The sequence below is a fragment of the Strongylocentrotus purpuratus genome, unplaced genomic scaffold (genome assembly GCF_000002235.5).
Source record: "Strongylocentrotus purpuratus isolate Spur 01 unplaced genomic scaffold, Spur_5.0 spur5_scaffold_11, whole genome shotgun sequence".
NCBI lineage: Eukaryota > Metazoa > Echinodermata > Echinoidea > Camarodonta > Strongylocentrotidae > Strongylocentrotus > Strongylocentrotus purpuratus.
Window position 1 is genome coordinate 4,051,445 of NW_022145596.1, and position 144,179 is coordinate 4,195,623.

Consider the following 144,179-nt stretch of genomic DNA (forward strand, 5'->3'; position numbering starts at 1 on the left):
GCATCATGGCTATATATTTTAATGCAGGCGCGTAGCTAGGATCTTATTTCAGGGATGGGCGGTATTGAGCAAGCGAATCACTTAAAGAGTGCGCAAAGCGCTCCCTAGGTGGGGGAGGGGATGGGTGAAAGGCATCCCGCGCGAAGCGCAGTAGCTTAGACGTTCCATTAAATTATTATGAAAAGAAGACGATTTGTTGTACCGTTCTCGACTCTTAATCCTTGTCTGAATTCAGTTTCCCCATCCCACACGAAGCGCGGAGGCTTAGACGTTTCATTAAATTATTATAGAAAGAAAACAATTTGTTGTATACCGTTCTCTACTCTTAAGCCTAATTGTCTGAATTCAGTTTCTCCCCCTCTCGTGCGAAGCCCGGGAGCTTCGACGTTTCATTAAATTATTAGAAAAAGAAGACGATTCATTGAACCGACTCTAAATCATTGTCTGAAGTTTCAAAAATGTTTCTTTGTCCGATAAAAAGTCACAGCTTTAAGGGGAACAAATTGCTGGCCGACCGACATAAAAAATACCACCGACTTCAACCCCACACCCCCCCCCCCTTTAGCGACGCCCCTGAATGTAGAGTGGCCTGAGCGGGTAGGCACAGGGCGTGGTTCTAAACTTACAGAGACACTTCGATGAAGACACCTTTATTTCATGATTGCGTGTGTTGAACTGCCATGGGCTTTACAACTTTAAACCTCCATGGTTTATTTTGCATATATAGGGATTTACATGATCATTTATATAATAAAAGGAATAATGAATATTCAAATATCATAGGTAGCAAATAAAGGATGACTAACAGAGGAATGAAAACAAACAGATAGGAGAGGATGATCAAGCATAATGATGTGCACCAATCTATACATGTGAATTACTAAGTAGCCTGTTCACACTACAGCTCTACAATAACAAAGCATTTGTAGCCTTACTTTTAAGCAGTTGAAGAAATTAATAAAAGTAGGCCTACTTGAAGAAATCGTTGAATTATAAGATATTCAGTTTATTTTATTAAGTATGACAAAACACACATTTAACACCTTTGGAAAAAATAATACCCCAGGAACGTGAAAAACAAAACTTTTATTGTCACACATGCCTATAATCGGACATATTTAAAAACGGAAATGTGGCACTTTGTCTTTGTCTTTAATTTGCACCTGAAAATAAATTCTTTGTTCCTCGTCTATGTCATCGCGGCGAAAAATTTCAGACTTTTCTTCTTTTCATGCAGCCTCAGACAAATGTGCCAAAGAAGTTCTGTCTTCTTGTATTCCTGAAAACAAAGTTTGGGCAATAGTTTTCAAGTTCAGTTTATCTTTACGAGATTTCGTGTAATATTAAGCTTTGGTTGAGATTTCTTTGGGTCATTGTACTTATCGGAGAAGTTTTGATCCGTTTCAAGACAGAGAATGTTCTCTCGCAAGTTGCCGTTGTAACCGGGATTGTAAGGTAAATGAGAAGAAGGATGTGCACCTCTGAGAATGATCTCTGATAGATTGGACTGTTGTTGAAAATCTCACAGATTGTTTTAATGTATATTTGATAGGTTTACTCTCATCGTCGCACACGTCTTGGAGGCTTGTTAGCTGCCGAGTTAATGCTACAAAGTCAATATCTCCGGCATACACTTCCCTCAACTCATCAGCACGAACAAAATATTGGGGAGGGGGCCCGGCTGAAATATATATATATATATATATATATATATATTTTTTTTTTTTTTTTGGGGGGGGTGGTTCAATGATATCCGGGCCCCTCAAAAATATTGGGGGGCTCCGTGATGTTATCCGAGCCCCCCACAAATATCGGGGGCTCCGTGATTTTATCCGAGCCCCACCAAAAATACTTGAGGGGGGGGGGCTTATGATATCTGAGCCCCACCAACATATGGGGGGGGGGGGGCTCAATGATATCAGAGTCCCTCCAAAATATTTGGGGGTTTAAATGATATCCGAGATCTACCAAATATATTTTTGGGGTCAATGATGCGCGAGATCCGATGTCTGAGCCCCCCTCTCTCCTCCCTAAATAAATATTTATAAAATGTTTATATTTGAATGGTACGTCTGTAGATTATAGGTATACATGAGTTTCATGCCTAGAATATAATCATTGGGGAGGAGGGGGTTCATGATATCCGAGCCCCGCAATAAGTCTCGGGGGCGGCTCAATGATATCTGAGCCCCACTTAAAATATTGGGGGCTCAATGGTATCTTAGCCCCTAAGGACTCAATGATATCTAAGCCCCACCAAAAGATTGGGGGCTCAATTAATGATATCTATATGCCCCGCCAAAAATATTGGGGGGGCTCAATGATCTCTGAGCCCCCCCCCCCCCCAATATTTTTTTTCTGCGCCCCCCAATCCCCCTCCCCCCGATTCCTAAGCCTAATTACAGTTCAATGAAGTCTATTTTTTAAACTTAAAGGGATTGGGTAACTTTGTTTTAGGTTCTGAATCAAAAAATCCTGGAATGATAGTTAGGGCTAGTTCTGATCGGAAAACGACCCAAATATCGGAGTATGGCAAGCTGCCCCAGGGCCTTTTCCTATATACGGATCAGAGAAAAAATACTTTAAACATTTCGGGGGTTACTTTTTTGACTTTTGGGGGCTCTTTTTGGCATTTCGGGGGCGCCCCCCAATCCCCCTCCCCCCGATTCCTAAGCCTAATTACAGTTCAATGAAGTCTATTTTTTAAACTTAAAGGGATTGGGTAACTTTGTTTTAGGTTCTGAATCAAAAAATCCTGGAATGATAGTTAGGGCTAGTTCTGATCGGAAAACGACCCAAATATCGGAGTATGGCAAGCTGCCCCAGGGCCTTTTCCTATATACGGATCAGAGAAAAAATACTTTAAACATTTCGGGGGTTACTTTTTTGACTTTCGGGGGCTCTTTTTGGCATTTCGGGGGCTAATTCACCCCGAGCCCCCGTGTATTTTTCCTCCTGATACGGATAAGTGAGTGCCCTGATGGGTCTACTTCTAACTCGTGTTTTTAGCCCTTCTTTCTTCACTTTTTCCTTTCCTTTCTCTTTTCTTTCCTTTCATTTCTTATTTTTTCAAAGAGGGGGGGGGGCGGGTCCATCGCCCCCCGTATATCCGCGCCTGAGTGACACCCACACAACTAACCTTATTTATTACCGAATAAAAAAATGAAGAAAGAGCCCCTCGACACCATAGGTGTAAGTATTCAGCCAGTTCCTACCCCCCCCCCCCACCAATATAAACTTTAAAAGTGATTATTTTTTTCTAATTTGATACCAGTGATATACAGATGTTGCTGAATACTTTTTATGCGTTTGTTGGAGAATGACATATATCACAATTTACAGTCAGGCAAAAAATGTGCTTATTTACTATTTAGAGGCCGACATGTCAGGTCCCGCGGAACGGCGGGCTTGGGGGGTTCAAGCCCCCCCCCTCCCACCCCCACACTTTTGAAAAAGTATATTAAAGAGAATTAAATAGAAAGAAATAGAAAAGAAAGTATGCTCATGTAACCGTAATTAAATGCCCATACCCCTGAGCTAATTCCGGAGGCTCTGCCCCCTGGACCCCATCTTGGGCCCTAAGGCTGGCCCCTGGATGCTAATCTGACCTTAATTGTAATGTCTAAAACCCCTGCGCTTCAGGGGGCTCCGCCCCTTGGACCATCCGCCAATTAGTGACCTGCCAGTGTCATGAATATGGTATTAAAATATGCTCATCTGACCGTAAGTACGAAGCCACGTACAATCGATTACAACAGTAATTGTGGGGCCAATATCACGAGTATGCCTTCATAGAATAAATGTTTTAAAGAAAATATTCACTTCTACTTTCAAAAGGACTGGCCCATTTGCTTTAAAAAATTGTAAAGAGTTATTATTATGTAATTTCTAGAAAAAATGCCAACCACATGATTTACAATGAGTCTAAATACATTGATTTGCCAAATTTCTTCCTTTTTATCAAATATACACGTAAAGCAATGGGGGGGACAGACTGCGCGGATAGCAATCCGCACGGATCGTCCCTCGGACGATCCGTGCGAGCAGAAAACCCGCATATTATGTCCGACGGACAAACGAAACTGGTAGGACAAACGGCGCGGTCACACCGGCCGGCGTATTTTTTATTTACACGCTAGCGAGGGGAATTTCTCGATTAATTCCAATGAAACCGCTTAAAATTCCAATTTACATCCAGGAGAAAGTTTGCTTAACTTTTTCTTGAAACACTTGAACGGTTATGGAAACTGTTTGTGTTTCTAATCTTCAAATATTAATATTATTCTGCATCAAATATAAAACATTGATTTCTACTGTGATATGTAAAGGCACGAACTTACGTTAATACATACACATATTTTTTTTGTAACCAAGAAGGTGCACCATGGTAATACATTTAACAAACACATCAACATGTTACCTAGACAACTCATCACCATAGCCATTGTAAAACCATATATTAATGATACATGTAAAATATAGATTGAAGCAATTCTCGTCGATTGGCTGTATCCTGAGTGTGATTTATATAATGGATTTTGAGTAACATTTGCATCTACCTGTAGTTGAAGAAAAGATACAGTGTATAACATCAATTAAGTTGGAGTTCAATTAGAAGGAAGTAACGAGGAATATTGAAGCAAGGGAGACTGGGAGATGAGGAAAGCAGGAAGTTAGAAATTGAGAGATTACTCGCGTGATAGCCTTGCATTAATGAATCCTTTATATAATGTTGTCTTGAGAGAAAGTAGACGATTTTTTTTTTAAATTGGAGATTAGTGCAAGTATTAGATATATTGGAAATAGAATTAATGAGAAAGTTATTTTTTATCGAGATCAATACATGGGGGGGGGGGCACCATCAAAATAGGGCACTTTCTGGAATATAAGGTGCACCTACAAAGGGAAACATCAAAATGTAAATCTACCATATTAAGACATTGATAGACGTACGCGTAACGCATGTCACACACAGAAAAATGAGAAGAAAAGAAAGAATAATTTTTTTAAAAAGAAGATAGAGGAAAAGGAGAGAGACAGAGAGAAGGAGAGAAAGAAAGAAAGAAAGAAAAAAGGAAGAACATGAAACTTAACTTTACACTTAGGCCTACATATTATTACATTTCCGACTGAGTTGGCTCGACATGTGCTTAAGTAGTCTGCGGACGAAAGTACAACAATACGAAAACAGAAGTTATATGAAATTGTCTTTAAGAGAGAAAGAGAGGTTAAATTCTAAAATGAAATGAAAGGGGTATGTGACTTTCAAGGAGGAAATTACAATTTCTATCGCTCATGACGACTATTTGGAATTTCCTAATTTTTTTTAAAGTTCAAGAACTTCCTGGGGCTCCGCCCCATGCAAGACTCTCGGCAACAGCAAATTATTTACACAATTTCTTGCTGTCTGCTGCCTCGAGATCACTAGAGCGAAGAAAGGTAACATATAGCAAGAATCCCTATTCAGTGAAGGATTTATCCCTTTTATTATTAAAGACTCCCGACAAAGGCTCTCCCCCTGCAAAATTGGAGAGAGTTTTATGTAGTTTAAGCTTCTAACAACCACGCCCGTGGACCTTTTATTAGTTACACAAAGGTAAAAGTGTATAGCAAGAATCCCTATTTAGTGAAGGATTCATCCTTTTTATGCAGATGCTTCTTTTACCATTCTTGACCAGAAGTGCGTTTCAAACTCAATGATATGGGCATCATCCCATTGAATGTTGTGTCCAGTGTTACGGGTTTGTTTTGCTACTTGCTGCCTAATCTGAGGGCTCTGTTGTGCTCTTTAAAAAGATGACACAATAGGGGCGGCGCAATTTAAATATCAAGGAATGTATTAGAGTTTATTTCTAAAATGAAATGAAAGGGCTATTTGACTCTCAATAAAAACTCTAATCCATCCCTTGAAATTTAAATTGCACTGCCCCCATTCAGTGTGCCATTTTCAAAGAGCACAAAAAGGCTTCAGATTGAAGATTCCATCTCCTAAAATCGTCTATAAGAGAGAAAGAGAGTTTATTTCGAGAGAAAAAATGAAATGAAAGGGCTATTTGACAAGAGCCCTTTCATTTCATTTTAGAAATAACCTCTCTTCCTCTCTTATTTTCTCTCTTGAAAGTCAATAACCCTTTCATTTCATTTTAGAAATAACCTCTTTTTTCTCCTAAAGACAATTTCTCTCTTGAAAAGGCTCTGCCAGACCCCTCAAGCTCTGCCATGTTGTATGGATCCATTAGAAAGCAAAATAAGCCCACTCAATAATTGATATAAATTATATTAAAACGTCATAGCCAGGGCTCAAATTAATTTTTTGTCCACGGGGGCTCTTCCCCCCCCCCCAAAAAAAAAGAGCCCCCGTGAGCCTTCTCACGGGGGCTCTTTTAGTACTGACGGGGGCTCTTTTTACACAAATATCCATTGAATTGGTACCTATGATACTCCTCAATTATTTGCTATTTCATCATTATCATTCCAATCAGCATTTTCCCTCTTACAAATTTACAAGCTACATAGCTGTTACTGGCCTGTGTATATAATATATACGCATACAACACTGATCTTTATGATGTCTTTAACGTGACATATCTTCTTCTCCCCTTGCAAACGAGAAAGAAAACAAGGTCATTAAAAGGGATTAAGCGACAAATAATGATTGTGATTCAAATTGATGCGAATATTTGTTTGAATAAGCACTGCTATTCACCCGAATCTTCTTTGTAAAAACAACTTTTACAAATCTCAGTCATGCTTACTGAGTTGAGACGTTCCATTCAATGTAAAATACTCATTAAAGAATACACTTCTCCTAATCTGAAAGTGATCTTACAACACAGTGGCAGATTTGCATGGCTGAGATTTGTAAAAGTCGTTTTTACAAAGAAGATTCTGGTGAAAAGCATTGCTTATTCAAAAAAAATCCTTGCATCAATTTGAATCACAATGATTATTTGTCGCATGATCCTTTTATTAAATAACCTTGTTTTCTTTTTTGTTTGCAGGGGGAAAAGAAGCTATGTCACGTTAAGAAATCATAAAGATCAGTTGTATTATGCGTATATACATTATGATACCAGAACAAATGTTGATTATCAGAATGTCATTTTGGAATACCTCTAAACAAATACCACATTGTCTTTAGCCCGTATCAGTATTAGTATCATGCAATATAAAGCTATTATTCTTTATTTAATTCAGTATAATGCTTTTCCTCAAAAATAGTTTTGCCATTTTGTTAGGGTTGAGACGCTAAGAAATGGTTTCAAATGTACATTACACGAACCCTGAACCATTGCAAAATGATGGTGGTTCTCTCTCTCTCTCTTTACTTTAATCATGCATTATCAACTACATATAAAGCAGCAACCAAAAACTTAGGGTTATCTGAGATAGGTGAAAGTAAGAGTTAAAAAGAAAGTCATGCTAAAACGGCGCTTCACTCCCCCCCCCCCCCATGAAAAAAATAAAATAGATTAGTAGTCCTCCTCTCCAGCACCCCCCCCCCCCCGCTTTAATATCACATTTTCACTTGGCAGCCCAAGGGGGCCGGGGGTGGGAGGAGGGGGTTAAACCCCTAACCCCCCCCCCCCCCGTAGATCTGCCCATGTTACCATATCATTCCACGACATCTTGGTCTTCCTCTTCTTCTCAATAGGGACTTTTAGATTTGCGTGGACGTGGACGTGTTACGTCCTTTTAAGGCACTGGCAGTCACATGTCACGTCCTTTTAAGCACTGGCACTGCCTTAAAAGGAGGTCACACGTTTCAGTCCACGTTCCCATCGTGCAAATCTAAAGGTCCCTAATATTGATTTACTGGTCGAGGTTCATTATTTGCTAGTCATTTGAAATCACCAGATTTCAGCGGGTTAACGCTTTCACAACGAAAAACTTCTCCATGACCATGTTTCTGCCCTTGCGCGATCGCCTCCAGCTCCAGCAGACATAGCGCGGCAGCGTGCACACGTACCGCTACTAAGGGCGCAGTAGGCCTATAACCACTGCTGACGGCGGCACTGCACTGTGAGCTGAATCGGTAATAATAGGCCTACTCATAAAACAAGAAATCTTGCACGCTAATCTAAGTTCCATTTCATTTGAAAATTGAAACTCAATATCGTGTTAAAGTTATACCAGAAAAGAAAATCTTTATATTATAATTCCACGGGGGCGATTTTTAATTTTGCAATCGCCCCCTTGAGCAACCTGACGGGGGCGATTATGTAGCTCACGGGGGCGAATCGCCCACCGCCCCCGTGTATTTTGAGCGCTGGTTACTCATAGCGATTCATCCAAATAAGAAATCCAAGTAAGAGGCATTTTTAAAGTTTTAAGAAAATTCTTTCAAATTCCAGGATATTGGGTGTTCTTTTTCAGGAAACTCTATTTAAACGAGTGGAAGCACTGGCGGTTCTGTTTTTTTAAACTGTAACAATTCTCCTTGGATCAGATATAGACCAAAAACAAGCCTCATTATCTTCAGTATACAAGTGTCATTTCGGACCTTACAGCTTTCATAGAAATCGCTTCTGGACCGTCAAAGAAAAAGTTTGAGAACCCCTAGTCTACGCATTATACACATCAGGACCAACTTGACAAAAATTTGAGGGGGGTTCGACCCCCCTCCCCCCTCCCCCCTCCCCCTCCCCCCTCCACCCCTGCGTATACGCGCCTGCATGTGCATCCCTTCCTCCTTATTCCCTTATCCATCGTTACAGTCACTACCATTTGAGTAGGGCCGGCCCCCTCCTTAATAACGACTCCAAAGCCATCAAGAATGGCCCCATAATTTATAGATTACCATTCTGCCGTTCTTTGGAGGGGCCGGGCGCGGCCTTTTCAGAAGTGTTTCTACACTAACCTTTTCATGCACTCCGGCTTAACATAAACAAGCATGCTAAGATTGTTTTGAAAAGAAGCATAATTTCGACTCAGTTTCGCATAACCTAAAAATAAGAATACGGCCAGTCACCCCTCCCCCCCCCCCTCTCCTCAATGCATCCGCCTTCACGCACCCCCCTTCCCTTTGTCTTTCCCTTATTCGTCGTTACTGCCATTGTCACTAATTTTTAGTGCCATTTCGTTGTCTTTCTTTCTCCCCGGCTCCTCTCTTCTTTTTCTTTCCTCTTTTTTGAACTCTCTCTTTCTTTTCTTTACTTTTTTGTTCTCTTTTCTTTTATCTTCTCCTTTTTCCCCCTTTTTTTCCTTCTTTTTTTCTTTCTCTTTTTTCCTTCTCAATTTTTTTTGCTTCGCCAATAGGGGGGGCCGCGGCCGTTTCGGCCCACCCCTGGATCCGCCACTGAAAGTGGCAGGCATTTTATCGATTTAGGTGTTGAAGTAAATGAAATTGAAAAGATCAAGCACTTTTATGCCTGTTTACCAGTTTGTTGGAAAAATAATAGTACATACATACTACTATCGATACAACGAATCGTCTTCTTTCTCTGATAATTTATCGAAACCGAAATCAGACAAGGATTAAGAGTAGAGAACGGTACAGCGAATCGTCCTGTTTCTCATATAATTTAATGAAAATGTCAAAGCTTCCGCGCGAAGCGCAGGAGGGGGAAACTGAATTCAGACAAGGCTTTAGAGTAGAGAACGGTACAACGAATTGTCTTCTTTCTCTGATAATTTAATGAAACTGAAATCAGACAAGGATTAAGAGTAGAGAACGGTACAGCGAATCGTCCTGTTTCTCATATAATTTAATGAAAATGTCAAAGCTTCCGCGCGAAGCGCAGGAGGGGGAAACTGAATTCAGACAAGGCTTTAGAGTAGAGAACGGTACAACGAATTGTCTTCTTTCTCTGATAATTTAATGAAACTGAAATCAGACAAGGATTAAGAGTAGAGAACGATATAGCGAATCGTCCTGTTTCTCTTATAATTTAATGAAAGTGTCAAAGCTTCCGCGCGAAGCGCAGGAGGGGGAAACTGAATTCAGACAAGGCTTTAGAGTAGAGAACGGTACAACGAATTGTCTTCTTTCTCAGATGATTTAATGAAACCGAAATCAGACAAGGATTAAGAGTTCGAAAACAGTACAATTAGTCTTCTTTCTCTAATAATTTAATGAAAGGTCAAAGCTACCGCGCTTTGCACGGGAGGGGGGAATCTGAATTCAGACAAGGACACGCGGTACAACAAATCGTCTTCTTTCTCTAATAATTTAACGAAACGTCAAAGCTTCCGCGCTTCGCGCAGAGGGGGAAAACTGAATTCAGACAAGTATTAAGAGTAATAATTTAATGAAACGTCAAAGCTTCCGCGCTTTGCGCGGGAGGAGGGATCTGAATTCAGACAAGGACACGGTACAACGAATCGTCTTCTTTCTCCAATAATTCAATGAAACGTAGAAGCTTCCGCGCTTCGCGTGGGATAGGTGGAAACGAAACCAGACAAGGATTAAGAGTCGAAAACAGTACAACGAATCGTCATCTTTCTCTAATGATGTAATGAAAGTACGTCAAAACTTAGGGGCGAAACATGAACTAAGAGTCTGAACGGTACAATGAATCGCGTCTTCTTTCTCTAATAATTTAATGAAATGTCAAAGCTTCCGCGCTTCGCGCGGTAGGGGAAAACAGGCATTAATTTAAAAAAAAGGCGGATGTTGATATCGGACAACATATATGACGCGAGCCTGCACCCTCTCCAAAATTGTGCCCGCTTGTAGGTAACGGTATTACGGTAAGGTGCTATGACAGTCAGTACTATGTTAAGTTGAAGTATTGGTCTATGCGATTTAAAAAAATTCGGCCCCCCCCCCCCCTATTGGAAAATCCTGGATCCGCGCCTGTGGACTTCGACGTATGCTGTCATTTTTAAGCAGGTTGATTGACGAGGCACGCTGACTGCTGTTCGTTACCTTTTCGATTTTACACAACTACGACGCTCGCTCAGTGAGCGCGAAATTCGATCAAGTAGCTAAAGATTCAACACCAGATTCGGTGCATGGGACTGTTCTCGAAAATTATGCTGCAACAAATTGGCGATGCATAAATAAAATGTGTTCATTTAATGAATTTATCTGCAACAATTTTGATTTAAGGGAAATTACAGATACGAAAATGTGTTAATTTAAGAGAATTCACGCTTCCACCACTCTCGGGTTCTAGAATTAGGCCAAATAAAAAAAAAAAAATGTTTAGCGTCCTGTTTTTTTTTTGAAAAATAGGAAGGAGGAGGCCCTTTTATTTTTTTTATTTTTTCAAAATGGCCGCTCAAAATGGCCGCTCGGTACATTTTTCCCTCACAGTCGGGCTATTTTTCAAAATGGCCGCCGACATTTTTTTTTTTTTTAAATCAGATATAGATCCATTTAGCAGGGTTTTTCATGTTTTTTTCTTTAAAAAAAAAAAAAATCAAAAAAATCAAAAAAATTTCAAAAAAATTTTAAAAAAAAAAAATAGGAGGCGGCCCCCCAAAAGAAATCGAAATCAGAAATAGATCCATTTAGCAGGGATTCTCATGTTTTTTTCCTTTAAAAAAAAAATCCAAAAGAAATCCCCCAAAAAAAAATTTCAACAAAAAAATCAAAAAAATAGGAGGCGGCCCCCAAAAAGGAAGCGGGCTGGGACGGACGCTAAACATGTATATTTTTTTACATGGCCTTAAGTCAATTGGGTCCATTTTGTGACTTCAATGTGATGTTTCGTGCCGGGTTTCGTGCCTACAGAAGATTGCTTACGAACATACTGTACCTTCACAGTTTGCGAACGACGGCAAAACAAAGGGCGAACGCGTTCAAGAATTCTGCTACGAACTTAAAGACCTTGACCGGAGCAGAGCATTATATAGACAAATTATATACCTACGGACTCGTGAATATTTACTGAATATGAAAATGCAAACTTCTCGAGATTCCACGGCCTCTGAAAGAAGTATTTAGCATCCGAACCCCAGGATTCACGGATTTGAGAGGGGCACCCCGGAGATTTAGTTTCGGCTGCGCTAGCCGGTGGCCGTTTCTACCCGTTTCTGATGACGTCATAACGTGTAGGTTATTTGGCCACTCGGTATTGCAGCTGGTTCTTCTCCTGTACCGCTTTGTGGAAAGAAAGGGATACCGATGAACTCGAAACTCAGGAGTACACAACACCAATGTCGGCGATACCACCACATGAAAATTTGAAAATCACAAACAAAAGACACAAAGCAAACTCAGAGAAGGACAACATCTTGTCTTGCAGACAAGTACAACTGAAAGAAACAGCTACAATACCAACTGTATCCCAGACTGGCAGAACTATATCAGATGCACAAACACAGACAGAGCAAGAACGCATGGAATGTAATTCCTGCAAAAAGAAATCCTCGGAAACAAAGAAGTTCAGAGCTGATCTCAAGGCACAGTCAACCAGCAATGACCTGCTGATCACAGAGAATGAAAGGCTGGGACAGGAACTCAAACAAGCACAAATGGAAAACAAGATGATTCAGGAAAAGATAAAAATCTTGGAAAATAAAGAACTGGAACTAATACATGCCAAAACAAAAACTCTGAAGCATGAATCTGAAATAAGAAACCTAATACTAGACAAAGACTACCTGTATGCACTATGCTTGAGAAATGGATTAGAGGTGTGCAAACCAACAGCTCAACTACCAATGTCAAGAAATGATGGGAGAACAAAAGAACAGCCCCAGGAGACCAAAACGAATTCCCGGAGCAATATTCAAAGCACTTCTATGTACAATGTGCCAACACACAATAGCTTTGAAATCCTTGATGGTGACTGTGAGCAGGAAAATGGAAACAAAGAACGTGTAACACAACACATTCCAGGAAACAACACCAATAGAAGCAACGAACCGACGATAGCAAAGAGACTACCACCCAGCAATCATCAGAAGAGATCAGCAGGACCATCTCTATTTCAACGAAGTCCTCACAGACTAAATGAAGAACGAAGAAAAGGATCACCAACAAAAAACAAGAGTCACCAAGGAAATCAAGAGTACATGTATGCAAACACTAGAGGAGATTTTCCATCACACTTGCAGACTAGACGTCATAGTGACATAAACATTCCCATAGTCATACCCAGCCAGACCTTCTTTGGTAAGAGGGGTCCTCAAGGCCAAAATGCATACAACAATGCTCAGCACAGACCCACGGAGGATCAACGCTTGCCACAAACAGACTATCATTCACTCAGGGATCAGAATACCCAGAGTTTAATAAATATACAGTCTACGACTCAGTTCCCGACTCTAGGAATGCATACCATGAGTGACCCCTGCCTGACGAAAACTGATCATCACTACAAACCCTCAGAAATAAAGCCTACCCAAATACATTCGAATGACAGAAAGAATGAACCACGAGCAAGGTCACACACTGTTGCCGCACCTGGTAACTCATCTAAAGCCCAGAACAACCAGTATCCTCGTGGACAACCCCAGAGATCTGCAAGAAACTATCTCCCTAGTAGTGAACATGGGATACAACAAACTCCCATCAGCATAAACACTGGAGGACCAACATGGCCTGATCAACCAACTCTGAGAAATACAAGCAGAACAGAGAGACAATTACCAACCATGCCACCAAAGCATGCTGAACAGGTCAATCCCTCCTGCCATCCTTCTACGAATATCACCCCGAATGCACAATCTGCTTCAAGGCAGGTTTTTCGTCCAGGTCGTGCCTCGACATCAACACACATAGCGATGCTGGAAGCAGCCTACCACTTCCTCATGAGTTCATTTCAATTACTGGCAACACCAAACACACTGAACCAGATGCCAGTGACCCAAATGCTAGCCAGCTACCATCATCAAATTATAAACCTAACGCAAACGAGCCTACAACTCCTTCTCTCACAGTAGTTAACCAAGCGATCCTTGTTGGGACCTTCAATGTCCGTGGATTTAAAAGTATTAAATCATTGCTAGAAAGAGAACTAAACAATATTGATATTTTGTGCATTCAGGAGCACTGGCTCCATGAGCACAACCTACACATCCTACAAGATGCAAGCCCAAATCACCATGTTATAAGCAAATCCTCAGAAAATCTCACAAATCTAAACATCATTCATGGAGGAAGAGGAAAAGGAGGTGTTGCCATATACCTTCGAAAGAGCATCATATCGGACTTCAAGAGGATAACATGCCAATCTTCCAGAATACTGGCAGTAGAAATCACATTCTTGCAAACGCTGAAAAGGATGCTACTGATTAACTGTTATCTTCCCAGTGGCACTAACTCATCTGATCTGGCAGAATATCAAATCTGCCTAGGCATCATAGGCCACCTTCTAGACACTCACCTACCTCCTGGGGAACAGTCTACAGGTGTAATTGCTGGTGACCTGAATGTTGATACTGTAAATCAGAACACAAAAAAATCCCTAGAATATCTTAGACAGCTTATGATCTCCTGGAGTCTACTTAGTGTCACAGAAGCCGTCTGCAGTAGAGAACAATACACATTCAGTTCAGACGATCGGAAGAAGAAATCTAATATAGATGGATTTCTGGTCCCTGCTGCAGGAATATCCCAGTTTGAGAATTTGACAATAAGTGAAGAAGAGCCACTGAATACATCAGACCATTATCTTGTCACAACTGAATACAGATTGCCACAATCCTATCCATTGCCAAAAAACTCAGAAATGGCAAATCACAGAGCTAAGAAATCCTCACGCATCAAAATCAAATGGGAGCAGGTAAACAATAAAGAAGTGAGAGAGCTCTACACTTGTCCTCTAGAACTCAAAGCTTTCGAGCTCTTCAAACAAACCCTGGACTGTGAGCTCAATGAAAGTGAGGCAGAGCTACTCCTGCAAGACTTTAGTCTATCAATGCTTACACAGTCAAAAGAACTTCCCAACAGCATCCCATCAAGAAAGAAAAGAGGAAAACCTGAATGGACGAAGCAGGTTGCAGAAGCATATCAGAATGCACTCCAGGGATGGAAACGCTGGAAAAGGGCAGGAAAGCCAAAGAACAACTCAACACATGCAGATTACTACAAACACAAGAAGGAATTCAGAAGGAAACTTCGCCAATCCAGAGCTCAAGAACACAGGAACCTCCTCTCCTGCATTGAATCTGCATCTTCAGCAAACACCAAACTGTTCCATCACCTGATTAAGAAGCAACGACCTGAGAGAAGCAAGAAACTACAAACAGATATGATACATTACAAAGGACAGACTTTTCAAGGGAATGCGATGTCAGAAGGATGGAAACACTACTTTGAAGATCTTGCCCTAACATCACAAGAACCCAAGTTAGACCAACCTAGTGCCCAGATGTCACAACAATATCACACACTCCTAATGTCCTCAGCTCCCACAATGCTTATTACATCCCAGGAAATGGATGAAGCAATTAGAGGCCTTAAGAAAGGTAAAGCAAGTGGGCCAGATGACATCACAACAGAACATATTCAAAACCTTGGTGAAATGGCAAAGAGGCTTATTCTTCTTATCTTCAACGTTCTCCTGACCAAAGCACACACTCCGTTGAGCCTGCAGAAGGGACTTGTAATACCAATTCACAAGGGTAAAGGCAAGAGCACTCAGGAACCAAAGAACTACAGAGGAATAACTCTAACTTCAACCCTTTGCAAGCTAATGGAAATGGTCCTTAAACCTCACCTTGAGAGATCGCTGCTGCAAAACAACATCCCGGATGAACTTCAGTTTGGCTTCAGGAAGCACCATTCGTGTCTTCTCACATCCAGCTGCGTAGAACAAATCATAGAGATCAACTGTGCCAACAAACAACCCACCTTTGTAGCCCTACTGGATGCAGAGAAAGCTTTTGATAAGGTTTGGCACGCTGGTCTGTTCCAGAAGCTAACATCGACAAGTATTCATCCTCAACACCTCAACATGGTCAGATCCCTCTACAACAGCATGCAAAGCCAAGTTCTTTGGGATGGAACTGTAAGTGACCCCTTCCCAATTCTACAGGGAGTAAGACAAGGTGGTGTACTGTCACCCCTTCTCTATATTACCTTCATTGACGAACTGATGAAAATCCTCCGCAACAAGGATCTTGGATGCAAGTTGCTAGGCAGATACTCTGGCCTTGTGGTACTAGCTGATGACGTAGCCCTGCTGAGCTCGTCACCTTCTGAACTACAGGCAATGCTTGACGTCGTCGATAGCTATACGAAACGATGGAGATACAAGATCAACCCAAGCAAAAGCTGTGTAATTACCTTCAACAACAAAGGGAAAAATATGTCTCAACCTCCGTTGTGGAAGCTTGGACATGACACAGTGCCATCTGTGCTGCAACATCCGCACCTCGGCATCATAAAATCAAGCATAAAGAGGAATTCAGCAGAAGATATAATCTCCAAAGGAGTGCGGACCTTCTATGCACTCACTGGATCAGGAGCATACACAGGAGGACTCCTTCCCCAGCATAGTGTATCCCTTTGGAAAGTATACTGTATCCCGCGAATGCTATATGGATCAGCAGTGGAAAAGATCACCAAAGGGATGTCAGCTAGACTTGACCAGGCCCAACACCAACTGTTCAAGAAAATCCTTGGTCTCCCAAGAACAGCAGCTGATGATGCTATATATCTCCTCTTAGGACTTATGCCGTTAAGCAACCAAGTCGATATTGAGAAGCTTCAGATGATTGGGCAAACATTAGACCTGCCTCATGAAAGATTTGAGTATCGGACATTTCTACATGCCTTGACCAAATCTACCCTCTCCATCAACTCCTGGCAAGCCATCCTAATGAAGTACAGACTCCCAGATCTCCATACCCTCATACAACACCCAATTCCGTACACATTGTGGAAGAAGAAATCCAAGAGGGCAGTGATGGACGTAGTGAATGACAACATCCTACAAGCAATAGAAAAGAAGTCGTCCCTGTCACTATGGAGGAACATGCCCATACCAGACCCAATGCTCCTGTATCCACAGACCAGCAGCTCACAGTTTCTGAGGCAAGCGATCATAATAAGATCACAGTTGGCATGCAACACATACCTAACCCAAACTAGGCTTGTCACCATTAAGAAAGCAACCTCAACCACTTGCCGTCTTTGCCACCAGGAAGATGAGGATAATATCCACTTTGTGGCCTCCTGTAGTATCCTAGCGTCACACCGAAGTGACTTCATCAGAGAAATGCAGAGCAGACACTTTTCTGAAACCACCCTCTCATACTTCAACTTCAATGATGGCTTTGCATTCACAAAAGCTATACTTCTTCCCAACCACCTCATGCTCCCATCAAATCTATATGATAGACTGAACACTCTAATTCTACTTTTCCTCCATAAAATTCACATTGCCCGTACCTCTATCCTTTCCTCTCCCACTTGAATGTTTGTAACTACAATGTCAACAGCTGGAGACGAAAGACACCAACACTGACGCTTGCAGAATACAACTGCAGATCTCCGAGAACAACGGAGGAAGAAGAAGAAGAAGGTGGTCGGTATGTGAAGTTTTCTTCTCTCTTTTTTTGTTGTTGTAAATATCAATGTCGAAGCTGTATTTGGACATTTTACGTTTAGAATGTTGACATTTTATATCTGTATTAATTTCACGCTACGTAATATGGAATATCAACCCCAAATTTCCACTAAATTAGATTGAAACGAATCATTTGCCCGCGCTGCTGGCTGCCTGCCTCGGTCTGCGATTGCACAACTTTCAGCAATCTATCGCTGAGCCTCGCGAGAGCACTCGGGCCGCGGCCGGCCCGGCCTGACTTGCCGCGCCGTGTCATGCTGGTGGTCGTGGAATATTTCTCGAACAAAACTAAGTTTCGCTCGCTTTTATCGCACAGATAGCCTTTCCTTTTGCATGGTTTACCAGCATTAAATCAAAGAATTATTTAGATCTACATTATTTTATTGTCTAGAATATAGTCTGTAAACAATGAAAAATAAGAAGAAGATGAAATGGAGATTTTGAAGAAGAATTGGGCCTAAAAAAGAAGAAAAAGAAAACTAGGTAGTTGGTAGAATCTAGGCCTTGGACTCGTGCCGCCCAGTGGCAGTGCACTGCAGTACAGTGAAGCCAGGAACTAAATTATTTTGAATTGATGTCAGAAATCACATGGGTGCCTCTTCTTGATACTTTCTCGTGATGAAAACACTGTTTTTATTCAAATCAAAATGGTCTAGAGTCTAGATCTAGTGTTGTTGCCAGGGATGATTATTAAAACAAAATCATCGGTCATTTGTTGTTGACTTTGCTTCTTTTTTTTTTATCCGACTACAGATTAACTTTGCTTTTTTTTTTTCTATGAAACTAGCCTCAAGTTGTTCTTTTTGTTTGGATGTGGGTAAAATCCTTATTTATATGCATACGGTGTAATAATACTTTGAAGATGTTTGTCAAAATGCGAGCAAAATATTTACATTTATTTTAATAATGTACATTCAAGTTTAATTTAGTTCAATTTTGATCATGACATTCAATTTTTTTGCAATTTTCTAAATGATTAATATTCATTGTGGAATGAAAAAATAGTTTTGGCGAAGGGATGAGATGCTTGGAAATGCCAAGATCATGATTGCTAACTATTTAAATGAACTCTCCTTCACCTTTACCGCATATATTATATTCCCAATCTTATTACAGGTACAAAGGTGTACGACAAGCTTCGAGAGGAATGGCTGAGGACCAGACTGATGAACGACATTGGGATGATGTCCCCACATGCCCAAACCAGCAAGGTTGAATCATTCCACAACATCCTCCTTCACTTTTGCCCCAAGTTGCTTGTATACTCATATCAAGGGATGAAGTGCAGGTAAATTAGGCAATTAATTCATCAACATTATGCTCCCCTAATATAAATTTAACAAGAACGTCACAGAGGGCAGTGTTGTTTCTTCTTCTTTTGAATTTGATTTTATTGGTTTTATGTTTTAAAGTTATTATTTTCTTTTTGTTATAGCCAGGTTCTTTCTATTTCATATTTTGTTGGTTTTTTTTAAATTTTTTTTATTTATTATTTGTAACACATGCTTTTTACACTAACTCTTGCCTTCACTTATTGGAGAGTAGGTAACGAGTTTATGATGATAGACATTACATTACCAAAAAGATAAAATCAACTGTCACAAGTATGTTATTCATGTGACCTTTATTTTTAACTTCACTCTTTTCAGATTATATTTGGCTGTCCTACATTGGAACGAAAATTGTGATAGAGCCCAGGCTGTTGATGCCGAAGGGAACCCAGTGTACAGGTTGAAGTATCCACGCTCGAAGGAAGGAGGCCACACAGTGGAGAGAGTGCTGACAGCTGGCACATGTGGTAAGTAGCCACATGTCTAGTGAATGATATCAATATTCAACAAAAGAGCTCAATTATATATAGAAATCTTTTATTACTTCATGATCAATAGAATTCAAATTAGTAGATTCTTGTGGCCTATATGCCCTTAATTTAATCTGTTGATTAAATTGATAATTATAAACATGTATTGGGTTACTTTCTGCAAATGTGTAATATTGAATAGCAAGCAGAAACAGGCATATATGTCGGTCCCCAAGTCAGTGAACTACCTATTCAGCAAAGAACATGTGCATGCCATTGGTATTTGATTGGTCATCCACCTACAAATAGTGTGTAAAATTAGGTAATTCAATATTTGTGAGAAAAAGAGTTTTCTCTTCTTATGTTCTTATTTTTCTCTTTTCCTTTTTTCCTCTTATCAAAATGTATTTTTTTAACACCGTATAGATGAATTTTCAAGGTATAGTTTTGGATTTTATCTTGTAGGTTATGTGAAAGCCCTGATGAGAGTTGTCGTAGAACTGGTGGAAAACAGGGAGCAGCTCAGAGACAACATGGAGGAGCTACAGCCTCAACCAGCACGGAGTGCCTCTCATCATCACCCCGACAATGGAGAAGCCGTGCAAGCTTTTGAACAACATCATCGCTTTGGCGATAGAAACTAGTTCTTTTGGTGATAGAAACTATGATGAATGTGTCAGCTACCTGAACATTAACCACTGATTGTTTTATTTCAGTACAAGACATGTTTTTCATAGACCCTAAATTATGTTTATGCCAGTATAATTATGGAGAGTAACATGGAAGTACTCTATGCAAGTGAGTAGTGGATTCCGATTCTATGTGAGTGTAAAGCACTAGAAACTTGTCTGTAAGCTTGTACATACTTACACAAGCCAAAGTCCATGGTACACATCAATAGTCATTGGTTTTAATAGGTAAAATACTTATTAAATTTGTAAAACTTACATTTTTAGTTCAATTAAAAACAATTTCTGAAGCATATGCACTAGATTTTCATAAACACTAAGTAAATCACTGTTGATCATGAATTTGGCACCAAATATAATCTGATTTTTCTCACAGTCCTTCATCTTGGCCAATGCTTTTTGCTTCTTATTTGCAAAAAATAAAAAATTAAAAAATGCATTTTTTTTCTTCATCTAAACTGTTCTTATTCAAGAACCATTTGATGTATTGCACCAGATATGACCTTATTTTTTGTTTTTGATTTTTTCCCTTTTCTGCCGAGGTGAATTGTGTTATTCATTTTCAAAGTTAGTAGTTTTAAAGATCATGCCATATTATCACAGAAGAGGAAACATTGTGATGATACTTCATCGCATCCATACTTTTTTTCCTAACAGCGGTTTCCTGTTTGTCCTAAAACCTGGTTATAAAAGATTGAAAAATAATCATCCTTGCAGATATAATAAAAATAGTCATCTATCCTGTAAACTTTACATAAAATAAGGATGAATGTAATGTACATGTTGCATCAAAGTTTTTGTTCCAATGGTGCATCATTTTGAAATATATTGCACAAACAGAGAAGAAAATGATTGGAGGGAAAAACCGTCAATGGGATGTTCTGAGAATATTTTGAGCAAAGGTAAACAAAAATTCATCTAAAGGAACACAAATCTTGTTTGTTTATTTCTATTATAGGTGTCTTGTAGGAAGCTTCATAATTTAAAGATGGAAATTGCTGTGAAAATGAGAGTGAGATAGAGAATGTGAAGGAAGAAGAGGGATAAAGATAGATACCAATAGGGATAGAGTGAGAGATGTGAATGTGATGGATGGAAGAGGAGAAAGAGAGATTGTGAAAGAGTGAGAGATGGGAATGTGATGGATGGAAGAGGAGAAAGAGAGATTGTGAAAGAGTGAGAGATGGGAATGTGGAGGGTGGAGGAGGAAAAGAGAGGCAGAGGGAGAGAGTGAGAGATGGGAATGTGGAGGAAGAGGAGAAGGAGGGACAGAGTGAGAGATGGGAATGTGGAGGGTGGAAGAGGAGGAGGGACAGAGTGAGAGATAGGAATGTGGAGGGTGGAAGAGGAGAAGGAGGGACAGAGTGAGAGATGGGAATGTGGAGGAGGAGAAAGAGAGGAGGGACAGAGTGAGAGATGGAAATATGGAAGAGGAAACAGAGAGGAAGTGGGATAGAGAGATGGGAATGTGGAGGGTGGAAGAGGAGAAAGAGAGAGGAAGAGGGACAGAGTGGGAGATAGGGTTAAGGTTTATCCTTTTTGGGAGGATAGATTTGATGCAAAATAAAGGATTTCCTGGATTTATTACGATGCTTACCATTTATCACACATTTGAAATTTCGTCAACCGCAATTCCCTTCTCTTACTCTCATTATTCCTCTGTCTATCTTTGTTGTGTCCATGCTGTTATTTCTCTTTCTCTCAATTTCGTTTTTTCTTTCAATTTCATTTTCTCTTTCTCTCCCCTTTTCTGACTCGGCAGGTTGACTGTATATGAAATGCTCAAATTATTAAAACAAATTACATTTCAGGGTGTATAACAAAAGAGAAGGAACAAGGCATGTTGTGTTTTTTTTTTTTTTTTTTGTTGTTGCTTGTTTATATAGATTTCAACATTCTTCCTCATAAGAAATCGTTGCTTGATCACAGTTTTGCAAAAGTTCGAATATCAGCTCTTGGAAATTAGAATCAAATGTCGAGATCAAAGTTCATAGCAACCACACCATCATGAGAAGTTCAAACAATAGTATTTGTGATGAATATGAAGATGAAAGCCGATGATCACAAATAACGTACAGAAGATGGCTGACAATCACATAGAAGATGACAGTCATTCAAAGTTCGCAAGACAATAGTTGATGTTACATCCTCATCTCAACCGACGCAGGATGGTCCCTTTGTACTGACCACGTCCATCAGGATACGCTTCCATTATTGAGGCATGGACACATGCTGGCAGTTGCACCCTGATGTCCTTCCCGAGCCAGCCCCAACACCATCTCACGACTTTCCTGTAGGCCACATACCTGTATTTTCTGTAAAATAAAAAGCAATAAAAAAAATTCATTATTTTTCTTAGGATAGATGATTTGATGTCAAAATATTAATTCTTTATTAATTAATTCAGGAAAATAAAAATGATTAAAAAAAACTAAAATGACCAAGGGTTAGTCATTGTTTGTCAGGCGGTGGGGGGCAACATTCAAAATCGCATATAAAGTTTGTGTTTCATAACTACAGATTATTGGGGGGGGGGGGGGGTAACATGCTAAAACTCACAAATCGGTGGTCATTCTTGCCTATTTGTATACATTTCCTGAAAAAGTGCCCCGAAGCACCTGCAGATAAGGCAGCTAGTACACCAGTGGTCACCAGGCAAGAATTTTGGTCAAAACTAGTAATTCATCTTGCGGTGACTCAATTCGTTTTGAAAAGTTTCACCCAATAAACTTTCAAAATCAATCCATTTATTTGTTTGCCCTTGCCAAAATGATGAAAAGGAGAAACATAACTTACTCATTGTTCCTGTCCCCAAATGCTTTGGCTGCTCGGCGCCACCTATCTGTGTACTCCATCCATCCGATGTACAATGTTGTCGCATTTAGGATGGCCGGCTCAAACTCCTCAGAATCCACCAGACAACTTGAACCCTGTCGATCAGCCTCTGCCTTGACCTCTGCAATTTCCTGACAACAGACACAATCACCTTCATTGAAAGATGGAGGCACACGACATCTTCCACATGTACACCTTGAAATACAGAAAGATTCAAACAAAAATCAATACACCTACTATAATTTTATAAATATTTTATTACAGCTTCCTGATAAATATAAAAATGACATCGTTCTCGTAGTCGTAGTATGGTAAGAGTGCCCAAGGCAGTGCCTATGTCTGCGCACCCACGTAAATGCGCGATATTTATAGAACAAAACATCAAACTGACACCAATTTTCAATCTTAACCTCAACAATTCATTTAGATACCAAAATTTGTGAAAATAATTGGGAAGATTAAAAATGAGTTTTAGCAAGTTTCATTTGCCACCCTGAAAATTTCAATCATTGTCAAAAAAGAAAAGTCTGAACAGGGGGTTGTCCCTGGTATGAAACTTCACTGTGCTTGATTGAATTGCGTGCAAAATAGTGAGTGCGCAGACATGGGCACTTTTCAGTTTTGCTACACAAAATGACGAGCCCGTCTGAAATTCGTTAAAAAAAATTGTTCTTGTGAATAATTTGTCGAGTTTTTTTGTTTCAGTAATCATTAGAATATGAAGAACGGAATAACAATGATGATTCTAAAAATAATATCTTACTGTGTAATGAAATCGAGGTCGAATTTTAGGTGCGCAGACATAGATCTAGAGAATCATTTTAACAAGTTAACTTTAGAATTAGACATGCCATTTATGACCGAGTCTAGAGATCTACGGTATTTGATTTCAATTTTTTGGGGGAATAAATATTTAGAATGCACAACAAATTCAATAAGCTTATAAGTCTTAATTACCAATCCTCGACATTTTCATGAAGCCGATTTGCGTTGTTGGCCCTTCCAGCATCGCCAACATTTTGCCCAGGTTCACCACGAGGTAAAGGCTCATACTCCCACTCGACGATACGCCCGTGTTCTCCGGCGTCTGCATCACTTGCATCGCTGTCGGTATCACTGCTGCTGCCAGTACTGTCCGGACTGTCACTACTACCACTGACACTGTCATTTTCACCGCTTTCCCCGCAACTGCCATCCTCCTCACACTCAAATTCCATAACTAAATCATCTTGTGCATCTGCCCTGACGACTGGGGTAGCCATTCTCTTTAGAAAGACTTCTCAAAACTTCTCAAACTTCAATCGATAAAAAGCAGAAAGGATTCACGGTACGCAAAATCAATGTAGATCTCGAACATCGCGCGGCGAAGAATTATAGCAAACAATTCGAGTCTACACGAAATGACGTCACCCAAGTCCGTGCGGCGCGGGGGCTCTTGACCGAGGCGAATTTGGGAGGGGGCGGCAGTTGTACTGTAATTTTCATTTTTCTCAGTAATGAAAGGGTATTTAATTTTTTCTTTCTTGTATTTGTATTTTGTGTTTCATTAGCCGTCTGTGGATGTATGGTTGTTTACGCTCCGGTCAAGGTCTTTAACTATGAGCTCGTCGATGCGCATGCGCACTGCTTCAAAAGTGACCGCATACATGCAGTCCACTGCACTAATGATGTGAACGTGCGCGTGCAAATTGAAAATTCCCTCTCGCAGTTTTTTTAAGGACACGATAGCTAGCAGGGAATTGCTTGTGACTCGGTCATATTCATTCTCTTCAAGTTGCTGTTTGTTCAGGGGCAACCATCTGATACATCTCTGGGATTCTATGGTCTTTGCCTTTATAATTGTTTGTATAGTCTAGGGTCTACTCTAGATACATTGATCAGTTGATGTAGTCTAGGTAGAGAATTTCATCTCGTGCGCGTGGTGCGGTCCGGTCCGAATCTCCGTAGACTCTAGATCAATTGTCGTGCAGCTGCAGTGGAATTGTGAGTGGAGAACATCTTCTGAATTGAAGTACCATCTGCAGATTAATTGCTGTCTGCACTTACTTGGCATTTGACGGGACCGGCTATCAGAAATTAGAATAAGCAACAACTTAGTTTCGGTGAGTGGAGTAGACTCTAGTCTAGACTCTCTTTCATCTTCTATTTTTACGATGCAATCTGCCTCCTTCACATTTTCAGATCTTGTTGAAGATTCTTGCAAGAACTGTATGCTGGTAGTGGTACCGTACCCTGCCCGGTTTCCGCCCGATAGGCAGTTTTTCTCAGATAACTTCTCTGAAAATGAATTATACAGGCGCTATATTTGAAGCCGAAATTCTACCAAATCCAACTAGATCTATGCCAATCTTATGCCTGAAATCGTTAGCGATTGTACGTAGTGCGCCGTCTGCGTGAGGCATTTTCCTTGCCTATTTCCGCCTAGTCGACCCGCCTTAATTCCGCCCGATGGTGGGCGCGCATCAAAAATATAGAAAAAGGAAACATCTCGGCTACACGTTAGGTCAAATAAAATTGCTTCCCTGTAGAATTCGATCTACATGTTATTTTGATAATTGATATTTCTTTCTTCATTTCTTCTTTTGCCACTGTAGGCCTACTAACAATGCCAGTTCACTGTTATTCACCTGCCTGATCTGGGAAAACAATTTTGTTACTGCCTTTGGAAAACCCTGTGACTTGTCTTTTAATGTTTTAATAATATGGTAATCAATAAAATCTGAGTGTAGGCTAATTGGCCTTGGGAGAGGGAAAAAAATCACAATAACAACATTTGTAAATTAACCACTATTAATGGGTGAAAGAATTATTTTAAAAAAACTATAGCCACTATTAAAGTGAACACTTTGGAAAAGAAAGTAGGCCTAATGGCACTTCGTTTTTTATTTTTTGTTAAACTCTGGACATCACTCAAATCTTGATTACAAAATAAATTAGTGTATATTTTTAGGCACTGCATGATATTGGTTGGAAAAGCATCTAGCATTATCGTCATTAGAATTATCATCATCGCCGACATCGTCTTAATCATCATCATTACAATTTTAGGGTAGATCTAGGCCTATATGTGACGCAAATGTGGTTTCCACTTTGATTATTTATTCAAGACTTCAAGATGTGTTTTTTGTTTTCTAGTTGTTCTAAATTATGCAGTATTTGAGCATTCAATAATATAGTCCAACTTGAAAGACAAAATTTACCGAAATGATCTTGAAAACGTCAATTCACTTCCATGGCAAGTCAGTTTTTGCAAAAGAATGTAGTAATAATGCAAAAGGGGTGGTGGGGCGTCACTTTCACGTTTTTGCCGCTTCAAAAACCAAAGAGGGTTTAAAGCTAGTCTCTAAGTATTTTGTTGACATTACCGAGAACAGCTAAATTTCTGCAATTTCTGCATTTCAGTGGCATGTACGTAAAGGAGACCTTAAAAAAAAGTTTTCTGGTTGTGGATTGAAAGCAAAAGTAACCTCCAAAAATTGTCCTTCTCTAAATTTGGCACTTTAGTTTCTACCCCTATATTTATTTTATTCACATTCAACCGAGGGAAATTTATGGCAGCGAAAATGTCATGGTCCATGTTGGTCATGTTGGTAAAAATAGATAACACACAAACATTTGAAAAAAGATAGAAAACTAGTCATTGCCTACAGTATCGAAGCATTAAGAAAGAAGGATTTAAAAAGTGAGGAGGGAGACTAAAAGAAAAATGGGGGAAAGGAGGGGTGTAATTGAAGAAAATTGAGGGAATAAATTAAAAAGACTATAATAAACTCGGTGTATAATATAAAACAAAACTAATACATCAATCCTCTGCATGCATCCTGTATCGAAACTAGCACTTTTTTCGCTACAAAGCCAAGACGCTGGATTAAAAGGCGACACAAGCTTCAGCGACATAGAACATAAATACAAACTTTTTGCAAATCTACCAACCCTGGCAACTTTTTTAAAAGCCAGCCTAATTATTGTCATCGGGATCACTGTCGGAGAATCAAACTTTAAGCATTTTTTGCAACATTATTTTGTCACGAAATTTAACTGCATGATTAGAACATTAAATTACAAATTACCACATCGTTACCTGCAATTGTCGGTTGCTCGAACGAACGGCCAAACATCATTGCAATGTTCTTCGGGGGGGGGGGGGGGGGGCTTCAATCCTGACCTCCCACCATATTCGCCTATCATAATACCAATTACCCCCCCCCCCCCCCCCCCCGAAAAATTACCCCCGAAGACAATAATACCCCCTACCCCTGAAACTTAACCCCTATAAAGGACAATGACCCCCCTCCAGGACAACCAAGCACAACCGCCCCGAGGACGATACCCCCTGTTCATTAGAGGTGAAGTCAACACCGATAATAAGTTGGGTAATTTTTAGGAGAGACGGAATAATTTTCTTCAAATTTTTTGATTAGCAATTTCAGGCGATGGATAAATATTTCAAATGAAATTCTGTACATTTCTATGGAAGAAAACTGCTACATAAAAGATATTTTGTATAGCAGTCATGCAAAAATGCATAGCAAATTGCGATGCGATACCAGGAAAATTATTCCCTGAGAGATCATTTTCAGGTGGGGGGGGGGGGGGGGTAATTGTCCTCTGGGGGTTATTGTTCAGGAGGGGGGGGGGGGAATAATTGTCCTATACTGAGAAGATTTTTTTTCGGGGGGTAACTTCCTCGGGGGTGGTTGTCCTCGGGGGGGGGGGGGGTAATAATCGTCCTTGGGGGTAATTATTGTACCGCTGGTATAATTGGCCGGGGGTGATTGCCCAAGGGGTGATAATTGACCTAGAACCTTCGCATATATAATATTCACAGGGCAATAAATAAACAGCTACTCAATTTAAACTGAATGTTATTTTCTGGTTGTAAACTCAACTAAAAAAATTATTATTATTTTGTAGACCATGCAAGTGGGCCTGCAAAATTTCAAGTCTATCAACATGACATTGATACATGTATTTTGTTCATATTGCTCATCAAAAAGTGAAATGTGAGATAATGTGACCATTAGATTTGAATTTAATCCGTCCGGCAGATTTTGACACCTGCATGGACCATGATATCTCATTTATGATCTTCATTTTATCTGCAACATGTTGTAGGCCAACATATTATACAGGGGTGGTCGAATTCCCAATTTACAAACTGTTAATAACTTTTATAACATTCCAGGCCGTACGTACGTAGTTTCATAGTATTTGTGTATCCTAATTCATACTCCCGAGTTGCGATTTGATGTAGTAAACCGAGTGTTTGAACATGGAATAAAGACAATGAAGTGTGCACTTTCGAAAAACCAACCGCAGACCTATAAATAAATTAAAACAAACACACAAATAGACTAAAAAAACCACGGGCTGATAACCTTTTCTCTGTTAGAGCATGAACGACGCACGGTACATATTTTTACACTGAACTAGCGCGTGTGTTTGAGTGGGCGGAAATAGGGCAGGGGCATCATAGCCGACATGGCCGAGTTCAAGCCTCGATAACTATTTTATAAATAATCTTTTCCGCAAGAAATTTGCTCAGGTAAAACATCAGGAATTTTTGCTCCCATATCTCCATAAACAAAAATTGTGCACCACATTTTTTTCCTGATCGTTCTGAATAGGAACTTGATGTTTTTTTAAAAGGTTGAATCACACCTAAATAAGCGCATTGCTGACTACTGTACAGTGACGTCATTCGCGTATCTCCGTTAAATGCGCGATCGACAGTGTACCATATTTCGGGAACACGTTCTTTACAACGTGTATGCTGCCAAAGGCAAGTTAGTTGCATGCCTTCATTGCGCACCGCAGAAACTCGGGCTATGGAAGACGGCCGTTGTGTCTAATAAGCCGCTGGTAACAGGGGGGCGGTAACTGGGCAGGGTACGGTAGTAGGCCTACTACTATAGCGCAGTGCAGTATAGAATGTGTGTCACGTTGGCATAGCTGTACAGTGCATAGACCAAAAGCTTCAGTCTCTGATATCGACGGTGGTTCCGCTGAGATTGCATCTGGCTCCACTGACCGCCTCTTTACATAGACTTGAAGTACGGCCTATGCCGTACTAGTGGATCAAATGGTTTGGTTCGGCAGGACCGCGATGAATGAGATATGCAACGAGATTTTCACTCTTTACATCCTCATAAATGCACTTTTGCTGCAATATTACATTAGGCTAATAAAAATATAAAAAATAACAAACAAATATGGCTTTGACTTACGATAGATTGCTCATTTACAGTGTATATCCTAAATTAATGATTAGGCCTAATCCGAGAAAGTCTCGTAGTCGACATGATTCGTTGTCATCCATCTTGGTTTTAATTAATGAATATTCATTTTTTCTTTTCGAACGTCCAATAGCTACGTACGAGTCAACCCAGTGATATATGAATATTCATAAACCCAATACGAAACGAGTGCTCTGATAGTCTGATTGGCCATTTGCTATGTTTTGGTAGGTTGACCCGGAAATATATTGGCCAGGTGAAGTAATAGATTACTAATTTGAATGGATGAACGGTATATGGATAAACCATATACATGTAAGTAAGTCCAAAAATTTCGCATTTGTATGATAGGTCAATTATTATTATTTAGTGTAAATAGGAGTACATACTTAATTTATATCTGATTTATAAATCAGAAAATTAGATCTAAATAGTGAAAATCGGGGAAGAAAGCTCTATCACCATAAGTGGCAGCTGGATTGGCCAGATTACCCCCACGGTACGAGATCTCTGGGTTATCGTCTGTATATGGGAAATGTCAACAAATGTCAGTTTAAGAAATGACCCATATTAGACGGTTATTTCTGTCTATACAGTGCAGTGCGAGTCAAAAAAAGTTTACACCTAGAAAATTGCTAATTATTTTATAAGTCCTCTATGAACAGTAAATTATTAAACATCTTATGAAAGAATATTTTATCCCGAATCATTAGAAATCTTTTTTGTGTGGTATGTGTTCACGCTTGGATGAACAGGAGGCATCGTTTGCGAGAGTGCAAAAATAGACTTGCACCAAAGTTGCTTAATTATGACTTGATGTTTGAATAAAACAATTGAGATTTGGGAATGAATGAATTTGGTCATTGCAGATCCAAATAACATCCCTATCAAAATTAATCATGTAATGCCACACATATGACAAATATCGATTATCAACAAACATGTGTGTGCATGTGTGTGTATGTGTGTGTGCATGTGTGACTTTGCTTCTGCAAAAAGCATAGCAATGCATCTCATTTGATACATTCAAGTTATTCTTTCACTTTAATCCCAACATATCACATAGTGTAGGCAGTGACTCTGAAAGACGTGACTCATTTTCGAACCTGCGTCCTTGGCTGAATCAGTTTGTAACTTGTCTCTAGTGTCTAGTCTAGTTTTCAGGGTATTTTTTAGTCATGATGATCATTACTATAACCAATTATACTACCCCCACCTTGTGTGTCCACACATAGGAGCATCACTATCCTGGCTGTGAAGTAAAAGCTGTGCTTTTGATTCTCAACATTTCAAACACCACTGTACAAAACTCAACTGATTTCACTCAAAATCGGTACTTTAGTGACAATTGATGACACCTAAATAGCAGTAAAATACATTTTTTTAAACTTACTGATGCTAAAAAGAATAATTTAAAAATTCAAAAGTAAGTCTAGTGTCAAACTTTGCTTACAGCTGCATCAACATGATTGTGTACAGTCTATGCAATATTGTGTGGTGTGTGTATTTGTGTATGGGTCTAAAAATACCCGCCTCACAGTAAGCATGCAGTGCTAGAGGTCATTCAATACGCATTGGCATTGACTCTCTATGCTTTGCTGGAGTGTGTGTGTCGGCCGTCGGGACATTTTGGGTATCCAGATTTTTGGTTATCCCGATAAATAGGAAAGGATTTCAAACATTCATGGTGGTTAGTCTGCTTGATGGTTATAATATATTTCATGTAACTGCAAATCTATTGACAGCTTTATTTTCAAGTGTCAGACCCTCTCGAAGAGAAGAGGGCAGATGTTTTATTGTTGATTGTATTTTTGGCATTCAGTCATATTTGACTTATGATTTATGCCAAGTGAAGTAGAGGGAGCAGTTGGTGTACTAGTACTAGGAATGGAAGATACAATTACAACTCTGGGTGGCAAAACATCAGATTTTAAGCTCTGTTTAAACTTAAGGATAAATACAAAGGATGGCTAACTCACTTGTCTTTGCCGTTTCTGCTGATTCTCTGCCATAAATTATTCTAAAACAAAAATACAAATACATACCGGTAAATTTCAACCCCCCCCCCCCCCCCCCAAAAAAAAAAAAAAAAAAATCAGTTTGAAAAATGTTTGTCCTTTTGTAAACATTTTTCGCCTAAACACTGTCATCAATCGAAAATGGTTGGTATTCTGTTAAATGAAAATTGTTGTTGTTGATGAGATGTACAGCTTAAGTTTATATTTATATTTATATTAATTCATGTGCATTGCTGGCTGCCTACAAAAGTCAGAGAGATATCTGTGGCAATTGAGCCGCTGTGCAGAGAGGTGGAGAAAACAAACCTTAGTGTTAACTTTGTATGTGCCAGAGATAGCATATACATAAACATGTGCGCATCTTAGCTGTGCATTTTCACGTTTTGATAGGAAGTATTTTGCATATTAGGAGTGGTAGGAAAGAATGATGCACTTTCACCTACCTGTACATTCTAGAACTTGGCTTTAGAACAAGATAATTTTTATAATTCCATACAACAGAGCTTCTTTCTGTTTCTCATGTCATTCTAAATTTCTACAGTGAAACCAGTATAAAGATAAAGGCCACTCAAGGGTCAAGGGAGACCAGAAATGAGGCCAGGGGGGTGTTTCATGAAGAGTTCGTAAAGTTACGCATGAATTTATGAACAACTTGTACATGAAGTGCCAGATAGGATGCCCAAAGTTTTTTCTGATATTTCCAATAACCTCAATTAAATTATGGCAAAAAATATAATTTGCATTAAAAATGGTTGTTATAATAAGAATGTTAATCTACATCTGCACAGTTCAACTTAATAAATAATGATTAAGCATCCCATTTGGCTTTTCATATAAAAGTCGTTCGTAAAGTCATGCGTAACTTTACGAACAGTTTTATGAAACACCCCCCAGATTACAATGTATGAAGGTGGTCTCCATATTAGGAAACTTCCTAGTGCAGAGGTCAGACATGTTGGACTTCTTCAATGTTAAGATTATCATTATGCAGATCTTTTCTTTGTTGTTTTCTGTTTTGTTCAGATTTGATCATATCCACCTTACCATTAAGCTTCCCTGCTGGTCTTAATTGTTTTAAAAAAAAATTAAAATTGTCAAGCATACCTAACTCATCCGTGGGCAAAAATCAAATACAGAAATGAGCAAGTGTGTCACACACAGTGACCCTTTTATCATAATTATGCCCTTTTAGTTTTATCTTTTATCTTATGACTGAGGACGCTGGTCACCCACCCATACTGCTATTGATCACAACTCAATTGTTTCTCTCTCTCTCTCTCTCTCGCTCTCTTTCTTTATCTGAAATCTGAAATACTTGTCTACAGTGTATGCAATTTCGTATGATTTCATATTCATATTTTGTAATTTGTACATGTATGATGACTGGTAAATATTTTTGTAATGACCATAATCATAAAGTATAAAGTATTACCAGACTGTTTGAATATGAACAACACATCTTGTTTAGATTAGGAGTTATGGGTTATTGAATATTAATTGTCAAGAAATTCATGGTGCAGATGTAGAAAAACATCAGAATTTGTGTGACTTCGAGTATGATAAATCACTGTACAAAACCAGGCATCTCTCTGCAACCAAGTGGCTAATTTTGTAATTCTTACTATTCATACCTAGAACAACCACTTCGTAATTTCCTTTAGTGTATTTTCCATTTTAATGGTTTATCTATGTTTGCAAGAAACTATTGTATTCTTTGCCTTTGTATGTTTTTATGACAATGGTGAATAAATTCAATTCAATTCAATTCAAACTTAATCCAGTGATGCATCTTGCACGAAGTACCTGCTCATTGAATTTGGCACTGTATTCACTGGTTGACTAAACTTTCAGTTTCAGGAGACAAATCAACGAACTCTAAGCAAATTGGCTCAGATTTGGTTATTGTACAGGTTTCCACACAACTCCCTGCATGACCTATTTTCTTAGATTAAAGGTAATACAAAGTTTTGGGAATATTTCATATTTCATGATTGCTGAACCTATTACGGATGGACAATCGATGTGATTCTTTCTTTGATCCAACAAGATCCGCCGCATTCTGATTATGTAAATCTAAATGAGAACATTCAGCTGTTTTTAATTTTTTTTTTTTAATTAAAAAAATTGCCACCACCATACTACAGTTGAAGTATCCCAGGTCCGTCTCCAATAACTCACAAGATTTTACCGGGAGTTGCAGTTGAAGGTGCCAGTTTAATAATAATAATAATAGTAAACAATGCTGTTTTTAAAACCAAAGATGACAGACTACTTTTCCTCCCAGTCCAAACAGAAATTCTGACATTTGGTGCAAAATGTGCGTAAGACTTGAGGGAAAAAAGTAATGAAACGACAATTCAAAATTCCAAGCGGTTGCGATGCAATCGCCGGAAATGTAGAGGAAAGGGGGCCTCCCAGGCCCTTCCCCCTCCCCCCCCCCCCCAGTACAATAAGGGTTAATACTGGTGTTATATGAGTTCATGCCCTTTTGGCTTTATGAGAATTCCACAGCCCAAAATTAGTGTTTAGAAATGAACACACTTCAAAAGCCAACACTTTTCTACTATTTTATAAATTTAATGATATGACGAGCACTTCTTTTATAACTTTTAAGGACAATCATACATTTTACTAGATATTACTCTTTAACAAGTTTCATACTGAATCTGGCCCTGGCCTGGTGGGGAAAAAATACTGCCGGAGCGGTAAGCGATTTAGTTCTGGGAAGCTCCAAAAGAGGTCTGGTATTGGTTTAAAAAATTTTAAAATAAAAAAAATTATATATCACTCAGGAAATCACACTTACAATTAAAAAACGTAAAATGGCTCCCTCAAACAAATCAGTATTAAAAAAACAAAACAACCTGGTCTGGCTTGCTTGAGGCTGTAAGGTCAGTGCAAACTCAGTCTGAACCTTGTTTTTTACACAGAAAATACACAAAAGGCTAAGGTAATAATATTATTGAAATTGCCTTTGGGGAGAACAGTATTGATGCTGATGAGGCTACACTGGGTAAACAAGACATATTAGTATCATCATAACAGATCACATGCATTTGAAAATCTGTTTCGCTTTCGCTTTCCTGTCATAGAATTGCTGACATGGTGCATTTATGTACATGTATTTGTTTTAACTGCTAATATAGACCAGTTCTGGTTAGTTCTGGTTATGCGATTGCATGGAGATGTATATGGGACTATGCGATATCTGTCCAGTCCGGATAGATATGATAATTTACAATTAGTAGGTGGTATCCTGGCAAAATATGTAGCATCCCCTCTTTCTTTTTTCTTCTTTTTTCTGTCTTTTCCCCCTTTACCAATATTTTGTTCCACCATATTTTTATCATTATGTATCCTTTGAGGGTAGTCATACTATCAAGCTTTCCTTACTTTGTCAACCCTCCTGTTTGATGTTTTCAATTAGTTACAGCCAGCCTTACTTTATTCTACATATATTCTTTTGTCATGTTTAAATTTGCAATATTTTTTGGTTATATATTTGTAAAAATGCAAAAGAAAAAGAAAATCAAACAGAAATAAATAAATCAAATCAAATCAAATCAAATCAAATTAGTCAAAACATATTCTTTCACATGATTGGTAATACATGTAAGAGCTTCCATTTCATTTTTTGAGAGGGGGCGTTTCATAAAACTGATCTACAGTATACCTACATGTAAAGGTATAGACCAGTTTGGAAACGCCCCCCTCTCAAAAAATGAAATGGAACCTCTTATTACCAATCGTCTGAAAGTATATGTTTTGACAAGTACGTGATGATACAAATTTTGCCGGGAAACTGCCTTCTTATTGATATATTTGGTAAATTATTATATCTATCCGGACTGGATAGATATCGCACACATGTCGCGTAGTCCCATATACATCTTTCTTTGTACAGTGCTTGTAACTTTACCAAGACTGGGCCCAATTTCTTATCATTTTGATGATTCCAGAACCTTGCAATACACACCAATACTTATATGCTAGATGTTTAACCTTTTCTGATCGATTCCACAACATTTCTTTCACAATGCCAATCGCATGACCAGAACTGGTCTTTACCTATAAAGATAAAGTTGAGTTCTGGACATGCGATTGCATTGTGAAAGAAATGTTGTGGAATCGATCAGATTAGGTTGATCATCTAGCAAATAAGTATTGGTGTGTACTGCAAGGTTCTGGAATCATCCAAATGAAAAGAAATTTGGCCCAGTCTTGGTAAAGTTACAAGCAATGTATACAGGTACACAAAGACTTATATGGGACTACACAAACATGTGGCATAAAAATCTGTCTCAATTTTTTAAAGTTTATATGCCATATTTAGAATATTGAGGCATTTGAAGAGCCATGCTTTTCAAGGAATTTTTTTCCTCTTCACAGAACTCAACCTCCTCTTTAAGTCTACACATGTAATTAGTGGCCCAGCTATCATTAAGTCAATTTGAGAACAATGATAGCCTGAAGTACTGTACGGTACTGTCAACATTAGCTTGAAAGGATTCTTTCTATGTGATGTAACATGCTCAAGAGCAAGCTGCTGCAGAGGTCAGCAAACATTTGATAGGCAGCAATTAACCAGGCTTTATTATGTCATGGTTATAGTTATGCTACGGTCACAAAAGTTTGTACGAACGATAATTTCGTATGAATCTCCGTTTTTCCATTGTCTTCCCGAATTTCCATTGTCTGAAAGATTTAAAAAAACTAACTCTATCTTCATTATTGCAAACATGAAAGTTTGATTGGACAATTTTATCAAAATTGAATGCTCGGAAACATTCAAAGTAATGATTATATTATCAATTACAAAACGCTTAAATACAGCCCTGGCATACACCTGAAGAGCTCTCTGAACGCTGCCAAGATGTGTGACATCACAGGTTAAGCATGATTTGCACAAGTAGACAATGTCCCATGACATCTTACACATTTTCAGTGCCGGTTTTGTCATCTTCTCCTCAGTCAATTCTCTTTCTCTTACATGTAGGGTTCATGATGAAGTTCTTTGAGATTTTATTATACTACATACATGTATGCCTTAGATATATACACACAGAAAAAAAAGGGATTACAAACTTACAAAGTAGGATAATAGGATTACATTGTGCATATTGACTCTGATACTAACTGACAAGTACAATTAGCAGTGGCTGATCAATATCAAGAATATTATGTACCTGAGAGCAATTCATTCAAAGTTATGTACATGTAAGTTGTGAAATTATTGTGGAAATATACAGTACTACATGTACCGGTACATCTTTTTTCTTTCATATGGCATGCACACTGTCAAAAGCTTTAATTCTTTCCTGCACCTCTTTGATATTTCACTATTTGTTAGGAATTACAAAACAGAAATCCATGCAAATTGAAAATCTTTCAATAAATTGTTATTATTGTGTTTCCCCCTTTCATTTTTGTCTGGTATTACAGTACTTCATGCTATCATTCTTTTCAAATTGACTTCATGTAAAGGAAAACTGACCCGAGAAATATCTGTAGCTATTCTGAGAGATTTATTATATTCTTGCCCATTATGTGAAGTCGTTTATGAAGTAAATGTATTCAAATTTAGGGATGCTTCCTTCCTTCCCAGGTGTTTGTGGTGTTGAAGCATTTCATTCACCTGTTATCATCCTTTGTACTGCAATCGCCAGAATGCAAATTGCATATTGCATAAATAAGTTGGTGCTCTTTTGGGGTGAAGGTTTTTTGCAGAAATGCAATATATTTGCCAACTGCTATGTTATAGAATTTAGATAAATGAGATATATGTTCCCTTCTTATATATATATATATATATATATATATATATATATCTTTCACCAACTATAATGAACCAATCTCAGCTATGATTTTCTCTCGTTGAAAAGTAAAGGTTTTGATATTGAGTTAAGAAGTACTTCAAATAAAGCTTGGTGCATGATACATGTACAACACCGCCTGGTACCAGTACCAGTTGCATACTATTGTTCAGGGGGGAGGGGGATCTATTCTTTCATCCCTCCTGAACAGGGCTCAAATTAATTTTTCGTCCATGGGGGCTCTTCCCCCCAAAAAAGAGCCCCCGTGAGCCTTCTCACGGGGGCTCTTTTAGTACTGACGGGGGCTCTTTTTTACACAAATTTTCATTGAATTGGTACCTATGATACTCCTCAATTATTTGCTATTTCCTAATTATCATTTTAATCAGCATTTTCCCTCTTACAAATTTACAAGCTACATATCTGTTACTGACTTTCATCCCGTGATCCTCGATTTCTTCCCGTTGTGCACATTATTTCCTCCTCATTATTCGTAGCGGTGAGGCGATTCTGTTTTTGGTGCTTTTTTGTACAGGCGCGGAGCCATGGGCCGATTCTAACGGCCTGCCCCCTTAGCCTCCCAAACCGGTAAAAAATAGGATACTACGTTAATTTAACCTTAAATCCCCTGACCTGCCAGTGACATAAATGCGGCATCAAAATGTTGGTGCTTCTCTGACCGTAATTAAATGCCTAAAACCCCTGAGCTTCTGGGGGCTCCACCCCCTGAACCCCCCACACCAATTTATGCTGGCTACCCTCTACCTGATCGTAAATACTTTAGCCCCCCACTTTGATAAACGTTCCGCGGGGCCTGTGTATATAATATATACGCATACAACACTGATCTTTATGATGTAGTACATATAAATATGGTTTAGTCGGTGGCCAGATGTCATGCAATATTGATTATTAATTATCAATTGATTGCTGGTCGCTACTGAATAATAAACTGGTTTTCAACTGGTAAAAAATGGTCTATAGAATTTAGTTACAAAAAAACTTCTATAGAAGTATGGTATGTAATCCCGTATGATTTTTTTTGCCAAAGTTTTTTTTTGTTTGTTGCTGTTTTGGCTTCAAAAAGGTCCCAATTGGCCAAAAATGATGGGGTTCAAATTTTCAGACCCCTCCTTCATTTCCTGGGGGTCCATATTGGGCGCCAAAATAGCTTATATAGAGCACAATAGAGATATTTGGTGTATTCGGGAAAATTTGAACCTCATCGCCCATCGCCCCCGTGTATTTTGAGCGCTGCTCCTGAACAATACATGTACAGTACAGTGTAGGTATTTAGTAAGAATCTACACCACTGTCTGGTACATGTATGTCACATTTACAAGAAAATGGCTGCACCCATGTCATGCTATTTAAAAAGGCAAGAATATTTTCATTTATGTCTCTTATACACTTTCGTAAAAAATATTGTACATCAAAGGGCAGAAATACATCTCCATGTTTCAGAATACCTACACGTATTCTTTGGGATGAGGTTTCCTTTAATAATAACTGGGCCAGTAAGGATATGTGTAGACTTAAAACAAACAAATAAATGTTGTATCATGTTCGTAATTTTATTACAGGAAAGCAAAACTGATTTTATCATCAAATGCATACATCTTTCATAACAATAATAAAATAATAACGATAAATATAATGTCTTGTTTACCCAGGGTAGCCTCGTCAGTATCAATACTGTTCTCCCAGAGGGCAATTGCAATCATATTATTACCCAAGCCTTTTGTGTATTTAATGTGTGAATGAGTTTCAGACCTAGTTGGCATTGACCTCACAGCCTCAAGTAGGCCAGACAAGAGTTTAAAAATACTGATCTGCTTTAGAATTTGGTGTTGACTGTGATAGTTAAGTATTTAATTCTTTTTTTACCAGATCCCCTGTATTTTTTGTGTTATTAAGTTTGGCTGCACAGGGCCTCTGCAGGAACTCCAGCCATTGTGCATGGTGAATACATAACCAACTTGCCCTGCACAACTTGGGTGCACATGAACATTACTCCGGAACATCCTTAAATATACAGACTTTCTTGTGACCCTAACTTTTGAGTGAGTTTTGACCATTAACTGATAGAGTTCCGTTTGTCGTTTTCCTACAGCTAACCAACGAGGAATCATGAGTAACGGCAAAGAAATGGAGGAGGTCAAATATGATCTCTCAAAAAGCGCGGAGAAGACCGTGGATGGGAGTTGTCCTGAGAAAGAGGTGAAGGCGACGGTGAAAAGGGAGCACTGGAGCAATAAGATGGACTTCATTTTGTCGTGCCTGGGCTGGGCCGTAGGGCTCGGCAACGTGTGGAGATTTCCATATCTTTGCTACAGGAACGGAGGAGGTAAGAAAAGGCATCACATCGGAGGAGTGATAAATTATGTCTAAATGTTTTCAATTTTTTAATGTAAAAAGAAACGACAAGGAATCCTAAATGAACTAGTTGTCTGGCTTTCATTGAAGTGAACATTACTACAGGTGTAAATTTTACCCAAGATAAAGTCGATTTGCAATGGAATTTTAAAATGCTATAAAATGGCTGTTTGAATCCTAACTCAGATGATTGAATAAGACACAGTCGAGCCATATTAATTATCAAATCTGTAGTACATGTACATGCATGCATTTGTCTCCCAAGTGTGTATTGGCAAATTTTAAAGTAAAAGCAACATTTTTGCTTTTTCCTATGTTAAAGCCACACTGTACTACTTGTAGCTACTTGCTCCCTCTATACAGAAAACAATGCCTAATCGATGACCATTGGTCCCAATGATCCTCTTTTTCTTATGTCAATTGAGAGCTGAGTTGATGAGATAACCACCTGTCCAGTGACCTTGCAAGGTGGTCTAATCCCTCCTATAAACTAGTTCAGATGGTCTTTAAATGATCAAAATAAAGCAATGCATGTATTTGTAATCTTTTTGTTTGATTTGTTTTCTTCCCATGCCATACAGGTGCTTTTCTTGTGCCTTATTTCCTGATGTTGGCTCTGAGTGGACTCCCTTTGTTCTTGATGGAACTTGGTCTTGGTCAGTTTGCGAGTCGGGGTGTCATCCAGATATGGTGTATGGCACCAGCTTTTAAAGGTACGTGTAAGCTCGTACATTATCATTCCCTTACAGAATCATGAATAAGATGATATCAGACAAGCTTTGTTGCCTAAAAAATGAAAGAAGACCAACAAAAAAAAGGAACAGCAACAACAATAAAAATTTGTGTTACTTTAATTACAAGCTATAAGCCTAAGAAAAATTATTGGGTTGAAAGATTTCAGTATTATAAGTTTGATTTATGCTTTTGAACCAGAAAACTGTACATCCTTCATGGTGTTTTATGGAATTTACTAGCGATGTGTACCAGTAGTAAATATTAAGTTACCCCCATGTTGGTTTTGGTATTGAAACATTATAAATAATTGACAGATTACAAGTTTGCTCACAAGGTTTGCTCACTTTAAAGGTTGATTTATTATGTGTATAGATCTTTTGTCAATATTTTGATTTGATTTGATAAGCTGTGACCTTTTCTGTAGTTTCATAGTTATACTTGGGCCCTATCTATCACATGTACGACAGTATTTAGTTGGCCTGGAATTGGTATTTGTAATATTATGGAATATAAATTTTGTATGCATCAGATTTTGAAGAATATGGTAGCAATATTCTGATGACATGTTTGTAAAGAAATCTCAGCTATGATTCTTTCTTCCGTCTAAGGCTGGAACTGGAAAGGGAGTTTAATCTCAAACTTTGGTTTGAACTTTCATGAAGCGTACATGCAGAGCTACCAAGTATCACGCATTAGACGTGACATCACGCATTTCGAGGGGCTGAAAATGCTCTTACGCACGACGCGTGCGCTCGATTTTGAAAAAACGCTATACCTTATACTGTATGTGTGTTATACCCTCGCACGCCCGCTCTCGCGCCGAATCATGAAAATGTCACGCATTGCCGATCTGTGAACTTGGCGTCTCTGTACATGTAGCTCACATATGCATGTCCTTGCGTCCAATTAAGAGGCAGTAAATGCTATAAATTCATACTCTTAGTCAGAGGTGGAGGTCTAGACCATGATACAACACGATTTAAGTTTAAACCTCATTCATGTCGGCCTATGTTACTTGGAAGGGTAATTTGTGTGGAGGTTATTCTACCCATTTTAGTTTTCAGTGCTTTGTTGTAGAGTGCACCAATTTATTCAATGAATCAGCTGTTTTACATTTTAATTTTATGTCTGACAAAAAAGGGCAACCTCAAGATTTCACTTGATAACAAAAAGGATAGAATTGATGCAAAGAGCATTAGCAAGAACTGGGCTCAAAATAAAACTGTTGAGCAAAAATTATAATTCTAATGTATTGATTTCTACATGTTTGCAGAAATTATACATTTTCTTTCCTAAGAAATGATGGGATGGTGCAAACTTGTTTAAATACTTTAACAAGTGAATATGAGCTGGAAAATATGTGCAGTAATGTTCAATTTTTGCATAATATATTATAAAGATTTGTATGTTTTAACATTTGATGACTGTATGAACTTCTGTAGTAGTAGATTAATCTTTTCAATCCCAAACAGTTGTATTCTAGTGGTCATATTACGCCCACTGACTCAAGCAAAGCTGTGAGTAATGCACATACTTGCCATCATGTTTTCTCTCGCGCGTGCCTGTTCTTTAAAGCATAAGAAACAACGAATTGGGCACCTTCCTTCAAGATTTTTTTTTTAAGAGATTTTTTTCTTTAATCTGAATTGATAGTATTTCAACCATAGTTGACAAGGTGATGGTTCATATGCTATTTTCTTCCTGCTGCAGGTTTCTTATCGATTAGGGAATATTTTCCAACTCCAGATAATTTTTCTTTGATTTGTCAGTTCCATAACTGTTCATCCTTTTACTGCCGATAAGGGAGGGGGGGAGAGGGAAGGAGGGGAAGTAATCATTTTTTTGTTGCTACATTTGTTATTAATGGGATGCTTTCGATTGAAATAAAGAACAAAAACTCAAAGAAAAAGATGAAGCAAAAAACAAATTATGCAAGAGATGGGATGTCACAATTATAGTAACATTTTGCAGTTCAAATAGATTAACCTATAACCATTAAACAACTTTTGATGATCTCAAAATTGTAACTATCAAAATTCTCTTCTGCCTTGAAATAATGTTTGTATCAAAAAGAGAGATGGAAGGTGGGGTGGGAGAGAGAGAGAGGGAGAGTGAGGGAGGGGATAAGAGAAATAAATAACTCCTTTTACCCTGGCCTGCTAAGTTTTAGCTATTAAGTAGCCCAAAGCACCTATGTCTTTCCATATTTTCTTTATGCACATTCTTTATTAATCCTAACCTCTCGCCTTTGCTCTGATTTATCATTGAAACTGTACCCTGTATTTTTTGTTCAGGTATTGGATTAACCATGTGCATGATTAACAGTTTAGTAAATATCTACTATCCTGTCATCATTGCCTACATCTTCTACTACTTCTTCGTCTCGTTTGCGAGAGAGCTACCGTGGAAGTATTGCAATCCTCTCTGGGCATCGGAAAACTGCACTGACCCAGACTCTCGGTCCAACAGCAACGGAACGTTCAACGGAACCTTCAATGGAACTGGCGAGTACGATGTAAGCACCTGGTCAATGACCACGATGCTTCCAAATTCCACCAACGCAACCAACGCCATCGAGTACGCCAAAAGGCCAGCTCAGGAATTCTGGGAGTATGTTGTTATCCTTTCTCTTTTATATTTATCAAATCGAGCTTAGTGTTTGCGAGAGGGATGGCCGTGCTATGAAGCCTCCTTTGTCCTTCATTGGGCACTAGAGGACGCACCCTACCCTCTCGCAAACACGTCGCTCAGCTGCAGAAGGAAAGGCATTCAAAGAGTTTGAACAATGCTGAGCTACTTTTGGTATCTAGATAGATAAGTTTATTTCTAAGATTATATTTAGAGGAGCAGATTCTCCTAATAGGAGTGACCAAACAGCATTGTAATGGCACTTTTTCACTAACCGATAATTATTTGTTTGGTAGAGATGAAAGATTATTGAATTGGCATATACATGGTCAGTTACATACGTCACTACTTACATTAAATATTGTGAAACTTTAAAAGGGGTTACATTTTTTGGTGTCTGAATTGGACTTGCTACAATCTTACTTTCCTTTATCTGGTCCAAAGTCATGTTCAATACTTTCGTATTTGTAGTGTAGAAGGGAAGGCAGTGAATACCTTGAATGGGTGTCACATTGCATGGTTTTATCGTCATTCATTTGCATATATTTTGTTAATATGAGTTCTCAAGTGTGACTAGTTTGATGTGGGGGAATGTATTATTCATTGTATGGTCCTACATTGTATTAAAACCTCATGTTTGGATGAATATTTGAAGGACAAAAATTATGTTATATTTAGATTTCACAGTTGGTAACACAATTACAAAGTGTTGTGTCCCACCCAAGCCTTTTAAAAGAATGTATCAAAATGTGCAATTGTTGCAATGGGAAAAATGCAAAAAGCACTTGTTTTTCTGGGGGACCATACATTTGAGTTGAATGCATGAAAAACATCTGACGAGTTTCCCAGAAATTCATCAGTTGTTCTTTGCTCTGAGGTGTTTCTGTGTATTGTGATCAATGGTGAAGGTGCTGTTCGATATTTTTAGGCTAAGATGCGAACAATTTGTTTTATACCAATTTGGAAATGATCATTACAAACTAACTGAGTTTATTATTCCACGAAAAATCTAGCTAAACATGTTTAGAATAATGTTTTAGCATATTTTTTTCATTTGTATGTGTACAATACAAACATGGAAAAATGAAAGAAGAAAATAAGTGGCAAGTTTATCCAGCAACACCCTGAAATATGACGAGTTTGTTTGAAATCTAGTTTGATTTTTTTTAATTTTTTTTTTACTATTAATATATTTTCTTGAAAGTGTTGAACAGTACCTGTGTGTGAATGATTTTGTGCAACTATCATCACTAGAGCTACTTCATATTACATATGCAGATGATGCAACGATGAAAACCTTGCAGAAATCAGAATTTTGAACAAATCAGCAAAAATATGTTCTTCCTAAATTTTCCTTGTTATTCTTTCATCATTTTACAAATTTACAAAAAGACAAGGGTAACAGTTGCAAACATTTTCAAACAGTCACATATTGGACAATGCCAGTGTTTAATGTTTTGCCTGTATACAATGTTTGGATTATGTAATCGCCTCTTAGAATACTCTTGTATTCTGATTGGCGATGCAATTTATACTTAATTCACATTATGATTCTTTGGAAATGTTTGCAAACGTGAAATATGTCTTTTATTTCTCCCCCCAAAATGTTGCCGATAGTCTATAGTGTGTTTCTCATCTGATTACTTTATACCTGCGATAAAAATCGATCACAGGGTGAACTTGCTTTGATCAACCATTATGATATCAAAGAGTGGCAAATAGAGGATTTTTAGGAAGAACAGGATCCTAATAAGTAACTAGATTGTTCGCATTGAAAGTGATGTATGTAATATCTGATCAATGTACGCTTAGTTTTAACAAAAAATGGGGAGTATCGACTCACTTTTGTTTGAACTGCTCAGGATATCCTTTCCTTCTCAGTGTTTGTTCGAAATCAAATTGTGATTCATTCTCATATTGTCTGATGAGAACCAGAGGGAGAAGTAACTCATGTTTGGTGTTGTGGAGATAAAACTTTGATATAAATCTTACTCCTTTTCAGTTTAGGGGTAAGTTTATTCAAGTTGACCCCTACAACTTACATGTAGATCCTGAAGAGGAGGCAAACTTTCCACTCTTTGTTGTTCGGCTTATCTTGTTGTGTTTATAAACAAAAATCAAAAGAAAACATGACACGATTAGAAGAATGACATCATCACTGATGCATTGTGGGAGCAAAGCTCTGGACCAGGATGCAAGAGGCAGAAGGCTTTGTACTTTAGGTTTTTATCCTAATCGGAAAGATATTCAGACTTGAAATCTAATCTAATACCTACTTTCTGGTCCTCCCTCTACGTACAAATCGGCATGAGTTGACTGATACCTGTATGGCTCTCAGCAGACATTACTGATCATTGATTCTATCACTCATTATTTTCAATGTATGTATATATCGAAAACTGGGTAAAATTTGGGTAATAAAATACACAATCTAATCTGGGATAAAGTACTATTTTGACTCACACTATATATTTATATATGTATGCCTGAGACATTTAATTTTCATAGAGAAGGTGGAGTTCTCAGGCAAGAGACAGAAAAGTAAGATAATGAATATATGGCTCACAATTTTGCTATAATATGCAGATAATCAACTAGAACATGCTTGAAGGAATAAAGAAACAATGTTGGAGGTTAATTACAGATCACTGTGCAATTGAAAAATCAAGAAAGGATGATTTTCAGGACAGAATGTACAGTTGCAAGGTTTTGTTTCAATTTCATTTTACAATTGATTTGAAATGAAAACCACATACAGCATTGATAATTTGAATGTAACATTTTCTCATGAAAAATTACATGTCATGTAGCTATATGTAGATATTTGGAATATCAATTATTATCCTGAGAACTCTTCCTTGTTTTACATGTATGGCTTAAACATCAACATGCTTTGGTTCTTAATACATACATATACATGCCATCCATAGCCACATATGTTACAAGCACATTAAGACATCAATCATGCGCAATCAATCTCTCTCGCATTGAAGCATGCATGTGGAGTACACTCTAAATCGGAAAGTATCCTGTGGTGGGCGCCAGGAGGGCATAACTCCTGTACTTTTACACAGAGCTAATGCCTTTCTGGCACCCAGAAAAGGGTACAACCACTTGGAATAGAAAGAGGGATGGTAGAAAATCCAAGTTGTGTCATCACAGAGGTTTTGAATTCGGATCAATTTTATCTGTTGAATCTTACTTCGAAAAGGCTATTTAGGTATTTGGAATTTATTGTCTAAAGATCTGACAGGGTTTACAAAAAACAAAGGGGAAATATGTAATGATTTAGATGAAGACCATTTGATGAGCTCTTTTCCCCCTCTTTGATTTCATTTTAATCTAATCAAGGAGAATCAAATTTAGACTATTAAAAGATAAGTTTGCTATTAATCACTCAAAACTAAGAAATATGATACCTTTTCATTTGGGTGTAGTTATAACATCCTACTTTTGCTACAAAAACAGGAAAATTCATGTTATTTAAACCCAAAGAAGAATTAATAAGGAACAGATTTTGCAATTATGTTTTCTGATTATATCCAATACAAGATGAGATATCGCTCATATTGATTTAATCTCCATCATGCAGGCTTTACAATAGCTTTCAACTCTTACTGACTTGCTTCTCACAACATAACATGTCATTTGATCAACCCAGTGAGACTTCCAGTAAGGCCTTATTCACACCTAATGCGATAAACCACCTCAAAATTAGCTACCACAGCAAAAGAGAACAATTTTCCATGTAAAGTATTGGCAAGTGGGCTGAAAAAGGTACACACGACAGAAGTACTTTAGTATTTTCACTGATCTGTATGTACAAATATACAGAAATACAGAGTGAGTCAAAAAAAAGTTTACACCTAGAACATTGATAATCATTTTAAAAATCATCGATGAACATTAAATTGTTATATGTCTTATGAAAGAGTGTTTTATCCCAAATCATTTGGTACCATTTTTGTGTGGTATGTGTTCACGCTTGGATGAACAGGAGACATTGTTTGCGAGAGTGCAAAAATCGACTTGCGCCAAAGTTGCCTATGTTATATAACAATTGGGATTTGGGTATTAATTCGGTCTTTGCAGATCCAAATAACATCCCAAACAAAATTAATCATGCCACACATATCAAATATCTAATATAAAATATCAACGAACATTTTTTGCGCGTGTGTGGGTGTGTTCAACTTTGCCCTTTGCAAAAAAACATATGCAATGCCTTTCATTTTATACATTCAATTCATTCTCTCATTCCGCGCGCTAATCCCAACATAATACATACTGTAGGCGTCACTTTGGCGCAAGTCGATTTTTGCACTCTCGCAAACAATGCCACCTGTTCATCCAAGCGTGAACACATGCCACACATAAATGGTACCAAATGATTTGGGATAAAACACTCTTTTATAAGATGTATAGTAATTTACTGTGCATAGATGATTTTTAAAATAATTTGCAATTTTCTAGGTGTAAACTTTTTTTGGACTCACACGGTATAAAGCTCACCATGCCAGTGTAATCTTATTTTGCCATTTCAATTACTCAATTATTTAAATTTTGAAGCAGTTTACTAAATATTTCGATTATATTGAGGCAGTTCACCACATCAGGTGTGAAAGAGGCCTGAGAAGTCATTTCAAAGTTATACCATGACATGTTCATCCTTTATACTCACAATGAGGTGGGGGGGGGGGACCATTTTCTCATAAATACAAGTGATACAACCATGATAGTCACCGTAAAAGCATAATTTAATCTCTCCAAATCTGAAAGATTTTTTTTTACAAATTCAAGCAATCTACTGCTGTAAAACATTCTTGTCATGAAAAGCATACCATCTACGAACGCATTTCTACGGAACAATATCCCGGCAAAATTTCCATCTTGAAAACTAAAGGCCTAATCAAAACCATGATGACTATTTTTGTCATCAATGTTACACAAAACCATTCGGTCATTTACAAACATAAAAAATATGAACTATGTCAAGCAGAAGTATTTTGAAAGGGTATATTTCTGAAAGGGTTCGATTTTTCTATCTCCAACTAGTAAAGAAAAGGAAGGAAGGAAGAACAGAAGGAAAAAATGAGCAGAAGCCAAGATTGATATAGCAATGGAAAGATCAAACAGCACTGAGAGATTTTTGAAAATATTAAGAAAAACCCCTTAAGGTATCTCATTTTTAAAGGGAAAATCCAGAAAGAGCTCAAATCACACAAAAATATTGATAAAAAAAGGATTGAAATTATTAAAAAGAAAGAAGAAAGAACTATTAGATACGAATAGAAACCAATAGTGATTCAGCAACTGAAAGCTCAGAAGCAGAATTGAAAAGGTGTTGAAAAGATATGCCATGGACTAGTTGGTCCATTATCTAACAAATCTATGAAAAGAGCTTTTGTAACCAAAAAAGAGGGAGAGAGAGAAAAAAAATGAAAATGAAAAGAGATACATATACCTCAAGGTGTTATAAAAATCAATAAAATGAGCTTTTGTGACCAGAGAGAGAAAGGGGGAAGGGGAGAAAAAAAGAAGAAGGGAGCATGACCGAAAGAGTATCGTCATGTATAGAAATTCAAGTCAGAGAAAATTCTCGTTTAATGCTACAGTCACAAACGTTTGTATGAACAATAATTGTACGAATCTCCCTGTTTTTCCAATGTCTTCCCGAATTTCCATTGTCTAAAAATCTTTTGTACGGCGTTTGTAGCAGTTCGTAATGGCATTTGTGACTGAGGCTTATGATGGAATGAACTGAAATCTACACGTCTCATGATATGCAAAACACTTAAGTGACAATTTTCTTCAACAAATGTAACCACAATAGATTATATTTACATTCCTAAACATAATTCTAACTTCGAATAAAAGAAGTTATTGTGATATTAACTGTTATAGTGTAAAACCTTGCCCTAAATAAGAGGAATTGATAATAGATCATGTGGCAAGATACATGTAGAGAGCAATGCTTAATTCATTATTACACAAGTTTTGTCACATATTTAGAGCAAAATCCTTCAAAAACTATGAAGGGTCGATTTAATTTTAAAGTTATTTAATCAGCTGCATTCTATCAAATATTGACCCACATCAGGAAATGATACACATGTTCTTTACTAAATCAATATCATCTGTAATAACATTGAAGTCTGTCATGTCAGTCAGGCATTGACATTTCGGTCAGAGAAATAGACCTGAATTCTATTTCAGAATTCGATCAAAATGTATAGTAGCGGTAATCTGATATATTTTACAAAAAGAAAATCACATTTTCTTGATCTCGGGTAAAACGTACTCAAAGATTTTTTTGTTCGTTTTTTCCTTCCAAACTTCCATTCAGTTGTTGACACTATCACACATCTTGACAAAATCTACACATTCTCAAGGGGGCAGGGGTGGTGTAATTTACATACTACTAATCATGTCAATCCTTGTTTCTTTCTTCATAATCGCAGTAAACTCAAATCACCTTTCGTTGCAGCAGTGGTACCAGGTTGTCAAGCCCTTGTCTCTGTGGTGAGATAATCATGAAACACCGAAGGAGGTGATAGAGGTTGGGTGATTGATGTGTACGTTTTACCATGCTAGATGGTGTGTGTGTTTGCCGAGACGTGTGCGAGTATTGAATGGAGTGGTGGAAGTGCTGTGTCAGGTGCTAAGCGAGGTTATGGGTCTGCGTTGGAGTGGCCGGTGGTGGGTGTGTTCTTGTGCGTGTGTCTAATCAATTGTACGATGCTGAATCATATGTTTATTTTAATAGCAGTTCTCAATTATTGTTCATGCCGAAGTCATTGCATCACGACAAGCTATGTGCTGTTCAAAGTTTCACAAATTATTCAACATGATATCTTTCAAATTTTATCCAATGCATTTCCTTTGTTATGTAATGAATTTCAGATGCATACCTTATATCCAGCTTTGTACTCTTTCCTTGATTAACAGCTAATGATATGAATATGACTTTATTTCAGTCAGTGTTTTCTAGCTTGTAAACTGGCCAAAATAAATATTTGTAAAGTGTTTCAATACCGGTTTACAGATTTTTGTCCATATGATATGTGTTCCCATTAACACTTTTCGTTAATGCTCGCAATTTAATGTGTAAACTTGCGGTGCTTTCTTCTTATACCATAAATAAAATTCAATAAGATCTCCTGTTTAAACAAAATTATAAACAGAAAGGTCTTTTTGGTTAATCCAGTAGCTAGGACAGATTTTTTTAATTCTTTTCATTTTTATAAGAAGATAAAAACACTGGTAGGATTTGTAGATGTACTATATTTATCATTACAAGCGAACTCCCTTTAATTTGTGTTTTTAAATTTTTGTGTGCAAAATAACATTTGAGAAATGAAAGTTGATTTTCAAAACTTAACGTATCACTCAAATTTGTTGAACCTCTATAGTTTTTGCGTTCCCGCATGGCTCTTACCTTTTTTTACCTTTTTCCCTCCTGAACTCTCAACTGTTTTTGCTTTAAAAGAAAATTCTTCCAAGTCATTCTACTTGCAGATGGCCCCAGATCCTATGATTTTCCACCTTTTTTCTACCTCTTCTCTCACCCTCTCTCTTTCTTTCTCTTTCTCTTTCTTTCTCTTTCTTTCTCTTTCTTTCTCTTTCTCTTTTCTTTCTCTTGCTCTTTCCCTCTGTCTGTCTTTATGTTTGTTTCTTACCCTAGGTCGTGAGTAATTGTTGTGTGTCCACTAAGTTTTATCTGCATAAAGCTTTCAACTCATCAACCGGCCATATTTTTAATATGCAATCTTTCTCCCTTCCTTGAACTGAGTAAAACCCTAATCTATCTAAACCCCTTCATTTAAACAAAAATTTAACCGTCATGCTAATGCTAGAACCTTGTTTTGATCTTCTTTTCTCCAAACGTGTGTGCTTGGGTGTGTGCTTGGGTGTGGGTGAAACAGCAACTTTGTGCTCCAGCGTAGCTCTGGCCTGCATGACACCGGGGTTATCAGATGGCAGCTTCTTCTCTGTTTGGCGCTCGTCTGGATCTTGACTTTCCTCGCTCTCGTCAAGGGTGTCAAAAGTGTTGGAAAGGTAAGAAAATAATTTCTGCATCACTCACGTGTATGTATACAGTCAGGCTAACTCGGATCCGGGGACAACTCGGGCCCCAATGCAAAAAAAGTCAATTTTTGCAGGTTAGGATTAGGGTTAGGGTAAAATGACAAAAAAAATAACAGTTTTTGCATTGGGGCCGAGTTGTCCCTGGGTCCAAGTTAGCCTGGATCCGTATGAATATCCTTGTTTTTTTCGTCTTCTAAATACATTTTTTTAAGCTGACTCATGACTATCTTACATTGGAGTGATGAAACCTTAAACATTTCAGTCTGCTTTCAAAAACAGGAAATCTGATTAGGTAAAAAGTTGAAACTTGAGTAAGTTCCTTGAAAAGAGGTGGGAGAAACAATTTTGAAATAGAGAGAACTAGGTGTTTGTCATCATGAGATAGTTACCGTGGACTTTTACTCAACACAACCGCCCAGCAAAACAGATGAATTAGAACAAGAGATTTAGATGTAATATCCTCTTGTCAATTAAAGGGTAATTACCAGAACACAAATGGTTGGCATGTACTTTATCCAAGCAGGCAATCACTCGACACATTGCAATAATATCCAGGGACGACTAAAGTGTTGAGCACCCCCCCCCCCCCCTCCCCACCTCATAAAAAAGGATACCCATATTTGGGAGCTTTGTGTTTGAAGGTTAATACAAAAGTAACAAAACCTGTGACACACGAATCCTAGTCCTTATTTTAAAAACACTATTCAGTACCAGATTTGCTATTAAATTGTCCCTACTGCGGCAACTGCTTTGGTCGGCAAAATCTTCTTTTACCAAGTCTATGCTATTGTAAACAAACATGTATGGGCTCATGCCCCATGAATGCACCATTCCAGTCTAAATTCTTTGGAAAAGTTATTCTTATTATCAAGAAAATGGAGATGCCCATGTCATGCTGCGAAACTACAATATTCTTGCTTTATGCCTCTCGTACATTTTGGTGGGGAATCTAATAAATCTCTTGGAATAGGTAAAGTCATTTCTTGGGGTGAGGTTTTCCAAGAAAATTGAAACAATCCCATTTAGATTCTCATTTGGATTACAATTACCCTTCACAGGAATTCTTTGTACACACCATCCCCCATCTTTTACCCCTTTTATACTGGGTTTTTATAGGGCACTTCAGGTTAAAGGGGCTTTGATGGGGTGTGGTTTTCCAAAAAAATTGAAACAATCCCATTTAGATTTTCATTTGGATTATAATTGCCCTTCACAGGAATTTTATGTACACACCATCCCACATCTTTTACCCCTTTTATACTGGGATTTAGGGCACTTCCGGTTAAAGGGGCTTTGATGGGGTGTTTCATTTCTGCTTCAGAGGCATCATAATGGTAGCATTTAGACTATTCAGTGATCCTTTAGCGCTTAGAGACATATTTTGTGATAAGCGCTATACAAATGTTGTTAATTATTATTATTAATTATCCTTGAAACTTGACAGTGTTTACAGGTACTCCTTTTTTATGTGAAGGCAGTGGAGCAATACCTTTGGCTCTTACCTTCGCCCTACTTTTTACCGTACATTCATGAGATAATACATGTGGCACCTGCTTTGGTCTGCTTTGATGGTCAACAAATTGGGTGTAAAGCTGCCTTTACAATGCAACCAATAAACGTTGACAAAACTCTGGAATGTGGAAAGAAAACCAACGTCTTTTTGCTTGCAGTGTAGATGCAGCTACTGTTGCTTGAAACAGACCAACATCTGTGGAATTGGAATGACTGACCTTGTAAACTAGTTCTTGATCTGTTCATCCAGTTTACTCATCCTTTTTTGTTGTCTCCGTAGACTTTAGAATTGGTAATGGTCTCATTAAATATCTGGCCACTATTTGCTGATCAAATAATGATGGTCAACATTTGGTCAACAAACTTTGCAGTTTGCATTTCATAAAATGCTTAGCTTTTTCTTCTTGTTCACCTATCAGCCAACCCTTATATTGTATATCTTATTGTTCTGTATTGGCATAGCTTATATAGCAAATATACTCTTTGATTTATATCTTTTCTTTCGATCCTCAAAAGGCCCGTCTTCACTATCTCGAGATTGCCAAATATCCAGCTATTTGAACTATCCTGATCGCAAACTATCCAGCTAATTGCGTCTTCATTAGAACGAAGTAGCAAATTAGCTGGATAGTTGGTCAGGATCATATCCCAAGGTATCTTGGGATAGTTTGCAAAATATCATACTATTTGGCAAAATATCCAGCTATTTGTCCCGTGCGTCTTCACTAGACCGAAGATTCGCAATACACGCTAACGCTGAGCAAAATATCTCGAGCTAATTTCTCAAGGTCGAGTTTCAAGTTTCGAGGTCGAATCTCGAGATAGTGAAGACGAGATATTTGGCAATCTCGAGATGATGAAACTCCTTTCAAGTAAATATTTAACTTTTCAAGTGGAAATGGTTGAGGTGTAATTGTGCATGAATATATCTCAATTGTTTAGACCATGAAATTCCTTTGGAGGTTTTCTTTACGAGTGCTCAACACTCATTTACGTAGTTGGTTTGCTCGTAATCGTCTCACTAAACATAAGATCGCTCGTTTAAACTGCATGTAAACTTTCAGTTTTCAAAGCCATCATTTAGTTTAAAGTGATCCTTTAGCATTGTTAAATCTGAGGTGCACAGCCCTACATGTTATCAGTGCCTGTGATATGGTGTTATATTGAAGCCCTAAAAAAGTGCCTCAAAAAAGTAAAAACCTTTGAGTGACCGGTTTTTACCATACTCGTTTTCCCCAATAGACTGTAGTATAATAAAAACTGTTTGGAAAACGCAAAATTTGATTTTAATCATAAATATCTTGATAATCAGACACGCGATCGGCTTGTAAAAGTCATAGGGTTCCTGACTGACCTAAAGGTGTATAATTATCATTGCAGCGTGAGCTAAATCAAGGATTTTTTAAAGGATCTAAGACAAAGTTTCCAGATCCCTCTTAAAACCACAAGGCTCTAGCCTAATTCAGATTTTACAGAATCTTGTGTGAACCCAACCATTATTGCAAGGAAGTGGAAAGGGCAGTGTCTGGGCAACTCGTGATTTACTTTAGTTCACTAAAAGACATCCAAGTAGATGGTATGCAATCTAGACTCTACATGCTTTGATAAATCCCTTTGCATGGTTGATGACACAGGGTAGGCATGCATGCATGTATGAACAATACAGCTTGGGACTTAAAGCCCAAGTCCACTCCCAAAATAACTTACTTTCAATAGAAGCAGAAAAATCAGATTAACCAATCAAAAAAATCTGAGCAAAATTGGATAACTATTAAGAAAGTTATGATTATTTAATGACATTAAACATTTTGAAAATCACTAGACAAATTGGCAACTCACTCATGAGTCTGTGACGTCATGTCCTCACTATCCACTAATTATTTTCTTTATATTGCTGATATAAATTTCCTATTTTCTCCTTAAGAATCTTATTTCTTCACACCAACATCCAAGTTAGATTAATAGTAATATGTTTTTGTGTGGATGCACTAATATAGAGTATTTTTTTTCCAGTTAAATCATGAAAAATGTGAAATTTGATACTAAATATAAAAATCAGTAATTATGAATATAATATACAATATTCAGAAAATAGTATAAATTCTTCAAAGTTCATAAAAGATTTTGTGAAATGTCATGCAAAAATTCATAACTTTCTTATTAGTTACCCGATTTTGCTCAAACTTTTTTTGATTGGTTTGGCTTATTATTCTGCTTTTATTGAAAGTAAATTATTTTTCGAGTGGACTTGGGCTTTAAGTCCCAAGCTGTATTGTTCATACATGCATGCATGCCTCCCCTGTGTCATCAACCATGCAAAGGGATTTATCAAAGCATGTAGAGCCACTGACATTAGGCCTGGCTTCATCAGGCTAAATTCGCAAAATAACTCGCTATTTTAACTAGCCCGATCTCAAATTATCCAGCTAATTTGCGTCTTCATCAGCTCGCAGTTGCAAGTAGCAGGCTATTTAGTCGAGAAAATATCCCAATAAATCTTGGTCTTGTTTCCAAAATAAACCGCTATTTACGGCTAATTTGCGCCCATCTTCATCTAGTTTGTGATGAGCGTATCGGTGTGGTGAAGACGCTATTTCATCAAACGTTATTAGATAAAGTGTTTATTACAATAGAAGATTATTCGTATTATTTGTAATTCCCCCTTTCGCTCCCATACAGACGCTCTATTTTTTGATAATAAAATACTGAAGGTAAAAGACTTGTATTTCTTCCAACTTGGTCAATTTATGTATAATTATAATAATAATATGTTGCCATCTGTTTTTCAAGAAATGTTTTTTAAAAATAGCTCAGTTCATAATTACCCAACAAGACATTCAGATGATTTCCATTTACCTCTCTTGCGGACCCTCTCAGCTCAAAAAACATTTATATATGAAGGTCCAAAGTTTTGGAATTCATTAAGTGGTGAAATAAAAAATGCTCCATCGATTAATACTTTTAAGAAAAAATTGAAGTTGTTTTTATTAAAATCATATACACCTCATTGAATTTTATGCCGTTGTTGCTTTTTGCTTAATACACAATCATTCTCCGCTCATTGACTGAAGATGTAATTTGATATATTATATTGTTCCTTCTCATGCTTATTTCCTTTCTATTAAACGCGCATTTCTCTTTCCTTATCTTCTTCTCAACCCCACATGCAGCTCATCTTTTAGTATTATTTTCTGTACCCTCGATCTCTCACTTCTTTTTGTCATTGTCTACTCTTTGTATTATGTATTGTCGTGTAAAGTACTGTCTTGTCCCTTTCTCGTCTCTGTTGGCATTCCCCCTTTTCTTTCCCCTATTTTGTAGTTCCTTTTGTAGTTACAGATTAGTTAATTTAATTACTCATTATTCCTAAGTTTCATTTGAGGTGTTCACACTTGTACAAGCATTGCTTTTTAGTGGACCCCTTTGTTTTCAACATGTATTTCTTAAATTTGTTTTAAATACTTATAATTGATTTGTAATGTTTTGTTGGAAACATGAATAAATTTGAAATCTTGAAAATCTTGAAATTTCGAGCTTCAGGAAAATATCCGGAGTCTCAAAGTAGCGGGTTATTTTGCAACCTTGGTCTGATGAAGACGGGACTGTTGTCTTGATTTGAATGCAAGATTCATGACTTGGTCTGCTTACTGAGCCATCCATATTTTAAGGACCAAACTGCTGTGATTATGAAATCCATACCATTTTTACCTGTTTCGGGTATGATCAACATTTCACTTTAGCATTTTAAGTGAAAATACAATTTCTGTCCATTCTTTATCACTTGAGCTAAGCAAATTTAGTTTGAAACAGTGTGGAAAGCTCAATCAAAATGTTCAAGCACTGGGTTTGTGAAGTATACAGCCCAGATTGTCAACCAAGTATTTTGATTGACAATTGTTTGTAGGTTTTAAAAAAATCTGAAGGATGTACCCATTATCTCATCCTTCTGTATCTCATCCTTCTGTATACAGTGGATATTTTAAGAGTGAGATACCGATAGGTCAGTTAATTGTTGTCTTTTGTAATCAGGTTTCATGAGTCCGTTTTACAAGGACAGCATATTAAAGCCATTGCTCTCTGCTGAGTGAAGCTAGACACATTTGATTTCTCTGTTACATGTATTCAATCGACCTTTACCTTATTTAGTGAATATGACATAAATGCATGTTAAAAAATATGACTGAGAGATTATAATAATAGTAATGATGATGATAACTACAACATGCCTTGTTTAGCTAGGGTGTTCTCAATAGTATTATTGATATATTTATAATAGACCAAATCGGGCAAAGCATAAACAATTCTACCAGAGATGAATTAATCCTGAACAAAATTATACAAATGAAATAGACTACATTTTCAAAATAAAAAGAAGAAAATCAACACTTTAAACATGATAGGAGCTTTGTTCTTCCCTTTACTTCAGGTACACATATTCACTTATATTTTATCACTATTAACTCAAAAGACTACCAGGAAAGTGTCCTAAATATAGCAATTACCGTGAAATTGATGGAATTTGTATAATGCATCATCAGATTATCAATTTGCAGGCACACTTCATTAGGAAACGAGATGAATTTATTAAACTTTAAGCTGGTACTGCAAATACCTGCAGTATATTCCACATTAAAGGCCCACTGCACTACTTTTAGCTACTTGCGCCCTCTATATAACAAACAATGACTAATCGGTGACCATTGGTCCCCCATGATCCTCTTTTTCTTATGTTAACTGAGAGCTGAGTTGATGAGATAACCACCTGTCCAGTGACCTTGCAGGGCAGTCTAATCCCTCCTATAAACTACGGCAGATAAGCTTTAAATGTGAACTCTGTTAATAATTCATGTCAGCAGAATTACATGTACTTGTGAGAAGACAACTTACTGCACAATATGTGTATGTTTCTTTTAATATGATACATAGTTTGTTTGGTCGAATGAGTATTTATATAGGAAAAAAATCAAATTGGCAATAATGCAAATCTAAAATCATTATACTTACATACAAACTTGCAAATTCTTAAAGGGATCGTTTAACAATGTTAAATCTGAGATACACGGCCATACATGTTATCAGTGTCTGTGATATGGTGTAATATCGAAGCCCTAAAAAAAAATTCGCTTTAAAATGATAGAGAAGTGCCTTAAAAAAGTAAAAAATCTTTGAGTGACCGGTTTTACCATACTCGTTTTCCCCAATAGACTGTAGTGTTATGAAAACGGTTTGGCAAATGGTTTTCAAAATTTGTTATTCCAATCATAAATTTCTTGATAATCAGACAGGCGATCAGCTTGTACAAGTCGTGGGGTTCCTGACTGACCTAAGGGTCTATAATTATCATTGCAGCGTGAGCTAAATCCAGAATGTTGTTTCCAAATCTGAGACAAAGTTACCGGATCCCTTTAAAGCTTCATTATACAACTTACATTTTAAGGGCTTACAGGATAACAATGAACAAGAAAGGTGTTGCTAATACGATGTTCAAAGGAAATCTGATGTATTCAGAGCATTTAGTTTTTCTTTAAAAAGTGGTTGAAACACAATGGGAGCAAAGAGGATAATATATTTTCTCTTTTTCCTAATTTGATGTTGATTTAGGTGGTGTACTTCACTGCAACCTTTCCTTACATTGTGTTGACGATCCTGCTCATCCGTGGCCTTACCTTAGAAGGATCCCTAGACGGTATCCTCTACTACATCAGGCCTAACTTCAGCAGACTCAAGGACCCCAGGGTAAGCTTCTCACTCCTTCTCTCTTGCCAAAACTATGGCAGGAATTTCATTTTTAGCCAATGAGATTGTGAGGTCAATTAGTTCATCTGGTCATATGAGGTGATGCTCTTCTTTAAAGGTATTACAAAGTTTTGGGAAATTTTGAAAACTGGGCGGATAGTGATTCTTTACAATTTTAATATATTTGGATGCCCCTGTGGATGTATTAAAAACACCATAAATTTTAGCCCCTAAAACACTTCTGCTTTCGAGAAAAATTGAATATAAAGATTTACCGGTGCTCCCGGTAAATTTTGATAAATTTCAAATAGCTCCTACGGCCGTTTAATGGTAGCTGCGACAATGAAAATCTCAGAGTATGTAGTTGTGTTATATAATTTCCGAACGAGAGTAGCTAATCAGTCAATTTTAGTCAATAAACATTGTTTTATACCTTAAATCATATCTTGACCTTGAGAGGTAGCTTTTCTACATAAAGTGTTTATTATTTACAATTTCATAACTTTAGAGTCGATTTCGACCGCGACAACGATCACTAAATATTGTAGGATCGTATATGCTTCCAATATGTTCATTTGAACCGAATCCATGACCCCATACCAAAACTTTGTATTTCCTTTAATGCTGTTATCTCAGCTTTTATCGTTTGCAGTATGGCTCCACAGTAAATATGTCTAAGGGGACGATTTTACAAAACACACTTGAGCCCTTCTGAAGAGAATATTTGCTCAGGATTAATGAGAGTCGTGTCAAGTCTCTTATCATGTGTGTATTATGATATTTTGCATGCAAAAAGGACATTACCAGTATAAATTTAGGCATTTGCAAGTGCATTTCCTGATATCTACATCCAATAGTTGTATTATGTAGTGAATGGGCATGTTATAACTTTTAATTCTATTTATATATTTTACTTTAGTGCATCCATGCCAAACATCACTTCCTTGTTGGTTTTCATTATCTTAGTTGCATTCTGTAGACATGAGAGACACGTTATGATAATGTGCCTGGCATTGGATAGTAGCAAAGCATGCCATTGCAAATACCCTTATTTTATATAACAAAGATTGAAAGCATTATTCATGTAATCAAAGTTTCTGATATCCAATTATCTTTCAGCTTTGGCTTTGGTAATCATAATAGCTTTAAGGAACTTTCTAATTTTGTTTATTCATATATCATATTATTTTCAACTGCAGAGCATGCAATATCTGTATAATACCCAGTAGTTTCTGATGTAGAAAGAAATTAAATACTAAATACTTCATCATTATCAAAGGAATTCTAATGGGAAGCAAATATATAAGATTTCAAGCATAGTCATCAGGGCCTCATTTTACAAAACCATCATCAGTAAAAGTTTTTACCGACCATCCATTGAAACGTGGTAATACACATGTTTCAATAGATTGTCAGCAAACTTGTATTTATGATGGTTTCATGAAATGCTGCCTGGGTGATCCATTGAAATCCAAAGAAATTGACATAATAAATTTGATGTTTAAGAACATTTACTTCAACAGTTCTAAATCTTGATTTGTTTGTTGATGTGTTTTATTGGTTTATATATGAAGGTATGGAAAGATGCTGCTGCTCAGATCTTCTACTCTCTTGGACCGTCCTGGGGTGGTCTACTGACCATGGCTAGCTACAACAAGTTCAACAATAACTTCTACAGGTATATATCTATATCTTATACTCTTCCATCGGAGTAACTGATGTATCTATATTCCTTCCTTTAACATTCCCAGACTATACAAAACTGAAAAAAATGTACCTGCATAAAAATCTGGACCCACGTAGCACTTTGTATCAGAGAACAGTTTGTGTTACTACCCTCAAAACATGTCTTTTCTTTTCCAATTTGTTATCATTTTGGTTCCATTTCTTTTAGCACCTTGTGATATTGTGATAGATATTGTGAAATTGTTACTATTACTAATGGAAATCGACAATAATGTCTTAGTCAATTTAATTTTTGCCCTTAGTGGTGTGCGCTTTCATAATGTCTTCTTGTTATTAAAGTGAAGAATGCATTGCAAATACAAACCCATTTTACTAGTAATAAAGTACATGCTAAAGTTATGATTTATAAAAATATTACATATTGGTGATGTATAATAATGAATTGAAAATTGAAATGATAATCAGTACCAATAATACATTTTGCTTTTAAAGCGCATGAAATAGGAATGATGATTATGATTTTGTATATTGATGATTTTAATGATGTTTTATAAAGATGTATGATAATTATGATGTTTGATAATGATGTTTAGCGATGATGATGTATAATAATGATTTATAACGAATGTTATTTTGTGATACAGGGACGGGATCATCATCGCCCTTCTGAACTGTAGCACCAGCATCTTCGCAGGTTTTGTCATCTTCTCTGTTGTTGGCTTCATGTCGTTTGACTCGGGTCTCCCCATCGATAAGGTCGCTACTTCAGGTGTGTATGAATTCAATCTCCACTGAGTCCTTTAAAAATCATTTTAATGTCTATTCTTATTCATTCATCTTATTTTGTTGGCAAGACAGTTTGGACTAATTTCTTATCGATATGGATGTTCAAGAAAATTTTTACTATTCTTCATAGAAATATTCCTCATAGATAGCTTTATGAAACCAATGAGCATTTGCAAACTTCCAAGTTGGATGGATGGGGTTTAATGTCATAAATTTCATATTGATTTTATATTGATTTTATATTGATATCATATCGATTTCATATTGAATTCATGTTGATTTCATATTGAACTCACATTGATATCATATTGATTTCATATTGAATTCATTCAAATGTTAATAGTTATAAATGTATCAAAGAACCAAATTATTTACATGAAGGTTTAAAATACCAAAAACGATCATTCATATTAGATTACAACATAAAATCACTCGCAACATTCGGTTATCAAATAACCCCTATACCACAAGGTTTTGCCATGAAAGATACTTAATTACAAATAATTGCAATTTTTTTTAATTCTACCATGCCTGGGACAATAAGCAGACTTGAGTCACTCTAACACTGTGGTCTCTGCCCCTCTGCTACCAGTAGAACTTATTATACAAATCATCTGTATAGAGCCAGAAGGGCATTACGTCATATACTTTACTACAATGCTAACACCCTTTTGGCTCTGATAAGATTACCCCCCCCCCCCCCCCCTTGAGATAGATTAGATAGCTTTGAGAGACTCTCATCACACTATTCAAGACCTTTGTACTATTGCCATACCCATAAACCTTGACCTTTTATATGGTTTTCAAATGACATGAAGACATTTGATATATCCATCATATTACTCATATTAAGAACTTATCTTTGATCTGGCAAAGGAAACGAATTGACCAAGTCTAAAGTGCACTTTAATGGAGAGGTAAATCACCACTGTTTAAAGGGAAATCCAACCTTAACAGACAACTACTCTAAAAGAAAGAAGAAAAAAAATCAGATAAGCAGATTGGTGAAAGTGAATTAATTCAGACAAAAAATAAGAGAGTTATGAATTTGTTTATTGTAATCAATATACACATGAGCACTCCCAATTGGCTGAATGTGTAATGACACTGTGACGAAATGGACTACTTACCAATTTGTTTCAACTCATAAAATATTAACATTTTCAAAAGTAGAAATTCAGTCGGTCTTTTCTGTATAGAGGATCTATAGTTATCTATACTATATTTTGATCGGTGCCCCAAGTGAAAAGGCACTTATGAAGAAAAAAAGGGATATTAATGATATTTTTGCACACAACAAATAGAAGAGTTGTCCCATGACTACAATCCATTGACTAATAATAATAATAATAATTAAACATTTTCATATAGCGCATAACACATATTTCAAACTTTCCTCATTCTGTTTCTCTGATCATTTCTGCTTCCTTACCAATGTAGTTATTACAAATGTTGGGTTGCTCTAGGAAACCCATGTGAAGCAATGTTCTTTCATTTGCTGTGCCAAACGGTAGCTGATATGTGCTAATCATCGTTTTTTTCCTTTCCTGTGCCAAATTTTACAGTACCGGAAGCTTATTTGATGATGAAGGTCATTATGTAATTACAGTAGTCTTGTTATCTCTTTCTTTCAGGCCCTGATTTGTATTTGTTATAATATTATATAAGGGTAGTTTATTTGTGCTAATCCTTGCTTCTTCTTTATGTGCAAGATTTCTCAGCAGCTTTAATATTTTGATGAAAGGCACTATGGAATAATAGAAGTCTTTGTAATCTCTTTCTTTCAGGCCCTGGTTTGGTCTTTGTTGTATACCCTGAAGCCTTAGCACGTATGCCCTTCGCTCCTCTATGGTCAGTCCTCTTCTTCTTCATGTTTATCACCATTGGTCTTGACAGTCAGGTATGTCAAAACAATTTTTACTGTCAAAGAATAGGGAATCCTACATTTCTATCAGCTTACATGCATGAGTGCAGTCCGTTTATTGGTTTTTAATGCTCCATTTATGAAAGGGATGCATTAAAAAAAATGTTTTTGTGTTGGAAATTGTTTTCTTATTTTATTGGGAAGGCTGGATCCTACCTTACTACTAAGATTTAGGAGGGTTTGTAAAATTAAAGAAAAAATGTCACAAGGAACTGAATTATCACATTTTTCAGTGCCAATATACATACATGTACAAGAGGGGGAAGAGGAGTGGGAAAATAGATAGACAGAAAGAGAGGGAGAGAGAGAGAGAGACGGAGAAAGAGACAAACAGAGAAACAGAGAAACCAAGAGAAAAAGGGAAAGAGACAAACAGAGAGAGAGAGATAGACAGACAGACAGAGAAAGAGACAAACAGAGAGATGGGGTTAGAGAGACAGACAGGCACAGAGATAGAGAGATAGAGAGAGAGACAAAGAAAGAGAACACTATTGAAATTTAGCATGGTCTAAATCTGGCCGAGACTACCCCTTCTCCGAAAGGCAAAGCAGCTTTTATCATCATCACAATACTTTTCTTATTAAAACATCTCTAACCTTTCAGTTTGTTGATGTGGAGACTGTTGTCTCTGGCCTTTACGACATTGTTGAAGAGAACATTCCTTACATGAGAGGCAGAAAGACCTTGTTGACGGGAATCATCTCCTTTGTCACGTTTCTCATTGGCATCCTCCTTGTAACACAGGTAAGCCTATAATATTAAACTGATAAGTAGGACATTGATCAAATGGCATTGAGTGAGTTAAAGTGACTCGGTAATATGGTTGAAGGTTGATAAAAAAACTGCGTAATTTTTGTACGAAATGTTACTTATCATATTCCTTCTACTGCACTAATCCTTTAACATGCAAAAAAATCCTGAACACATTCTCAAACCACAAAGATATTTACGGTTTTCTTTGAAGGCGTCACTGTGCGACACCCTTTTACAGTAAATTCTCCCAATTATTTTCACAACCATTTTTCCATGAAAATAAAACAGGCTTTACAAAAATCTTTCAACACTTATGTCTGGAATTGTATATAGAGCCAAATCATTGCTGTGTAAAGATTTTCATTCACCTAAAATGTTATTAAATTGTTATAATATAGTAGGGAGGAAAAAGGGAACCGATCAGATCAGCTTTTCCCAATTTGTATCATTAATAATGGTCTGTTTTCACTCAAACTTTCAGATTATCTTTAATTGTACATCTAGCATTGAAGTCACTACCAGCACCATTTTCCCTCATCTGAACAATGTTACCAAGTCCCTTTAAGGCTTTATTTAGAATTTTGAAGTCAAAGTTAAAAATAGTTTAGTTGCTTCCGAATTTATTTCAGAGTGCTTGAGGAAAATGTTTTTGCTTTAGAAAGGTTGAATCAACATGATTATCATTCTACAGTGGTAAAAGAGAAAATTGTTGATCATTTTTTGTCTACACTGCAAGGGATCTTTACCTCTGTATTCATTTTTCTTGGTTACGTTCCTACACTACATGGAATTGATTATATGATATTAACCAAGCAATTCTTTAATAGTTTACTTATTGCTTGCTTTTCTCAGGAAATTTACTCTATGCATCCTTATTTTTTTTTGATTTTGCATTAAAGCCCAAACAATTTTACAAAGTATGGATCAATACTTGTTAATGATTATAATTTAACATGTTGAAACTTTTTGGATGCTTTTTTTGTGCCCTACGATGATACTTTTCTTACCTTCATACGTACATATAACATTTCACAGGATTTGAAAAATATATTGTCAGTTACTTTTCAGTTGATACCGGTATACCTGTAAATCAAGTTTTCCTAGAATTCAAATGATAATGATCTAAAGAGAAATTTACTTTGCAGATAAAAGGGCCAGACTGATATACATACAATAGACAGTGTAGAAACTGCAAGCTCAGCAGATTATTAATAGTAAAAGATACAGTTAACAGTTAAATAGAAACAGTTATATGGAATCAGATGCTTTATTGCTTCATAAAAGAGGAGAAGTCAAATAGATTCAGCAAACTCCTGTGTATGTAAAGTAGCATTAAAGATAAAGTTGAGTTCTGGTCATGTGATTGCATTGTGAAAGAAACGGTGTGGAATCGATCAGAAAAGGTTTATCATCTAGCATATAAGTATTTGTGTGTACTGCAAGGTTCTGGAATCGTCAAAATGATAAGAAATTTGGCCTAGTCTTGGTAAAGTTACAAGCACTGTGCACAGAAAGATGTATATGGGACTACACGAATATGCGTCCCGATTTTTATGTTACATGCCATATTTGGAATATTGAGGCATTTGAAGAGCCATGCTTTTCAGGGTACATTTTTTATCTGATGTTCTTCCACACTTGCATAATATAATGATAGCGCTCACAAATTAGTTTTCACCTCGCCCAGAACTCAACTTTCTCTTTAAGTTTGATATGCTTCTTGGGTCAATATACAAAGTAAACACATTGAGTGATCTACAGTTCAGATTATGATAACCTTGGCTCATGTCCAATACATTTTATGATATACCCAATTCCCAATGGAAAACTTTTTTAATGAAAAAGTGTCTTAAGAGCTTTTTTTTTGGGGGGGGGGGGGGTGCTAAAAAAAGTCCAGAAAGAAAACTGGTACCTTTAATGATGTTACTTATTGAAAAACAATCTTGATTCTATTTCTTTTTTGACGGGGAAAGGAGATTGTAAAAAGTATAGAAGTAGGATATCGACACAGTCCTGAAGTTGTATTTTTCCCCTTATAAAGTAGCATTTATTGCAGTACAAAAAGTAGTCAATAACATTATAACAATAGTTTAAACATATTTGTGGCTTACACCCAGTAAATAAGATCGATTGATCGATCTGTAATTGAAAAACAAGGAAGCATTACATTTATAAAAAAACATTATAACAGTTTTTTTAACTTTGGTTATTATTCCTAATAAATTATTTGTTTTTACAGAGTGGAATATACTGGCTGACCCTAATCGACAACTTTGCAAGTACCTTCACCACGTTGGTAGTCGCTGTGTCAGAGTGTCTCGTTATATCTTATGTATATGGTAAGATATCTCCCATTCATTGACATAATGCTTTCTACTAAGGCGTCCTTGAGTATACAGTCAAACCTGTCTATTAAGGCCATCCAACAGACAGAAACAGGAAAACATGCGACTGTAGACAAGTTTTACCTCTTCTTAGAGGGAAACTATACATGTAGGTGGCCACTATAGACAGGTGGTCTTTACAGAGGGGTGGCCGCTAAAACAGTTTTGACTGTACATGAACAAAGAATAAGATATACTTGCAAAGTAAACTTTGACTTTGAAAGAGCATTGATTTGGGGCAGATGTAGTCAAGGTAGACTCTTAGACATTTTATTCTCTTTGATACATGTGACCCTTTGCTTCAATGAGTTGTACCTATTATTCAAAGGTACAACTCATTGTATCTGTGCTTATCTGTAGACTGTGTCTAGGATATCATATAGATACCTATTATTCAAACAATTATTTCTAGCTGTGTGTATACTTATACATATGAGATGAAATAACTCGTTTCTGTTGTGGTTTTGTAGGTGCTGGACGATTTGTGGAGGACTTGAAGGTTATGCTTGGCTACAGAATCCCTGTTTACTGGCAGATTGCTTGGATGTTCATCGCTCCTTTTGTCATTGTGGTAAGACAAAATACCCTTAACCCTAATTTTGCTCATTTTTATGAGACAGTAAAAAACAAAAGAAGAAAAAAAAAGTGATATCTTTCATATTCTAATATTTAATTTGTGTACAGCTTACCTCAGAAACCTCTACTTGGCATTCTATGAATAAATTATTAAGGAGTTTGAAGAAAGTAAAGGACAACCTATGCGAGCACTTATGAGTGCATTGTGTTGTTGAGATTGTATCTAAATTTACAATGTATATCTCTTCATAGAATTTTTTAAACACATATTTTAGATCTAGTATATAGACATGGAAGCCCCAACATCCAGAGCAAAATCTGTTTTTTGTGATTGGTACACTTAAAAAAAAAACAAGAAATCTAAAAGAAGCACAGAAAAATAGTATCGTCATGTTTGTGAATGGCTTGTTGGTGAGAGGAATGCGAGTCACAAAATTGCATCAGACAGAGATGTCTTGTTGCAGGGCAGTTTCTCAGTTGCACCAAAGAAGACCAGCAGCAGACCAAACAGAAAATTGCATTACCCCTGATTTAGGTTTAGAGTCGGTTTAGAATTGGTTTAGAGTAGGTTGAGAGTCAGTTAGAGTCGGTTTAGAGTCAGTTATGGGTTATAGTCGGTTTAGAGTCAGTTAAGAGATGGTTTAGAGTCAGTTAGAGTCGGTTTTGAGTCAGTTAGAGTCAGTTTAGCAGTGTGACTGAGGTTTTGTGTGTGATTTCAGGCTCTGGCAGTTTAATTTGTCGGACATAAAGATACAAAGCAATTGCAGATTCAGTATGGCTCGTTGTATTTTTAGACTCATCGCTTAAAACCAACTTGCGTTTCTGATCAGAGAATTAGGCATATTTGGTCTTTGACTCCCAAAACAAATTATTCAAGCACATAATGGCTTTATCTAAAGATGGTACTCTTCCTCATAATGGGAGAAATATTTCATGCAAAGCTCTGAGTGAAAGAGGGGATTGATTAAACCTTTTTTTTAAATAAAGTTTCCCATGGGAACTTGGAAGCAGCCAATTAACTAGTTGCAGTTCTCCACTCAAGATTGTTGGTGTAATTAGCATGTACACTATGTATTTTCCATCAATACTGATGATTTTCTTTCAGTGATTATCGGACATTGCCATTATCCTTGTCCATGTCTTTTTGTCTCTTTCCTGATGTACATCCTCTGTTTAAGTTTATACAGCTGTCAAAACTATCGATTGACTTTCCTGTCTTCTCACAAAGCTTAAAGTGGAAGTTTATCCTGATATCAAGTTGATATCAAGTTGCTCTCAATAAAAACAGAATAATGAGAGAAGTAGATCAGGGAAAGAGGAAAATCAAATTAAGAGATAAGAAAGTTAGGATTTTTAAAGTAGTTATGGATGTGATCAGTGTAAAAATTACTGTTCACAGGAGCTCTTTTAGGATTAGGGCGTTTTTCTGTGATTTTCTCACAGTGATATTTAAGTATTATTTTTATCAGTTTAGAGTTCTTATTCTATTTACCTGAGCTAAATTGCTCACCTCTTGTGATTTTCTGTTTTACTGGATGACACACATCTTGTGAGCAGCTTTCTGTATGTTATGTTTTGTTTTGGGAATTATTAAAATATCTATCTTTAACATCAGGGTTGTGTAAAAATGTGACCTGGGACATATAATCTGTCAGGAGTCAATAGGGCATTAATTCATTATTAATCACAGAGGTAATGCCCTTCTTTCTTTTAATATTTCTTCTGAGAACATTTTTATGAAGTTTATAGACATTTTCTAATAAAAACAAATGAAGAGCTGATTCAAACGAATAATCACAGACTTGCCAATGTTTTGATTATCATCACTGTATAACTGATCACAGCTTTAAAACAGCGATACTTAAAAATTTTGTTATTCATTGACAGATTCTTTTCATACATTTCCTTAACTGTTTCTCTCATTGCTTTTATCAAAACAACCTTGATGTCAAAGTGGACTTCCTTTCGATTCTTTCATTATGTCAAACACTCAACGAACCTTGGGATACTTGACATTGTTAACAAAAATCCTTGAAATAGCGAGGTCAAAGCCCCGATTAGTCCAGAAGTGAACGTTGTACATGACTCGCATTAAAGTAAATGATATTAAATCTCTTGTTAAAAAATTATCTAATTTCAGCTGAATTCATCGGGGGATTTGGCAGCCAATCTAGCACATGTTTTTTTTTAGATTGAACTTTCATACACTTGATAAAAAAATGGGAAGCAGATTTCGTCCCATTAGCCATTTCAATTGCCATTTTTAAAGAATATATGTAATGACATAGAATAATTATCTCATGTAGTATGTATGTTCAGTTATTGTAAGAAACCATGGGGGTCCTTCAGACCTGCCAACCAGTACGATTTTCCTCAATAAAATATGATTTTCAACAACAACAACAACAAAGTCCTACAAGCATCTCACATCGGCAATTGGGGGATGTTCATTGGTTCATCGAAACACACCAGTCGTGATGAAATTAGGCATATTAATATTCAACCAATGATCCATAAAGAAATGTCTTCCTGTATTTAGGAACTGTATGAGGCATTGATCTGCATAACAGTCCCTGTTTATTTTTAAGAATACAACTTTTGTCAGGAAAATACAACTTTGTGGATTAAAGAATACAGTTTTTTAACTCCAGAGGTTGGCAGGTCTGGTTCTTTCTCTTTCTAGAATATTGTTCAAATTGAAGAGTCTTTCTTGATGTTTGGATCATCTTCCTTCATTCCCCAGTCAATGTTGAGCTCCATCATGTGATATTCGCTATCCATTGACATCATTCTTGTTTCTCTGCAGTTCATTTTCATCTTCTTCTGCATGGTTTACCAACCCCTGATCTACGATGCAAGCTACACCTACCGCTATCCATTCACATTGATATCATTCTTGTTTCTTTGCAGTTCATTTCCATCTTCTTCTGCGTGGTTTACCAACCCCTGATCTACGATGCAAGCTACACCTACTGCTATCCATTCACATTGATATCATTCTTGTTTCTCTGCAGTTCATTTTCATCTTCTTCTGCGTGGTATACCAACCCCTGATCTATGATGCAAGCTACACCTACCGCTATCCATTCACATTGATATCATTCTTGTTTCTCTGCAGTTCATTTTCATCTTCTTCTGCGTGGTATACCAACCCCTGATCTACGATGCAAGCTACACCTACCCTCAGTGGGGTGAGACTCTGGGATGGTTGATGGCTCTCTCTGCGATGATCTTCATTCCAGGATATTTCCTCTTCTTCTTTCTCTTCAAGACGGAGGGATCGATACGAGAGGTAAATTGTTTGTTTTTGACCAGGGGGGTGTTTCACAAAGATTCTTAGTCGAACTTAACTCTAAGTTGGACTTAAATATTATGAAGAGCCATTTGTACCCTTATAAAAAAAGCAAAAATTCAAGTATTTTAGATTTTTCATAAATTCCACATCAAAAACATGAAATCTCCCATGATAATAGAAAATATGAATGATTTCAATCAACATGTTATGCCTTTTGAAATAACTTTTACAAAATATTTTCAAGGATGCTAACGGCTTTCCATAATTTTTAAGTCCGACTTAGAGACAAGTTCAACTTAGGATCTTTGTGAAACGCCCCCCTGACTGCTAAGAAAGCATATGTTTGCTTGTAAGTAGGCAACCAGGGGACCGACGGCTTTAACTATGTGAAGAACTTGGTAATGAGGATTAATGCCTTACTAAAGGACACTTCTGCATCGACTTCAGTTTCATACTCGGGATCCCGGTTACGAGACTACTGCTCTACCACTGAGCCATCGCGGGTTAAATCACAGACATTTATAGATTTATGCGGTTTTAAAGAGAAAGTCAAGTTCTAGTAAAGGGGGAAAATAATTTATGAACTTTTTCATTCTCTTTTTCGTTTATATGGTGTAGAATAATATCAAAGGATGAAATACCCCTTGATAAGGATTGCTTATCAGATACCCTCATATTAAAAATATGGCAAGAAAGCTGAAATGTTTGGACCAAATTTTCATGACACATGTATTTCTGTAGTCCCATATACACATTTCTGTGTGCAGGAAATGTGACTGTCAGCTAGATGAAGTCTATCTCTTATCATTCTGATAATTAAAAAGCAAGCAGTACACACCAGTTGTACATAATCAACTTCTCTCATTGCCTACAGGCAATGTACATGTACTTGCATGAGTAGAACTCAACTAAAATTTTGTCTCGGTAATTACTAGAAAGCTAGTCAATGCATGTAGGTATTAAAGCTGTAGGGTACTCCTAAAGTACTCGCCTGGAACAAATGTGCATTTCTAGGATCCAGATTCATTAATTTGTTTATTTTATCTGACTACAATGAACGCAAGTTCTGAGAAATTCAGTTAGGTAAGCTCTAGATTACTTAAGTAATCAAAGTATTTAGTTTAAACAAGATTTAGATAACGTAATGGTCTATGAAAGATTTATCTGTTGGTTTATTGTTCTAGAGTGTTTAGAAGAAACTAAAGCTCCGAGGCACTTCAAAATTCCTCTCATCAACGTAAAAATGGAATGTTCCACGATTGCTTGATTTGTTTATTTTACCAGAAATACATGCATGCTCTTATTCACCTGGGGCGGTATTCTGAACCCTGTGTTATCTCTAATATTGTTGTATCTTCGGAGATAAGATAAAGTTGGTATTCTGAACATTGTTGTAACTTTTGTGTTATCTTTTGTTGTATCTTTTCTCTCATCTCATTGGCCGCGCCTGCGCTCATGGTTTGGTGCGCTTGTAATTGTGCGTATTATTAATAAAGTGGCGTTTAATCCTCATTTGCATATGCGCACGAGAGATAATTGGTATTCTGAAAGTTGTTGTATCTTTTATCTTATCTTATCTTGCATCGTATTTACAACAATATTTACAACAGGTAGGGGGTTGTTGTATCTTTCGTAGTGATACAATGGCGGAAATATTTCTTGTCCAGAACCAACTCCGTGCCAATAGACGAGTTAGAAAAAGATTGTGTGTTGCCCGGAAACATCTCAGATGAGAATTTTAAAAGAAATTACATGCTAGGATATGACGATTTTAATGCTCTCATCTTAACCAATATAGTGAAAGCGTGATTTGTCTTTATGAACCACATGCCACAGCGCATTATGATGACGCGCGTAATAAGCGCTCAAATAACTAATTACGCCCATGTTTAGTATGCGCTAGGCGCATCTTCAGATATGGCATAAAGTATTCCTATTGGTTGACCTACTTATCATGCTTATATAAAACAGATTTTGATTGGTAGGGTCCATACAAATGGGCGTGTCAACAGTGGTCAAAGATAAGATAGAGGCGGTCCTTCAAGAGATAACACAGGGATAAAACAATGTTCAGAATACCAACTTACAACAATATTAGCGCTGTGTTATCTCTGGAAGATACAACAAAAGATAACACAAAACTTACAACAATGTTCAGAATACCACCCCAGGGCACCAATGAACCAATGTTAAGCATTTGCTGTGACAAGAAGAATTTGTAACCTTTCAATACCAGGCTACAAATATCTGAAAATGTCTGTTTTACATCGATATATGGATTATGAACACAAATACAAAGACTGTCACTGTAATATTGAATATACTTATGCTGTGTTTTTGTGTGTTTTTCTTTATCATCGCACAGAGATTCCATACATGCCTCTCACCGTCAGAGAAATGGGGCCGTTGAGGAATGAGGACAGGCTGCTGGCAGGGTACCCTCTCCTAGAGGGCCATGATGCAGAAGATATCAACCAGACCACTGTTTGAGTAGTACCTAGCTAGCACACTCTCCCTCCCTCCATCCCTCCCTCCCTGGTCTATGCCCCAACGACTTATCAGCACCAAAGCTTAGAAGCACTATGCACTGCCCTTTTCTCTTAACTCATGTCCGTAGGTTTCTTTATCTCCGAGTATAAAAAGCAGCGTAGGTTGTGGTATTAATCCCTGGACAAAATGGTTGGGTTTCTCCAGCTGTACTCGGTTCCTTTGATCTAGCATATGCTCCGGCGACATCAGGGGGGTGTTTCACAAAACTTGTCATCAGTGACAAATGACAGTTTTTGTTATAAGCTACTGAAATCCTTGCTTCTGATATGGTATCAGCAGATTTGTCACTGATTTTTGTCATTTGTCATTGGAAAAAGGCTTTGTGAAACAGGTCCCTGTTCTAGGATAGCGTTAGGCAATACAATCAAGAGAAGCTCATTCTTTAGTTAATCAAGACTGGATTAAATGTTACAGTATTATCTGTTCTCTGCCAGTCTGCTCCACTCAGAACATCTCCAAACCGATGGATTTCAGGTGATTCTAGTGTAGTCCTAGACATTGTCTTTGCGGCTTATTCTTTGTGCTATTATATTTATTTTGGGACCTCTACTGTATTTTCTATTGTAAACCTCTACTTTTGATATAGTTTTTTAAAGCTTTTGTAAACCTTATTTGTGATAATACTGTGACAAGAACACCATTCCAATATTGTTTGAGCCATTATTTGGATTTAAAAGAATTTAAAGGACAATACACAAGTTTACGCTGATCAGAAAATACACAAGTGCTCTCTGTCGTATTAGGTGCTTATTTATGCCATTTGGTCATTCTTGATAGATATGTGAATCAGTATTTATTATTCGGTGGTAAATGGTTGATTATGCATTTCTTCGGATGCAGTGAAAGATTGTATCAACTGTTCGTACTTAAAAAAAGATATTATTGTGCTCTGAATACTTGGTGTTGCATATTTTGACGGTCATTATCTCGCTTCCTTCCTTTTGATAACAGTATAATTTAGGTGTACTTGCCTCCTTGATAGTATCTTAAGATAAATCTGATTTTAATGATACATTGTAGAGTGAAGACCCTGACATAAGTAACTGGGGTTGAAAGAAATATTTGTTGATAGGTCTAAGTTTGAAATTAAATGTCCTGAAAGGAATCTTCATAATGTATATTTTATATTATTAATTTCCTCCAGCATATTCCATTATCAAGCTTATAAAGCTTCTTTTATTGTGTTCCACTGTGACATTTCATGAAGAGAACCAAATATAAGTTTTTACAGAGTATGATTTATGCACTATTTTTAGTTAAAATACAATTTTTTGCTAAGGTTTATTCTGTAGTGCCCATTTGTAATATAGAAACAAAGCGCTTAATATTGATAGAAACGATTGAGAAAACTCATGGCACAAAGTAATTATGACATATGACATCTCATTATAAATATATGTTTTAAAGAGTATATTTTTTCTCTGAAAACCCTAAGATAACTTGCTGCATATTATAGGATAAATTTATTTGTATTATAAAGGTATATTGCTTTTGTTCATTTTATGTGCAAGAAGTATAAAATATTCTTAAGGAGTGTGGTTAGAGAAAATGTAAGATTGTAGATGATTTACATGGAAATTTTCAAGCTCAGTTCATTAAGCAGCTTTACAAATTTTGTTCATCAGTCCAAGGGACTCGGGGCTAGTTATGAATTCAAAACATGGATTAATTTGTCAGTTAACTAACCATTACTAGTATAAAGCTTGGCTAGGTAAAATGGCTTATATCTCATCTGAGTTCTGTAATTAACTAAGCAAGCCAAATGTAGGTTAGAATACCGACATGTGTTAGCTAAAGTGACTTCAATTGTATGGCTATTGTCATATTCTCAGACAGCCTCTTCGAAATAGTTGTCTGGTAGCTAGCTAGCTAGCTTACTTGAACTTGGCCAAAAGATGTAGTTGAATACCAATGCTAGCTACCTATGTTAACCTCTCAATGGGTTGCCAATTTGAGGACTTTAAAGCTTATTTTCCTTCTCGAAATGTCTGCCTTCAAGCGCAATGTGGTCATGCAACCAAAATGAAAACAATATGTGCAGGAACTTATAGCCCATTTTTTTTCATGTATTTGGTATATTTTTTAGGGTTCTGAATAAAAAATTACTGACCAAAACCACATAGTGTGGAAAACTTGTTCCTAACAGGGTAAATTGTTGAATTGCAATCTGGCGGAGATCTTAACCTTGATACTGATGGGTAGCTCATCAGAGCAGCAACTGTTGCAAAAGTGTGCCTTGCGAATAAGAAATTTGTGAGTTAATAGGAGTAAAATATTATTTACAACTCTGGCAACAAGTGTTGATCTGTTTAAATATATTTGTAAAAGGCTGTTACCATTGAATTAAATTGACATTTATTTCCATTCTCATGACAATTTAACCAAAAAAAGATCCTTCAATTTTTAGTGGGAGGCATCTTGACTTTTAGTACTTCCTTGCATGTGCATTAGCGAAACAACCAAAAGATAAAATCCAGTGTGTCGTTTTTGTGTTGTGCATTTTGTGAACCATGTTCACAAATTTGTGTCTATGTGATTCTTTCATAATTATGTGAAAGAAAAACAGCAAGTTGAATGGTGGATAGAATACTGGCTTCAATGAAGCTTGATATCCCGATCAGTTGCATTTTAATTTGCTTCCAAATCATCCATTCTGATTCAGAAGATATTTGAAGGAGCTTAAAGCTAATCTTGAGTTCTGGTATGAGAATCCTATTTTGAGAGAAAAATTGCTACAATTTATTTTTGATTGTTTATCTAGCAGTAGATAGTTTGTTTGAACCAGTGAAATAAAAACAAATGCACAAAAACTTACTTGGCATCGTCTTCGATAAAAACCATTTTCGATAGTGACCTGTGTTTATATTAAAGCACATGGTGTCGGGTCTACTTACCCGGATTTCCTTATCTTTCTATGCTCATTCCTCAGCCACTATACATTTTCTACCAAAATTGTTTGGCACATGACATGTGATTTGATTGTAATCTTGAACATTGAGTGAAAGTTTTGTAGGATTCTGTGAGAATTTATTTTCTATATTTACCAGAACTCAAGTTTATCTTTAAATGAGTTTTTCTTTCAGAACAAAAGCTTTTTGTGAAAAAAAATTAATGTTTCTGTAGAGTAGATAACATGTATTTTGAAACATGGCGGCATTAAAAGTTGTAGATGAATGAGATTTCAAGCAGTGGATTTATCCTAGTTTCTAAATCAGCCGTTCCATTCTGCATCCAGTCAGCATTAAGGTCATTTAATGAAAATCTTTACAGAATCATAATTGCTACTTATTTTTCCCATCTATGCACACTTATCAACAGTTATTTGATGATTATGGAATACTGACAAATTTTTGCTCCTTGTTTCTCTCTATGTAAGGCTCTTTTATATTATATTGATGTGTATGCATTCATATATTATATTTGTACATGCTTCGTTTCTTGGGAATAGCAGATCAAGGAAGCGTATTCAAATTAGAAAAAATTGCCTTTAAGTGAAAATTTAAGTTTGTATTGAATTAAAAAACATGCAGTATGGGCAAATGTAATTAATCTTTTAAAGTCTATTTAGTAGCTATGAATGCAAAAAGGAATATTAAACTAAAACAAGCCAAACGTCTATAATTTAAATTTGATCGATTACACAACTCTAAAGGTAAATGTAAATTTTATGTAAATTGTTACAACTTATGTCTTTTGTTTAGTGAAGGCAAACTAAATTAGACAAAAGATGGTAACTTCATTGTGTTTCAAAGTAAAGTAGGAATGTTAAAAGTGTGCCTTTGAATACACATGTTAGTATTTTCTACAGAGTCTAGTGCTCATAGACTGACCTCAACTAAATTATCATAAGGTGCTTTGTGCTTGATTATAATTGATTGGTATGTCATATTGGTACGACATCATTTATAATTGGACATTTAAAGATGGGATTACCAGTGGAACTCTGCTCTTGAAATGTGTGTAAATTTGTAATTAGTATTCTAGGTATGTTTTTTTTTGCCAGCAATGTTTCAGTTGTTTATACTTCCGTTGTAGATGCCATTTCATTTCAATCAGCTTGTATTACTTTTATTTGTGCATCACAGAAAGAAAGTAGTAATAAATATAATGAAGCATAATTATAACCTGTGTGCTGGAGTAGTGATACGAAATACGTGTAGGTATTTGTTTTGTTTTTTGGTGGAGAGGGGGGGGGGGGTGGTTGGTTGTGTGTGAGGGTTATGGGAGTGTGTGTGTGTGGGGGGGGGGCATATGTTTGGAAGGATGTTTGTTTATATAGGGGGTCATTTGTGGGGGAGAGTGGGGTGGGTAGGGGCAAAGCGGGAAAAAAAAATTAATTTGAATTTATATGGAAGGGGAAAGATAGAATTAAACGGGCAATAATGTATCAGGATTATGACTTTGGAGGATTAAGAATGATTAATTTTGAAATTAAAATACAGTGCATAATGTGGATAAAACGTCTTTTATATGGAGAGAAAAATTTGGGATGGAAATTGTTTTTTGATCATTTCTTACAGTTTGTGGGTGGTAGATTTATTTTTTTATGTGATTATGATTTAAAAAAGATTAAACTCGTTATAGATATTCCACCATACTGTATGGAAATGTTGCAACCATGGCAAGAGACAAGTAATGTAAGATATTTGGAGGGTTATATTAATCCAATCGTTTTTAATAATCGGAATATTGCGAGATATTATGCTTGATGGATGAACTTGAATTATGTTATGTTATTTTACCCTTATTTCTTAAATCTATTTATATGTAACACCAGTGGACGTGGAGAACCTCATGACAGAATGGAAGTTCTTTTAGGTAATCCTCAGGCGTCCGCTGGTGGCATTTTCACTGTCTTGTAACTCTTAATGTTATATGCTCTGTGTTGTCATTTCTATTTTGTTTATACATGTACCTGGAAATCAAATGAATTTCAAAAATTTCAAATTTCAAAAATGGAGAAAAATGGAGAAAAATGGAGAAAAAAAAGTATATTTGATAGATACTCGTTTGAAAGAGGGATTGTTCAACTGAATCACTTGGTTGAGAAAGGCCATGTTAAGTCTGTTAAATATTTTATGAACCTCGGTATGAAAGGTAATAATTTGCTTATGATTATTGATATTTATGATGCGATACCCAGGTTATGGAAGGATGATTCAGGGTTAATACAATTCCTCGAGTTGATTTTATAAGCTTTAATACTTATTTCCATATTTCAGGTAAAAAAATACAATTTTTGGATGTGGGCTCAAGAACACTTTATGATTATTTTATCAAAGCACTGCAGCAAACGTATGATTTGCAGGTAAGGGATGGGCAAAATGATTATGATTTTACAGATAAAGAATTAAAAGAAATATTTGTGAGACCAAGAATTACTATACTCATTAGAAAACAACGAGAATTTCAATTTAAATTATTGCATGGAGCCATATACAGTGTGAGCCAAATAAAGTTTACATCTAGAAAATTGCTAATTATTTTAAAAATCATCTATGAGCTGTAATTGAATATACATTTTATGAAAGAGTGTTTTTATCCCAAATCATTTGGTATCAATTTTGTGTGGTATGTGTTCACGCTTGGATGAACATGAGGCATTGTTTACGAGAGTGCAAAAATCGATTTGCGCCAAAGTTGCTTGTGTGATGTTTGAATATAACAATTGGGATTTGGGTATTAATTCGGTCTTTGCATATCCAAATAACGTCCCTAACAAAATTAATCATGCCACACATATCAAATATCAACAAATGTGTGTGCGCGCGTGTGTGTGTGTGTGTGTGTGTGTGACTTTGCTTCTGCAAAAAGCATATGCAATGCATTTCATTTGATACATTCAATTCATTCTCTCACTCCGCTAATCCCAACATAATACATGCTGTAGGCATCACTTTGGCGCAAGTCGATTTTTGCACTTTCGCAAACAATGCCTCATGTTCATCCAAGCGTGAACACATATCACACAAACATGATACCAAATGATTTGGGATAAAACACTCTTTCATAAGATGTATAATAATTTACTGTTCATAGATGATTTTTTAAATAATTAGCAATTGAATGATGGTAGGGTATTGTCAGGGGCGTACGCAGGATTTTTTTCAAGGGGGGGTTTTAAAATATTTTGCTCCCGAAAATTTGAAAATCGCGCCGGCCGAAAAGTCGCTCAGTGGGGGGGGGGGTAAGCGGACACTTTTTTTTTTTTTTTTTTTGGAGGTCAAAAAAAATCGCAACGACTCAGCCAGCCGAAAAGTCGCTCAGTGGGGGGGGAGTAAGCGGACACATTTTTTTTTTTTTGGTTTCGAAATTTCATAATTTGACATTTTTTGTCGTTGGGGGGGGGGGGTAAGGTCACCTTATTTAGGTTAGCCGTGGGTATAATTTTTTTTTTTTTTTTTTTTTTTTTTTTTTTTTTAAATAATAAAAAAAACAAACAAAAAACAAACAAACAAACAAAGGGGGGGGGGGGTTTTAGGTTTTTTTTAGGGGGGTTTACATACATAAAAATACCAAAGGGGGGGTTTGAACCCCCAAAACCCCCCCCCCCCTGCGTACGCCCCTGGGTATTGTAATCACAATCATACCAATGTGTAAAAATGGTGTATGTTCCGGTTTGTAGATGGCCCCCTTTTTTCAGAAAGTGCCATGTCATCAATAGCGTTGCTATAGGGGGCATGGGGCACGTGCTCGAAATCATCCCCAATCGAAAAGTAGAAAACGACCAGAAAAAAGAGAAAGAGGAACCGGAAAAGAAAGAGAGATGGAAAATGAGCGTAAACATACTGATGATAGGACCCCTCCCACACCCTCCCCTAATCTCGTTGATTCACCTTGTAGAATCCATGATTCCGCTGAAGTACTGGCCGCCCAACACGTATTCCAAGAGAATTGGCTAAGTAGCCCGTCTGTATTAAGGTTTTGGCTTTTATGGGCTAGATTACTATAATTTCAATAGGATAATTACACACGATGATGCTTAATAGTCTGAAAATAAGACTTTTTGTTTGTAAACCGAACAAAAAAAAAGAAGGATTGAAGTGGACAGGATTAACGCCGGGATTAACCTTAAATCAGAACTCTGGGAGGAATGGTATTCATAGCAACCTAAAGGGTTGTATAAAGGCATCAAAACAAAATATATTGACGAAACGGGGATAGGGAGATTTAACCAAAAAAAGGAGAGAGGAAGAGGGAGATGACATAAGAGGAGAAAGTTTAAAGGGAAAGATGGAAATTTATAAGAATACAGTCCAACCACTCTATATAGAAGCCACCTGTCTATATAGTGGTTACCTGTATTATCTATATTTAGGAAGAAACTTGTGTCGTAGAACCTTTCTAGTAAGGCCGCCTATTTTCACTGGTCAGTTTCCCTGTTTCCCTTGGATTGCCTTAATACACAGGTTTGGCAGTACAGTACCGTAAAATAAATGAATAGAGGAATTAGAGTTTATACCTCGTGATGCCTTCTAATTTTGACAATAATCAAAACTAGTTCTCAAGATGATGGTTGGAAGATTGAGAGAAGGAGGGAAGTACGCATGGAAGAGACAGAAAGAGATAATAAAGGGGATAAAGACAAGACGATTTATAACAAAGTTATCACAACAGAACAAATGAGAAATATCGAAAAAAGCATATGAAATCATGAACCATAATGATTGCATTTTTTCTTTGGGGTGCTAAGGATGAAAAGTCACAACTCCTCAGTAGATAGTCCAGTATTCTCTGCCCCAGGGATGTAACAAGCAGGCGCGTACGCAGGAGGGGGGGGTTGAACCCCCCCCCCCCCCCTTCGGGTTTAAATTATTATTTTTTTTTTTTAAATTAAAAAATGCCAATGGCTGACCTAAAAAGGTTACCTTACCCCCCCCCCCCCCAACGGAGCAAAATGTCCAATTTTCAAATTTCTAGACCAAAAAAAAGAAGTGTCCTCTTCCCCCCCCCCCCCCCCCCCCCCGCTTATTCAGCGGCTGGCTGAGTCGTTGCGAAATGTTATTTCCCGCTTAAGGGCAAGTCATGACAAAACGTTTATTTAAATGTGACGTTTAGTTTACACAATCTTTTATAATGGAACGACCTTACAAATTAGAGGCCAATAATGAAGGGAATTTTTTCCAAAGTAAACCAATTCAGGAATTCAAGAGGACTGTGAAGTCTTGGATGTTTCGATAACATTATGCGAGACACGACCTGCTTAAAGAATTTGAAACTTCCAATAGTAGGGCGGCCGTCACATTATTTGGACAAGGTGTTTTTTTTAATCTCTTTTCTTGCTGTTTTTTTCCTTGTTGTTTTGTTATGTTATTATTTTTTTAACAACAAGTGATTTTACATTGTTGCACATAGGGACAGACATGTTGTTGGTCATATTGTGCGTGTGTGTGTGGGGGGGGGGGGCGGTGGTTACACGGACAAAGGTCTAGGATAGGACATTGAGTGAACGTTTTCAGTGATCATTCAATTCAATTTCAATTCAATTCATTTATTTTTTCCTCTTTCAATCGTTCATATTTACAATGATGGTATATTTTAACATATTCACATATTTATATACATATAGATCAATTTGCACAATACAATACATTAAAAAATAAACATGAAATTGAAAGGGAAGGAGGGCCGACTAAAAAGCAGAGCTTGTAGGGTGTAAGCCCCCCTGTAAAAGTACTTATCATGAATTATCATTTTATGAGAAAACAAAACAAAAACAACAATAATAACAGTAACTGATTCAGTAATACAAAAAAAAATAACTTTTAAACGCAAAACATTGATAAATACATACATGTTTATAAAAAGAAATAATCAAAGTTGCATAAAGTCACACTACAAATTATATTTGATCATGAACGTCTCCCCTATGCTCCTCCAAGTTTCAATGACCAGAATCCATGTATAAAGTCATATTTTATTTTGTATCACTTTATAATCAATCTTCAATAAAGGAACATAGTATAAACATAAAAACTGCACAGTCACAGACAGGGGCGTACGCAGGGGGGGGGGTTTGGGGGTTCAAACCCCCCCCTTTGGTATTTTTATGTATGTAAACCCCCCCTAAAAAAACCTAAAACCCCCCCCCCCCCCCCCTTTGTTTTTTTTTGTTTTTTTTTGTTTTTGTTTTTTATTATTTAAAAAAAAAAAAAAAAAAAAAAAAAATTATACCCACGGCTAACCTAAATAAGGTGACCTTACCCCCCCCCCCCCCCCCCCCGACAAAAAATGTCAAATTATGAAATTTCGAGACCAAAAAAAAAAAAATGTGTCCGCTTACCCCCCCCCCCCCCCCCCCCCCCCCACTGAGCGACTTTTCGGCTGGCTGAGTCGTTGCGATTTTTTTTGACCTCCAAAAAAAAAAAAAAAAAAAGTGTCCGCTTACCCCCCCCCCCCCCCCCCCCCCCCCCCCCCCCCCCCCCCCCCCCCCCCCCACTGAGCGACTTTTCGGCCGGCGCGATTTTCAAATTTTCGGGAGCAAAATATTTTAAAACCCCCCCCCTTGAAAAAATCCTGCGTACGCCCCTGGTCACAGACATATAATAAGAGTAGTCCAGGTCATGCCTCACATATCCAAAGTTATTACTTGCTCCTAAAGTAGCAAGAGTTAAGAAGGAGAAACAGAGAAAGCAAGAGAGAGAGAGAATGGGATTAAAGGAGAGGAGAGAGAGAACAACAACAATAATTGTTGAAAACCTTCCGTTTGGCAGAAATATAATTGATGTTGATATGGTCTGATGCATTCATTGAATCTCAAGAAGGAGAGAAAGAGAGAGAGAGAGAAAGAGAGAGAGACCGATCAAAACAACAACAAATTTTTGTTTAAATCTTCCGTTTGGCAGAAGTATCAAACCAGAGGAAACAGTACCCATTTCTTTCCTTTTCGCCCACTGGAAGTATATAATCGCCCAAGAGACGATGGTTCTACGCCCAGTGAAAGCCTAAATCCAAAAACATGATAAAGACGTAAGCGGGAAGGATGGTTAATACATAGGGGGCCGCAGTACATCAGAAAACTCGTATTTGGGAAAGTCTCAATTATCGTTTAATGTTACCGATCTAGTTTCTTTGCATTATAAAAATATCCACGAAATTACGCTTAGATGCCATGAATGGATAAACGATGCATCATCAGACATGTCACTTTGTACAAATTTAAAGAGATGTACACAAAAAAGTCTCTCGCTTCGCTTCCACGCAAACTTTAGAAGAAGAAGAATGACAATTATTTGTGTTAGGGCAAGACACGACCAGCCGCCTAAAGAAAGTATACTCGCGAGCCTATATCCATACAAATATTTTGAAGTGACTATGCGGGACGGAGGGGGGGGGGTGGAGGTTCTTCTTCGTTACAGTTTAGGTCCGATAATGACTTTCAATACTATGGCATCACCTAGTCACTGATTGATGTGCGCCGCTCCGAGGCTCGACCCCTATTTCAAAATTCGGATTTTGCTTGCTGTTATGTGGAATAAGGTTTAATATTATTATCAATTTGGACTATATCTTATATATGGTCCTGGAACGGTCATTATAGTACTCTATCAATATTATTTTACCCTGCTATACGTATTGCACACACCATGCAGGCGCGGATCCAGGATTTTCCAATAGGGGGGGCCGGAAATTTGAAAATTGCGCAGACAGTTTTTCAACTCAACATACCAATACTGACAAGGTCATATTAGAAGCACCATACCGGTAATTTTTTTTGACATTTTCATTGGGGGGGGGGGGGGCTAAAGCCTCTTGCCCGAAAAAGTAATTTTCTGGTTTCACAATTCGGCTAGTGAGCGAAGCGAGCGAGCAAAAATTTGAGGATAATATGTATTTTGTGAAAGTGTTATTTATCACCAAAATATACGAGAAAAGAAACAACAAATTCATATTCGGGCAGCTCGCTGTCCCCTCCCCCCCCCCCCAATACGCGCGAAGCGCAGAAGCTTTAATGTTCATTAAATTATTAGAGAAAGAAGACGATTCGTTGTACCGTTCTCGGTTCTTAATCATTGTCTGAATTCAGTTTCCATACCCCCTCCCGCGCGAAGCGCGGAAGCTTTGACGTTTCATTAAATCATTAGAGAAAGAGTACCGTTCTCGACTCTTAATCCTTGTCTGAATTGAGTCCCCCCCCCCTTCCCTCTCCCGCGCGAAGCGCGGAAGCTTTGACGTTTCATCAAATTATTAGAGAAAGAAGACGATTCGTTGTACCGTTCTCGATTCTTAATCATTGTCTGAATTCAGTTTCTATACCCCCTCCCGCGCGAAGCGCGGAAGCTTTGGCGTTTCATTAAATCATTAAAGAAGTGAACCGTTCTCGACTCTTAATCCTTGTCTGAATTGAGTTCCCCCCTCTCTCTCGCGCGAAGCGCAGAAGCTTTGACGTTTCATTAAATTATTAGAGAAGGAAGACGATTCGTTGTACCGTTCTCGGTTCTTAATCATTGTTTGAATTCAGTTTCCCCCCTCCGCGCAAAGCGCGGAAGCTTTGGCGTTTCATTAAATCATTAAAGAAGAGAACCGTTCTCGACTCTTAATCCTTGTCTGAATTGAGTTCCCCCCCCTCTCTCTCTCGCGCGAAGCGCAGAAGCTTTGACGTTTCATTAAATTATTAGAGAAAGAAGACGATTCGTTGTACCGTTCTCGGTTCTTAATCATTGTTTGAATTCAGTTTCCCCCCTCCGCGCAAAGCGCGGAAGCTTTGATGTGTCATTGAATTATTAGAGAAAGAACATGATTTGTTGTACCATTCTCGACTCTTATTCCTTGTCTGAATTCAGTTTTCCCCCCTCCCGCGCGGAGCGCGGAAGCTTTGACCTTTCATAGTTTAATGAAATTATTAGAGAAAGAAGATAATTCGTTGTTCCATTCTCGACCCTCAATCCTTCTCTGAATTCAGATTCGTTTCATTAAATTATTAGAGAAAGAAGACGATTCGTTGTACCGTTCTCGATTCTTAATCATTGTCTGAATTCAGTTTCCATACCCCCTCCCGCGCGAAGCGCGGAAGCTTTGACGTTTCATTAAATCATTAAAGAAGTGAACCGTTCTCGACTCTTAATCCTTGTCTGAATTGAGTTCCCCCCTCTCTCTCGCGCGAAGCGCAGAAGCTTTGACGTTTCATTAAATTATTAGAGAAGGAAGACGATTCGTTGTACCGTTCTCGGTTCTTAATCATTGTTTGAATTCAGTTTCCCCCCTCCGCGCAAAGCGCGGAAGCTTTGGCGTTTCATTAAATCATTAAAGAAGAGAACCGTTCTCGACTCTTAATCCTTGTCTGAATTGAGTTTTTCCCCCCCCCTCTCTCTCGCGCGAAGCGCAGAAGCTTTGACGTTTCATTAAATTATTAGAGAAAGAAGACGATTCGTTGTACCGTTCTCGGTTCTTAATCATTGTTTGAATTCAGTTTCCCCCCTCCGCGCAAAGCGCGGAAGCTTTGATGTGTCATTGAATTATTAGAGAAAGAACATGATTTGTTGTACCATTCTCGACTCTTATTCCTTGTCTGAATTCAGTTTTCCCCCCTCCCGCGCGGAGCGCGGAAGCTTTGACCTTTCATAGTTTAATGAAATTATTAGAGAAAGAAGATAATTCGTTGTTCCATTCTCGACCCTCAATCCTTCTCTGAATTCAGATTCGTTTCATTAAATTATTAGAGAAAGAAGACGATTCGTTGTACCGTTCTCGATTCTTAATCATTGTCTGAATTCAGTTTCAATACCCCCTCCCGCGCGAAGCGCGGAAGCTTTGACGTTTCATTAAATCATTAGAGAAAGAGTATCGTTCTCGACTCTTAATCCTTGTCTGAATTGAGTTCTCCCCCCTCTCTTTCGCGCGAAGCGCGGAAGCTTTGACGTTTCATCAAATTATTAGAGAAAGAAGACGATTTGTTGCACCGTTCTCGGTTGTTAATCATTGTCTGAAATCAGTTTCCCCCCCCCGCGCGAAGCGCGGAAGCTTTGAATCTTCATTGAATTATTAGAGAAAGAAGATGATTCGTTGTCTCATTCTCGATTCTTAATCCTTGTTTGAATTCATTTTCCACCTTCCGCGCGAGGCGCAGAAGCTCTGACCTTTCATAGTCAAAGCGGAAGCTTTGACGTTTCATCAAATTATTAGAGAAAGAAGACGATTCGTTGTACCGTTCTCGGTTGTTAATCATTGTCTGAAATCAGTTCCCCCCCCCCCCCCCGTGCGAAGCGCGGAAGCTTTGAATCTTCATTGAATTATTAGAGAAAGAAGATGATTCGTTGTTTCATTCTCGACTCTAAATCTTTGTCTGAATTCAGTTTTCCTCCTCCCGCGCGTAGCGCGTAAGCTTCTGACGCTTCATTAAACTATGAGAGAAAGAAGATGATTCGTTGTCTCATTCTCGATTCTTAATCCTTGTTTGAATTCATTTTCCACCTTCCGCGCGAGGCGCAGAAGCTCTGACCTTTCATAGTTTAATGAAATTATTAGAGAAAGAAGATAATTCGTTGTTCCATTCCCGACTCTTAATCCTTCTCTGAATTCAGTTTTCCTCTCCAGCGCAAAGCGCAGAAGCTTAACGTTTCATTAAATTATTAGAGAAAGAAGATGATTTGTTGTCCCGTTTTAGACTTGTCAAAAATGTTTCTTTGTCTGCTCCTTTTTTCGTCCTATGTCCTCTTACTGCCCCTACCGCCCCTAGCTACGCATGCTTTAAAGTATTGGAAACGCCCCAATTTCAAAAAATGTAATGGAAGCTCTCATTACCAATCATGTGAAAGAATATGTTTTGACTAATACATGATGATACAAAATTTGCCGGGAAACCGCCTACTAATTCATATATTTGGTAAATTTTTTTCTCTCATGGTCTGTGAGAGATATAGGGTAGTCCCATATACATCTTTCTGTGTATAGTGCTTGTAACTTTACGAAGAATGGGCCAAATTTCTTATCATTTTTATGATTCCAGAACCTTGCAGATGCTAGATGCTAGATGATCAACCTTTTCTGATTGATTCCACAACGTTTCTTTCACAATGCAATCGCATGACCATAACTGGTCTTTACCTTTAAAGGGAAAATGAAACAATCATGATTGTGATAGCATACAATTAGGTCAGTAGAAATGAAAGGGGAAAAAAGATCTATGTATACACCAACCATGAAATAATCGCGACCGGGAGCGTCATATCTTAGTTTTGTGTTATCGGGCGAGGGCCGGAGCGGAGCGACCAAGCGAGATTTTGCAATGTAGAATGCTGAAATTATGCATTCTAGAAAATCCTTTAGTCCAATATGTACGTTCTTTCCGCTACATGTATATTTCTTTCTAGCTATATATCTAAATTTCCGGGGGGACGTGTCTCTCTATCGGGCCCAGGGTCGCCGCCGCTGTCCATTATCACTACCTACATGAGTTCAAATATAAGCACAAGCGAGTTGGTATGAGCTGAATCCAAATGAAGGGCAAAATAAGAGTTGTGAAGCGGCCCTACCGTTAATTTAAAATTTGACTGTTTAGTATATAGCTTTTATTTGAAAGACATCCAAAACATTGTGCCCAGTTTTTTTCAAAAAGCAGGGGCTGTTTGTAACGTTCAACTTTGAATCCGTGGCTCGAGATTTTATGCGGCCGGCCCGGCCCCCTCTATTCAATAACGTTTCCCAAGCCTTCTGGAATGACCCCAAATCTCCCGATTACAGTTTTTCCCTTATTCGTCGTTACTGTCACTTAGCGCCACTTCCTTGTCTTTCCCCCTTTCTCACCCGACTTTTCTCTTCCCCTTCCCACCCCCCCCCCCCCCCCCCCCCCCCACCCACTCAGTGTTATCTAGGGTATGCGCATGTATGTTCCCTCTCTTAGTTTGAAAGCACCCCTTTATCTTCGGTGTGTATAGTCAGTGCGGGCCGGATTTGTGCGTATTACGGGCCGGACTTTGTTGCGTGAAAAGTAACCCTTTATCGGAAATTTTGGGAATACAAAATCGGTCCCTCCGACCCCGGAGTGGGAGTGAAGAGGGGGGGGGGGATCTTCTTCTTTTTTTCTTTCTCTCTCTCTCTCTCTCTTCTTTCTTTTCTCTTCTCTTTTCTTTTCTCTTCTCCTTTCTTTTCTCTTCTCCTTTTTTTCTTCTCTTCTCCTTTCTTTTGTTTCCTCTTTTTTTTTTGCGCCGCCAATAGGGGGGGGGGCCGCGGCCGTTTCGGCCCCCCTGGATCCGCCACTGCCATGCATGCTTAGCAACAAACCACACCCCTCCCATGTCCCTTTAACATTCAAGTGAGACTAGCTATAGCCCTTGAACCGATAGGCCTGCAGAGATACGTGCACTGGAGGACTCGAACAGGACAGATCCGATTTAACATCTGCTCAATATATTTATTCCGGAGATATCTAAACAAAGAAATATAGCTCAAATATTCAACACATGTTTTTTATACATCTGTGCCACAGACAAGATGGGTGTCATTTTAGTAACCTACTAGTAAAGTAGGACACTGTTGTGTTTCATACACATTCCCATTAAATTTTGTATACCGGATCAATATCAGTAAAATATTATCAATGTTTTAAAAGGTAAAACCGATTCAGGAATTATTCCTACATAGGTGAAACTTTACTTAATCTTCCATGTTAATCTTCCATGGAGGGGGAGAGTGGAGGAGAGGGGGAGGGGTGGGACCAAGGTCTCGGATAGGACATTAAAGGTGCTATGTCCCATTCAGTGGCGTAGACAGGTCTGTACACCTGGGGGGGATGACTCAGGGGCGGATCTAGCTTTTTGCTAAGGGGGGTTGACAAATAATGACGATGCGGAGCATCGTCCACGAGCCGCGAAGCGGCGAGCCGATTTTTCGGGGGGTGTTTATTTGAACCCCGTAAGTGATGTTTTCCTGGCATCTATTAACACAATGGAGACCATAAAAAGCAGTGCATGATAACGTCTTTTTAAATCAAGTAACAGTTAAATACACAGATATATCCAGAGTTATCATGTGTTTGGTTAAGTTACCAGATGAGTTGAATATCTTTTCACAATATTTGCACTTGAAAGGGTTTCTCTCCAGCGTGCGTTCTTTTTTCTTTCTTTTTTTTTTTTTTCTTTTTTTGTTTGTTTGTTTGTTTGTTTTTTGTTTTTTGGGGGGGCCGCCCAAGGGGGGGGGGGTTTAAACCCTCTAACCCCCCCCCCCCCGTAGATCCGCGCCTGTTTAATCTTGTGGTTATCTTGTGGTTTCCAAACCACAAGATAACCACAAAATACTTGTAAGATTTTCTTTTCTTTTACCGTCTGAATTGGCTTTCACCGTGTGAATGCGGCTAATAACAATAAACACAATTACAATAATGATGAGGATTATTATTATCATCATCATAATTATTATTATTATTAATATTATAATTGTTATCATTATTATTATTACTATTATTATCATCATTATGACTTATTAAGTAAGCAAATATCATTCCCCAAACCTGGGGGGGATGATTGTACATGCCATCCCCCCCACCTTGTGAGGTAGGGGGGATGCATCCCCCTCATCCCCCCCATTGTCTACGCCCCTGGTCCCATTTGCAGGCCCCAAAAATAAAAAGGTTCAATTCCAATGGCATTTGAAAGATAATACTAATTTAGAACTCCCCTTAAAAAAATGGGGCTTGAAAATGTTTTTAATTGGGAAAATAACGACTATTAGTTGTCAAATCGACTTAGGAGCTGTAGAGCCAATAAGTAGTTGTCTCGATGTTCAGACCATTGTACCGCATGGTCATACGTTTTATGCTGCGCAAAGATTCAATCAGTTTAATTGTGGCCACTACAAGAAATGGGTTATTGATGTAGACAAATCCTTTACAGCTCAATTTATGTATATTATTACCACAGAAGAAGAAAAGGCCAATCAGTCACTCAATATTGACAATCGTGTCTGACAGTGAAGTCTAGCAAGTAAATGGGTTTCCTTGCATAATTTGAATATAAGGACACTGCTAACGTTTAAATTTCACAGATAGGACATACATAACATATTCATAATTCCTGCAAAGTTCTACAGAATTTGAGGTTGGCTGCAAAAGGGACATAGTATCTTTAAGTGAACGTTTTCAATGCTCATGAAAGTCACCCCTATGATCCTATTACAAGTTCCAATAATCAGAATCCATTGATAAAGTCATGCTTCTAAAGCAGCAAGAGTTAAGGAGGAGAAACAGAGAAGGAAAGATAGAGAGAAGGGGTGGGAGGAGACAGAGAGAGAGAGAGAGAGAGAGAGTGTGTGTGTGTGTGTGTGAGGGAGAGAGGGTGGTAAGGAGGGGAGATAGAAGGGGAGAAAGAAAGAGAAGGAGAGAGAGAGAGAGAGAGAGAGAGATCAAAACAACAACAAAAGTTTTTTTAAAATCTTCCGTTTGGCAGAAGTATAATCGATGTTGATATGGTCTGCCGCATTCAATGTTATCTCAAACATTTCCAAGCGAATGGCATTTTGATAAGGTGTAGTTTGTGTTCGGAGATTCAGGTCTGTTTCCATTCCGTATTCATGGTTTTAAATTTGAACACTTACTTCATAAGCTCTGAAAGAAGATTATTATGGATATTTGCACAACGCTGATAATTTTATTTGGTAAGTGCATAATGGACTATCTTTATCTATTAGATTTGTTATTGCATCTTATTTTGTCAACTTAAGTAGCATGGATATCCTGTATTCGTCTTATTATACCCACACATTCCTCTCTGCGTGTGGGTGTGTGTATGTGTGCGTGAGGTGTGCGTGAGCGGTTGTGCGTTTTTTTTTTCTCTCTCTTTCTCTTTTAAGTGTATGGAGTCGGGCTAACTCAGACCAGGGGACAACTCGGCCCAGGTACAAAAACGGTCAGTTTTTGCATGCCTTTAGGTTTAGGGTTAGGTTTAGGGTTAGGGTTAGGGTTAGGGTTAGGGTTAGAGTTAGGGTTAGAGTTAGGGTAAAATGACAAAAAATGACCGTTTTTGCAGCTGGGCCGAGTTGTCCCCTGGTCCGAGTTAGCCCGATCCTATGATATATATTTTCCTTTATTCTGCCCTTTTTTCCCTTCTACTTCCCAACCTTGCCTACGATGTTAAAAATACCTCAGTTACTGCCTTTCCCCACCGGTTAGGATTTCAGTAACCCTCCCGTCATTGCTTTATATCTATGCGTGATTCCTCATTTTGTCCAATATAAAATTGGTACAGGTAAACATGTATCTCTCTTTATCCTAATCTTGCTCCGAGAATAAAACTTGTATATACGTCTGCAGTATAGCTAGCGCTATTCATAAAAGCCCCGAATACTAATGATGTTTGCCAAAATTCCATACCTTCAAGAACGTTGAATTGGTAATGCATTTATGAATCATCTATTATGGAGATTTCCCAAGCATTCAATATTATTATTATGACAACGATAATGAAATCTCGCATTAGCGTGGCCATTACCTTGGCAGTTTGAATAGAGTTTGGAATTTTCTTTTGCGAGATATCGGCAAATGCAGGTTGAGTCAAGAGCAAAATTGAAATGTCTATTGCGATACAAAAAAACATTAAGACCCGAATTTACAACAGTGGTACAAAGAGGGATTGTACCATGGGTGTGGTACAAAACCCCCCTCGGAGGTTTAAACCTCTGATTTTCTGATTCACAAAGCAGGTTTAAACCCCCTGGGGGTTTAAACCATGGTTTCAAAAACCCAGGAGGGGGTTTAAACCCCCGGGGGGTTTTGTACCACTGTTGTGAATTCGGGCCTAAGTCTTCATGCATTATTGTACCTGAAATTATAAATCTAATTTCATATCGACCGGGTTCTTGCTATCTGCTCATTAAACACATTACTAAATGCCTTTCAGGGATATAAAACCATTCATCATAATACAATGTCCACTATGGAAAGACTTTACACTTCAATTTGTTAATAGGTTGGATATATTATTCAAACACAGGCGCGTACACAGGGGGGGGGGGGGGTTGGGGGGTTAAACCCCCCCCTTTGGTAATTTTTTGTGTGTAAACCCCCCTAAATTGCCCTAACCCCCCCCCCTTTTTGCCGACTTCAAAAAGATGACCTTACCCCCCCCCCCCCCAACGGAGCAAAATGTCAAATTTTCAAATTTCGATACCAAAAAAAAAAAAAAAGTGTCCTGTTAATAAAATATTTTGGGCCAGATTTTAAACCCCCCCCTTGAAAAAATCCTGCGTACGCCCCTGTTCAAACATGTAACTGGATCGGAGGTAACTAACATACACAACAATCAAAACAAATATAGGTACTTTTTAAACCTCCTTTTTATTTAATACAGAATTGAAGTTTGATTCAACCCTTTTCAATCTCATGAGAGAAGAAAAGAAGCGAGTACCTGTAAATCTATATATGGGGTTTATGTAGTATATAGTATTAAGGGTCCTCCTTAATCATAATTATTTGAGGTTCTATTGATATAAGCAAGCTCCTCCTTACATCATTGATGATAATATAATAATAATAAATTATATTTCTATAGCGCATTATATAAGGTATGTCTCTATGCGCTTTACATTGTATTACAAGCTTAATTAATTACATGCATCTACTATTGAACTATCCTCAAACAAAAATTCTGACAAGATCTTAACTAAAATAGTACAACAGTAACTAGATAGATAAACATTATAATTCATTCTTAAATAATGATACAACAATTATGGTTCAAGATTTTATTCATATATTACAAGTTGTAGACATATACAATTTCAATTGAAATTATAGAGATTGAGATTATAATGTGGCCCAAACATGTGGAGCAATGTGAGCAGCGCTTTGTAACTGAAAAGGAAAAAGTGTTATACAGATGGGATAAGGTGTATCTGTAACAAAGAATTTATAACTGGGAAACAATTTTGTTTATATTATATCTTAAAAAGAGCATAATAAAATATAATTCTAGTCAAATTTACTAGTCCATTTTATTCCCGCGTGCCTTATTCAATATATTGGGACCAACCTTTCCATCATAGATCATCATTATGAAATGTAATATCTTTCACCACCTGTCTGGGATGTTTGGTTATGTAAACAAGTCGTGAATACAAGCTCGCGCCACCCCCATTGAATTGTGTGTCTAGTATCCTTAACATGGGTTTCAACGTTTCAATGGGATGTCGGTGACCTTGTACTAACATTGCCCTAGCTACAGATGTTGACCTATTTTTCATCTATAAAAATAATTATTGGACGTCTATCAACACAACTATTGTGTTGATCGACGTCCAATGTCATGTTCTATACATTGAATTGTGTTTTTATATGAAGAAAAACAAACATTTTACAATGCAGCATTGTTGGGTTATTATTATGGGGGGGGGGGGGTGGAGTTTGCATCATGAAGTGATGGCGTAGCATGAAACAAAGCTGGGGGTGGGGTCTTTAATATGGAATACATGAGAGAAGAAGAGAGTATGAGGGCTACCCCCCCCCCCCCTACCCCGGTCCGTTCCCCCCCCCCCCTCTCTCTCTCTCTCTCTCTCTCGATCTCTCCCTCTCTGTCTTTCTCTCTCTTTCTCTCTCTATATAACTCATTCTCTCTATCTTTCTCTCTCCTTTCTCCCTAACTTCCTTCCACTATTCTTAATTTTCATTCAAGCTTCTTAAAATTTGTGTTCTCAAACTTAAAGAGGAGGCTTATTTTTATGGTGGACTAGAATACAGCTCAACCATTTCGATTATCCCATTTCATGGACACACGGTTTGAAGAAGAAGTAAATAACAATCTTTTCAGTTCTTTTGATATCTTGCTATCCATGGCTAAATCCATTCAGTAAGTTGCCTCCATATCCAGGATAGGTCCTATTCAAGTAGGTATTTACGTCGGTTGACATTTGAGAATAGCATTATTTTCTTTACTCGCGTTTTGAAGAGATTAGCATAATTCACTATTATAATATAGGGATGAAAACACCATTGAAATATGGCTCTAATCTGACGGTTTCTGAAAACCAAAACTTTTCAAATATGCGAGGTTGTGTGTTTGTGTTTGTTTTTGTCAAAAAAATACTTTTCACGATCCCTATCTCGCCCTATATAGGTATCGCGTCGTCTGCTACGGGCCTGCGTTGTTATCAATGCACCAGTGATCAGTCGGGCAGTGGACCATGCGTTGATACTCCAAACACCCGCAATATGCAGGTCGTCGAGGATTGTAAGGGTTCATGTTATGTAAGTACTATCGATATAAAGCAATTCATGGAAAGAAAAAAAGCTTATAGTTTGGGAGTGGGAGCTGTCCAGAAATGGTCACCCGCCTTGCCCATAACACTTGACCCCTCAAAGTTACTTAGACCATCTAATAAGTCAGTGATAAAAAGCTTGTCAGCCTGACTTAAGCGATTCCTTGCAGGGCCCCCAAAGTCCCCGAAACACACCCCAAAGTTGGGTTAATTCCACCCAATCTACCTCAGGCACCAATTTCGGTGTTTGGTCAATATGGAATATAATTGTATGCATATACAATTTCTTTGAATTAAATCAAATTGATTAAACTTTATCATTAGTATCTTTTGACTTCTGAATTGATATCTAATTTGTATAGGCATATTATGTAGCCTATCGGGTCCATAGAGATGCAGTTACCAAATATCTCTTCAAGTTAATATTAACAAGAGATAACGGTTAAGATGTTATCAAAACAAAACAAAAGCATGTATAATTTACAAAGTAAAGGTAACAAAACAAAACAAATTAACCAAAATATTTTAAGTACGGAAAAGAGGAAGACTGTAACAGGCCGTGTTTGTTATTTTCTGATATACCTGCTTGTATAAAACATAAAAGTCTTAGTTAAGTCATAAATATGATGACATCTCCGCAACTAAATGCAAGTCCAAATACGTGACTCTGATTAGTTGAAAGTCAGGGATTGCATTTTCTTTTTAAGTTGCGTAAAATCATTTTTTTTCAATTAAAAAGGTCCCAGATGGAAGAATGGAATTTTGAAGAAAAAAAGGTATACATTTTGATCTTATATTTTCATCTTGTATTGTAACCAGGTTTCATACAGTCAGTCTAGCTCTGGCAGTGGTGTTGTGACGTCACGCGGTTGCTACAGCAGAAAGTGGTTCTGCCTGGAGACTTGCCTCGGTCTCTTTGCAGACATCAACAACTGTCAACATTGCTGCAGCTGCAACAACTGCAACGACATAACGGCATCAACTTTAGGAACGTTTGGCGATGACTTCGACTGTAGTGCGACCACTCCCGAGTCGACAACGACGGTGGCGCCAAGTACGACGACGGTGACGACACCCGCCAACGAACAGGGTGAACCCCTACCACGCAGTCAAGCGTGGAGAATGAACATGTCATGGCAAATATTGCTTATATTCGCTCTCACTACGTCTATGGTTATACTTTGACATGGGTAGCGAAATTTATCCTAATTATATGTATTATAATTACTACTGGTCACAGACTTAACTCAATGATCATCACTTGAACTAGCGTGTGACAGATTTCCGACCTATTAACGAGCGAGCAACAAAAAAAAGAAAAAAGAAAAAGACTACATTAAGAGTGCTCTTTTCAGGTGACAACTAATGGCGAGGTTTTAGTTTCTAATATTGATTGGCGGTAAAAGGAGTATTAATACTGAAATAATAGAGTGCCCATTATTAAGGTTGATGTGGTTCTAATTTTAAAGGCGTATAAATAAGACAAATGTATTTGGATTATATATAAACTGTGCATTTATGGTCGGGGCTGGGGGGGGGGGACAAATTTTTACTTTCAAGGCGCATGCCGATGGAAAATAACTAGCCATGGACATTTTTTAGTATATTAGAGAATGCATTTCTCTTTCGTTTGTTTATCAAGGCCATGCAAGGAAAACATGAAAGGTGGCCCTCGTAAACAGGTGGCCTTTATAGAAAGGTGGACACTGAGCCAGGTTCGACTGTATTTTGTACGAGAATTACTATTTTCGTACCTTAATTTTTCATACCTGCCTCCTTCTTGGTCAGTGTGTCGAACTTCGATATATAAAAGATACAGATTATTAAGAAATATGGTCCAGAGAGAGGTGAAAAAGGCTAAACTCGATTACTTACAAAGATAGAAGAAAATGAACAAGATTCGAAAAGGCTTTGGCAGAATCTAAAAAGCTTAGGATTCAAAAATAAAAAGCGAAAAGAACAAGAATCTGTCATTAAAATTGATGGGGAATTATGTCATGATAAGATGGCCATCGCTGATGAATTCAATTCTCATTTCACAAATGTGGCTGCCAAATTAGTAGACAAACTCCCCCCTTCCAAAGACTTTTTCAGCGCAGACAATGATTGTATTCGTGATTTTTACGAAAGAAAAGGTGAAAACAGCTTTGAGTTATTACCAATCAGTGAACAATTTGTTTTCAAAGAGTTACGTATTACGTAAGTTGAGTGTATCAAAAAGTACTGGGTTAGACATGATTCCAGCTAAATTCCTAAAAGATGGTGCGAAGGTTTTATTTAAGCCTCTAAGTTACTTAATGAACCTATCTATCTTGACGAGTACTTTTCCAGAGGATATGAAAATAGCAGAAGTGACTCCACTTTATAAAAAGAAAGATAAAACTGATGTTAGCAACTATAGACCTATAAGTGTTTTAAGCGTAGCATCAAAGATTCTAGAAAAATCGGTCTGTGTTCAAATTGAAAGATACTTCAAAGAAAATGATATAATTTATGAATTTCAATCTGGTTTTTGACATGATTATTCGACTGAAACATGTCTAATTCATTTGACTGATTATTTGAGGACAGAAACTTTCCAAGGGCGCTTTGTTGGTATGGTGCTCCTTGATCTGCAAAAAGCTTTTGATACAGTTAATCATTGCGTCTTATTGAAGAAGTTACAACTAATGGGTTTTAATAAGGCAAGTTTAGATTGGTTCAGATCCCACTTATCTAATCGACACCAAGTAGTGGCCATTCATGATATTCGTTCCAAACTAATGCCTATAACATGCGGTGTTCCTCAGGGAAGCATTTTAGGCCCAATTCTATTTTCAAGTTATATAAATGATATGTGTATTTGTATAAAAGACTTTAAACTATTATTGTACGCAGATGACAGCGTACTACTCTATTCAAATCCTGATCCTAAATATATTGAGGAAAAGCTCAGTGAACAGCTGTCTACGTGTGTCGATTGGATGACTGATGATAAGCTTTCTTTACACTTGGGAAAAACAGAAAGCATTTTGTTTTGTTCTAAAAATAGTTTTAAAAGGTCATTTGAATTCAAAGTGACACACAATAATCAAGTAATCAAGAGAAAAGATTCTGTGAAGTATTCAGGCATTGAGTTGGCTAGCGCAATTTTATTTTCATCTTTAGTAGAATCAGTTGTAAAAAAAGCAAATTCTCGTCTGAAATTTGTGTACAGGTATCAAAGTTGTATGGATTTAAAAGCAAGACGTACACTCTGTTTTGCTCTTATTCAATGTTTATTTGACTATGCTAACCCTGCATGGTATAGTAACATAAACAAGTCAGATCAAAAGAAGTTGAAAATTATACAGAACAAAATGGTGAGATTTATCAACTGTTCTGGTCCAAGAACTCATGTTGGCTACAGCGAACTTTCTAAAGCTGGTTTTCTTGAAGTCGACCAAAGATCAAAACAACTCGTATTGCATCACGTGCATAAAATATATCATACTAGGTCGAATCATATATATTCGATCCAACTTCGATCTTGTTACTGACTTACATGATTATAATACAAGAAATAGCCGATTCAACTTTAACTTACCAGAAAGAGTAGGTAGTATTGGAAATTCGTTTTATTACAATGCCATAAAACATTGGAATTCCCTTCCCAATGGTGTAAAGGAAATAGAAAACTATGCTCATTTTAAGAGGAAATTAAAGGAATACCTAATACTTGACAGTCAGATAAGAGAAGTAAATGACATGTTATATGATTGAAATTTGTATTCTTCTGCCGGTTCATACTTTTTCATTTTGTATATACTTTTGTTTTCGTACGTTATAGAAATTCTGCAAATTCGTCATTATTTTCCTCTTCTTCCTCCGCCTCTTTTTCTTCTTCTCCTTCTTCCTTTTCTTCTTGTACTTATTATCATTTCTATCATCAGTTTAATGTTGTTATTATTATTATCTTTAATGAGTAATTCTTTTATTTTTCTTATCTGTCTGTAAATAATTATTACTATTTTAACTTATTAATTTTATATGTGTCTGTAAGGGACCCCACTGGAAATAAGCTCTCGAGCTTTCGTGGGTTATCCTGTTCAAGCTGACTTATTTCTGATCTGTTATTTTTGTATATTGTTGTATATTGGAAGCTTGTCGAATAAAAATCAAGCAATCATATATCATCTTGGGTTGCACGGTCCTGTACGTGTAAAACTCTCCTACTTAGTTGTAGTATGTGCTATAATTATTCTTCTTCTCATTCTCTCTCTCTCTCTCTCTCTCTCTCTCTCCCTCTCTCTCCCCCTCTCTCTATCTATCTCTTTCTCTTTCTTACTCCGTCCCTCTCTCTTTCTCTCTCTCTCTCTCTCTCTCTCTCTCTCTCTCTCTCTCTCTCTCTCTCTCACACACACTCGGAACAATTACGTTTAGTTGAATAGATTATTTATTACACTACACATATTTTTTTATTATTTTTTATTATTTTTTATTTTTTGATATCTAAACTGTTGTATGTGTTAATAAAAGGGAAAATGTACATAACAAAGACTTAATATTTATAAAAAATTGAAAGTTTACGAGCGCAATTTATATGACATTATAAATTGTTAAATGTTTCTAATATTATCGTGGTATAAATGTCTTTATGATGCCTTCCAGAAAAAAGTGCTTGGTGGAAGTTGGTGCTGTCTTCTATAGTGTTCTTAATTGTTGATGAATTAATATCAATTACTAAAGACGAGAGCAAAAGCAGATCTTAAATGTTATCATTGTTAAACAAGATATCTAGAATGACTACATTACATTTAATGCTTGTATTACTCATCATTGAGATAAAGGAAAAGTTATCAAAAGTTATCATCAATATCAACATCACTGCTTTATTATTTCCTTCTTTATAAATCAATATCATTACCCAACCACCATCATCAAATCACCACCACCACCATGCAGCACCACTATCAAACAACGACCATCACCACCATCACCACCACCACCACCACTACCACCACTAAACAATCACCATCACTACCACCACCACTACCACCAAACAACCACCATCACTACCACCACCATTACCACTACCCCAAACAACCACCATCACCACTACCAATACCACCACAACCAAACCTCCACCACCACCAAACCATAAATACCAACACCACCATCACCACTAAACCATCAAACCACCACCACTACCAAACTATCACTACCAAACCACAAATACCACCACAATACCACACCAGGCATACACACCAACACCACCATCACCACCACCACCACCACTACCACCACTAGACAATCACCATCACTACCACCACCACTACCACCAAACAACCACCATCACTACCACCACCATTACCACCACCCCAAACAACCATCATCACCACTACCAATACCACCACAACCAAACCTCCACCACCACCAAACCATAAATACCAACACCACCATCACCACTAAACCACCAAACCACCACCACTACCAGACTATCACTACCAAACCACAAATACTACCACAATACCACACCAGGCATACACACCAACACCACTATCACCACTTCACCTCCACCACCAGCAAATAACCACAACCACCAGCACTACCACCACCATGCAGCACCACCACCAAACAACGACCATCACCACCATCACCACCACTACCGCCATCATCACCATAACTGCCAAAACTGATAGAACCATACTCTTCTCCATCCTCATCCTTATTAACATCAATATCATCCTCATCATCATCATCCATTATCATCATCATCATCATCATCATCATCATCATCATCATCCATCATCATCAACATCAACATCATCATCATCATCATCATCACCATCATCATCATCATCATCATCCATCATCATCATCATCATCATCCATCATCATCAACATCATCATCCATCATCATCATCATCATCATCCATCATCATCAACATCATCATCCATCATCATCATCATCATCATCCATCATCATCATCATCAACATCATCATCATCATCATCATCATCATCATCATCATCATCATCATCATCATCATCCATCATCATCAACATCAACATCATCATCATCATCATCATCATCATCATCATCATCATCATCATCATCCATCATCATCATCATCATCATCCATCATCATCAACATCATCATCCATCATCATCATCATCATCATCCATCATCATCAACATCATCATCATCATCATCATCATCATCATCATCATCATCCATCATCATCATCATCATCATCCATCATCATCATCATCATCATCATCATTCATTCATACCATGATTTATGTGTTAATCTTCATCTTTACCAACACTATAAACATCTGGAAACAGAAACTGAAATTACAATGCACCCTTTGCTATTGAGCTTGCAATTTTATAGAAAGCTTTATTTATCAAATAAACCAAATTGGATTGACAATGACAAAATTTAGATGGTAATTTTTCTATGACTACCCTCCACTACCATCCACTACCATCCGAAACATAGACATTCAACGCTGTACGTAAGCTTTGTAAAAAATCAATCTTAGCAGTTGAAGAAATGGCATTTTGTCATCTCTTAATTTGTTCATAATTGAAACTGCTACCGATGATTTCACTTCTTTAACATGATGTGTACTGTATCACTACTAGCAACAACAAAAAACAGATATGAAATTGTTTTATGTCATTATTACAGATAGCAACACAAATTTGTATACTTTTGACCAGAAGTAATCTTAACCTTACACATTACACTGGTATGCGAGTTATGCACCATGATGATCGTAAGAATCGCATTCATGACTTCTTTCAATTTCTGGGTAGCACAATACATAAATAAAACTCTAAAGGAAGAAAAATGGATTTTAAAAATTGATATTTTTATAACCAATATTATTCTCCTAAAGAGGGTACATTATCTATATACTAGGTACAAATATAACTATCTTGAATAGTATACTCCATTCCTTTATAATGCTAAGTCTGTATACAAATGCACACCTAAATTTATTTTGGTTGATGAATTTATACATGAGAATATCCTGTGTAAATATTTAAATATAAATATATCTGGACAAGTAAATCTTGTCTATAATGTGTGCTGATTTTTTAATTGAGCTGTCTAATATCATTGAAATGGGTGACTTGTCCGCTAGATGATTATTTAATGTGATTAAATCAAGTGACACACACTCTAAAACTTGCCTGTACAGTGCAGTGTCAAAGCTTCAGAAGTTACACATGCATTTTCAGAGCTTGGTATCACACTAATACCCTATATATTTGAGGTGGCAGCAACATTTATATAACAAACAGTAATATATTTGTAAAGGGTATCTTAATAAATGTTTACCTTTGAAAGTTAAAATATCTCATCTTTAGGTGGGATCATAGAATGTCATTACATAATCTGATTTCATTTGAAGTATGATAAAGGGACCATACCAGTATAGATAATTGTGTTTGGTTTTTTTGGGCCAAAGCAAAAAAACTCTAAGGCCTAATAACTATGGCACAAACATAATGTATCGAAAATAATATCGCTAGTGATATTCGTTTGTCTCTCAATGTGGTCAATAAGGAATCTAAAAGATCACGACGTTTTGTGCGCTATCTGCAACACTTCGTCAGATGATAAAAACTAATGTAAGCAAGGGTCTTTTATACTTTACGGGAGGACCGGCGGAGCAGTCCATAATTCGATCGATAATTGGAACAATAACGCACAATGCCTATTGGTCGACGCACACGGTGATCGACCAATCACCAGGCCACTGGTTCGGCCGCTGGTTCGGACAAACGAATATCACTAGCGATATTATTTTCAATACTACATCCGCAATGAGTAATATATTTAGCATTAAACATAATGTACTTTGTAATATTACTCATTGTTTTTTCATGACCATAAATCTCTTTATTCATGGCAGTAAAAAAAAGAATCTGCAGCACAAGTATTTCAAATAATGGACAAATCATTGTGTTAAGATTAATAATCAAATTATGTCACCAAACTAATTAATTAATTATTAAGAAACAGCACATCCACAGCTTTGTGTACTAATCAATTACTTCACAAAAGCTCCATTGGTACAATCAAAACAATTTTCGCTTTAGCATAGAGCAGTGGAAAGTAATGACAACAAGATATTAATGCCTGCTTAGAACCAGAAGTGAGTTACCTCATATACCTCAACACTCTGAACAGACAGTATTATGTCATGGTGTGTTCGACTGGGAAACAACATATATTAAGAAACACAAGAATGCTTGTATCTACCTACCATGGATCATCGTAATCCATGCTGTTGCTATATAACCATGCAATATCGTACCCATGCTCATACAAAAGCATCTATACTTTCCTCTGTACAATGTGTAATAATCATGATTATGCTTAACGTACATACAAACAACTAGAATATAATAAATATATTTGAAAGCACAAGCATAAAAGAATTGTCACTACTCAATTTTCAATGGCCAACCAAGCCATCTTCATTTACCCATAATAAGTTCAGTCCAAAATAGTTCCCTAAATTTCATTGTACCGGTAAGCAATTTCAATACTTTGTTGTACTTCATACATAGAATATCAACAATAAATTGTAAGATTTGCATATGTTCATACACGAATACTACTTTTTTGGGAAATAATAATTATAGCCATGTACATACTTATATAATGTGGATATAGTGTGATATTTGTGCATCTGAATATGGATATATTTTGACCATTGTGCAATTTTGCATGTATTACTGCCAGCCATACATACCTTACCTAGCGAGACAATTACTTGAGTGACTAGCTTTCACTCAACATACTTGTTTTAGAATAATCAGTATTCTACACGAGAAATTTATAACAAGTGTAAATAATAGGGTACATCAAGTAAAGAGGGTAGATGGTATGAACTTTAATAATAATATTGGATACTTTTTTGCAGTGCACATATCCACCATGCAAGGTGCTCAAGGTGCTCCAATATTACCCCAGCTCTGCTATGCTATGCTACCGATTGCTTCCTACCGGTACCCATTTAACACCTGGGTGGAGAGTGGCCAATGAAGATTAATATCTTGCCAAAGGATATAAGTGTACCGGTACATGAATGGCTCCGTTTCCGTAATTTTCTGTTATATATCAGAATGTCACTGCTAACTGCAAAACTTACGTACTTCTCATTTTATGATTAGGATTATTCACAAGTATATCAATACATCCATTCCCACCAATATTCACCCCGGATAAACACCCACTCATACATACAGAACTCCATGGTCTATCTAAAAACATCATCAATGAGACGCTTGAAAAGTGTTTGAATTAAAAATGTATAGCTTCTTTTAACCCTTCATCAACCACTGATCAAAATTAGGATATAGATGATAGAGATTATAAAATCAGATTAAATATTCACTTACTCTAATCACAATAGACATGTACAAATTATTCAGATACAATCTATTTACATGTATCTAAGAAAGAAATATGAATAATCATAATGAAATTCTGTAAAAAATGCAGACTACAATGTTGGCCTCTATATACATATAACTACTGACTATCCTTCATATACACACTATACACATATTTCATTTTGAAAATAAACAATGTCGCTTCAGGGAAACAGGAACTCATAGCTCTTACACAGCTAGCAAAGCTCCACAGCATTTTTGGTTCACCATGCAATAACCAACCCCAATCCCTACATGATGGCTGTAAAATGGAGGACGACTGTAAAATGAAGTCTCGTGTCCAACAAGGGTGTATTTACCCCTAGGTCCTTTCTTGCAATACAGGACACAACTCAATCTTTTCCCATTCAAGTGTGGTAGATCTTCTTCATCAGGGATATAGGATTTTAGGTCTTACAAGGTTGTAACTTCATAACATGGTTCCTTCTTGGTCAGAAAGAGGGGCTTCAAGACTTCTTCTTAAGTCAGTACACCAGCCCGGTCCAGAGGAGGACACAGGACCTGGCCTTAGCATTGAAACCCTCTAGGTCTTTGGGGGTACAGAGTTCTGGGAGGAGGGGTAGACTGAATGGTGTGGCTCAAGGAAAACGCTTTATCTCTCTCCAGGACAGTGTGATAGATGTTCTTTAAAAGATATTTTGGGGAAACAGGATTCTAGGTCAGTCTACAATGTTGAAGCTTCATACCAAGTTTCCTTTTATGTACAGAAATTGGGCTACAGGATACAACTTGGGAAGCAATTATAACAGACGTCTTCTTGGTACAGAGACAGTAATTGAATTCCTAAAGACCGCATAAAGGGAATTTCTGATATGTTTTGAGTCCTGACGGGATATAGATTCATACCAACTTCCCTTCTGATTAGAGAGATAGGGTTTGAGTGTATACAGGGAAGCAGGGTTCTATTAACATGTTGTTATTCCATACCAAGATTTCTTTGGTATTGAAGAGATGGTTTAATCCCTCTTCAGGACAGTGTGGTATGCGTTCCTCAAGAGAGCATATGGGAAGCAAGACTCAAGGAGGTCCTGAGTCAGGAATGGTGATTCTTTCACAATCTAAAGAAAGAGGGAGAAAGAGGAAAAATAAAATGAACATATATGGGATGCTGTTTGGAGACTACAAAATACTTCAAGTAGATAAATATCAAACATCGTTATGCAAGCAATTATAAGTTGGAACATCAAGAAATATGGAAATTTTGATGGCATTGTAAAATCTGACAACAACTACATAATTTTGTTTGTGATGTAGTTTATGACATCTTAAAACAGAGGGACGGCATGAAAGCAAACTAAAATTGCAAAATGATGATCTTTCATTTTGACATACTGTAAAAGTTACAAATAATAAGGAATGTAGAATTTTAAAACATCAGAAGTGAGAAAGATCAAACTTGGGTGAAGATCAGCTACAGACAATAACCCATTACCCTTATTCTCACAAGCAATTGATTTACAATCTGTTAAAAAACAGACATCTCTGTGATTTCCACCTAAGCCCGATTGCTCAGTCGGTAGAGCAGTGGTCTCGTAATCGGGTGACCCGGGTTCAAAACCAAGTCAATGCGCTAGTGCCCTTTGGTAAGCCATTAATCCTCATTACCAGGTCCCTCGGAGAGGACCTTAATCTGTCGGTCCTCTTGTTGCTTACTAACAAGCATCTATGCTTTCTTAGCAGTCAGGTAAAATAACCACCACTACTACTACTACTACTATAATAAAAAATGTAGAATTTTCAAGCATCAGAAGTGACAGAGATCAAGACTTGGGTGAAGATGAGTTACAGATAATAACCCATTACTTCATTCTCACAAGCAATTGATTTACAATCTGTTAAAACAGACATCTCTGTGGTTTCCACCCTAACCTGGTTACAACAGAATCTGATTGTTCTGAGGAACAACGCAAGTTACTTACCTGGTCTAGGAGGAGATGAAGAGACTCGCGACCCTTGACAGTGATGGCCTTGTCAGTCTCCTGGCCAAGATGGAGCATGTTAGATGAGGTCAGCTACAATCACAAACAAAGTAATACACACACAATCAAAAGAGTATATGTGATATGGGTGACAAGATAAACACTATGGTCTGTATTCTTGAGAATATAAGTTAAACCTGGCTAACCTCAACTTTTCAATTTCCGTACAAATAATGTAATTGACAAGCACAATTTACTAGGCCAGAAATAAAAATGAGAAAGCAATTTCATAGTGACAAGTATTGCATTTAGGTGGGGTTTCAACCTGGCCTGTAGTTAGGTGGTTAGAATATAGGCCAAAATGCCCATCTACAGTAATGTTAGAGTCAATTGAGAAAAGACTACACCAATAATGATTGCTGACATACGTCTTCTTGGACATCTATGTCATTGCACAAATATTCAGACTTGGTCTTACTTAAATTTTGCAAGGAACATGTACTCTTATGTGTATAAATTAAAAATCATTACCATTAGCCATTACAGTTGCCCCTAGGATGTATGAGCAAATAAGTTTTGCAATACCCTACCTAGTTTCCAATTCAAGAGAAAGAGAGAGAGAGAGAGAGACAGAGAGAGAGAGAGAGAGAGACACACACAGAGAGAGAGAGAGATAGAGAAAGACAGACAGAGACAGACAGAAGAAGAAGAAGAAGAAGGAGAAAAAGAAGAAGGAGAGGAAGGAGAAGGAGAGGAAGGAGAGGAAGAGGAGAAGAAAGAAGAAAGAAGTAGAAATAGAAGGAGAAAAAGAAGAAGAAGAAGAAGATAAAAGAAAAAAAAGAAGAAGGACAAAAAGAGGAACAACAACAAAGAGAAGATAATGACGACGACGAAGACAGCAGGGGCACTTACAGCAAGGAATTCTTGAAGTCTCTCCTCCACATCCCCCCTGCCGTGCAGGGAGAAGAGTGCTCCGGCGATGGCATTGATAGCCTTGGCATAGCAGTGACAGTTGTTGGGATGGGCGTCGTACATGGGGTGGTAGATGGTACCCTCCTGACGGGCTAGGGTTCGGAGGGAGACGGCAACAAACACCATCAGGAGACAGGACTGGATGTAGTCCTGATCTGGATCAACTGGAGTCAAATCAGAAAGCGGGATTCAAAATCAGGGTAAACGTCATATTTAGTTCTACTGCCATTACCTTACACATTACAGTGTGGGAATGAAAACTAGTAACCAGGATAATGTTTGCGCTGCAAAAGGTTAAAAGTATGAACTTAATGCAGCAAATTTTGTTATCATTACTTTAAGAAGGTGTTTCGTAGTCCTTAGAATTTTCACAAAATTGAAACAGAACTATTTTACAAGAATATATCATATTTTTCACACAAACATTACAGGAAATTTGTACATTTCATTCATAGCAACAAGCTGCCTAAGAAATTGAACAGATAGAATAGAGATAGATATATTTATCTATCTCTCAGAACTTTACTTTAGTTTTCTCATAAGTTTGTATTTCTTTTCTTTATATCGCAATCATGCATACTGCCAATTATACAAAAATCCATCTTAAAAAAAGTTATACCCGTTCTTCAAAACATTTCCTGCTTCTTTGGCAGGTCTCTTAATATTTCCAACTCCGAGCCATATAATCTTAAAATTCAACGGGCAGCAGAACCTTGCGCTGTCCCAACTTACTCTCTTTCTCAGAGCGCAGAGCACTGACCAGGACTGGGTCTACATTGCAGGGGAGACCAACACTGTTAGCTAGAGTGTCCACAACGATAGCGTCCTGTCCCGCTGCTCTCACATGCTCCTTGAAGTCTATGATAGCACTGTACAGGAACGGCACCCTGCGAGCCAGGACCTGCAATCATATCATTAAGCGCACAGTTTCTTTGATTTATATTGTCAAGGTGGGCCAGAAATATTTTGGAAATAACGTTGATGACCAATGGGTATAAAACATACATGAAGTAGAGTATTTTTCAAAATATCCCTCGCTTCCCATTAAGAACATTGTCAAAAATGATTCAATATCTGCCTCATTTGACGTTAATATAAGTATTAATCTGCAAATCATACGTTGTAGTATACGATTACAGATATTATGAGACTTTAATTCATTTCTATGGTCACTGATGCTGTATTATGTGTCTACATATAGCATAACAAGGAACTGAACCACTGTTTTGTTTGTTAATGTTTACTCACATCACTGAGAGCCTCTTGTGTGAGAGCCTTGAAGGCAAGGATGATACCGATGATGTTCAGACGCATCAACAAGTTATCTATATCTGTAAAGATAAAAACATACAGTGTGAACACATCAATAATGACTCCTTCATATATATTGGCGGAAATGTTTTTCTTCTTAAGTGTAAAAGAATGGCTAATGGGGGGAATAGCAGATGCGTGCAACAAAGGTCTTTCATATACTCACTATCTGTGTGTTAAAATGTAATGAAATGTTAAGCCTCTTATGCTTACATAATTCTCTAAAAAAATAATTGCTGTTGTTTAACATACCATATGTGAATGAGCTTCTAGTCGCAGGTGCAATGATATAATCCTAACATTGCATGAACACATCAATAAGTTGTAATGTAATGATAAAATAATGTACCATGACTGCATAAAATGTTGTCAATCATAAAATGATGGCAAATTAGCATTTATGAAATAATATAACTGATTAATGATAAGGCAATATCTATCTAGATCTAAAATTATTTTCTTTTTTGTATAACTGGTCCCCACAACATCTGCATGACAAAACAATTAATTAAAAATGAATTGACTTGACATTATTTTTGCACCAATAGTGTGCTCATTACTTTCCACAGCTACAATTTATGACTATCATACTTTTAAAAGAAAGTTTCTGAATTGCCGAACTACAGCACCTCCACAAGAAACGTTAAGCACATCCATAGAGCACAGAGCCAAGTATCAGATAGAGTTAGTGACTTACGTTTGAGTTGGACTGAGAGTTGGGCCATGACGTCTGGCTTGTCAAAGTTGGTTCTCAGCTGGGTCAATACTTCACGGTTCTCAAGGACCAGTTTCTATTTGACACAAGGAGATACAGTTCATAGAATCAACATTTCATTTCAACTATTCTTCTATTCTATTCTTCTATTTTTGGGGTCATTATGTTATGTCATTATGTCTACTTCTAGTTTCCAAATTGTTCTCATCATTTTATCTTTTCCATATGATTATTGGATAGATTTAGAATCAAAAGACAAAAAAACACAAATGCTTACAATGAGACTATATCTTTCACCTGCCTCCCCCTGTAACATAATATACTCGGTAGTAACTATATCTGTTGACAATCAAGGATGACAAACCTCATAGTTATACAGATCATGGAAGAAATGAAAGTTTTCAACATCAATTCCAATTAGAATCTGTTTTTAGAAAAGTTGTTTTTACTTCCTTCAGATTTAACTTGAACAATTAACATGTTGTTTTTCTACCCTAAAAGGCAGTGCCTACAATAATCATTATGTCTCTATTTGAACCTCCTTCACATCCATCTCGTCCTCTTTAAACTCCATCCTACCTTTAGTTCTCCCATCTGACTAGCAATGTGCCACATGAGACTCTCATGAAGGAACTTCATTCCATAGGCTCCGATCAGCTCTGCTAAAGATCTCAGCTCTGGAGAAAGAAAAAAAGACCAACGCTTTGGTGACTGGTAAATCAAAAACTCTTTATTATTGACAACATCATCATCATCATCATAATCAAAACAAGAATCCTACTCCTTCTCCTCCTCATCTTCATAAATGTTATCACCATACTTATTATCATCACAATTATCATAACAATGATCAGCATCATCATTGTTATCACTACCATCCTCCTCCTCATCCTCTTCTTAAACATCATCATCCTCAACACCATCCATCATCATTAACACCATTATCATCGTCATCATCATTGTCATAACAATCTTCATCATCATCATCATCATCATCATCATCATCATCATCATTATTATCACCACCAACCATCACCACCACCACCACCATTCTCCTCCCCCTCCTCCTCATCATTACTAACATTCTCATCTTCATCATCTTAATTATCACCACCATCATCACTATCACTCCTTTTTCATAACTTCAATGATCAGCACACTTTGAAAACAACACTAAATGCTTTCCAGTCAGCACCGATTGTATCTCGAACACCATTACCACAATCACCATGACCACAACCACAACCACCACCACTCCCATCATCTAGACCCCAAACTAACCTGTGACATCAGTGTACTCCTCAGCATTGAATGGAAGATGTTTGTCTGGAGCCAGACTGATGAATGCCTTCTGATGAGGAGAGTAGATGATGTGACAGGTAGTTACCTTGCGTAGGAAGACCTCCAGATACCTGAGCGTGAAAAAAACAAAATTGTTATGTTTGTATGATACACAATATAATAATAATAATAGGTTCATTTATATAGCACTGCTACTACATGAATAAAGTCTACTGCGCTTAGTACAAAGTATCATATTTTTACCCCAGCTGTAGCTGAGCCACTATAATAAAGCGCTAAAGCATTCAAGGAAATTTCTTCCTACTGGGTATCCGTTTAATTCACTTGGATGGACAATGGCAAATGCAGATTAATGTCCTGCCAAAGGCCATTAGTCTTTGTAAGTGCCATATACTGTAACATGAAATACTGGCATTATCACAATATTGTTGTATACTTTGTTCTTTGGAAATTTAAGATGTAGAATATAACAAGGGTACATTTTTACAACATTCATAACATTTAAAGCCTGCATACAATGTGTGCACCTTCTTCACTCTCTGTCGAATATTCCTACTTTTACATGTTTTTCTGAAGGTTCTGCAGTCCTCACAGATCCCCCTTTTCCCATTCTTGGTACAGAGTAAAAGTGTTGACTTTAAACCAATGCCTTTAAAAAGGACAGTGTCATGGCAGGAATACTATTGTAAACCAAACAATGCACAGTCCAATCCTTATCTAATAACAACAACCCTTCTCTCAATCGGTGATCATCAAGCACTTATAAAAATAAATCATTATTACAATGTAAATAATGATTTGTGAGATTACACACCAGTTTGTGTAGAGCATGGTGATAGTCTTCTCTCCATGACTGTCTTGTTGTTGAGTTTGTTGAAGCATCACGTTGTTGAACACTCGTGTGATGTCAACTTGGACTGATGGGACAAATAGAGAAGAAAAGAAAAGAAAAGGATGGATTAATGAATATGGCACCTAGCACATCAAAACATATGCACTGTTTTTGAGGACCAACTTCTGAAGTCCTGCACTTTTGAAAGATGATGGAACTAATGGCTGTTATTAGAACAGCAGGGCCCTGTCTTACAAAGAGTTGATATTAATCGCAACTATGTACATAAGAGATAGGAGACTGCAAATTTGCGATTGATTTGAATCAATTGAAATATTTAAGAAGAAACTTAAGCACCATTTGTTTATGTCGTATTTTTAATATTGTATAATTATTTTGATGTTGTATAAGAGCGCCTTTAGCAGTCTTTTAGAATAGATATGTGCGCTTTATTAGTTGAAATTATTATTATTATTATTAATCGCAACTGTTTATAAGACAGGGTTCTGGGGGTGTCCACAAAGATCCTAAGTCAAACTTAACTCTAAGTTTAACCCTAAGTTTGACTTAACAATTATGGAAAGACGTTAGCATCTTTGAAAGTATTCTGTAAAAGTTATTTTAAAAGACATGACATGTTGATTCAAATCATTCATATTTTCTATTATCAAGGAAATTTCATGTTCTTGATGTGAAATTTATGAAAATTCTAAAATACTTGAATTTTTGCTTTGAATATATTTTATTTTAAGGCTACAAATGGCTCTCCATAATGTTTAAGTCCAACTTAGATTTAAGTTTGACTTAGGATCTTTGTGAAACACCCCCCTGGTCTAGTATTGGGTCCACTGCTTTACTGCTGGATTTCATTGATCATGAAAAGAGATACTTACCATAGCTCTCGATGCTCTGCAGGACATTCATGTAGGTCCTAACACTGGTGAGAAGCTCCGAAGGTTTAGCTATCTCATTAGTCTCAGGGCTATACATCATCATCCCTACAAGGGCTCTGTAAACAAACAAAAAAATCAAATTAATAGACAAACAAACAAACAAACATAGGACATTCATGTAGGTCCTAACAAGGGCTCTGTAAACAAACAAACAATCAGAAGCCATTCATTCACACTTACATAATGATAATACATGTGACAGTTTGCTTAGTCTACCAAATTGAACCAAGATTAAATACTTGTAGTAAAATGAGAAAGGGGCAACAGAGAATATACGCACAGCATTGAGCATATTGTTCATGGAAATATATTTCTTACTGAGTAGCATTAGTTATACAGTGCACACTAATATGCTATTACACCTGAGTGTATGCCTCTGATAGAATGATTGTGGTGGATCCAGACGAATCTGCTCCCTTTTCAAATGTGTTAACCTTTCCTTTTGCTCTTCCACTGTTTGGGGTGTGTGTTTTTTGTTGTTGTATATACAATGTCATTAGAAAATACATTGCCATTTCCTCTCCCCATTTTAGGGGGGCTAGCTTAGCCACACAATTGTGTCTCTGCGCCTCCCTCCCCATTATGGAAATAACACTGAATGAGCCAAATGGGAAGGACAGAAGAGTGGACTTACTTGGCAAACCTGGCCTCCAGATGCTGGATGAGGTACTCTCTTGGGGCAAACGTGTGCTCCCAAACCATGATCTTAGCAGAGTAGTTGATGGCTGTACACAACTCAGACAGTGAGATGTGAAGACGATCAAACCTACAAACACAAAAGTAAACAATGACTTCATGTTCATACAGTACAGGAATGATAAAAATATATTACACCTTAAAAATTAGAACAGAAAAGTGGTAACAAACTTAACCCAAAATGACTTGATTAAGGCCATAATGTTGCCATTATGGTGAAGAAAATAAAGAATGCATCAATAAGCACTGAACACATATTTCAAACTGTATTAAACAATAAAGATGCACATGTAAGTTTGCAAATACCAATGCAAGATTCTTTTGAGAAATATTAAGTATAATGATATGGTATTTTGAAGACTATATCATAATATGCTAAAAGCCAGATGAGCTTAACTCACCGTAAAATCACAAGTAATCGCCTTTCTGGCTCTCAACAGAAAAAAATACCCCTTTATGCCAAGAGACTTGACATTATAGAAATATAAAAAATAATACCAAATAATATATTTTTGTTTAAATGGCGTTACATCCTACAAGAGCTCATTAGCACTAGAAATCCCACTTGTTCAGTGAACAAAATTTGACATGATCTAGGATGAAACTTACTCTGTCAAGTTTTCTCTGGTTTTCCTGAAGCTCTCAGTCCCAGGCATAGGGTTCTCTTGGAGTGTCTTCAAGCGATTCTTATCCACGTTCTGTTTGGTCTTACGCTGCAGTTCATGCTTGATGTGCAGGGGAGCAGCATTCTTCGGCAGAAGCTGTGAAACAATAAAGAATTTTGGACTAAGTCTTAAATTTCTTTCCTCTCTACCTCTCTTGATCTGACCATTATCACATGCAAACTTATGATGTCAATAGTATACTAGGCTTTGCATAACCAGATCTGATTAACATAAGCTTTAGGAGAAAACTAGCAAAGGTTGCAATTTGATTACCGGCAAAGAGAAGTGTATATTGTACAAGTTCTAATAACGAGTATGTAATGATTTTATGATAAACATGACCGGTCACTTTTGTGGTCAGTTTATTATGATCATGTACATGTAGGATGTGCAATTATACAAGTTTATCTTGTCAGATCAGATGGCTTTATGATGGTCTCATTGTGTCTTTCAGATATGTGCATTTCTGTTTCGGTTGCTTCTGTTTCGGTTGCGTCGGTAGATTCAGGTTTAACTGTACTTCACCAACGTTGTATGAGTATTTGCTACAAATGTGATTCAAGATGTGTTTAAACTGCAATATAATAAAACATGTGTAAATGAATTGGGGACGCAATCCACGACTCTTTCAACATTTACCCCAAAGCCATGTTTGCAAACCTAACTGAAGTACAATCCAACAGGTCGAATGATGATGTACTGACCTGGTCACTTAGGTTACACTGCTCAGAGCAGATTCTGGTCACTACATCCTTGACCTCCTTAGCTAGACGGTCAAGGAAAGCATTGGTCACTGATAGACTTCGCTCTCCAACATGGAATCTCTGTAATGTCAGGATAAAATAGTTTGGAAGAAATGGAAAAAAGGTAGATAGAATGGTCAGTCAAAGGCAATATAGAAGAACTTTACAAATGGAATACAAATCTTTGATACAGCACAAAGATTAGATAGATAATACAAAACATGAATTCTTAAGATGCTGCTTATAAGTATCGGCTTGCATTGTGATGTAGATAAACAGTCGGCTTGTGGTTGCACCATGTGAGAGAGGGGGGATTGGGGAGTCCTGAAAAGGACTCTCGTAGATAAATCTTGAGTGTGTGTAGTCCTGAAAAAGACTGTTGGTTACCACTCCCGACAACAGATAGTCAGCCTGTTTGAAAGGTTGAGCCACTCCTACCACCCATCCTCTCCAACCGGCGCTATAGCTTTCCTTAGAACTATAAGCTAAGAAAGATAACCAACAGTCTTTTACTTGACTACACCAACAGTCCTTTCCAGGACTAAACACACTCAAGATTTATTTACGAGAGTCCTTTTCAGGACCCCCCAATCCTCCCCCTCTCTCACATGGTGCAATCGCAAGCCTACTGTTTATGAATTATTTAACAGTAACATAATTTTTGTTAAAGGGGGATTCACTTCTTTTCAAAAATTATGGTATCCATCTAAAATCTTGCTCTGAGTCTTTGTCCCAATAAAGACAAATTATAAATGTAGTTAGGAAGAAAATAAAAACAGTATTTAAATAATCAAGAAATAATTCATCATACAATATCTAGATACCACTTTCGATGAATGTATCACTTTTATCATAACAACAGGATTCTACATGGATAAGTGAAAAGCTTCACCCCAGCAATAATTTCCACAGCTTTCAGATTGACAAAATTTGAATATATAGCTAATGTGCATAAAGTTGTTTTATTAATAACAATAATGCGTATCTACTGATTATAAAGTTTGACAACTTCTACATAGAGCGAGAGGAAAATAATAATAATACAACGATTGCCATAAGACCCATTTACAACCTCAATTGTACTTTACAAAATGATGATACAGAAGACTAGTCTAAACTTATGCAAACCAAGCTTAGACAAACTAAAATGATCCAATACACTGCAGTATATATGTATACATATTTAAATTAAAATAATGCATATATGAGACTGAACATATTAGTCTGAAGCAATATTTGGACAAAATGTGGTAATTGGTGGAAGAAAAAAAAATTAATAGTGATGTTCGTATTAATCTTTAAGAGTTATAAATGGAGCAAAGAAAATCAGCCTATTTGTTTGTTGTCTTTTGTTATTGTATCTTGGAAAGAAGAGAGAGTTTGATAAGGTATTTGAAATGAAATCAAGCAGTCAGGAATATTGGAGGTACATCAGTGATACATGGAAATGGGTGCAAAAGAATTTCATACCATTCACAAGAATTTAAATAGATGTAACACCCCACTGCGACAATAAATGCAAATGTTTCTACATATGAGAACTCAATGAAAGATATAACAACAATTGGGGGAAATGAAAGAGCGAAAAGGTGTAGTATAAAAGAGAATCTTTTATCATACGAAAGCATGCAGAGTGTGATAGAAATATACAAAAAATAATACCAAATAATATATTTTTTTTAAATGGCGTTACATCCTACAATAATAATAATCTTTTAAAGTCCACTCCAAATTTTATTAAGTTAAACCGAAAATGATAATTCTTTTTGCCCAATTGATCGTGAGCCCGGCAGCCACTGAGCAGCGCCAGATCGACATTGCTCTATCCCTTATTGTTGAACGCCAAACAAGGTAGCAGCAACTCCCGTCTTTTAACTTCTTTTGGTATGATGCGGCCAGGGTTCGAACCCATGACCACCCGGTTGTGAGGCGGATGCTCTACTGACTGAGCACTAAAAATCCCACTTGTTTAGTGAACAAAATTTGCCATTTACTGCTGATGCCAATAAAAATGAAATGTTTTTAATAGTAAATATTTTAAACATAAATCTTTAGAAAAAATTATTGGGCAATTCCTACGTTTTCCCCACTAAAAATCAGCTATTTTACAGTCCAAATACAGTTAAAGAGGATAAGGAAATATTCTGAAACTTATTGAATGATTCACTGATTTCTCAAATTCTGTTGAAGCTTTACTATGACAAATTGGTCATAACTACCGAAACAGGAACCCTTTCCAGTTATATCTGAAGCAGAACAATTTGGGATAGTCAAGGCAAAAGTAGAAGAAGTAGTTGTAGACGTTACTGGATAACTTGTTTAGCACAAAGCTAATCTGCCAAAAGGTCTTTCTTGAGGCAATAGTCCAATAGCTGATAATCACAGATACACAGGATATACAGGCACATGTAGCACAAGGACTTCTACTGAGAGACACAAAGATACAAGGTCACCATGACGACGACACAGGACATGCCACTCAACAATGCCCTACATACCCTGTCCGTGAAATAAAAGACGGTATCGCGATGGTTGCGTGGGCTTATCTGAAGGAAGGGATTAGTAGTGGAGTTGGGTTAGTAGTTTTAAATAGTCAAAAGAAATCAGAAATGGTCAAGATATCTCAACAAACGAAAATAATAGTGATAATAAGAAGATTATGAATAAGATGGCTATGATGATTGAAAAGATATGCAGGTGATTTGAGACTTAAAATCATTCAGAAGATAATAAGTTAGAAGATAATGTGTTAGAAAATGTTATAAAAGTCAGATTTATTACAAGAAAATACTTTTAGTAGTAAGATATACCTTGCATCATATGCATGTGTGATTACACGTGTAACTTATTTCTGTATGCAACTTTATATATATTCATATTTTACTACTTGTATATATTATGTCCTTATCACTTGTGTGAGTATACTGTATACTTGGCTAAAGCTGGGTGTAGACATAAACAATGGGTATGTAATAAAACATATATAACATATATAAACACAATAAACAACAACAACAACAAAACAACAATCAAATAATAATCTTGCAAAATAGGCGATATCTAGTTATTAGTAGTTCCAGACATTTCTCAATTAAATCCTTCCAACTTAAAAGTACTTGATTGGTATTGCAGAATGATCAAGTCAGTAGAATTTCGATAATGAATTCCTTTTTGTACATTATCAATTGGTCACCTCTTTTTACCGTATGTTCACTTTCAAAATGTCCTGACAGCAGTTCCAAATTGTGTGAAAAACTGTTCCAATTTTCTGTATCACTATTTTAGATTGCATGTTTTTTTTTTTTATTACTAATTGTAATTTCCTTCAAATGCAGGCACTGTAGTATACAAAGATTTTAAATACATAATTAATATACCATAACATTTTAAAAAGAGAAAAAAGGGTGTATTTTAACACAAGTATAAAAACCCTCAACATGAATTTGTCATCATTTACTGAGTGGTATACCAAAGACAGAGAGTGGAATAGCTTAAAACATACAAACAGTTGGTTCTGGGAGTGATAGCAACAGATTGGATGGAAGGAATACAACATCAATGACTTCCAAAACCACATTTTGGGATAAAATCACAACATTTCACCAAAAAGACCAGCATAGATGACAAGAAATACTTTAAAGAGGTTGGGAGATGCTGAATGAAGTACGTTCAAGCATGCCATTGAGGCAATTTGCCAACACACAAACAAAACTTCAATACAGAAGAATCCAAGATCAAAATGACTCAATTAACTCATAAGTTTGATCAAACCAAGCTACATGAATACAAATTTTGTTACATTTTAAAGGATTTTATGCGAGATACCATTCTATCAAACAATTTTCAGGTTTCTATCAAAGCCTTTGATATCACCAGTATTACAACCATAGTTAATGTAGTTTGCTCAGTATTGTGAGCGTCTGTAAATTGACGCCTGTCTGGAATGCTCCCCAGGGAGTGTAGAATGTGCATACATTGTGTATGGGCAAGCCTGAATCGGATGCACAGGGCAATAATATATCTGTAAAAGCGCTTCAAGACATCATTGATGTTAAGCGCTATATTAAGCGCCATATGAAAGCGGAATAGTATTAATATAATTATTATACAAACAGAGCTTTCATTGACAGCTTCATCGGTCTAAGTTGTAACAAGATATTTCCCCATCTATTGACTGTTCTTATCTGAAACCAGATTGAAAGATCTACACTCCCAGTTATACGGAGAAGAATATTTTGGCAATGATACCCTATGCAACGTTGTGTTGGGTGTTAGTAATGTAGGTATTAAAATATTTTTTTTTCATATCGGATTCCATACTCATTTCAGAATAATAATATAACATATTTTCAGCTTTCAGTATGCAGTGCAAACAACACACAAGATTAGTTGAATTAATAAAAACTTTGAGCTGCCAATTCCACATAAAGCCATCACCTGAAGACCTGTGGTCTGTCGCTACAACTTTAAGCGGGACTTGAATGTTACATGAACATCTGTGCCAGAAAGCTTGGGTGCTCATGCCCCCTGTCATTTCAAAGACAGACTGCACTTCAGCAATCAAATCAAGCAGCAGTGAAAAGGTTAAAAAAGGTTTTGATGCTAATTAAAGGCAGGCTTTACTAATTCAGCTAGAAGGGATTAGACCACCCAGCGAGACAGCAAGGTCACTGTGACAGGTGGCTATCTCATTAACTCAGCTCTCATTTAACATAAGAATAAGAAGATCATGGGGGACCAACAGGCACCGATTGGGGAAGTTTTCTATATAGAGGGAGCAAGTAGCTACAAGTAGGACAGTGTGCCTTTAAAGGTGATATAATTTTAATTATATTGGTGTCCAAGAGCTAATTTTGGTGCATGACATGTACATACCAAGCCTCATTATGTACTGTTAATGAACAAATAAATAATACCATGAATATGAAGAGAGAGAAATTTGTATGTTAGTTATATAAACATATGGCTATATGAACAGACCCCATGGCTATATGAACAGACCCCATGGCTATATGAACAGACCCCATGGCTATATGAACAGACCCATGGCTATATGAACAGACCCATGGCTATATGAACAGACCCATGGCTATATGAACAGACCCATGGCTATATGAACAGACCCCATGGCTATATGAACAGACCCCATGGCTATGTGAACAGACCCATGGCTATATGAACAGACCCATGGCTATATGAACAGACCCCATGGCTATATGAACAGACCCCATGGCTATATGAACAGACCCATGGCTATATGAACAGACCCATGGCTATGTGAACAGACCCCATGGCTATATGAACAGACCCCATGGCTATATGAACAGACCCATGGCTATATGAACAGACCCATGGCTATATGAACAGACCCATGGCTATATGAACAGACCCATGGCTATATGAACAGACCCATGGCTATATGAACAGACCCATGGCTATATGAACAGACCCATGGCTATATGAACAGACCCATGGCTATGTGAACAGACCCCATGGCTGTTAGAACAGACCCATGGCTATGTGAACAGTGTCTTACCTCCTCAGGACACAGCTCATGTGTGCAGTTAATGAAGTGAGCGCAGATGAGGGGGAAAGCAACCGCAAAGCGAGACTGGGTCGGGTAGCCTAACGACATCTCAAAGTTCTTCTCAAAGATACGGCTGTGATGACTGTTGATGAGGCAAAAATATAAAAAAGGAATTCAGCTATCGATCATTTGCACCAATCAAATATATCTAAAGAGGCAAATTCTTCATAGTACCACTTAACCTCAGTAAGTTAACAAACATCCTTTAAACAACAAAATTTTCACGAGAAAATAATTTGATTTTCACATTTTGTTTAAATAGGTCAATTCAAAACATAAAAGAAACTCACAGTAATTGAAAAAAAACAGTATAATGTACTTGTTATTGTTTTGTTTTAAGCACAAAATATATAGTAAGATGATATAAACTATAAACAACCTAAACAAAGCCAGGTTTGGGATACTAACCCGACACTGTTGACCCTATCAGTATGTTTCTCTATAGATGTGTACCTAGTATTGAGATAATCTTTTATTTGATAGATAACAAACTGGCATGATAAATAAGAAAGCCTAAGATGAATAAAAAGCATTGGAGAGATGAGTATTTGAATAGCTCTGGTGCAAGGACTTCCCTGTCTGGCAGAATTTCTCTACAGCCCCATTCATACAGGGCACAATTTCACAAAACAATCAATTGAAATAAATAGAAATAGGTAACATTTCTCGAGTAAAAACCATAGCTTCATGTACTTATATGTGTACTCCATAGGTTGTGGGCAGCATACAACCTGTATCTCATTCAATTTAATTTATAAATGACGACATAAAGAATAAAAAATACAACAAACAATAACAAAGAAAAAAGATTAAGTTAATTGCGGTATACCGCGTCATGTCTGAATGGAGCTGTAGAAGAAGAGCCATGACTTACCAGAAGATGCTAAGATCTGATGTCTCCTGAAGAACCTCATCCGCTGCATCCACCATCAGTGTGTGGAAGATGATGGTGTTCATGGTCCTGGCTAGCTCGGTGTTATCCCCTAGGACCAGGGTAGCACGGCTGATGCTGGTGTAGGCTTGGAGGCGGAACCAGTCCAGACGGAACCCAGTGAAGTCTGGCTGAGGACCTTCTTTCACTGTGGGTGTGGCATTAGAAAGAAGAGGCAGTATATTTAAACTCTTTCCAGATCTGAATCATCAAATCCATTGAATACATTTCATATTGCTACATAATTAATTAATTATAGAGAAAAAATGACAAAATCTTTGGTTTAAAGCGGTACCCGTTGGTTCCCCATGGTCCACTTCTTCTTATGTTAAGTGAGAGCTGATTTGATAAGATAACCACCTGCCAGTGGCCACGTGGGGAGGTCTAATCCATCCTGGCCAAACTAGTGCAGATAGGCTTTCAAAAAATCTCACCAAGATGTACCTATGAGTATAATGCATTATTTCTATTTTCAGTTTACACTACTAAAAATTATATTGCTTGAATTATACGACATGAAACTATATAGAGCTTCTTTAAGCACAGTCCTAATGTATGATGACAATGGAAGATCTTGTGTACAGAAAAAAGAAAAGACAGCAAAAATTCAATGAGCAGTCAAGTGAATCTAGAAAAGAATACACATTGGCTTTGCAGATGTGATCCAGGCAGTTCTAATAAAAGACCTGGGGCCCGTTACTACCATAGAAAACTTGAATTTGATTGGCTGTTGAGCCCTGTTACAATGGTAGTTGCCATTGATGGCCAAGTTACCATCAATGGCAAGTTTGGTGCAATGGGGCCCTGGCATATAGAATCCACTGGCATCCATATGGCAATGAAAATACGAACTTACCATTTTTGATGCTGAGTGATTCAAGGGTCTGTACAAACGATGATAGGATGATGGATTCATCTTCCGGACACATGGTTAGACTCTGTAATGAGAGAGGAAGGGAGGGGTTCATTAATTGTACGTGCCGGAAGTTTATAGTCGACATGTATCATCATTGTGTTAGTGTGGTTTAGTTATGTGTCATACTTGTTGTATACCACAAATTATTAGCCTCTGACATTTGATAGTCTTAAGATAACCTAGATATTTTAATTCTAATATAAAATCTTAAGTTTTGAAACTAAAAAACTACTTCGCTAGGAAAATTAGTCATTATGTGTCTAGACAATGTTCAAACTGATTTAGCTATTTGAAATGATTGTTGTAGACCAGAAACCATTAGCCTCTAACATTTCAGAGAGGTTCTGATATCTTTTTGATAGCCTTAATATATTAAGATATTTTAATTCTAATATTAAATCTTAAGTTTTGAAACTAAAAAACTATTTAGCAAGGAAATGTAGACATTACTTTAATATATTCTACCTCGGTAAACACATTACCAGTACTTTGTTTCTCTTCATCACAGCAACATCAAACTGGTTTCAAGATAAAAAAAACCTGAAATATCTGACTGACCTTGACAATGTTGTTGAGCACAATAGCATCATATCCATTCAGATACTGGATGTAGTAGTCTTGGAGCACATAGAAGTATTTCCTCACAATGGCTAGGATGGAAGAAATATATATCTTTAATTAGAATAAATGGGATATACAACCTACAACATCACAACTTCAATCCCAAAATAAGCATTTTGTAAGGAATTCTCATGAATGGGCTTCAAATAGTCTCTGTGCATTACAACCGCAGGAACATAATGCAATGAATTTCATAAAATACTGATCCCTATCTTATCATTTCCTGAATCAGAGTAGGGTAGTGGACTTTTCAAATAGCTTCCATCTTATCCCAGGTCATTCCTGAATCAAAACATGCTTGAAGATATATACTACAAGGGTTCTATCCTTACTCATCAGTTTGGGATCAGAGTCTAGTCACAATCACATGTCCTTCACCTCTTTAAAGCCCCACTGCACTACTTATAGCTACTTGCACCCTCTATATAGCAAACAATGCCTAATCGGTGACCATTGGTCCCTAATGATCCCTTTTTTCTTATGTTAATTGAGAGCTGATTTGATGAGATAACCAACTGTCAGTGACCACACAGGGAGGTCTAATCCCTCCTGGGCAAACTAGTGCAGAGGGGCTGTAAATCTTTTTCCCTTATCAGTTCTTGGTTCTAATCTCAGCATTATCTAGCACTCCTGTCCTTATTTTTACTAGTTTTTTAACATAGACTAGGTTCTTCAAGAATAACTCCTATCCGTTTTTGGATCTGGTCTAAGACTTACCACAGTCAGGTCTAAGACTTACCACGTAGCTCTTCGATGTAGAAGAGCAGTTCCGGCAGATGATGATCCACCAGGTCCTCCATGACAGGTTTGTTCTTAAGCTTAGGGTGAGGGTGCTCAGTGTGTCTTACAAGCCAAAGGATCTCATCGCGAGCAAACGCAAGACCCATGAAGACATACAAAGCCTGGAGAAACAAGAAAATATAACCATGAGGGTGGTGTTAATAATATGAATTTTGTCTTTCTTATAATTCAGAGGTAATGTTATAGCATAATTTTATAGTTCAAGAAACACTCATATCATGATAAAATTCTAAATACCAAGTTCAACAAAAATCTTTAAGCTTAATGGCGTTCTAAATGAACATATGTTACTGGAAATATCTACAGATTCTACTTGATATCAGGAAGGTGATTCAGAATGAGACTCTTGCTCTGTGTACAAAATATAATGCACTTTCAAAATCTGTGCAATAAGTACTATGTGTACTGATAGAACTCTACAAAAGCAAATGGAAAAAAGAAAAGAAATTACCACATCAAATTGTCAAAACTTTATCTTATCCTTGCTTTAAAGCCTGTCTGCACTCGTTTGGCCAGGAGGGATTAGACCTCCCTGCATGGTCACTGACAGGTGGTTATCTCATCAAATCAGCTCTCAAATAACATAAGAAAAAGGGGATCATGGGAGAGCAACAGTTACCGCTAAGGCATTGTTTGCTATATAGAGGGCGCAAGTAGCCATGAGTAGTGCAGTCTCGCTTTAAGCAACAACAAAAGGTTGAGATAATTAAAGGAACTGACCTTTGGCCCCAGTAGCCCTGGCTGATCTGTTATGATGGTGATGAGTTCTTTGAGAGCTGTTCTCAGGAACTTTCTTCGTTCTTTGTGAAGGCCCGGACTGGAGAAGAAAGATAGTAACCACATCAGGATAATATTTAATATATTTTGAAAATAACATGAACATTCAGTAAGAGAGAGAAGGGCCAGAACCCATCAAAACAGTTGTTGGAGTTAAAATGTTGAGATAAGGGACTGAACTTTCTGTACTTTAGGGACCATTAATAAGTAAGCATTTACAATATATCAAGATGCCAATATTATAAATTTGTCAATAACTAAAAGTTGTCTTGATGGAGTTGAGCCTTCTTTGTACTCTATTATTACATAGCTTTGATGTATTGACAGACTATATAAGAATATTAAATGAACATGCTTATGTCATGTGAATTTCAGATAGCTACAGGCAGTGAGAAGATGATATGAATAGAAATAAAGTACTTACGCATAACTCAGTGCATGGGTAGCAGCATCCTTCACTTCTTGAGCTTTCTTGCTAAACCTGAGCAGAAAAAACAAAGTATGAATAAAAGCAGAAGGTCAGATAAAATCGACTCCTTCCAAATTTAAAAAAAAATGGAAACAATTGGCAACTACTCAGAGAGTAACAGTTATCAAACTCTATTTCATGTGGAATTTCTTTAAAGGAGACTGCAAACTTGCTATTGATTGGAGGACTTACGATTGATTTGGATCGATTGTAACTCTTTATAAGATGGGGCCCAGGGCAGGATAAAATACAGATTCTCTTTTAAATACAACATTCCTTCCTATCAAGCTACAATACCGTCAGGTATATGGATCAATCAACAAATACCTTGTAAGGCTCATTATGATTTGATGCGATAAACCGCCTGCAAAAATGCCACCATGTTTATTTTTACTTAAATGAATGACAATTGTGTGCAACGAAGGTCCTGCGCGTATTCAGTGAGCTCTGTGTTATAAGATTGAGAAATGTGAAACATAGTATACTTTACATCATCATAAAACAAAACAAGCACGGTTTTGCCAAGTCCTATCTGAAAAAGGATTTATTCCCAAAATAAACTAGCTCAAACTCAATTTCTTACCCTTTGATGGAAGTGAAGAAGACCTCAATGTACTTGTGGAAGACCAGGACCTCATCCCGACACAATGTGATACAGTAAGAGCTCTGTAGGGCGGGGCGCCACAAGGCTAGGGCTCGCTCATTGGTAGTCAGGAGGGTGGGGCATACCATGAATCCAACTGTCAAATTACATAAATGGAGTTTTGAGTTCTACAGTTTTTATACTAAAGGTAATTGTGAAATTTGAATAGAAACAATTGAAAGAAATGCATCTCCAATCTTGAAAAGGTGTTTTGAAGCTGTTGACTAGGTGTAATTAATGCTGCATTTTCAAATTTTGAATTAAAGTCAATCAAAATAAAACCATATATTTTGTTTTATTTTTTGTCAGTCATACTAAAATCATTCAGAAAACACATACAAATGAAAACTAACTCAATTCTATAACCTTCAGCTGTGCTTTGCCTAGAGCGAGAGTTGGGAAGAACACGATGAAGAAGTAAAATAAGGCTACATCAGCTGATGGCATTTCTCAAAGAATAAACTCTAACCTGATAAAAATAAACCAATATACAGTGCAAATTTAATTAAAATCCAAACTTCTAGAAAGTATTCTGTCAGGAGTTTAAGTTTCAAATAGAACCTGAAAAGGTTTGTTTTAGACTGCAGGTAATTTACTTCTAATCTTACAAAGTAAACAAATTCTTCTCTATAAAAAACTCACTTATTATCCATCTCTCCAGCTTGTCAAGGGACAGATATTCACATCTCATCTGCAAATAAAAAAATAAAACAATAGAAAAAAAAAGTGCATGAGTATTAGTCAAGTCAAAAAATGACTATGTCGAAAGAAAGCCTAGATAATCTTGAAAGACACTGTAATGGATCTGCATGGAATGCTCCCCAGGGAGTGGAGAATATGCACAGAATATTTCAATTCAATTCAAATCAACACTCCTTTAAATATACTATTAAATATACAATTGACCAATTACATCAAATAAAAACAATACATTCACAGTATATTAGGAGGTACTGCAATTACAAAATAAATGGATAAAATTTGTACATGATAAGTATTGCAAACAAGGGTGGCTGCCAGAAAGGTGAAGCCCTTATCATTATGTGGCCAAACAATGAAATATTTACATGCAGAGAAAATAGTATTGTAATTGTTAATCAAAAGTGTACAGAAAACCAATACTGATAAATAACAAAATGATAACACAAACAATAACAAAGAAAAAAAGGGTTAACTTAGTGTTTGTAATTAAGTACTGTTGACGTTTTTTTTGTGTGTATAGTGAAATGATAGTGACGACATTGTCTCACAACTTACCGTTTCACTTTGGGCTGGATTGAGAAGGACGTTAGGCTTGGCTACCAGGCTAAGCATCTCCTGTGACCTCCACTGCTCGGCTGTCAGGTTACGACGTGGGTAGAGGTGAAGGAGTGAGAACAGAGCTGAGGCTACACACTGCAGGTTGGGTAGAATGAAGAAAACATTAAAGCAAACGTTAACAAAAATCATAAGTGCGTTATGAGGCTACACACTGCAGGTTGAGTAGAATGAATAAAACAGTAAACCAAACGTTAACAAAAATCATAAGTGCGTTATGAGGCTACACACTGCAGGTTGGGTAGAATGAAGAAAACATGAAAGCAAACGTTAACAAAAATCATAAGTGCGCTATGAGGCTACACACTGCAGGTTGAGTAGAATGAATAAAACAGTAAACCAAACGTTAACAAAAATCATAAGTGCGTTATGAGGCTACACACTGCAGGTTGAGTAGAATGAATAAAACAGTAAACCAAACGTTAACAAAAATCATAAGTGCGTTATGAGGCTACACACTGCAGGTTGAGTAGAATGAATAAAACAGTAAACCAAACGTTAACAAAAATCATAAGTGCGTTATGAGGCTACACACTGCCAGTTGGGTAGAATGAATAAAACATTAAAGTAAACGTTCAAAAATATTAGTTATAAGACAAATTAAAGTCCTACTTGAGTTCTGTACATGGGGTTTCATGTTGTTCTTTAGTTTATTCATGCTGCTTAACCGTTGACCCATAGGATGCTAAGTTAAGTTTTTTAAAAATTAAAGTTGATTTGATGCATTTTAGCTTTACAAAAGTTTTTAGTGTGATTGGTACACTTTAAGGATTGCATTTCACTGCATTTACTGCATATAATTTGATATATTGAATAATCCAAGAATGATCTGCATCAATTAATGATGACTCTTGATGATATGAATGGTAGCATAGACTAAAGGGTGGATTTTTAGTATTTATCACTTACTCTCTCCAAGGGGATGAATTCCTCTGCAAGCTTCTTCATTGGATGCTCGTACTCCATGATCATGGTTCCAAGACGGGCAAACGAGGGCTCACTGCAATAAAGAAAAATCTCCTCTTTTTAATGCTTGATTGAACTACCTGCCGATGCAAAATCAATTTCATAACAATAGCCCTGGAAATGGTCGATATAAAACTTGCAAGGGATTTTAAACATGAAGCAGCATAATTTGTAACTTTGTGTAATATCACTGTTCAACCTCTTTCCTGCATTATAAATCTAGAAAGCTTGGATTCACTCAGAAATATAAATTCGCAAACAATCAGATGAATAGCTTGAAAGAATATAAAATAGAGTTGCAAAATCAATCAGTATTTTATATTCTAAGGAGATGTTCATCATATACCTGCAGAAAATACAGTCTCCATTAGACTTAATTCTAGATTCTTAGCTAATCAATGATATTTGTATATACTTGAGCTTCCCTTTATTAATTTCCCTTAATTTAATACTATGCTAGTCTTACTGCAATTGTATTTGTTTCCATCTTTCCTCATTGTTAACTTAGAAGAGAACACTGTAAATAACGACACCTCGACATTACATGCTAGATTGTATACCTTCTTTGATTGGCTAGATCATAGGCTCGACACTACATGCTAGATTGTATACCTTCTTTGATTGGCTAGATCATAGGCTCGACACTACATGCTAGATTGTATACCTTCTTTGATTGGCTAGATCATAGGCTGTGTTGTAGAGGCCCAGCATGGCTTTCCTGTCTTCCACCCTGGCCAACAGGAGTAAGATGGAGACATACTTCACGATGAGGTCTAGGTAGTTCCTGGTCATGTCAAAGTTACATGTCTAGAATAGCAAATGAGAAAAGAGGGAAACAATAGGATCAATGCAATAGTTACGGTATAGAATATCGAAGGATGATGTCATACTGGCCAAGTTGTCAAGGTTGCTGGTTCCAAACAATTGTGTGCTAAACAATGGTGTGGTGATCACACCAGCGCCAAATACTGAATTTGCCCTGCTCCAGCTCGTTGCTTGAATTATTTTGCAGTGAACCTCATGTACATGCCGTTGTTTAGAACCAGTAATCTGCATGATGAGGGAATATGATGTTACCACTTTGGTACTCTCTGCATGTTGACTTGCAATGCACTAACTGTCATTGTATCAACAAGAAAAGTTCAATTGATCAATTTAATGAATATTTAAAGAATCCTACTTTTTGCACATTTCATATTTGAACGGACTACAAACTACACAATTACATAAGGAGGCTGGAGGATTAAGTTACACCACTATACAAAAATGATGGTTGTACAGGTCTACAACTTTATTTTCAGGGTTTAAAGAAATAACTTTATAACTATATCATGTAGATTAAATGGAAATTTGTACTTACAATATCCAGGTTGGTGTTGCATGTTGCTATAACCGTCATTAATTCAGAAACATGATCCTGGTAAAAGAGACAAAATAAATACAGGTGAAATAAAGTACATAATATATAATTGTCCTCTTGATCATAAGTTTATTCATTCATCCTCTCTCTTTCCTTTTTTTTGGGTACATTTAGTCAATTTCATCTGTTTTACACATCTTGTCTATCTGTTTTTCTTGCTTATATCAATCCTTTCTAGTTCTCTCTCAATATTTATTTAGAATTTTTATATCATGTTTTGAGAAACGTTCATTTGTACATAAAACCGTTTTTTTTAGAAAAAAATGTATTACAGCTTTCAAAACTGAGAAATATCAGCCCAAAGAGGGAGTAAAAAGAAATAAAAGATTTCCGACCGACCTATGTTTTGGTACCTAAAGGGCAATACAACATCTTTTTTTTTCTTTAGGCCTAATGATAACCAACATACCTTGTATTCTAAGATATCTCTGAATGTCATGTAGTATACACTGAGCACCTTGAGAATCTCTGCTTTCCTGGTGTCTATGGGACTCAGCTGGCCCTGGGTTACAAATCGTTCATAAAAAGAGAAGTAGACTAATGATAATAATAATAATCATAATTAATATTAACAATAGAAAAAGAACAACAACAATAATAACAACAACAACAACAACAATGATTATTATAATAATAATAATAATAATAATAATAATAATAATACAATCATGATAATGATGATAATGATAACAAAATGTTATTTGAAACATAAAATCAGCCATAATAGCAATGAAAATCATAGAGTTTTTGCAATGTATAACTTAAAATAAAAATGTCATTGCTTTTCTCTGATATCTGATTGATTCTCCAATTCACTTTGTTAATAAAAAAACACACAATCAGATCAGATACTGATAGTATTTTACACCAAAAATGTACAACATATATAAATTTAAAAAAATATTAGCAATGTATTTTCTAAATTTATAATATTTCTTATTTTATCATATAGATCATATTTGTTCTTTGCAAAGTGAACATGTTCCATTAATTTGAGAATTTTGCACTCTATACAAAATGTCTCCATCTATTACAGAATTTTTAAATTGTAATAGCTTGACATTTCCCAGCATGGAATTTTCACAAATCTGGACCACTTGTGAAATTCGCAAAAGTTTCTATTTTGACAGTATGTGAAGCAAAGAGACTTGTTTCATACTCACATGTGAATTCTTTTCCGTATGAGGAAATTTTTTGACGATACTCTTGAGACATGATTCCAGACTCTTCTCAGAGAGGAATGCTGGACGAGACTTTGGATCCTGGCAAGCCTAATAATGGAAGAAAAAAAGAAGTCACATTTACTGTAGATGCTGGGGCCAGTTTCATGAAACCATTAGAAGTCCAAGTTCTTGGACAATGGACATGATCATCATCATTTATTAAATTCAGCATGTTCCCTCTTATGTTGGGTTACTGACTTTGGCGCCATAATGACACTCCCTCCCTCCACTTTTCCTTGGAGTATTTTTTGGATAAATATTTTTGGATATCTACAAGTGCATACCGATGGTGGTTGCGGGCGGGCGCGCGTGCCTGTGTGATAGACCTATATGCATGAGGTAAAATGACATTTTGGGGGATTTTCGGGGCATAAAAATATGGCCTCAAATGGCCGTGGTGTTAGCAAGGGAATGTGTATAAACGGTTTCCGTCTCTCAAGAGAGAGCCGACCCTACCCCATAAGAGGCTAACGAACAAAAGAGACGGAAAATTCGGTCTAGGCCGAGTTGTCCCCTGGTCCGAGTTAGCCCGACTCCCTCTCTATCTAGACCCCTAGAGTAAAGGAGCCCGTAATCGGCCAGCTCCCGTTTTCGGCCGATTGGTTGGATGCAAGGTAAAATCACTCTAAAATACATCGCATAATAGCGTAACACACATTCCACACATACCATACCATGCCAGTGTCACTGAAGAACCACATTTGCAATGAAAAATATATCCTAAAATATCACATTTTAGCGATGTAATCGCCGGTCCCGCTACCCGAATCTGAAAAATCGAGTATCTTACTCGTGTCTGTAAGAAATATGGGTACCATAAAATGAGCTTTATTTCAAGTATTTTTCAGATTTAGAGCCCGATTTTGTGCTAGTCGCAAGCTCAAAAGTATCTCATCGCATGTATTAAATCAATGCAGCCGCACACCGCGACGCACACACGATATCTCTGTCTAATTCAGATTCCAACTTCCGATCACCGCTGTGCCTGTCTTCGGCCAGGCGAGCACCAGGGAGCTCAGGCGTGGGATACCTGCTCCGCCCGCTTGTGCTGTACATCAGCGCGGAAACGCACGGCGCGCGCGAGCGCTTCCTATTGACTTTGTACATGCGGCCGTAAACTGAAACGCTCGGCCGATAACCGGCTCCAAAACAGTGAAAATTGAAATGAATATTGTCATGGCAATTCGTGATTTTTTTCTGGGATTCTTTTTTTGTTTAAATAATAATATTTGCTTCATGATTTGAACAAGAAATGATAATAAATAGGAAGTAAAGAGTCCTAAAAATAGGATTTTGTCTTAAGTGGCCGAAAACGGGCTCCTTTACTCTATCTCCTGATTGCCAGTCAAAATCAAAGAAAAAATATATCTGAAATAGTTAGTCAAGAAGACTCGAAATTTTGAGGACAAAATTAATAAGCCGTAGCCTAGGCCTAAATCGTTAGTCTGCACGTCTAATAGGCCTGTTTACTAATGATATGCGAGTGACGTCATAATCCCTCGCACCCTAGCGATTGTTACTACGTAGGGCAAGCTTTGCGTGGTGCGGCACGGTCGCCACATTGTTTTTCCATGCCCGCTACGCTATACACATACAAAGCCATTGCTAGCGACCGCGACGTTTTTTCACCCTAATTTCTACAATGGCATCGCCTTCGACATCAAGTTGTAGTTCCAGCAAGCCGTTTTCGCAGTGGACAGTGAAGGAGCTCACCGATTATTTAAGAAAGAGAGGAGTTACGACATCAGGGTACAACAAACAGAAACTAGTTCAACTTGCGACTGCTGTGGCCGATATCGCTTTGCCCCAAGACCCGGACCTTGCGAGCTTCGACTCCGCACGGTCGCTGCGGGAGAAGTTGGAGCGTGCGGGGTGCTCGTTCGACGACCCAATGAAAATCACCGGCTACACCGAGAACTTTGAAAGTATACCAGATTTCGGATTATACGACATTTTCAACTACCTGATAGTAAATGGAACTGACTACGACAGAAAGAAACTCAAAGCATATAATATGTCGATTCCAAAGTCCTTTCTTCCACAATTCTTAATCCATATTTTACACTTCTCCAGGTTCGTCTTTGGTTTGGGGAACGGGATGAAAAACACACCATTCATATGGGGTCTGTCTGCGTACCGTGAATCGCTGTTACACGTGCCGTAACAGCAATGCTTACCTCCCATTTTTGCGATATTTCGTCGGATTTCGGAAAATAAAATCGAAGATTTGTCATGTACAACTGAGAAAAACTATATTTATTTTAATTATATACCCTAAGGTTGGAAAACAAACAGTTTTAAACGAAGTTTATTAGGACGATGATCAGCCTTTTTTTCCTCGCATTCCCCACATCGCCGTATACAAAGTGTGTGTAGCAGGGCCGTAGCAGACACTGCGCTCGGTTTGTTTGCCAGAGCTTACAACCGTGTGCAAATTTAAAGGTCCGTGAATACATTAGTAAACAGGCCTATTCATTTGTAGCATTATTCATGCACACTCAGTCGAGCTAGCTCAGCTCAGTGCAGTGATTAAGCTCACGGAGATTAACAACAGAGCTGCTTGCATCTCGATCTCACGATCTTGTTTAGACTAGAGTCTATAGTACGTTACCTTTTTTATGTTGTATAATCTTGCAAGCATTCCTGAGCCACGCTCATTCAGAATAGATAGCTTTTCAGCCAGCTTAAGCTGGCCTTGAGATACAGGCATCCTGCTGGACATATCAGACCAAAAACAACGACATAAATTTGTTATTTAGTTCCTACTCCCACAGCATTTGGGTCTGAACGGTGAAGGTGCGGTCAAATGTACTGTACGTATTCTGCATATACGCGGATCTTAGTCGAGGAACCTAGTTGATTGTTTTTCAACCAGGAAGCAAATCGATCAAAACAAATTAAAGATTTTCATCATTAAACACATCTAAATTTAATTATAGAGTACACAAATTATCAAATTTAATCTTAACAAGCTAATTTTGAACAACATTTACCATTTATAGTACTAAGTATAAACTCATAGTCATAAATTGTTATTTATTCATATCTAAAACGGCAATATCATCGTACTAATACTGAATCGGAGGTAACTTCAGCTCGTGAATGCGGAAGGAAAGAACAACACAGTATCAGAGTAATCCGATCGGGATGCCGTGGGTGTGTAACTATAGTTTGCAAAATACCTGGCCAAAATACCAGTGCGTGGATCCTAACAAAAAGTTGATGTATTTAGGGGGGCTCGTAATTTCTCTAAACTATACTAATAATTAAAGATTAATCTCGTAGTCTTTTAATTAACAGGAACAGGGCGGCTACAAAGAGACGGTCATGTATCCAGATTGGGGCAGGAGGGGGGAGGGGGGGGGGGGGTCGGTTGCATCCGAGCTGACAGTATAGTAACACTAATTGACCCTCACCACAAAGTGACAACCACCATTACCAACCGCCATCCCATTTTCCCCCAAGAAATAAGCAGATGTCGACAACATCCGCATCATGGTCTTCTGAACACTTTAAAATATAGGTTCACTCTTAACTAATTACTGAGGGATCGAGTCCCAGAATGTGTCAATGATCGAATTCCTTTATAAATAAGGGGGGGACCTAAGGCGGGTAGGGGGCGGGCAGTGTATCTGTTGTTGTTTTTTTTATTGTTATTTGCGTGTATCATTCATTTATGAATATATACCCCCCCCCCCCTATACAATCACCCCCCCCCCCCAATAATTCACCATTAAAAAAAATGAAGATAAAAATTAATGTTGAGAGCCCGATGAGAGTACAGTTAATGGTTATTATACTCGCAAGATGACCATCAATATAGACATTTTACTATCTCATTTTCATAATACATACGTAAATGAGACAACCGTATATGAGACAAGAATAAATTGAATTCTCGCTCATACGGCTTCATCAGGAATTGATGAATTTATTCAATTCATTCAATCAACAGCATCATAGAAATGCAGTGCGCCAAATGCAAAGCCGCAGTGTTAATCAGCAACGAGCTAAAATGTTAAGCGCGAAGCGCAAAAGGGCAAAAAAAAGTAGAGAGTGGGAGAGAGAGAGATAATGAGAGACAGAGAGGATACAGGCGCGTAGCCAGGGGGGTGGTTGGGGTGGTCACCCTCCCCCCCCAAAAAAACAAAAAAACACGGCCCCCCAAAAAAAAAAAAAAAGAGAGAGAGAGAGAGAGAGAGAAAGAATAAAGGAAGAGGACGTAGGAAGAAAAAGGATTAAGAACTGAGAACGGAACAACAAATCGTCTTCTTTCTCTAATAATGTAATGAAACGTCAAAAGAAACTGAATGTAGACAAGGATTAAGAGTCTAGAACGGTACAACGAATCGTCTTCTTTCTCTAATAATTTAATGAAACGTCAAAGCTTCCGAGCTTTGGGCGGGAAGGGGGGGGGGGGAAACTGAATTAAGACAAGGATTAAGAGTTGAGAATGGTACAACATATCGTCTTCTTTTTTAGATAATTTAATGAAACGTCAAAAGAAAATGAATTTAGCAAGGATTAAGAGTCGAGAATGGTAAAACGAATCGTCTTCTTTCTCTAATAATTTAATGAAACGTCAAAGCTTCCGCGCGGGAGGGGGGGGGGGGGACTGAATTCAGATACGGATTAAGAGTCGAAAACGGTACAACAAATCCTCTTCTTTCTCTAATAATTTAATGAAACGTCAAAAGAAACTGAATTTAGACAAGGATTAAGAGTCGATCGATCGAGAACGGTACAACGGACTGTCTTCTTTCTCTAATAATTTAATGAATCATCAAAACTTCCGCGCTTTGCGCGGGAGGGGGGGGGGGCTGAATTCAGATAAGGATTAAGAGTCGAGAACGGTGCAACGAATCGTCTTCTTTCTCTAATAATCTAATAAATCATCAAAGCTTCCGCGCTTCGCGCGGGAGGGGGGGGGGAAACTGAATTCAGATAAGGATTAAGAGTCGAGAATGGTACAATGAATCGTCTTCTTTCTCTAATAATTTAATGAAACATCAAAGCTTCCGCGCTTCGCGCGGGGCGGGGGGTAAAATCCCCCTCCCTGCACCCACCCCCCTAGGGACCGCGCTTCTATAGGATAATAACCCAGGTAGCAAGCCCATGGAACCACATGGGTCCCAAATTCTCTGAAATGTTATCGTTATTGAGGGTGACTTGAAAAAAGTGAACAACTTGGAAGGGAGGGGTGCAAGCTGCCACACGCTTCTACCTCTTGGTTGCTTTGATCCATTGCCGAAAATATTTTGGCACCTATCATCCCCCCCCCCCCCCCAACGACGGATACAAATCGACACCATTGAAATATTGTAGGATCGCATAAGATTAGCATATGCGATCCTACAATACTCAGTGATCGTTAATTGTTGTGGTTGAAATCGAGTCTAAAGTTATGAAATTGTAAATATGAAACTCAGATTAACTCAACTTAAAGCCGATCTTAGTCTTTGTAAACCACCCCCCTGATCACTAAAAAAAACGTGTGCATGATCTACACCCGGTGATTTTTATTTTCAATTTTTATCGAAAGCAGAAGTGTTTTAGGGGCTAAATTTTCTAGTGCTTATAATAAATCCACAGGGACATCCAAATATATCAAAATTGTAAAGAATCACTATCCACCCTATTTCCAAAATTTCCCAAAACTTTGAATTACCTTTTAAATGGAAGCAAAAAAAAGAAGGGAAAAAATCTAGGCTAGTTGTTCATTTTTTTTTTTAGCATTTTGCGGAGATTCCAGAGAGGCTGTCTACATAAAATCATTGACCGTTTTGTGTGTATCTTCAGGCCAGCGCGGTTCGGTACTTTGAACAGGCTTCCCGGCTTGCATGTTCATGCGCAGCCTAGGCCCCTCCAATGGTTCTAGGAAACCTACCCCTGGACCAGTGGCGGATCCAGGGGGGGCGAGGGGCCCAGGCCCCACCCCTGGGGAAAAAATTGTAAAAACACGTTAATTTTACCTTGTATTGGAGATGGGCCCCCTCCCCTGGCGCTCAAGGGGGGGGGGGGGGGTTGCGAGTTTTAAAATTTTCGAGGACCTCCCCCGAAAAAAAAAAGAATAGTTCTAACTACCCCTCCCCCCTTATCGGCCGGCTGTTTCACCGCTAAATATTTTCTCACGACTTGGGCCCCGGCTGGATCTGCCTCTGCCCTGAACATCCACCCCCAGATAATCACCCCCAGTCAACTACCCCCTAGGACAACTACCCCCTAGGGCAACCACCCTCTAGGACGACTACCCCTAGGGCAACCATCCTCTAGGACAACTACCCCCCGGACAACTACCCCCCCCCAGACAACAACCCCCTAGATCAACTACTCCCGGACAACTACCCCCTGGACAACTAACCCCTAGGACAACTACCCCCGGACAACTACCCCCAGACAATTTAAACCATTAACCGGCGAAAACACTACTTGTACTTGATTTCTATCCAATGTAATTCTATTGAGAGTTGCTGAACTCTACCAAATAAATACATGTATATTGAACTGTAAATAGAACTTGTATTCAGTTGCTTCATTTAAAGACTCCTCATCTTAAATCCGATCCCAACACGACATGGTGGAGGACCCGGTTTGTAGAATTTTATTCCTTCTACTTATTGTGAGGAGGACCAGTAACTTTAGTGAACAATTACATATCTCTTGTCGGCTGAAAACGACATCGTACACAACATGGTGTCAAAGCACCCTATCCCCCAAACAAAACACATTCTAAAGTGCCCCACCGCCCCTCACCCTTCTCTGGGCAGTATCTAAAAGCTACTTTCTACAAAATAAAAGAAAACTCCTGCACTATGATAATGGGCCTGCTTGGTCTACTTAATGTCTCAGTGGCGTAGCCTGGATAAGATCAGTGGTGGTGGGGCAATATTTCCAACAAGTAGGACAAATTACGCTGGGATTATTATGTGTGTAATGTGTTACTTCTTGTTATGGCCACCACAGGAGCGGGGGATGCCTTTTAATAATTATCAAAGATAAAAGGTAAAATTTACCTACTTAAAAAAAGACAAATATTCGAAGCCATGTGTCGCCCCCACACCTACGCCATAGCCGTGGGGGTGTCCTCCATCCAATATTTCCCTTTGTTATTAGCATTTTGTTATTGCTTAGGCCTATTTAATTTTTAAGAATAACGACTCTCAATCCGTATTATGAATAACGGCCCTAACTCTATATTATGAATAGCGACCCTCATTTCGTATTATGAATAGCGACCCTCTTCTCCTATTATGAATAGCAACCCTCATTTCGTATAATGAATAGCGACCCTCTCCTCGTATTATGAATAGCGAAACTCCGCTCCTATTATGAATAGCGACCCTCTACTCCCGTCATGAATAGCGTCCCTCATTTCGTATTATGAATGGCAACCCTCTTCTCATTTTATGAATAGCGACCCTCTTATTGAGTTTTTTAATGTTCAATTATTATTTCCTCGTTTAATTCACTCTCTAGTCGGTTTCATTTGAATTTCCATTTCCAAGCATTATTTTGAACTGTCCCGAAATTGCTTTCCTTTATTGAAATGAGACTACAGCCCCATTCTATTCTTTTCCTATTGGGATATCGAAAGGGCGTGTCCTCCCAGACAAGGAGAAAGACCTCCACCGTACCTTTAAGGACAATACATCAAAATAATGCGGTCATTGTTGCAAAGTCAGGAATGCTGTTTATACCTCTTTGGTAATCCTGGCATGCGTGACCACAGGTTTTTCCAGATACCCACTAAACGAGGGTTTCTTCTCAAGCTAAAATATACCCTAGTTGAGGACTTTGCGTGTTTTTGTCCTGAATTCACACCCTAAACTGGTAGTTCAAAAGAGTGTATCCCTAAACAAGTATTGTAAAATTGTATCATCTTGAGCATTTTGAAGTGCGATAGGAATTACAGGAATTACACAAAATGTGAAATAAGTCAAATTGCTCTTCTGATGTCTAAAGTTCATAATGTAAAAAAGTATTTCAAAAGAGAAGCAATAACATCAACATGTACACTTCCAAACAGCGGTTTAATGCACAGCCATCACAACGCCTTTGTTTAAAAAAAAAAAAAAAGTAGTGTTTACAAAAAGTACACAATGTACAATCGACAATTACTATTTTACTACATACAAAAAATATAAGGGACTAGCCAGGCATATTTTTTTTGTTTTAAATATATCTCCGTTTAGTCTCATTTGACAACGCCCCCTGTCGTCAGAGTCAGCAGCCTAACATGTGAGCCTATGGAATTTTACCCCTCAAAAATCGTTAGCGAATACGCCCCCCCCCCCCCCCCGAACCCCTAGTTTGTACGGGGGTGTAGCCACGATGCTGACTAAGTTGACGAAATAAATCGTATATTTATGACACGAACCTTTTTTTACTCCTAAAAGGGTGTCGTGACTAACAAAACAAAACAAAAGGTTTGAAAAACATTAAATACTCGTGCCCCGGCCGCCCCCCCCCCCCCCCCTCCCCCAGCACTCCGCACTGAGCAATGTTAACGCACACATAGCTGCATTACTACCCTGGCTGTGTATTAAAAACTGTGCTTTTGATTCTCAACATTTCAAACACCACTGTTTACAATCTCAACTAATTTCACTAAAAATCGGTACTTTAGTGACAATTGATGACACCTAAATAGCAGTAAAATACAATTTTTCAACTTATTGATGTTAAAAAGAATAATTTAAAAATTCACATTGTAAGTCTAGTGTCAAATTTGCCGATCAATCCAATCGGTTCTATTGTGTTCAGCCAATTCAATATTATATGATGTGTATAATTGTGTATAATACCTGCCTAGCGCCTCACAGCAAGTATGCAGTGCTAAAGGTCATTACGCATTAGCATGCTTTGCTGGAATGGGTTAACGTGAGTATGAAGTGTTTATTCGTGAAAAGATGGCTACCGTGTTCTAGCTTTTAATCAGAGGGATAAAAGTATGCAGTTAAACCGTAAGGCATTGGTCTACATGGCTAATCTTTTATTAAATGATTCCATTTGCTGTTGGCACATAGTCTAGACTAAATCAATATCATATCGCACTTACCGTCTAGAAAATTCGAATGACCCACATGCTCATTTCTGTGTTTGTATACATTTTATAACAAAAGTTAGCAGAACAATTTATCAACTCATAATAACGGAATATATAAACAAGCGAGTCACACTGACTAGGACGGTCAGTTAGGATTTAATTGCTTTAGCATTACTGGCAGGTGATTGTATTACTGTATTATATTTTACCTTGCTTGCAGGAGAGAATTAGCAAGACTTTTAGTGGTGAGCACATTTAAAAAATGTGATGTAGGTAGGCCCACATGTAAACATTTGTGTGTGCATGCTCTTGTCCATTAATATTGAGGATGATATAAAAATGCACGAAGAACAAAATACCCTTCTGCCTCCAATAGATGTTTTAATCTATAAAGGCTAATGAGTAGAAGCAAGTAATGAAAGTTTCTGACTCCATCTAGGTCTAGTATAGATCGATTCTAATTTCTAATTTTTTTTTTTCTATGTTTGTTTTGTTTTCTTTCTGTAGGAGTGTAGGGTCTAGATCTAGGCCTAGAAGATCATGAATGAGGTTATGAGAAATGCAAAGACTTTCCTTGGACTGGTACAGACTGCCAAGACTGATGCAGCTGGACACTGGAACCGAGAGGCATTCCAGAGGGCCATGCAGTGGGCAGAATATTTTGAAGGGGTAAAAGCTGTTTGAATTTTTAGCCAATTTAATTGCCAAAGACTTGACAATTTTCGGCATTTAATGAAATAAATTTTTAAAATCTGCCAATTTGTTTCTGATCTTTTTTATTGATCAGTGATCAGAAATTATTATCCGATCTCACCTAATTGGCTCAAGATCGGCCCCCGATCTGCATTGGTTCCAGGCGTAGTACTGTATGATACTTTACATTTAGGAAAGTTTTAAATGTATGATAGGATTAAATGTATGACAATCAGAGAATTTCTTAAAGAGTGACATCATAACAGTTCCAAAATAAAAACAACGAAAAGCACATAACATTTAAATGAAGGAAATATGTTTCAGAGTTTCATTCTCCATCCTCAGCCTGAATTTAAAACATAATTCAACCTCGTACTCGTCAGTTACATACAAGGAATTTTGTACAAACATCTATGTATCAATCCCTCAGGTTTACAAGAAACTAGAAACCAAGGCAGAAGTGGTGACTAAGTTCAGCAGGGGCCTAGAGATCATTAGCAGTCAGCCTGGAGCCTGCTCTGGACCTAGTCCTGTCACCTTTGCGGATCTTAAACACTCAAGAAGAATGCTCCTTAAGGTAATCTGGAACATGTCTGCAAAGGCCACCGAAGGAAAAGAAAAATTGGCATCTGTAGAAAGCAGGCCCTTTTAAACAGATTCTACAAGATATATTTCGTCTTTGGGGAGACTATACATAAGTGACCATAATTTGTTCTATATAGCTCTATACACCTTGGATAGCTTTGATTGTATGTATCAAGAAAGTGTTTGCAATTTATTATTTATTGGCAATAGTATGAATAAAATATGTCTTGTTGATAGATTGTGTTAGTAGACTGTTTTATTATAAACAATGAAAATAAAAATGGTAACACCCAGGAGGTAGGGGCATCTAGCAATCCATTGTAAATGGGAAGTTGTCTGACCAAACTTTCTGTCACCTTTGCTGAAAATGAAGAAAAATTTGTTCTGAGATTTTTTTATTTGTCGCTGGGAAAGCTTTTAAAAAGAAAGAGTCCAACGACAAAGAAGAAGTCTTCAGATAATTTGGTAACATACTTGAAAGGAAGGAGTACATCCATACTTGATAACCGGTGATACAATAAAATTATAATATGTTTTTCTTCTATTTCTCCTCTCAGATTTTGCTCCAGAATCCCTATTTGAGTGGTGAACTATACTCTCTGGTACTGGACAATTACAACAGCCTATCATCTAGCCCCGAAGGGTTAACAGGAACAGATATGCTTAACCAGGTAGGCCCTACACTTGTTTGAATCAGTAATATTCAGAATGAAGATGAATGATGGTAACCTAAAATTTGCTCTGGCAACATTGCTGGCTTACAAGGCTAGGGTTGTAGTAGGGTTTTAGGTTAAGGTTAGGGTTAGGTATCATTTGGTGTAGGGTGAGGGTAAGGTATGGTCCAGAGTTAAATTTAGGAATTTAGTTGTGTAGGGTACTGACTATGGAGCAAATGTTGCCGGAGCAATATTTTTTTCTTTTTTCTTCGAGTAAAACGGCTTCCGAGGAGTACCGCTGCAAATTATTCATCTCAAAATCTTAATAAATTTTATAAATCAAAAATTAGAAGAAGCCTAAATTAGCCTTTAATTGCTTTGTTTAGAATGTTGTTTAGAAAAAATGATTTGTCTGCAATCGTTTCTACTTCTGTGCCGCAATAAATTATTATACAGTTTAAATCAGGAAAGTTATGGTGTTGCTATTAAGTTTTACCGTGCCTAATGCTATGGTCACATTACCCAAAAGTAGCCTGCTCGGCGGCCGAGCGGCGAGTTTTTAACCAATTCTGCCCGGCGACTGCCCGGCCACCGAGCGGCGGCTGCCCAGGCACCGCTCGATTTTAGGGCATCGCTCGGTCGCCCCTGAAGTTTTAGCGCGGAGTTAAAATTTGGGCGGCGCCTGCTCACTTTTCACTCGCCGCCCAAAATACACTCGGTGCCTGGGCGGTCGCCGCCCGGGCACCGACCTAATCGCTGGGCAATGCCTAATTCCAGCAGCGACCGAGCAGGCTACTGATCGGTCGGTCGCTGCTCTGATTTGTGACCATAGCTTAACCTACAACGTATGATTACCGGTAGCTTATTGACCATATTGACTAGAATTTGAACCATGGACCTTCAAGATCCAAGATTACTTCTGTATTAACCACTGAGCCTTCCTCATCTTCCAGGATGCTACAGAGTGCAGTCATGCCAAGGCACAAAGAGAAACCCTACTCGGGATCAAAGCTTTTACTTCTCAAGCAGTGGAAAGGATGGAAAAAAGAGGTCATACAGGTAATTACTCATTGTTAATGAAAATAACGATGACAATGTTGATGATTACAATGATGTCGATGATGATGACATTGAGAAGGACAATGACATTGACAGTGACATCGATAGTGACATTTACTTTGTCATTGTGAAAATAACAATGACATTGGCTTTGCCATTGTGGGAATAACAATGACAAGTTAAGTGGGGAATATCCTACAACACGAGAAAATTCCATTATTAACAGGTTAATTGATTAAGTGTTGTTTGCAGGGTTATTGCTAGAGGTGTGGTGGGGGGGGGGGGGCGGACACAAAATATGCTTCATTGCTCTCCATTTAACATCACATCTCTCAGTGTCAGTGATCATGTTGCTTGTTGTGGGCAGATAGGTTCTATATGTGATGCTCTTTTCATGTTATTTTGGATTTGCAGGGCACTGATAGAGTATAGAAATTTTAGTATGATTGAATATTCATGCTTTTTAATTCTCTTTGTACAGATCACACCCTGGATTCCAATGACATGATTGATGTTGAGATCCAGACAGATGCATGTATTCTTCATCAACATCTTCTCCATCACCTGTCTAAGAACCGATCATCACAAAGGTAGTCATAGCGACCAATTTGTAAACACCAGTGAAACTCCCAGTGGCATCAGCTATGCCTCCTGAAATAAGTTTTTTTTCCAGAAAGTACTAGGAATTTTTGTAACTGTCGATCCAATAGAAAGGAATAGGAAAAAATTATGTTTCTGACACTTCTAAACTAGATCCGTCAATGTGTAAGTTTCCTTGTAAACACGTGGTAGATATGCAAGGACTCTTTTGATGATTAGTTTTTGATTATTAGTGCAAAACTGGTATAGATAAGATTTAGTCATATTTCATTAAAAGCAATGTTCCGTTTAATTTAGTCAAAGCTACAATACCAGCCTGTCCTACAACAATATACAGCGTGTCCACACACAAAACAATTTATCCCGAAACTCTATAACGAAACGACGTATAAAGAATCATCGTATAAATTCCAGGGTGTCCACACACAAGAAACGTCGTATAAAGAATCATCGTATAAATTCCAGGATGTCCACACACAGAAAAAAGTAATCCTGAAACTCTACAGCAAAATATTGTATAGGTGCGCAGTTTACTACTGCGATCATGAAATGGAAGCGAAAATGAGAGGTCAGGTCTCCTTTCGCTCGAGGTCACATTAAGCCCCGCCCAGTTATACCGTTCTAGTTCACACACAACACATTCCGTGATTAGGCGTGATTATTTATACGTCGTATAAAGAAACGCAGGTTTGGGCATCGTTTCGTTATATGACGTTTCGTTATATGAGGAATAGTTAGTAAGCATCCACACTCACAATTTCATTGTATAACTATCGTGAAACAGTATAACTATTCCAAAATGGTATAACTAATCACGCCTAATCACAGAAAACGTTGTGTGTGGACATGGAGATAGTCTAGTTATCACAATCTGGAGAAGATTTCTTAATCCATTGAATACCAAGACCAGATAACTTTGGCTCAAGTCTATATGGAAAATGTGTGTTGTACCAAAATCAAATCTCATCCCACAAGTCTAAATCTTATTCAACCTATCTCTACTATTTTACTCTCTGTGTCTTTTGCAGCACACTTGACTACCTACATGATAAGTTAGAGGAGATAGCTCAAAAGCCCCATGGACTCGTAAGTATTCCCCTGAATATGAAATAAAAAAGGCAGTGACCCAAATACAGTCCAATCTGTCTTAGTTAATAATAATAATAATAATTATCCTTGCTTATATAGCGCCTAACACTTACTTTATCAGAAGTCTCTAAGCGCTCTACAAAAATGCAGCATAATTACCCTGGCTTAAGCAGTGCAGCTGTTACGCGCACTGCGTTTCAAGGAATAAATTCCTACAAGGTACCCATTTACTTCACCTGGGTGGAGTGTGGCAAATGTAGATCAATGTCTTGCCAAAGGACATTAGTACGGCAGCGGGACTCGAACCGCGGACCTTGTGATCGACAGTTCGGCGACGTATCCACTCGACCACAACACCTCTACACTTTTAGTTAACACCTTCTAGAGTGGTCATTTACATCGCTTCCTCTTAAAGAAACGTGTGTTGTGGAAATTATTTGGAAGAGCTACCTATCTGTTGTATCCACTTCCAATGACTCCCCTGGGTAGTCTTTATAGGCAGAATTATTTGTAAATTTATGGAAAATGCTTGATAATGTACAATGCTAAACAAAAAAGAAACTTAAGAAATACATTGGATTCAAGGCATTTCATAAAATCTTTTAGATTGTAAGTATATGAGGAATGTATCCTGTTTGTATTCCCAGTGCTAGCTATAGAATCTGTCTTTTCTGTTTATTGTATCTTTCAAATTTATTGAATATATTTCCCCTTTCATATATCTTCCATTTTCCAGATTGTTATTGAGTGTAAGGAATAAATGACCCGCCCATTACTTTCTCATAGAAATTCTACATTTCTCTGTGTTGTATTTCTTCTATCTTCCAGAGGATTATATACATATTAAATCACCCAGACACTAAATTCTCATACAATTATATCTTCTTTTTTTCCCCTTCTCTGTTTTTGTAGGAGATCATCTCTTTTGCTGAATCGCATATTCTCTCCTGGGAGAATGAGGAACAGAGAGAAGCTGAAGATTCATTGGGCATCTCAGCTGAAATCCGATGTAAGCAGCTCCTCTCGGACTGGTTGCTGAAGAGAGTCAATATTGCTTCAGCAAATGAGATTAAAGATGAGAGAAAACCACCCTAAAGTGATTTATTAAGGTGAGCCCTTATGGGTGGTGTTTGGATGAAAGAAGATGGATACACATCAAGCTTTGTATCATTTCATCTCATGGATTTCCATCGAACATGTGATTGCTGTTGGATCTCACGGCTGAGCCATCCTTTATGAAGCCAGGCATCTTGATAATATTTTGCAATTTAACTTCTAGAAAGGCAATCATAGCTTCAACTCACAGGGAAAGTTTGGGTTAGCTACATAATTTGGCATATCTTTTTAAATGATCTCTTCCAAATGACTGTGTGTAGGGTTTGCTCAATTACCTCCTGGACGGTGTGTGCGCTCTTTATGTTTACACTATTATTATTATTATTATTATTATTACTCAATTGTTCCTCAGAGCAAGTCTTACCTCTCCTGGTTGAGAGAGAACAGCAAGATGAGACAAAAAGAAGCTTTAGCTGCTACACTGAAACACACAAAAGAAACATTCATAACACACACAAAAAAAGAAAACAATTATTAAACATCAAACTAGCAATGTATAACACTTGAATATTGCATTATGAAAGATTTATTTCCTAACATAATTCAATAAAAATACAAGAACAAAAATATGTCTGTGACATGAATGATGAGTTTTGGTTGTCCACAAAACAGGGGTAGGAGGCACTATCCCCAACCAGGCCATTCAGAATGTCAACCCCTGTATCCTCACTTGCAGGCTCATGGTTATGTCTTGCTTGGAGCTTGGGTGGACTCGGGGGCCCCAGATGGCTCCGTCTTTGGTGCCCAAAGCCGTTTCCCTGACTGAGACAAGTGATCAGCTTCTGGTTGACTGCAGCCAAGTTAGGGGGGTTTGGACACTTCCTACGGAAATGCCCATCCTCCCCACACTTGTAACTGAAGTAAGGATGTTTGTTCACAAATATCAGGTCCTGAGATGTCGCCTCCCTGTCCCTCATCTGCTGCTCCAGCCTTGCAAGCTGCAGCTCCATGGCATTTGATGGTTGATAAAATGAGGATTCCTTAGGGGTTTCAACTACTGCTTGGAGACTTCTCCCTTTATTAGTCTCCTCTGTCTCTTCTCCGT

At 37.4% G+C, this 144,179-nt stretch overlaps 6 protein-coding genes across 7 annotated transcripts; 4 read left to right on the forward strand and 2 right to left on the reverse strand.

Annotated features, from left to right (window-relative positions):
- The first annotated feature begins 18,517 nt into the window (after positions 1–18,517).
- Positions 18,518–20,885, forward strand: LOC752194. Its single transcript, XM_011674236.2, has 3 exons — positions 18,518–18,756; positions 19,118–19,266; positions 19,735–20,885. The coding sequence occupies exons 1-3, from the start codon at positions 18,635–18,637 to the stop codon at positions 19,911–19,913; spliced, it is 450 nt and encodes a 149-aa protein (XP_011672538.1). The 5' UTR covers positions 18,518–18,634; the 3' UTR covers positions 19,914–20,885.
- A 928-nt stretch (positions 20,886–21,813) lies between these two features.
- LOC752203 lies at positions 21,814–24,371 on the reverse strand. Its single transcript, XM_001177300.4, has 3 exons — positions 23,751–24,371; positions 22,755–22,988; positions 21,814–22,273 (listed from the first exon to the last, which is right to left on the reverse strand). The coding sequence occupies exons 1-3, from the start codon at positions 24,053–24,055 to the stop codon at positions 22,108–22,110; spliced, it is 705 nt and encodes a 234-aa protein (XP_001177300.1). The 5' UTR covers positions 24,056–24,371; the 3' UTR covers positions 21,814–22,107.
- A 136-nt stretch (positions 24,372–24,507) lies between these two features.
- Positions 24,508–72,168, forward strand: LOC580968 (sodium- and chloride-dependent glycine transporter 1). Its single transcript, XM_030980414.1, has 14 exons — positions 24,508–24,895; positions 38,974–39,207; positions 39,818–39,949; positions 42,266–42,581; positions 50,525–50,657; positions 57,801–57,935; positions 59,510–59,613; positions 60,266–60,390; positions 62,195–62,307; positions 62,935–63,075; positions 65,324–65,423; positions 65,939–66,039; positions 69,163–69,336; positions 71,705–72,168. Exons 2-14 carry the CDS (start codon positions 38,991–38,993, stop codon positions 71,747–71,749), a joined length of 1,836 nt encoding a protein of 611 aa, XP_030836274.1. The 5' UTR covers positions 24,508–24,895; positions 38,974–38,990; the 3' UTR covers positions 71,750–72,168.
- A 17,143-nt stretch (positions 72,169–89,311) lies between these two features.
- Positions 89,312–94,940, forward strand: LOC100888060. Its single transcript, XM_003731046.3, has 3 exons — positions 89,312–89,475; positions 92,928–93,058; positions 93,889–94,940. Exons 1-3 carry the CDS (start codon positions 89,442–89,444, stop codon positions 94,252–94,254), a joined length of 531 nt encoding a protein of 176 aa, XP_003731094.2. The 5' UTR covers positions 89,312–89,441; the 3' UTR covers positions 94,255–94,940.
- Positions 94,941–101,974: 7,034 nt separating this feature from the next.
- On the reverse strand, positions 101,975–131,119 carry LOC583889 (nck-associated protein 1). Of its 2 annotated transcripts, XM_030980415.1 has the most exons (29): positions 130,902–131,119; positions 128,231–128,338; positions 127,477–127,569; positions 127,008–127,064; positions 126,312–126,454; positions 125,591–125,681; positions 124,622–124,759; positions 124,007–124,055; positions 123,305–123,461; positions 122,677–122,733; positions 122,196–122,292; positions 121,414–121,576; positions 120,612–120,703; positions 119,994–120,075; positions 119,081–119,285; positions 118,156–118,288; positions 112,581–112,700; positions 111,821–111,972; positions 111,150–111,281; positions 110,456–110,571; positions 109,545–109,647; positions 108,710–108,840; positions 108,008–108,105; positions 107,411–107,504; positions 106,651–106,733; positions 106,135–106,303; positions 105,343–105,566; positions 104,431–104,523; positions 101,975–103,569 (listed from the first exon to the last, which is right to left on the reverse strand). In XM_030980415.1, the coding sequence occupies exons 1-29, from the start codon at positions 131,010–131,012 to the stop codon at positions 103,468–103,470; spliced, it is 3,393 nt and encodes a 1,130-aa protein (XP_030836275.1). In that variant the 5' UTR covers positions 131,013–131,119; the 3' UTR covers positions 101,975–103,467. The 2 variants fall into 2 exon arrangements, with proteins under 2 accessions (XP_030836275.1, XP_030836276.1); XM_030980416.1 differs by lacking the exons at positions 126,312–126,454; positions 127,008–127,064; positions 127,477–127,569; positions 128,231–128,338; positions 130,902–131,119 and adding an exon at positions 126,208–126,291.
- Positions 131,120–137,163: 6,044 nt separating this feature from the next.
- Positions 137,164–143,687, forward strand: LOC105442300. The gene is made up of 8 exons (XM_011674250.2): positions 137,164–137,253; positions 137,844–138,005; positions 138,460–138,606; positions 139,172–139,285; positions 140,224–140,329; positions 140,811–140,919; positions 141,958–142,015; positions 142,931–143,687. The coding sequence occupies exons 2-8, from the start codon at positions 137,877–137,879 to the stop codon at positions 143,111–143,113; spliced, it is 846 nt and encodes a 281-aa protein (XP_011672552.1). The 5' UTR covers positions 137,164–137,253; positions 137,844–137,876; the 3' UTR covers positions 143,114–143,687.
- Positions 143,688–144,179: the final 492 nt, after the last annotated feature.

Excerpts from the sequence above, each read along its gene's own strand:
- LOC583889 (XM_030980415.1), bottom strand. The coding sequence starts at position 131,012 with ATGTCCAGCAGGATGCCTGTATCTCAAGGCCAGCTTAAGCTGGCTGAA. Across the intron at positions 123,462-124,006 it reads GCTGGAGAGATGGATAATAA|TTGGATTCATGGTATGCCCC; the intron begins GTGAGTTTTTTA and ends GTAATTTGACAG. Across the intron at positions 103,570-104,430 it reads TTCATCTCCTCCTAGACCAG|ATTGTGAAAGAATCACCATT; the intron begins GTAAGTAACTTG and ends CTCTTTCTTTAG.
- LOC752194 (XM_011674236.2), top strand. The coding sequence starts at position 18,635 with ATGAACGACATTGGGATGATGTCCCCACATGCCCAAACCAGCAAGGTT. Across the intron at positions 18,757-19,117 it reads TATCAAGGGATGAAGTGCAG|ATTATATTTGGCTGTCCTAC; the intron begins GTAAATTAGGCA and ends CACTCTTTTCAG. Across the intron at positions 19,267-19,734 it reads GCTGACAGCTGGCACATGTG|GTTATGTGAAAGCCCTGATG; the intron begins GTAAGTAGCCAC and ends TTTATCTTGTAG.
- LOC100888060 (XM_003731046.3), top strand. The coding sequence starts at position 89,442 with ATGGATATTTGCACAACGCTGATAATTTTATTTG. Across the intron at positions 89,476-92,927 it reads AACGCTGATAATTTTATTTG|GTATCGCGTCGTCTGCTACG; the intron begins GTAAGTGCATAA and ends CGCCCTATATAG. Across the intron at positions 93,059-93,888 it reads ATTGTAAGGGTTCATGTTAT|GTTTCATACAGTCAGTCTAG; the intron begins GTAAGTACTATC and ends TATTGTAACCAG.
- LOC752203 (XM_001177300.4), bottom strand. The coding sequence starts at position 24,055 with ATGGCTACCCCAGTCGTCAGGGCAGATGCACAAGATGATTTAGTTATG. Across the intron at positions 22,989-23,750 it reads CATGAAAATGTCGAGGATTG|GTGTACATGTGGAAGATGTC; the intron begins GTAATTAAGACT and ends CTGTATTTCAAG. Across the intron at positions 22,274-22,754 it reads TTTGGGGACAGGAACAATGA|AAAATACAGGTATGTGGCCT; the intron begins GTAAGTTATGTT and ends TTTATTTTACAG.
- LOC580968 (XM_030980414.1), top strand. The coding sequence starts at position 38,991 with ATGAGTAACGGCAAAGAAATGGAGGAGGTCAAATATGATCTCTCAAAA. Across the intron at positions 60,391-62,194 it reads CGATAAGGTCGCTACTTCAG|GCCCTGGTTTGGTCTTTGTT; the intron begins GTGTGTATGAAT and ends TCTTTCTTTCAG. Across the intron at positions 69,337-71,704 it reads CGGAGGGATCGATACGAGAG|AGATTCCATACATGCCTCTC; the intron begins GTAAATTGTTTG and ends ATCATCGCACAG.
- LOC105442300 (XM_011674250.2), top strand. The coding sequence starts at position 137,877 with ATGAATGAGGTTATGAGAAATGCAAAGACTTTCCTTGGACTGGTACAG. Across the intron at positions 139,286-140,223 it reads GAACAGATATGCTTAACCAG|GATGCTACAGAGTGCAGTCA; the intron begins GTAGGCCCTACA and ends CTCATCTTCCAG. Across the intron at positions 140,330-140,810 it reads GGAAAAAAGAGGTCATACAG|ATCACACCCTGGATTCCAAT; the intron begins GTAATTACTCAT and ends CTCTTTGTACAG.